This window comes from Dermacentor silvarum, chromosome 4 (assembly GCF_013339745.2).
Source record: "Dermacentor silvarum isolate Dsil-2018 chromosome 4, BIME_Dsil_1.4, whole genome shotgun sequence".
NCBI lineage: Eukaryota > Metazoa > Arthropoda > Arachnida > Ixodida > Ixodidae > Dermacentor > Dermacentor silvarum.
In genome coordinates, this window is record NC_051157.2 from 180,437,140 (window position 1) to 180,542,438 (window position 105,299).

At 48.1% G+C, this 105,299-nt stretch overlaps 1 protein-coding gene and 5 non-coding genes across 7 annotated transcripts; all 6 read left to right on the forward strand.

The window, feature by feature from the left end:
• Positions 1-1,194: 1,194 nt before the first annotated feature.
• Positions 1,195-66,014, forward strand: LOC119450791 (liprin-beta-1). 2 transcript variants are annotated; one of them, XM_037714289.2, is made up of 12 exons: positions 1,195-1,365; positions 5,772-5,985; positions 22,275-22,386; positions 27,679-27,801; positions 30,592-30,739; positions 33,759-33,968; positions 34,182-34,307; positions 38,599-38,727; positions 40,493-40,681; positions 50,559-50,723; positions 60,381-60,437; positions 61,755-66,014. In XM_037714289.2, the coding sequence occupies exons 1-12, from the start codon at positions 1,210-1,212 to the stop codon at positions 61,803-61,805; spliced, it is 1,680 nt and encodes a 559-aa protein (XP_037570217.1). In that variant the 5' UTR covers positions 1,195-1,209; the 3' UTR covers positions 61,806-66,014. The 2 variants fall into 2 exon arrangements, with proteins under 2 accessions (XP_037570217.1, XP_037570218.1); XM_037714290.2 differs by having other exon boundaries at positions 5,772-5,928.
• A 483-nt stretch (positions 66,015-66,497) lies between these two features.
• On the forward strand, positions 66,498-66,616 carry LOC119451051 (5S ribosomal RNA). The gene has a single exon (XR_005191623.1). It is a non-coding gene; the product is annotated as a 5S ribosomal RNA (ribosomal RNA).
• A 514-nt stretch (positions 66,617-67,130) lies between these two features.
• Positions 67,131-67,249, forward strand: LOC119451170 (5S ribosomal RNA). The gene has a single exon (XR_005191707.1). It is a non-coding gene; the product is annotated as a 5S ribosomal RNA (ribosomal RNA).
• Positions 67,250-67,759: 510 nt separating this feature from the next.
• LOC119451259 (5S ribosomal RNA) lies at positions 67,760-67,878 on the forward strand. Its single transcript, XR_005191781.1, has one exon. It is a non-coding gene; the product is annotated as a 5S ribosomal RNA (ribosomal RNA).
• Positions 67,879-68,385: 507 nt separating this feature from the next.
• Positions 68,386-68,504, forward strand: LOC119451291 (5S ribosomal RNA). Its single transcript, XR_005191783.1, has one exon. It is a non-coding gene; the product is annotated as a 5S ribosomal RNA (ribosomal RNA).
• A 510-nt stretch (positions 68,505-69,014) lies between these two features.
• Positions 69,015-69,133, forward strand: LOC119451294 (5S ribosomal RNA). The gene has a single exon (XR_005191786.1). It is a non-coding gene; the product is annotated as a 5S ribosomal RNA (ribosomal RNA).
• The last annotated feature ends 36,166 nt before the right edge of the window (positions 69,134-105,299 follow it).

Consider the following 105,299-nt stretch of genomic DNA (forward strand, 5'->3'; position numbering starts at 1 on the left):
ATAGCGAAGCTCGCACAAACTGCAAGTAGCAGAGAATTCCACTTCCAAGTGATGTCGTCAGATACCAGAACGTTTCACGCCGCTTGACCAAAAGCAGCTGCAGTGGCGCATCATACCGCCATCTTTCAGGCGCCGTTTTACTCACCGACTGCAGCAAAAGGCAGTGATGGTGTATGCAACGTCACCACTCCCTGGTTGGCGTGGCGGGAGATTTGAATTGCCATAAAGGTAATCGGACCCTTCAGATGCAATTTTCTCGTAAACTAATTCACTTCTTTGCACGAAACAAGAGATACAACGTTTCCGGAATGGTATTTAAACAGACTACATCAACTTAGTATTTGCCTTTAGTGTCCCTTTAAAATGTTTTGCAGTTGGTTACAGCAATTGAGTCAAACCTCGATATAACGAACCTCAGTTTAATTAAATTCGTGATGTGACAAACTATTTTCATATCCTGGTCTTAATTCCATTGAAAACCGTTTATTATTATTTTTTTTTTGCAATCTAAAGGAGTCATTTCAGGACAATGGTTTCAATTTAATGGAGTCTTCAGCTATTTCAAGCATGTAAATCGAGCATGTATTTCAGGCTGGTAAACCTAGCAAAAAAGGTATAAAAGTGTCTGCCTAGGAAAAGTGTTTTGCAAGCATCCTTCCGCACGAAAAGTTTGAGCAGCGAAAATGCCGCCGAAGCGCATGCTTCAGGACGCATTGTGCAGAAAACAATGCAGCGCCATTTGCCGCGTAAGAACTTGCGAAAGCCGTGAGGTGCGCGGTAGCTCAGAGCACTTGGAGAAAGACGAGAGCTGACCATTCTTTCACTGCAGAGGAGGCGGGGAAGAGGTGAGCGCGCGGTAATGTGATCAAGCACGCGCTAGAGGGGCGAGGGGGCAGGGGACGCATGCCTCAGAAAAGGTGCTCAATAAAATTGAATACCGTATTCAAACATTGTGATCTACGGTTATTACTTGAAAATCTTCCTAGGGCAGGGCAAAAATAGATGCTTTCAACGAGAGATGACGTATGTTTAATGCATTGACTGTCCCATAAGCTCGGCCTTGTGTACAGGTACTTATTCACTGTGGTTTTCGTGTTTTTCGTCAAGCAATAAAACTGAATTACTAGAAAGTTAACTTAAACAAGTATTTGTGGCTATACATGGATCTATTAGATCGTGGTTCTTCAAACATGGGCTTCCTGGCTCCCAATGCAGCACCCCGGTGAAGGCTGCCTGCTGGAGAAGCCTCCCAAGTGTCCCTCACGAAGTGCATCCGCCACTCTGCCGTCGTCACAGTCCGCCCTCCGGTCCAGCACGCCACTGCAGCTGTTGCCTCGGCCCAACAGCGATGATGGCTCACAAGCGGTACGTGCCTTTGCCTAATGATTCACATTGTGGATTTGACCACCTGGCTGTTGCTCTGTTGCTGGTGGTCTCAGCACGTCACGAGGCTCTGACCAGCCTTATACCGACTCCTTACTCCTCATTCCAGGCCACAGAGGCAGCACACTTTTGTTTCATCAATTGCCTTTTTTTTTTTTTTCAGTGCTTCCTTGCTCTTTCGTTCTTACTATGTATCCGTTCTATGTGAAGAGGAAGAGCTGGCACCCTTTAAAGGTGCCAACACATAAATATTGTCACATTGTGGCGACGATGAAGAACCAGGCCGCCAAAATCGTGAATCACAAATATAACTTCTTGTTTGCCAAATTTGTGCCCGAAGAACAAGCGACATCCAAAGCGCAACAATAGCGGCAAGTACAGCCATTCGGTCATCGAAAATATGATCTTCAAGTGCGTTGGTTGTTCGTGCGTGATTCATCGTACATTCCAGCGTAATCGCTAGTGTTTGCAAATGTTAGAGAATGTACACCAGAATTTGGGTCACATGCATACGCTGATCATAGCTGTAGAATCAGCAATAACGTTCCGGAAATTTCAAATACAGTGGAACCTCATTAATAAGATCCTGCCACATACGATTCCCAGGCACGAACATTTGCTAGTGAGAACACAAAAAATGAACCAATGCAGTTACCCTTCTTTTTTACCGGTCTGTAAGTTACCGGAAAACACAGTCTTTTGGCACCAACGTTAAGTACAATGCCGTCGCAGCATCTCCACAATACTAGCCCGCCCTTCTCACATGAAAACGCCGACGCGCACTCGGTTTTCTGTTCCGGTGCCAGCCATTCTCCTCCCTGGTTGACGCACGCCGCATTCACAGCTATCACGGCCAACCCAGCTGCAAAATCACCTTCACCTACAGTAAAACCTTGTTAATTCGACCCTTGTTAATTCAGACACGTCCATTGGTTCCGGCACGCATATGCATTATTTAATGCTATGAAACTCTCATTAATTCGGATGTGTTTGGCTGCACATCGATTAATTCGGACAATTCTCGGAGCTCGGCAAGCGCGGAGGGCCGCAAATGTGTGTTGCATGTGCATCCCTTGTACATACAGCATACGGTGCACGCGCTTTCACGGAGAGTGAACGCAGTGCGGAGAGCAAACACGATGTCTCCGTCGCACGAAAGGCTGTGGGGGGATGGAAGCGAGGGGGGGGGGGCGCCGTTGTGCTCCGGAACCAACTGCGCATTTAGCGACCGGTGCAAGGCGATCTGGCGATTCAATGTTGTGCTCGAGAGGGGGAAAGCGGGAAGGCAGCGCAAGAGAGAGGGGGTGCGACTTTTACTCTGCTAGCAACTGCATGCTTGTACTTTGCGTGGCTGCGGGCGATCGCGCGCACCGTATCTTGAAAGCGATCTGCACACAGCTCCTACGTTTGTATGCGCTGTGCTTTCGCCGCTCTGTTTCCGTTGAAGTGATAGACCGCACGAACCTTTGCTCGCCGCTGCTGCCACATTTGCTCACGCCAGCATTTTGACAGCGGTTGTCTGCGGTCATCGAGTGTGATCTATTCATGTTTGCCTGTGCGCACTGACACCATGCTTGTTAATTCAGTTATAAGCGAATGTGTCCAAGTTTATGCGGCTGATAAAACTACTATCCTTACTACGTATAGCTCTCTACTGATTTGCTATCGCAATTGATGCTTCGCCTTTCGGGTGAAACTGTGACTTTTTTACTCAGTGTAAAGCTGTCGAGGATGAAGAGCACCGTCGACATCGCGATAGGTGGCGACCAGGCGACATTGGTGAAAAAATAATAGGAAATAATAGGGATGTGCGCGCGCTAGTGAAAAGCGTGTCTCAGATGAAGACGAACGCCGCGGCCGTGCTGTGAAGAAAGTCGCGAGACCTTCGCCGCTGCGAGCACTAATCAGGCACGAAATGACGACAGTTGCAGCTTCCCCATTGCATTTGTGCAAAATAGAAACAGAATTTGATGATTCATTCAGTAAATAAGAGCGTGTTGACGTAGTAAGCATTTGTTTATTGTTTTCTTGATACCCTCGATAATTCAACATTTGGTTAATTCGGACATTTCTTCTGTCCCGTGAAATCCGAATTAACGAGGTTTTACTGTATCTCTTTCACAACGCATGTGGCGTAGTGCTGCTGGAAGCATACTGCATGCATTTAATAGGCGATAACCCAAACACGCCACCATTCCCCGCTGCAGGCGGTGCAGAGTGAGCGTCACGTTTCGCTCTGGCAGCACCGTAGGCATGATATTCCAGCTTCGCCCACCAGCTGGATTTCGTTTCGGTTTCCTGTCGCTGTCTAAATCACTGTGCAGTAGGTAAACGACAACATGCATTTCAGGTCGCTTGGGCAGCAGCATCTTGACGCACGTTGGCATTTTGTGATGCATTGATTCGCGTTCGCATTATGTAAATGTCAACTACAGTTGGGTCTTTCAAGTGTCTTGATGACTTCGCATTGTACGTTTTCCCGATTAGTATGTTTTTCTTTCGCTTTTTTCCAGAACGCATGAGTGAAGTTCTAGTACATGGAGTGAAAACATTCAGTGAAAACAAGCGTCCAATCATGTACATGTGTCAATATCATGAGCTAAAACAAAAAAAAGAAAGGAAGCTAGAGGGAGAGTACTGCTGGATTGCTGTTCTATTACGTAAGAACTTGTTATGAAAACGTACGTATACTAAAACAGGGCTGTGCCGCTTTATCAAGCGTGAACAGTACCGCTAGAGGGTTGGCACACCACAGGAGTGGTTCTGAGAGAAGCATGGTCTGGTACAGCATAAGATTAGGTGGTGTAATGAGATTACGAAGTTTGCAGGGGTAGGATGGGGGGGTTGGTTAATGAAACGTAGGCGTAACTGAAGATCACTGGGAGTGTCCTTCATCTTGAAGCGGATTTAAAAAAAATAAAGTCTGATGATGGTGTTGATGAAAAATGAAGCGCAGGTGAAGCATATTACCATGTGAAACCTTGCATCGACACAGCCAATGCAGTTGCCGTCTTCATTGCATGATTTTCTTTAGAGACGTGCTGAAGATAAATAAGTCAACTTAACTGCCGCATTAGTGCTGTGATATAACGGACACATCATGGTTGCTGGGAGCAGATCTTGCACAAGCGAGAGAGTGAATGTAAGCGTGAGTAAATAATTGCAAATGGCGCTAAACACACCGGACAGCACGTCGGATACCAGCACAATATTTGTGTGTCCGCTTTTGTGTCTGCAAATTTGTGGGTTCAGTTTTGTTCTCTGTCCTATGTGTTATGCACCATTTACAATTATGCATCCAAATCAACCCATTCAGTTCTCTATCATAGTACAAAAAAAAAAAAAGCTTCACCCTTTTAATAAACTTTTTCATACCAAAAGCTTATACTAATTGAGCCTTGAAAAGAAAAGAATACATCACCAGACTAAACTAAGTGTTGTTCTTTAGTCTTCCATTAAGTTTTGATTAAGATGAAGCTTTATTACCTCAGGGTCAATGCTAATTTCCATGTTCAGATACTTGTAAAAAACAGAAATGACCTCATTAGACCACCAATGGTTTAACCAACTTGAGTTAAATTTGCTCCATTTAAGAGGGAAAACAAAATTCTACCAATTGTAGGAAGCAGAATTTGGTACTAGAGCGCCAATTTTTTCTTTCAAATGCTGGAAATCAGTCAATTAAAAAAAACAAGGACATAGTTTGCTAATCTGTAACTTTGAGAAAAATGCAGATATCGCAGTTTTATTAAGTGCATCTGTTCGAGTATTTCAAATGTACAAATGGTGATATAGGTTACGTGAAATTGTTACAATGCTCACGAGGGTTCTAAAGGTAAAGGTTTGGCCCTGTGTCTCTTTAACGTCCATGTCTGTTTTGAATTGTGCTAAAGGCTTTGCCAATAGGAGGAAACCATACCAACTAGCCCAAGAAACAGCCTCGTTGGGTTTTAAAGGAGCCCAACTCACAAATTAGTGATATAATTTGGAGTGGTGTACAACACATCAATATTGCCCACTTTGGATGTCTCAATAGGTTTACAGAACTGCGATATAATTTTTTTATTGCCGGGTTACGGAGTTGTAAAGTTGTTCCATGAAATTTTTCGTAATAATGTAATTTTCCACAATATTTGTGAAAAAATTGGTGGCCTAAAGAAAGAAACACTACCTACAATTGGTAAATTATCATTTGTACCTTTAAACCCAACAAACCTAATCAATGTCGGTGCAGTGTTTTCCGAGAAAACTGATTTCTCCATTCCCGGTGTATTTATATCAGAGCTCCAGAGGTGATGCTTCCTCTTAACAGCAGCTTCACTAGTATTTTGGCACACAAAGTGCAGCGAAGACTTTGATGCACGCCGCTTCTTCCAACCGCCTTCTAGCTCAGCAACGTGCGGCAGTACAGCAACAGCCTTCCACGTTCGCACGGCCAGCAGGTGAGACGCTCTGAGGAAGCTGCTGCTGCTGCTGCGCCATCCCCTACGGCAGCGTCCAGGGACGTCTTCCGCAGCCGCAAGAGCTCGACGGGTGTCTCCTTTGGTAAAGGCTTTTTCCGCTTGCGGTCTTCTCGCCGAGCCTGCTCTGCACCAGAACTAGGTGACGGTCTCTCTCTCTCTCTCTCTCACTACTTCGCCTGGGGCACTTTCCACTGGCATCACCAGCAGGACTCATTCCAGTGCTGCTGGATTATTTGCCTGACCACTTCGTTTCTATGTCGCATAGTATTTTCACTGGTTTTGCAGTCATCTTTAGAAATGTTGTCCCATTGCAGGAGCAGATGGTTGTTTAAATATGAACACGTGGAAACATTTTTGTGTTATATGGGTGCTGGGTGTTTCATGCAAATTTGAATGACAGCTTTTTGTCCAGGCACATTTAACGTTCGATGAGTGACTAGAGCATAGTTGAATTAAATGTAGTGTACATTTCAGTCCTCTGTGAAGTCATTGGCATAACAGGAAGGCTGGACTTATTTTATTGGGCTAGTGGCAGTACATGTTTCCAGAGCTTGTAGCTTGTGTGATCTAAGCTGTATTTCTTTCCAAAATGTTCAGAAGGATGACAAAACGACTGGCACTTTGCACCATCACAAAATATTACGTCTGGAGAGATAGCAAATGATAATGTCCAGTCCCTGTCAGTTTGGTTCTGTCACCTGCAGCCTTACCACAAGGGGAAGACAGTGATGAGACTTAATCTGTAGAGAGTCCATCGCCTGATGTGATGCTTTCTGATCAGTGATGGGTGAAAGGGTGAAAGCTTGACATTAGGGGCGTGCTAATACTTGAATGTTCGATTTCGAATCAAATAGTAAATGTTCGAATGATTCGATTCGTGAATGAATATCTAGTATTCGATTTTTCAAATATTCAGTTTTTAGAATATTCTGTATACGTATTCGTTGAATGACTGGACCCTGATCGGTGTGTTGACATGTGCAGCATTCACATGGCGTGCAATCTGTATCTGTACAAGGTTCGACCAAGTCGACCAGAGCAATCAAAACGATTAATGCTACGCGGACAAAGAGAACAACAAAAGAAGTGTGTATGGAAAGCATGGATGCATGTGCGAAGATCACGCTGATTCGCCACCAGAAGGCACGCTGATCGTATTGGATACGTGTGTTCAGTGTTTGCGCAAGCAGATTCGTGCATTTTAGAGCTTTCTGCCCAGATACGAGCACACAGGCAAACTCGGCACGCACGCTCGCGGCAGTTGCCGGCCTGCAGAACTGAACGACGTTTCCACGGCCGTCAATATAACCTGTACGCGTGATCTCACGACCAATCACTGATGAGCCACTCATAGGAAAATATTAATGACAAGCTTCCTATGGTGGTTTGCGGCCTGGTATCACATCAGCTGGCACCGAATTTCCGTCACAGCCGCAAAATTGGCCACACTGTCTAGCCCGTTAGGCCTAATCGGAGCGGCGGCGTCGGGTGTTAGTGACAGAAGTTACGGTTTCATACAGTTGTTGAACGGCACTCAGAACGCCGATAAACTGCCTAGCCAACAAAAGCGAGTGTATGGGATGACCGTTATTTACAGCCGCCATGTTTGTGAAACACCATGCAGTGGCCCCTTGTTCCGAATGCCATTCGTAGGTGCACAGCAGTGGTCCATTTTTATTGCTTTATTGCTTCGAATGACCCGTCACAAGACTACCTTCAGATTTACATGAAGGGCTCGAAAATGTCATGTGACCAGCACGGTGACCCTGACTGCAGGTGCATTTACATAAATGACAGATAGAAGCGGACGGAAAAGAGGGGAGGGGAGGGGGTGGGCTTGTCGTGGGCCTCCCTATTTGAGAACTCTCTGCCTTCGGCGCTGAACACGGTCGACTCATGCGGCGCCAATGACCGCGCAGAGCACTGCCGATCGTCATGTAATGCGCGTTCCCTGCTTTTGTCTGTTGCGCAGATCGGACTTAACGAACTGATACCCTACAGAAACCACGTACCTGCGATGAGATGGAAAAACCGTCCTGTTTCCTGGATGAAAACTGGAAAGCAAAACTTTCTAAGAAATAGTAGATTGCCATTCAGCACAGTATGACCCTCTACTAAACTGAAAATCTTATTGGTATTTAGGGCAACTTCGCTATTCCTTCAGCTTCAGAGGAAAAAAAGCACTTGATTCAATTCGACTGAAATTCTGTCGATAACAAATATTTTCCAGACCTTCACATACGAACTGAGTTGCTATCAGTGCTGGCATAGTAATGTGGAGTTCCCTTTAATAAAGGTAGATTATACTATACATCTCGATGTACCTAAGCTACCGATAGCTTAGGTACATTATTTGTAAAGTAACGTGATTAGCCTCCTGAGCATGTGCAGCACCGGGTTTTTTGCACAAAGTTCCCAAGCATAAAAGTTTGGGTTAAATTTTCTGACATTCGATATTCACCTTTTTTTTCTTGATTCAATTCAATATTCAATCTGAAATCTACTACTATTCAATATTACGTAATACTATTCATTAGTCGCACACCCTTACTTGACATTGTTCAGAGAGAAAGGTAGTGAAAAGATTGACAGCACCAAGAATAAGAATGTGGGAGCTGTCATTTGAAATTTCAGCCGTTTCCACTGCATTCGTAGGTGTAACACAAATGATGGTGACCGCATGGTCTCTATGGCAGGCTTTTCTGTTTGCAATGTCCAAACCTTGGGACAGGCCATTTTGGGAGGTGGAGGAACAGTGCAAGAAAGTCGGGATTTTCTTTAATCTTGAGCCTGGCTATTCTACAAACACAGGTGCTTTGTAATGTCTCGACTTGGTCACGCAGATAAATCAGCTGCTCTGTTAGTCATTTCTGATAATATTTCAAGAGCAGTTTATTGGTGATACAGTAAAACCTCGATAATTCGAACTCGGTTAATTTGAAATTTCGGTTAATTCGAAGAATTTGAGTGGTCCCGTCATTCTCAATGCAAATTCAACCGGATAATTTGAATGGCCCACGTGGCTCTATTCGGATAATTCGAAGTTTCCGGCTGGTAGCAATGTGCGGCGGTTAGGTTAGGGCGCTCCGTACAGTCGCCAACTATTCCGAGCTCGTGGGGACTGAAAAATAGTCCGAAAAACTCGTTAGGCAAAGAAAATTATTAGTGCGGCTTTAAAAAAAACTCTAATAATGCCCTGCCTCATACTATGCTTGGAGGGGATCGACTACCTTGGATTTGCGCAGCAGTGACGTTGTCTCCGTGTACAGTCGACATGAACGTCACCGCGTTGGCGATCTCCGCCAACGGAGTTTGCCATGGAGATCCAAGAAACAAGCTTCGCACCGCGTAGCTCTAACGAAGGCACAGGAGGTAGCGCCAATCACTGAGACATGGGTCTCCGAGATACCTGCTCAGTGTACACGCCGCGTTCAAAATAGTAACCGAAACTTTAGAGATAAAAAAAAAAACCTCGCTGAATTACCAAGCGTGGAGTCAGCGCGCACGAGCGCGGCCGCCGCAGAAGCGAGCGAAGGTTCGTGCGGTCTATTGCTTCAACGGAAACTGAGCGGCGAAAGCACAGCACATACAAAGGTCAGGGCCATCTGGAGATTGCTTTCAAGATACGGTGCGCGCGAGAACCCGCTCCGGCGCTAAGTACGCAGTTGTTAGAAGAGTAGAAGTCGCCCCCCCTCCACCCACCGGCCTTTCGCGCGAGGGAGGAAGTCGCGTTTACGCTCCACCGTGCGTTCGCTCTCCATGAATGCGCGCGTCCCCCACACGCTGTCACTCGCACATACGGCGGGCGCGCGGCAATAAAAAAAACATCCCACAATAAATGGTTAAAAGGATAGTGCAGAGCGCATATACTAGAAAGGAAAAAGAAAAAGTGGAGTACTCTGGAGCGTTTTATCAGCCAAGAAAGAGCGGCCATGGCCTCCGAGACGGGAGGATGGCGCGAGCTCTCTATTGATAGCGCGCGCCTTCTAATTTTGGAGGCTATACAGCGAGCCACTGGAATCCAAGCCAGTGCAAAATTCAACATGGCGGCCTCCAAGATTGGGTAGTGTGGCTCGGAAAGAGTGATATTTAGTCCGGGAAATCGACCTTTGGGGTCTCAATTTGTCCGAAAAATTGGGTGCGAAAATGCGTGAACTCAATGGGAACCCTGACGGTGCATTTTTGAAGTCCGGTATATCCATCAAGTCCAAATTTTTGAAGTCAAACACCCCCACGCCCGCTTTCGCGGCAGTTATCGATTCCGTGAACATCGTTCGCAACTTTGTTGAGTGCAGTGCGGGTGATATTTGTATGCTACGTGCTGTGAGCCAGCTGGAGAGCATGGCACTAGGGGTGGCGAACTACCGTGCCAAGTAATCCCGCATCAGTGATTACTTCGAGTAATCTTTCTCGGACATGGAAAATAAAGATGGTTTCTTTTTGCGGCAAGTTCTTGCTTGTTTTCTTTTTTTTAATTCATTTCGGTTAATTCGAAAATCCGCTTAATTCGAAGAATTTTCGTGGTCCGGCGACCTTCGAATTATCGAGGTTTTACTGTATATTGGGGAGCATGTAGTGGGGCTGGAGTACAATTGGCTCACGAGCCACCATGCTTGATTGATGCTCCTGTATTTGTAGCTTGGTCTTTGCATCGGGCAAAAGGCGCAGGTCAATGACTAGGGACTGCAACACTCGCTGTCCAGTTCGGCTCCAGGTTCCTGCCGGCGTACCCAGTGGAAAGTGCCTCACGACTTGGTGTCTCTGTGTTTCTGGACTGTCGGTTGGGCATGCAGTGTTTGGGGCTACTCTTGATGACTGCTGGCTGCCCTGTTCCTTTGACACACATACTTCTCTCTCTCTGTTTTTCCATGGTTAGAGCTTTATGAGAGCTCAAAGCTCATCTCTCCGCACTGGGAGGAGTGTAGCTATTCGCAAGAGATAGTGTGCAGCATTAATTAGCCTTCAAGTTCTAATTTTCCGCTGCTTCATTGGTTTTGCTGTTAGTATCAGTTTAACAGTTTTGAGTAAGCTGATCAAACAGAAAGAAATGTTCCTACTCATTAAAAGTAACAATAATAATTAAGCTCTTACCCACAGAAAACGTCCTGCCATTTTCTTTTTAAATTTCCACTGGTGACAATATACTCGCATGCAGCACATTAAGCAGATTGCTGTACATGTAGCCACATGCCACATCGCATGTGTGATCTGAGCAGTTTGTTGTTTGCTGGACCCAAAGGCAAAGAAAGGAGTGCTGTTCCCCACATACCTGTGCCATCCTAGCTGTTAGGCAATGCTCACAGTATAGTGCTAACAGGCTCTTGCCATGACTATTGTAACTGTGCCCTAACAACCAGTATATACCACAGCATGCCTAATATTGCAAGTAGCTGCATCGTACTGCAGGTTTGTTATTGCTGCTCAGGGCATCAATTTTGATTTCATGCTGAAGTCATCTACCTGCCATGTCCCATGGCTTTGGTGTTAGCTTTTGCTGTGCTTTTTATGAGTGTTTTAGGAATATAACTTTCTCGTGTGTGAAAAGAAGTCTGCATTCATACTTGACGGACACTTACTCTCTGGCTGGACAAAATGAACAAAAGGAAGCCAAAGCTCTAATTTAAATGAATGCAGGCTGCCAGGGATGGTGTAAGATAAAGGGCTTATTTTAAGGCAGGATATGAGGTGCACTTATCATTAATTTATTAACGCACTCTCATGAGAAGGGAGTTGAATGCTGCTTCTACAAATTTAACCTGAGTGGTGGAGTGGTTCCAAAGTCGCAATCAGGGGTGGCGACCGTTAAGTTCACCACAGATGAAGCCTGCCATGTCAAGAGATTGTCTGTCACCTTATGCACTCTCTGTATACCGCAAAACACCTTCTTAGTAGTATGCTACTGCGCAGTGCACATTCCATGATTGCTGCAACGTTCTGGGCTCTCTCTCCTTGCATGGTGAATGCATGGCATGAAACGGGCTGTGATGGTTTCTCACTTAATTCTTGGTTGGGCTTCGTGGCTGTGACAGCTGGTGTTCGAATTTTTTACCCATTTGCTGCGGCAAGTTTTTTTAGCACACTTATCTGAGGTGGGTTTTGTTGCCTCTCAACTTGAGACAACAAAAGAGTTGCGTCTTGTGTTGTCTCGCCTTTGTGTTGTTTTCACTCGAAAAGGTTCGTAGCCATAAGTGCTTTAGGCGCACAAATGCATCTGAGAGTTCTATATTTTTTCTGTAATTGTTACTATAAACTCTGCCGTTTGCTTGTGGTAAAATAAAATAGACAGTGGTAGACATAGGTTTCAGAAGCAGAATATTAACTGATGAAATAGAAAACTTGAAACGCTGTTATTTGCATTTACTGCTGCAAAATATATACAGTCGAACCTCGATGTAGTTAACACTAAAGATATAACAAATTATTGGATATAACCAAATGAAGGCCATTCAGAACGAGTGACTCTCTGTATACCACAAAACACCTTCTTAGTATACTACGGTGCAGTGCACATTCCATGATTGCTGCAGCGAAGAAAACTTCAAGTTAAATGTATATCGCACGGCTGCGAAGGAAAGTTTATTTTTTTTCCCCTATGTATGGCATATTCTGAATAGTATCATAAATTCCAACCCACATATAGAAGCATTTTGATTTAGCCAATCACCACTTTGAAGGCCAAGAGTGATCAGCAGCAGTTGAACAAGGGATGCCTCAGGCTGCAGTGAATGTTTCAACAAGGGGACTTGTCAAGGCAATGATAACTCCCGTTGTCAAAAGGTTGGCTCCAAAGATATCTCTCGTTCCACTTCAACCACTTCAAGCCTCCATTTTCGTGTGTACGGAGGCCAAGGAGTGTGTACGGAGGCCAAGGCCAAGGAGTGTTATAGGCTTATGAGTAGGTGGACTACAGGGCATGCCATATGCGTGGTGACTAGTCATGACATGTTGTTGTAACTTTATAATTATGGTTTTTGTTAACTTGGAGGACAAACACACTAACCACATGCATCCATTCAATACTTAGACTGCCAGTGTATGAGTAGCACCACGTAATTGCACCAGTGCGGCTGTGCTTGCAAAAACCGGTCGAAATGTGTTAGTGTGTTGTGCTGAGATATGCGGATGTCCTTGTGTCCCATGATGGTTGCACGAGCGGCAAATATCGCATTGGGTGCAAGTGCCAGCAGGTTTGAGGAGAGAGGGGTTGAAGCCTTCCTTTCGTGGGGTGCTCAGGGGAATCACAAAATGTTATCGACACCACTGGGCAAGTGATATCCCTCTGACATTGCCTGTGCGTCTTTGGTTGCCAGCAAGTGGCTACTGCGGAAGGCTCCGTCACCATTCCCATTTTCCCGCACAAGTTAGTTAAACATGTTTTTGCCGTGACAATCGCCGTGTCCACCCATATCCCCAGCTCGTTAGTCAGAAGCCCCTCATTACCTATTGTACAGTCGAATCTCGTTAATTCTAACACACTTAATTCGAACTGCCGGTTTATTCGAACTGACGCTGTGGTCCCGTCAAAGTTATGTGTATTTCAATAAGCAAAAACGCTCGGCAATTCGAATGCAAAAGCATTTGCGACATTTAATTCGAACATACCGCGGATCAACAATGCTCTCAGCAGCGCGCCAAATAACGCGGCGGTGCCTCCGACCGGCATTGCTCCAACACCCCCTTAAAGCAAAAGCTTAGGAGAGACCCCTTAATGCAGCGGCGGAGGCCCAGTCCGGCCAACGAAACTGCCCACTCCGGCAAACGCTCGCTTCCCGATGACGACAGACAACGAAACTTCAGGGAGCGGGTTAAGCTGGCGCCAGGCCAGCTGGACCAGCGGCGCCGGCACCCATGCCGGCAAACGCTCGCTTCCCGATAATGGCACAAAATGAAACTTCAGGGAGTGGGCTAATCTGCGCCGGCCGGATGTACCGGTGGTGGGCGTGCACAGAGGCAGTCAAAGGGGAGGGAGCTGAGAGGGCGAGGGGAGCCACCGAAGCAGCGGAGCTGCCGAGGCCAAATCCGCTTCCCTGCCGCCCTCCTCCCTCACCTTCGACGGTCTCCGCGCACGCCCGCCCGTCGCGCCCGTCACCATCCGGCACCGTCCACTCCCTCAAGTTTTGTTTGCTGCCGTTATCGGGAACCGAGCGTTGGCCGGCGTGGGCGGTTGCGCGCCGCGATCATTTCACGACTCGCACCGTTCGTACATCGTGCTCGAATACTTCGAAATTCTTCCTTAAATCCTTTCTTTAATTCGAACTTCTTTTAATCTGAACAAATTTCCGGGCCCCTTCGAGTTCGAATTATCAAGATTCGACTGTATTATTCTCTTCGAGGGAACCCTCAGTGATGTAAACTATGGCGAGCTGGCCCGCTCGAAGTGTTAGTTGTAAACGTAATAAATGCTTTCCGAGTGTACACGTGGTTGTCATCCATTGTTTCCTCGAGCTTGTACTCGACCGTGGTTGATGGGTAGGCGTGGGCCAACCACGGTGTGTGGTGTCCCGAGGCCTAGCGCCGTTGGCATCCCCTTATTCTTACAGATAAAATATTCATAGGTTAAAGTGTCAGTGTGTGCTTTCCAGTTTCGCTCATCTTAGTGCAGTGCTATTATGTAAAAGCACCAGAGAAGTGATAGTGCCACAAATATTACGCGCGACACTACGATAAACGTGTAAGTATGAAAATTTGGTAGTGAATATGATACTGAGGGCATTAAAAAGCCCTTGCTTGGCCATATTGGGCAGAACTTGTTACTGGTCCTAATTGGTGCATGTCTAACTTATGGATTCAGTGCAAAGAAGACAAACAAACGATTGAAACCTGCATGACAAATGCCACTACATGGCATTTGTTACATGGCGAAAGGGTGAGCTGTGCAGTTTTGAAATGCAAAGCTTTTACTTTCTTGTAGTTATCTATTTTAAAAGGCTATTTCCTGTTTTGATTGATACTGCTTGCTGGTACAGTGTACAATGACACTGCATTTTAGAGCACAGCTTTTAGGCGGCCGTTCCTGCGTTGAGCGTCGCCGTTGCTCGGCGTAACTGAGCGAACGAGCACAGCGAAGGATGAAAGAGCGAGTGCAGAGTGCAGCGGGGGATGAAAGACGGCGATAGCGGAGAGGGCGCGAGGAGGAAAGCGGAGGAGGAGTGTATGGCGAAAGGGTGAAGAGAAAAGCAAAGTGCTGCACGAGAGTACGAGATGGCGCCATAGTAGCGTGCGCCGTAGTGCGCCGATGACGTCATTACTAAGGCATGTGGCGAGCGCTGGGCGAGCATGTACATCAATACCATATACGGAAACAAAGCACTGGTGTGTGCTTCGGACCCACATCGCATGCGCTACTTCACCTGCGCCCCTGCTAGAGAATGTGCTTCACACGAGATCGCGCTTTCTTTCTGAACAATGAGCAACGTAACTGGTGGAATTGTCAGTGAACTTTTTTTCTTGTTATTTTCTTCTTACGTTGCAGTTTTTCTTCTGTAATCATAAACCAACTTACATCTTCAAAGCTGTGGTAATTGAAGATATTAGAAATAAACAGATATTGGTGGCAACTTTAATTATAAATAACGTAGGTACAGGGCAACAATTTTTGGAAGGAAACAAAGAGACAGGAAGGAACACTGCATTCTACCTACGTTATTCAGTATGAACCAACTCACCCAAATCAAGCTGTTGTTGCTTTAATTATGGTTTCTCGTGGCAATACAACCACACTGTGCCACACCTTTCACCAGAAAGATATGTGCGTTTGTTTCTTCGCGTTTGAAAATAAATTACATAGTCATTGGTATTTGTTCTATGTGCTTCACTTTGTCGTTTGCGAATTTGTAATTTTTTAGCCCCTAGCATTTCCTGTAGCATGTCGTTTCCTTGCTTTTAACAGCACTGCTAGATGTGGCTTCTTAAATATGATTAAATGGGTTATCATGTTCACTTTGCAAATTGCTTACTACACTTGGCAGCTCATGGTCAGAAAGAAGCCAAGCATGCCTTTTATATGTTATTAAATTGATTTTACTTATCGCAAATTATGGGAAAAAATGGAGCTTGAGGTTATTGGTGGGTGCCTCGGTGCAGAGTTAGTTACTTGTCTAGTTGCGGCGGTATGTATCACAAGCTCTCCTTAGGAAGGGCTTTTGTAGTGCTGATTGTGCATAGTACCACAACCTAGGAGTTTCATTTGGCTGTTACTACGTCGGGATATGGGGGGGGGGATGCCAATGGCTCTCTACTTTGGCACACCGAACCCCGCGGTTGGCGCATGTCTGCCCATCAACCGCCGTCCTCGAGGAAACAATAGACGACAACCAAGTGTGCATTCGGACAGCATTTATTACGACTGCAACTAACACTTCGAGCAGGCCAGCTAGTTATAGTTGACATCACTGAGGGTTCCCTCAAAGAGAATATAATACACTAGGTAAAGAAGAGCTTCGGACTTACCATGTGGGAGATACGGGCAGCCGCGTCAATTGTCGCGGCAAGAACGCGGTTCACTAACCACGTGCAGAGGGAATACAGGAGCGGCGGCGGAGCCTTCCGCTATCGCCGCTTGCTCGTGACCAAAGAGTCTCGGGCGATGTCAGAGGGATCTCACATGACACACCCGGTGGCGCTGATAGCACTTGCAAATCCCGCGCGCTGCCCGCGAAAGGAAAGTTCCCCTCTCCCCACCCTGCCTGGTGTTCGCCGCGCGTGCAGCGGTCATGGGACTCTAGGATTCCCACAACTACTACAAATGTAGCATGCATGTTGCCGTGACAGCTAATGTGTTGCTATGACTGATCATTCTAACAGTGAATTTTGCATGCATTTTGGAGAAACTGCCGGAGCATGTATTGGAATTGTGTCCAGATTTTGCTAATTGGACATCTGCCAGAGGCAAAAAAATTGCTGTATGCTGGATCACAGCTTTACTTGTCAAAGGGATGCTACGCACCATTAAACTTTCTATTGAATTCATGCCTTGACAGCAGAGCAAGATATGTTATCTGCCATGAAGATAGTTGATCCATAACAATTGGTGGAAGACACAAAAGCTCTCCAACTTTGATCAGTGGGAGACAAGTTCTTTATCAGGTAGCAAAAATAATAATAAAGAAACAAACAGAGGTGCTCCAGATATTTTCAGTTGAATGCACTTAGACAGGTGCAGGCATGCATGCTGTCCTGGATGTTGTGTGTGTTTTCGTTTGCAATGATCTGTAACTAAATATTACTGTAGTAACTAACACTGCTACAACTGAAGATCCTGACCTTCTGGTCCAAGCAGCAGTTGATGGCTGCTGTAAAGATTTGCAAAACATTTCTAAACTGCCAGATGTTGGAACTAACCACGTGCAGAGGGAATACAGGAGCGGCGGCGGAGCCTTCCGCTATCGCCGCTTGCTCGTGACCAAAGAGTCTCGGGCGATGTCAGAGGGATCTCACATGACACACCCGGTGGCGCTGATAGCACTTGCAAATCCCGCGCGCTGCCCGCGAAAGGAAAGTTCCCCTCTCCCCACCCTGCCTGGTGTTCGCCGCGCGTGCGTCGGGATATGGGGGGAATGCCAACGGCCCTCTGCCTCGACACACCGAGCCCCGCGGTTGGCGCATGCCTGCGCATCAACCGCGGTCCGGTACAAGCTCGAGGAAACAATAGACGACAACCACGTGTACACTCGGAAAGCATTTATTACGACTGCAACTAACACTTCGAGCTGGCCAGCTAGCTATAGTTGACATCGCTGAGGGTTCCCTCGAAGAGAATAATACACTAGGTACAGAAGGGCTTCCGACTTACCAACTGGGGAATACGGGGGGGGGGGCCGCGGCGTTTGCCGCGGCAAGAACGCGGTTGACTAACCACGTGCGGGAATACGGGAGCGACGGCGGAGACTTCCGCCGTCGCCGCTTGCTGGAGACCAAAGAGACCCGGGCGATATCAGCGGGATCTCACGTGACCCACCCGGTGGCGCTGATAGCGCTTGCGATTCCCGCGCGCCGCCCGCGGAAGGAAAGTTTCCCCTCTCCCAACTCTCCCTGGCACGCATGCGCTTGACGCGACGTTCGCTGCCCGTGCGGCGGTTATGGGACCCGAGGATTCCCACATCCCTCCACCCTTAAATATTGCCCTACGGCGGAGAAATCGCTGGAACGATGGCATTGACAAAGTATCCGGGCAGATGCGATGGTAAACTCCGGCAGGAAATGTCCGAATCCACGTTGATAGGCAGCACAGTCCTGTGTGGCGGCCGCCCACATGTGGCAGCCGTCATAGTGGTTGACGATGACTGGGCTGAAGATGGCTTGCCCTCAAGATGCGCGCCGCAATGTCCACCCGGGAACAGCGGGTCAGGACTTTCTCGAAGCAGCGCGCGCGCCAGCACGATGAACCTCGCACCGACGCACCCTCGTGGGAGTATGATGGTAGGCCTCCCTCCTCGTGGCTGCCATGTGCTGCTGCATCGGGCCGCGAACAGGGAGGGGCCGAGACAGCAGGCAGAGACGTGGACCATGGCAGCAATAGCAAGTCGAGGCGGCTTCACTCGTTCTGCAAAGTCGCTCAAATGCACTCCACAAACACTTAGAATTAAGGCAGTAGAGGCCGCCGCAGCGTCGGCCGTCTGACACGATGCTGAACCACCCGTCTACCGCATAGCTTTATGCGGCAACGAGATGAAAAAAAAAAAAACAATCCAGTTCGTTTGAATGAAGTTATTCGCTTCGACCGAATTTTTCCGGTCCGATACAGCGCGAAAAAGGGCGATGCTCGTATGAACAAAGCGCTCTCTGGTCCCCCGAGATTTCGGTTATTCCGCCCGCAAAATATTGAGTTCATCTGAACAAAATAAGCTTTCTATTTCGAACGAGGTTTCTCCGCTCGGGCGAGTATAGTAAAACTAGCGAATCCGGTTGCACCCGCTAAATGTCACGGCATGGTCGTCTTCGAACATGCGACCGGCAGCTCCGCAGAGCCTTAGGCCTAATCGCGTCCATGACGGATACCAATGCCACAAAAGACCCATAAAGGGTTCCAATGAGCCGCCGCGAGGAGATGCAGGCCTAGCTAAGTGGTCCCCGCTCGCTGCTCAACACGCAGCTTCCGAGCAGACTCCTGGGACTGCGCCCCGCTGACGTCCTAGCCAGCGTTTCCGGCGCCCAGCTCCCAGAGCCAAAGATACAGAAAAGAGGCTATTTACATATGTACAGGGAAAATCGACCACCGCGTCGGCTGCTGCACTCACTCGCTTCGGGCGTACTCTTAAAAGAAAACTTGCTGCAAATCTCAGCGTCTACACGAGTTCGGCGACACTGGCGCAGCGTTAACTCGCCCTCAAGAAAGCACACACAGATCTAGCTAGCAATCACGCCTTCGGCTGAGGCCTAACGCTGGTCCGGACAAAGCCTTCAGGCTTCCGCGCATCCGAACCGATCGTCGTCCCGTTTTCCAAGAGCTTGCCCCACGTTGGGCGCCAAAATGTCAGGATATGGGGGGAATGCCAACGGCCCTCTGCCTCGACACACCGAGCCCCGCGGTTGGCGCATGCCTGCGCATCAACCGCGGTCCGGTACAAGCTCGAGGAAACAATAGACGACAACCACGTGTACACTCGGAAAGCATTTATTACGACTGCAACTAACACTTCGAGCTGGCCAGCTAGCTATAGTTGACATCGCTGAGGGTTCCCTCGAAGAGAATAATACACTAGGTACAGAAGGGCTTCCGACTTACCAACTGGGGAATACGGGGGGGGGGCCGCGGCGTTTGCCGCGGCAAGAACGCGGTTGACTAACCACGCGGTTGACTAACCTCGCCGCTTGCTGGAGACCAAAGAGACCCGGTGGCGCTGATAGCGCTTGCGATTCCCGCGCGCCGCCCGCGGAAGGAAAGTTTCCCCTCTCCCAACTCTCCCTGGCACGCATGCGCTTGACGCGACGTTCGCTGCCCGTGCGGCGGTTATGGGACCCGAGGATTCCCACAAGCTCTCCAACTTTGATCAGTGGGAGACAAGTTCTTTATCAGGTAGCAAAAATAATAATAAAGAAACAAACAGAGGTGCTTCAGATATTTTCAGTTGAATGCACTTAGACAGGTGCAGGCATGCATGCTGTCCTGGATGTTGTGTGTGTTTTCGTTTGCAATGATCTGTAACTAAATATTACTGTAGTAACTAACACTGCTACAACTGAAGATCCTGACCTTCTGGTCCAAGCAGCAGTTGATGGCTGCTGTAAAGATTTGCAAAACATTTCTAAACTGCCAGATGTTGGAATATGTGTACGTGAGTGTATTTTTTAGATTTTCACTCTTACATGCATTCTTTTAAACAAGTCCGATGTTTCAAGATGCTGCTGTGAATGGTCTGAAGGTGCTTTTAAATATTCCCAGCACAGAAGCACCTTTTGGCAGAATCTCAATTTTTTTTCTTTCCCAAGATGAAGCAGTTGAGGGATAAGTTACAATGCGATAAAATTCCAAGCACTGTACCACCTTCGAGTGAATGTATGGCATTGGCTGGGACTAACCACCACTGCTGCTAGACAAAGAAGAAAATAATGGAAAAGATGGAGAGCCTTGTGTGCTACAAGTATCAGTTTTGTCGTGAACACCACCCAAGAGCAAAGCACTGATGTTAGAAATAGTGTCCTGTGAATTTTCTGTGCTGTTGGAGTGTGACAAAGCCACTGTCAGAGGCTTTGCCACCTTGTGTGCTGACTCCTGTACGTTTGCAATGCCTGCCCAGTTGCTCTACATTGCATGGGAGCCAGTGGTTCACTTGGGCAGCACCGCGTTCCCAGTAGCTTTGTCGCTGTTGTTGCTAGAGCATGGACAAGTTTCACCAGGTGCCACTGCTGCTTTGCTACCGCATGACGTGCGCTGCAAAAAAAAAAAAAATTTGGCATTACCATAAGTGCTCCATAAACTGTAACCAACTGCAGTAGACTTCCATTAATACGACTCCAGTTAATTCAATTTTTCGATTAATTTGATCCTTGCCGAAGGTCCCAACCGGCACCCATGCATTTCTGTGGGCCCAAACTTTCGTTATTTCGATCCTATAATTGGCCTGTGCTGGACAATTTGAACTTGACCAGTCAGCATGCACACACCTGACCCCTATGGTGACCCCAATAGTGAGCCCTTTACTGGCAGCATCTGCTTGGCAGAGCTCAGGGGACAGTGAATGCGTTGAGCACACGTGATCTCTCGTCAGAAACGCCTATTTTCAGCCTTCTCTAGGAAGATTTTCAAGCTTGAGTTGTAGGATTACGATACTTGATGCTAATGTGCTCCTTTTTTCTCGCAAGAAAATTAGACCAAAAACCGCATTCAATTCATATGCATTGCCACACAACACATATGTATTGCAGTGAAGCTAACTTTAAAAAAAACGTGTGGCGAAGATGATTTTAGGAAACGGGCCACACATATTGCCCATTTTCCCTGCTAAGATATTGGGCGTGTGTTAGATTTCAAATTTGTTTAGGAGCTTTAGTGTTATCTCTACATTAGTTTTTCACTTTGGACACATAGAAAGCGGATGCGCATTTGATTCGGGGGCATGTCAGAATTGGGCAAATACTTCCAAATGAATCAGCGGTGTACTGACGTTTTCTTTATTTTGTGCATCTTGGTCAATTTCGTCGGTCCCTTCAGAATCGAATTAACGGAAGTTCACTGTACTGGGAAAGTGGCACCTTCGAAATAATCCCCGGTTGTGGCATCACTGGACAGGCATCAAAGAAATACAGGAGGCTATGTCTTGTGCCTATATTGATAGTTTCGTATGCTCAGAGCATGGTGGCCATTGATGGTCTATGCCATGGTGAAAGATGGCAAGTGTGAGGGGGCTAAAGGGATACAAGAAGAGAAAGTGTTTTATTCTGGGCACGTAGCAGAGTGCCATGTTTGAAAATAATGCAGTGCTGTAGTGTCGAAGGTACACCTAGGATCAACCACTTGAGAATGCGGTCTCACGAATGCAGATGTCACTATCACACGTGTTGCACAGCATCAGCGTATTGCTTACTCCTCTGCTCTAGCCCATGACAAGTGGCTATAGCATTCTGTTGGTGGGAATGAGATTGCTGCAGCAGCTGCATTGAAATGGGGTCTAATGCAAAAACACTTGTGTGCAATTCTCTGAGTTCACAATAAAAACCTGAGATGGGCAAAATTAATTTACACTCCCCACTACAGTGTCTCTCATAGCCACTTATGTGGCTTTGGGACACCAAGCCCTCTCACTAGATCAACCAGTCAATCTGTCTCAAGCCGAGTTTCAAGTGCCAGAGCACACCCCATACTTCCCACACCAGTGCCACATTGTTGTGAAACAGTGCAGAAGTGCTCTGGCAGCACTCCAGGCGAGCGTGTCACATTGGCCGGTTGTCCGGATGTTTGTGCTGATGGCATGCGCTGGCGCTGCTGTGCAGCCCAGCCTGAGCTGGTGGTGGCTCGTCCCGGTTGCCAGCTGTACTCGCCCCCCTCGGCTGCCTCCACGCTCAAGCACAGCAAGAGTCGCGGTCTCAAGAAGATCCTGGGCAGGTGAGTCCTCCTGTAGCTGTTGCCTCTCCCCCAGTGCTCAAACTCTCCCAGCTACTTGTCACAGTTTCTTAAGGCGCTAGTAGTAGTAGCAGCAGTTTTGCTCAGGAGGGTTAGGCAGTCATGAGGAGGCCCAGAACAGTGGACTCACATGGTCTTCATAATGGCAAGGGAGTGTGCAGATAAATAGAAATACAGCAGGGGCTTGAAGTTGAGACAGAGGAACTGGCATTGTGTGTTTTGACTCCAAAAACCTGTAATCACTTCCCGAAAAAACATTCACAGGCAGGTTTATCAGTTGAAGGCGAAGACATCATGGCAGCAGGGCAGAGCTTGCCAGTGGTGCACTGTTATGATGTTTGAAGGAGACCGAGTTGTGGCAGGTTAAGGCATGCAGGCGCCACAGTCCATCACTGTGGTTGTGGTAGAGTATTGAGGCAAGTGGATGTTCCAGGCTGCAGGATTGTCACTAGGAGCCAGTGCACTTGCTACTTGGCAGTACTAGTGAAGGGAATTGCATCCAGCCAGTTGGAGTAGAGCACTGATGTGCAGCTTGTAATAGGGTGGTGTCTTACAGCCGAACCAGTGCCTGATAAAGAGGTTGAAGCAGTTAAATTCTGGATTCTGCATTCCTAGCAGAGAAACAGCAAATGTAAGCATTGCCTCCTGAGAGCGTGTAGCATGCCTTAATAAGAATGCTTTGAGAAAGGAAGATTTCTTTCTAGTACGGTACACACCTTAATTCGACTCCAGTTAATTCGATTTTCGGGTTATTCGACCCTGACCGAAGGTCCCAGCCAGCAGCCTTGCATTTCTATGAGCCCCAAATTGCCGTTATTTCGATCTCTCAATATTGGCCTTCACCAGATATTCGAACTTGACTGGTCAACTTCGCTGCGATACAGCCGTGTTGTGCGGTGAAGCACATCAAGAATGGAAAGGGGCCACTGTCACGGGACATAGTACGCATTCCTTAATTACACAGGCGCGCACGCGCCGTCTCCGGTCACAGTACGAGTACCTAGACGCCTAATAAGCATACTGGCAGCCATTTAGTTCTGTGGCGATTTAAGCTCGCGTGTCGCCCGCCACACGTGTCTCGTATACGAGACTGTTAACGGAACTTAGTACGCGTTCCCTAATTATACACGCGCGCACGCGCCGTGCACCGAAAAGCGCAGAAAAAAAATGTCGGTGTTTTTGGAAAGCTAACGAAAAGGAAGGCGGTAAGATGAAAGAAAGTGCTGGAAGTCGAGAAAACGTTTAGGGCCAACAAAAGAGCGGGGGGGGGGGGGGGGTCTATCTAAAAAAAATGTATCGCTGGGTTAATCCCGAGGGTTCGTAGGCTCGGTTTCAGCGGTGAATTAAATTTTATGAAGTGTCAAAGGACCCATTGAGCGAAATGCAGCTCCACTAACGTGAAACCTGCGGAGGTGCGAAGCATACAGTGATGCACCGCTAATGGGCTCATACTGCCTTAAGCAATGGCTCATTACCCTGTAAACGCAGCATCCCCATTACGACGACAGAAGAGAAGTGCAATTCTACGCTGGAATGATGAGCGGCAACGCAGCCAGCTGTGGTAGACGACGGTGAACTCGGAAGCAGAGGCTTGAGCGCGTGCCGAGCACCAGCCGCTTGCTTCACTGTGACAACGCCGACAGCAAAAAGACCTTTTCCCGAGCCAACATGCCGTTTTATTTGCCACTCGGCGCCGAAAAAGCGCCGGTGGGAGAGCGCGTGATTGGGCTTCCCACCGCGTGATTGCGCGTGATTTACCTTGACGACGTTGACAGGAGACGCCGACAGCCCGAGCGCATAAGGTAATAATAATAATAATAGATAATTTTAGAATAGGGGCCCGAACAGTTTAGGGTCCCAAAGAGCTTTGCGGGTGTTAACGTTGGGGCATGCAGGAGTGAAGAGTTTTATAATAGGGCTTTGCGTTTGTGAATAGCGTCTTGCGCTTGCAGCGCCACTACGGTGTCAAAGAAAAACTATTATAAATATTAAAATAAAGTATACCGTTTTATGATAAGAAGAGTAATTTTGAGTTTCGTGGTTTTGCGTTTAATTCCAATTGAGAGGTTATTCGATTAGCATCAAGCGATTTGTTGCGCTTAATTTTGAGTAACCAACTTCACGTGCCTTCACCAGCCACGCTAATCCACGTTAGGCCTACGCGCCACGAAATCGACAATCGAATTTGGAATCAGCGGCGTCTAATGAATCAATCTTCACTACAACGTTAGTTGAGAGAAAGCAATAACCGCAGTCACTTCTCCTAGCTTACGAACTTCACGCGTTACCACGAATCGAGCCGTTTGGTACTGGTTAGAGCCGTCGCTTCGATGGGTGCCGCCATGTTTGTTGACGCAAAGCTTTTGGGGCAGCTTTTGGGGCTCCCACTAAATCGTGCCCAACGAAAAAAATACGGCGTAAGATAAACAGGAGCGCCGACTCCCCGCCGCGTAACGCATTCGCTCGGGACAAACCGTGCAACGCAAATTATACATTGCGTAGCGCCATCTATCGAGGCGCGTGGAAAACACTCAACAGCTTGCTTCCATGTGCGCATGTGCTGAGTGGCGGAGACCGGCGGCGACGGCGGCGCAGAACGGGCAGCGCGGCACCCGCAGAGCGTGTCGTCTGCTACAAACATGGACCCTCGGTCGTCTCAATTTGACAGCAATCAAACACAAAAAATATATGCGTGCAAATAATAAAAGTGCAAATAAACACGCGGTAGCGCTTTTATGCACACATACGAAACATTTTTAGATGTCTTTAGAGGAAACAGACGATAAATGATGCTGTACAAAAAGACAACAGAAATACTTGTTTTTCACTCCTCTACGTCTGCGCGGAAGCGAAGGTGCGAAATTTTCGTCTTCCTCGCTTTGTTTACCATGTCTGCAGTATGTTTATTCATGCCTGACGGAATAAGGTATCTTGATACTTGTGCATGAAGAGACTGAGCAACAGGACAGTGTTTTTTGTTCCCGGCTGTAAATCTGGTTATGGCAAAGGACGCGACAAGTTTTCGCTCTTCGCTTCGCCATCTGATCTTCAACTACTGCACCAGTAGGGTCAAAAAATTCCTGAAAGTAAGCGAGGGCTTAAAGCAATGGACAAAATATGTGCGCAACACTTCGAGAGGCAGCTTATTTTTGATAGTTACTTCAGCAAAGACAAAGGCAATGATCTACTAGATCTAAAGAAAGTGCCTCGACTTCGAAGCCGAGCAGTTCCTTCAATTTGTTTAGGGAAGCCTGGCGTAGCTCAGTGATGCTGAATGCCAGGAGGAACCAGAAGACGCCAATGCGGATGGACGGGAGGAGCTCAATTTAAATTTCTCTACAACTACACACAGTGCAGGTGCCTTTTCTTGTCCAGAGACATGCCGTAATGTAGAGAGAGAGAAAGGGAAAGAAAGACAAGGAGGTTAGCCAGTGTAAATACCGGCTGGCTACCCTGTAAATTCTCAGTCTTGCCTTCGAGATGATTCCCCCACTTATGCACACACACAATCAGAGCTTCTCTTGTGAAATAATAAGCAGGAAACAGTGGCAGGAATTCACAATTATTATGTTTAGTGAGAATGTGGCGATTCTGCTCGCAAGAGAATCGGGCGACACGAAAAGCACCGCGAGAAACAAAGAAGCAAGCGAAGCATCTTAGCACTTGATGCGTGCTCAGATAAAAAGAGTGATAAACGTCAGCTTTGCATTAAAGGCTTCTTTTCGCTGTCGTCTGTCATTGCTTGAGACCACCCGAACTGCCATTATATTGCCTTACCATTTGCTATAGTTTTTCTTTCCATCTTTGTTTATGTTCTGTTCCTGTGCCTTGTAAAGTTCCATGTAGGCCACCTGACAAATGCCCTGCATTTGGCCTGTATAAAATAAATTAAAGAAACTGATACATGACTTGTTTCTCCTGCTAAAGTCACTCCGTGAACCGCAAGAGCTATGTGCGCTACAGGCGTCAGGGCATGTGCGGGGCAGCTGACAAGCAGGTGCTGCGAGAGAGTCCCCGCGCCTTTGCTCCTTCGGTTTGTTGGGCCCGCCTCTCCGCTGCAGAGTTTTTCATCATTCGTAGCGCCGTCTGGTGGACACACCGTGAAGCAGGAGCCGGCGTTTCAGATTGTGTCCCTTCCAGACGAGCACAGTCGGCGCTCCTGTCTTATCTTACTCCGTGCGCAAAACCCAAACGCAGTTTGCGTCTTGCGCATGCGCAGTAGTGTCGACGCTATTTCTTTGGGGCCCCAAAACGTTTGGGGCCCCTATTCTAAAACTCTCTAATAATCTTTATTTGCACTTAAAAAAAGAGGGAGAGAAAAGAGAGAGGGGTAGAGGAGTAAAGAGAAAGAGGGGGATCGCCCCGGGTGGCGTAATAGGCGTGGAAGATAGGTACAGCTCCGAAGGCCTGCCAGTAAATTTATTAGGCGTCTCGGTGCTCGTACTGTGACCGGAGACGGCGCATGTTTGACCCGCCTGATAGTTCGACCAGGTTCGTCGGTCCCGTCAGGATCGAATTAACGAAGTCGACTGTTCTAGCTATTCGTTGTCTCTAAATCGTGCATCGGTACTTTGATACCCTAGATGGCCTTTGTGTGGGACATTTGTTGAAACTTTGGTAGACGGATGCAAAAGAACACAACTGCTTGGTACAGTCTGGTAAGCTAAATACACACAAGCCCCCGGTGTGACACTCGGCTGTCACCAGAATTCTACTCTTGGGAAGGAGGCTCCTTTAAACCTTGTTGCATTGTTACCTGTTGGGTGAACTTGGAATGCTGCGCAAGAAATTGTTGCTCTGGAATATGCACCAAATTTTACAGTGTGTGCAAGTGCTTTCCAGGGCATTCGGTAGTGCTTGCTGATTCAACCAATCATATGCAGTACAAGGTGCATGAAAGTCCCAAAAGTATCTATGTGGCAGTTGTTCCGTCAGCCGTACCATGCTGAATATGCCAGTTCTCATCTGATCATTGAAGCTAAGCAGCGTGGCGCTCAGTCAGTACTAGGAAGGGAGACCACCTTGGAGCATAGTGGTCGTGCCTGCTATCTGCCATGTAAATATTTCCTGTGTTTGAATGAAACAGTTTGCAATGTCTCTGGTAGGGGTTATCCTCCCATGCTTGGGAGTTGCCTCAGCCCTTCCTTCTGTAGGAGTTTCTGTGAGGCTTCCTAGCTTTTACTGGTATCTTTTGATGGTGTCTTTGCAATGGGGACTAGAAGAATGAGACCTAATTTTTTAGTTTCTCATGTTGGTGGCTCATGCATTGTGCAGGTTGAGGCGCAGCAACTCACACACCATGGACGTCTCGGACAGCTTCCAACGAGGAGGACTGCGAGCAACTGCGGGACCACGGCTGGGCTGGACACCAGTCACCGTGCACAATAACCACTGCTTGTGAGTGTGGCCTCTCCCTGATATAACGCTTGATCTTGCTTGGTAGAAGGGAAGGGCCCTGGTTATGTTTGATTTGGCATCCGAGACTCCCCAGAACTATCTGAGGAACTGCATATACTGATGCTCATTGGACTGAAAAAACAGTGCCTCAGGCAGTCCGGAATGATAAATTGAAGATACCTACTGAAGCAGTCTCCTCTCTGGAGTTGTGGGGCCGTTGCTTGTCACAGGCAGTCAGGTCCCTCCCTGCTCAGTACAAAAGGAAGAGAACATAGGTACAGTGTGTTTGGACTCTTTATATTTCAAGTGGGTTAGCTAGCTAGAAATACGATGCTCAGCAATTGCTTATAGAGAATGAAGTAGTTGATGAGATTTCTTATTGGCTGAGGATGGATGCGGATGTGGTGACTCACTGCACATAGACATTTGCTCGCTCCGGGCAAAATGGAGTGGTCCTGGGATGTTCCTATTGAGGAATGTCCATAGGACCATGAGAGGGCTTAGCAATCTGTGTTACTCCCCACAACAGTCTGCGTGGCACTAGTGGCTGCACACCCATGAGAAAACTAGTTGCGCATTGTTGCTGGCTAGTGTATGGCACATGTTTGGCATACCATGGGCAGCTCACATTGGTGATTCTCATGGCACAAGGTTGTGTTTGGTACACCATGCACACTCTTGTGCACAAGTGTAAGGAGTTCAGTGTGCCCGAAAGCCTGCATCCTCATGAAACAAATCAAATAGCAGTGTTTAGGTGCCATAGTGTTGTGCCTTCTGAATAAGGCCTGGGAGATTGGGCAAATCGAATACTGTTCCAATTTTTGGCTTGAGGCTGAGGCTACAGTGGCATTTTTTAAATTAAAGGCAAAAGCCTTACATGCCCCGTGAAGCGAAACATCTGGCGAGTGTACAGTGTTAGCATCGGATGGCAAGAAAATTCGCGTGACCAAGTGATGAGATCACGTTCCCAGTGCTGGACCTGCTGCGGCTTACAGTGCAAAATCCCACGGTGAACAGCCACGATTTCAGATGGATGCTGTGGCCCACACCCAAAAAACTGACCTGGCCCACTTCCAAAATTGGATTAAGGTGGATTCATGTGCGTTAACGTGGAATAAAGTAGATTAAGGCAGATTAAGATGGGTACAAATTAAAGCAAGGTCGATTGAGGTACAGAATGGATACCAAGAGAAGGGAAGCACAGTCGAGGATGGCAGAAAACTAGGTGGGGTGATGAAGTTAGGAAATTTGCAGGTGCAAGCTGGAATTAGCTAGCGCAAGACTGGGGTAATTGGATATTGCAGGGAGAGGCCTTCGTCCTGCAGTGGACGTGAATATAGGCTGATGATGATGATGATGGATTAAGGTGGATTCAGGGGGATTAAGGTTAAAACATTACAGCAAGGTGGATTAAGGGGGAGTTTTAATTAAAGGTGATAACTAAGACAAGTCTTAATGCTTTCGCCTTTAAATCACGTAAGGATACTTAAGTGACTGTCAACTTTTTTTCCCTTAAAGGGACTGACAACTAATTTTCAGCGACCCAATTTTTTATGGCGCAATGAAAAGACCATCCTTTTGTTAAACATCCACATTTTGACCTTTTCAAAGCCACTTCTGAAAATAAAAAGCTGATGCAATAAATTGCTGCCTCTGTGGCTGCTGCAAATCCTAGTCCTAGCAGCAATGTGGTGCCCACTTTTGGCCCAGGGCGCAAGTTCTCACAGCACCACTAAGGACTCCGAGATTGGGCTACAGCATGCGCAGCCCTATCCCAAAGGCCAAGGCATCACTTTTCTACTCGTATAACAATTGAGGATTTAGCTGCACATTGTAAGCTACAGAAAAATTTATAATACAGTCGAACCAGGATATATTGAATCTGAAGTGGATTACAAAAAAGTTCAATATATAGGTAATTCAATATATAAAATTCAATATATATAATCTCTACAAAAATTTTCAGGGGGCTTTTACTGCTGCTCGTTATGCACAATAATTTGTTATATGTGGGTTCCATATATCCGGGTTCGACTGTAGGAAGAATGGATTGCATTTCAATAATAAATAAAAAAGGCCCAGGAGTTGCTTATAGTAATACAAGGTTACGTGATAGGTCATTCTATTTGTTGTGATGCTTATGCCGTGTGGTGGTGCCAAAAGTCATTTTTCAGAACTTGTTCTGAAGAATTAAAAATATAAATCCTTCTTTAGTGAGGAAAACAGTGTTCGTTTTAGTCAATACGAGACACAGTCTTTTTCACCGATGGGGCTATCTCGGTTCATCATCTGAATGGTTGTCTGTCCCTCAAACACTGGTGACCATTGGCACCAGCTGCTTGTGCTGGTCTCATTGATAGGGAATAATGGTTCTCAGTCTATGTAATGGTCTTTGACTGCATCTTGGCAAATGTGGATTGGAAGATTGAGTTATTGATTTATTTAGTTAAAGCAACCTAAAGCAACACGAGTGCTTTGAAAGATGCCATAGCAGAGGGCTTCATACTGATTTTGACAAGCTGCTGTTCTGTAATGTGCACCCAAACGTATGCACATATACAAGCGTTGTTGCATTTTGTTCTCATGGAAATGATGGATAGTGTGGTCAAGATTGAACTTGAAACCTCGTTTTCAGTGGCACGACATCATAGCCAGTGAGCCGCCGCAGAAAGTGATGTATGTGCAGCCGTCAAAGAACTTGCCACATGTTGACATCAGGTCATGCTTTGAGGTGCGAAATGTAGCCTTGCATTGATGCCGCCAACCAATCATGGCTGTCAACTGCCGCAGCACGGACAAGCCCGTGAACGAGTGGGGCCCCGACATGATAGCCCAGTGGCTCGAGCGGCTGGGCCTGGCCGTGTACGGGGACAGCAGCAAGCCCTTCCTGCGGGATGGCAGCCGTCTTCTCAAGGTCACTGCCTCCGAACTTGAGAAGGTACGTGTCTCTCCCACTGTGCACACGAGGCAGGCTCACCTGTACTCGCAAGCAGTTTTCTGTGGCAATGAAACGAGGTGTGGCAAGAAAGCAGTGAAATGGGATTAAGGCTAGAAAAAAAGCAAACAATTTGCGGAATGTGCTTCTGCACATGTGTTACTGCGCCAAGTAGTCTGACCGAGTTTTACAGTGCTGTTTCTCAGAGCATATACTGAAGCAACGTGACATGGTACTTATGTCGGCTTCGCATTTGCCATCACAGAAAAGAGAAAAGGTGGAACAATTTCGACGTGAGACATCTCTCAGTTTGTTCTGCCTAGGGGTCACTTGCTAGAACCACGTGTAACAAAAACGTGTATTACATTATTGCTTATATCTTCGTAACCCTACTACTTTAGTATGGTTGTGTAGAGGAAAGAAGCCATTACACGATCATGCACGGGTCGTGTGCACAGATGGCACCGTTGCTGCACCACGAATGATGCAGTTGGAGCTAAATTTAGCCTCACTCTGCGTTCAGAGAGACTCTGCGTTCATAGTTTGGCAGTACGTTTGTCGATCCCAGTGGATGTGGTCACGTTCGAGGGAGTTCACTCGGTCATAGTAGTACAATCTATCAAACTGAACTCTGTGCTTATCAAAATAAGGCTTGAACCTGTTTTTTCTTTCACAGAAATTAGACGGTTTCTCGGTTATTTCACCCCTACATTCGACACGTAGGTTCCAGAAATGGCATTGAGAGACTCGGGCAGCTGTACAGAGGGATACCCACCCCCTTTGACCATGGCAAAATGGGTCAGCTTTCGTAGGGAGCACAAGTGCAAGAGACACTTGTGGGGCTAGCTACACTGCACTGGTTACAGTGGAATCTCGATGATACGATCACGGCTAATACGAATTTCCGGATGATACGAATTTTTCTGCGGTCCCAGCCGAGCCCCATTACTTTGCAATGTGTTACAAAACGGTTGTTACGAATCGATTTTCGACCCGCGTCGGTTGACACGAGTAAACGCCGCCCCACCGATGGCCGCAAAAGAGAACAGCGCGCAGTCACGCGCTTTGTCCCTTTCTCTTTTGGTGCGGAGGCGCGCACGCGACGCCGGACAGCGCTGAGGCCGCAACTGGGCGCAAAGAGTTCGAAGCGGTGGCGCTTTTGTTGCTTTTGTGCTTTTCCTCCTTTTCCGCGTGCCATTGGATGGAGTGGCTGCCGTGCTTCAGGCCGCGTTCTTGGAGTTTGCACCATTTTGCCTAGTCGCAGCGAGCTACGTCTACCGAGATACGATCTCGGCTGATTCGCACGGCCGTACGCCGAGGCGCGGGAGCCTCCGTTGGCGCGTCTTTCGTCGGCTGCGTTATCGGTGCCGATGGCACAGGGCGATTGTTGGTTTCGCTGCTGGAGTCACACGGTGCAAGGTTGCGCTTGTTCAGTCCGGTGCTCCTCCGCTTCTCCCGCTAATCGCCGTATTTTTCTTGCCGTAGGAGCGCTTCCGTATTCCAAAGGCGTGCTTCGTCCAAAGTTTATTCGCCATCGTCGCTCCATCACTAACCTGGGAGCTCTCAGTAATCCGAATTCTGTGTGTCAAGTGAAGACGCCGGCGTGGTTTACGAAGCAGACAACTGCGGTTGCCATCTTGCCCCTGCCAGAGCAGCAACCACTGGAGAGACAAACGCCTTTCAGCACGGCAGCCAATCGGAGGCCCGCTTTCATCGGAGGGCCCGTGTGACTACCTATCGCAGACCCGCGCTTCTTTTGTGTTTGTGCGTTTGTTACAAGATGGCGATGACGGACGAATTGAGAAGCGGAACGGCGAAACTTTGAGCTTTCGAACGATACCAAGATGCGGCGCTCGGTGGCGGGAAATACAAGATATGGCTCCGTGAACTGCGGTGATTTTGCGCAATTTAAAGCTGTTTTCTCGCCCTGCGCACTGATGAATTAAACTTTTTCGGGCACTTTTAGTGCGTTTTCAGCCAAACCATTTTGATGCAGCATAGATTAGGCGTTGCAGATACCCAAACGCGTGGTTTTCAAAAATCTATTTTTCTCGCGATTTTCGCGATCTGCTCCCCGCGTCCTCCTTTAATTTAGCTAGTTTTAATTGTGTTTCGATGATACGAATTTCGGCTAATACAAATATTTCTCGTGACCCCGTGAGATTCGTGTCATCGAGATTCCACTGTATAACCTAAGCGAAATGTGTAAGCTTAGTAATGCATGAATAAATGTAAGTTACATACGTAGTTACGTCATTTCTGTACCTTAGTGCCAATACACCCTCTAAAATAGGGCCTGGCAAAGGACTCTATCATAAATTTTGGTTATGCACTGGAAGTTGTAAAACACCATCTAGGGAGCATTCTAATACAATTTTTAAAGATGTGTTTCTTGTGAGTGGAGAAGGGAGACAATGAAATGTGTTGCCCTGCTACAAGGAGATAAGCTTCGCTGCCAACATAGACACTCTCCCTTTGCCTTGACTCGCATCTGCCAGACAAGTTCCTTAACAGCCTTCTCCCAGATCAGAGCCAAGGCACCATGTCACGCTCATGTGACAAACTTTTAGTTTCTTATTCTCATTTCTGCACTGTGCGACACATTCCCAGTGATGGTTTAACACATTCTGCATTGGCGTATTGACCAAAGTCGTGTGCCGTAATCAATGTTGCAGGTATTCGGGGGGGTTGCGTACTCACCTTTGGTGTAACATTGTCACTGTTTTGAGACTCTTGTTAGTAAGGGCACGTGGGCTGCCATTTGAATTTCCGGCAGTTGTCACGAGGTATATTGGATATTGGCATAATACCTTGCCCACGCAATTTTCGATGCATGATCTGTACACCACGCTTGTCAGTTTGCATTACACAAACTTGGGGAGGGGACTTGATGAAATTTGCATTAACAGTAGTGCCAGATTTCTGTCAACATTTTACATTAGTAAACCAAGTAGTAAACTAAGCAGTAGCTCTACATTGTAGGAGATATCTTGGGGAGATATGACGCTGTGCCTGTGTGCAGGAGCTTGGCATGCGCCACCCGCTGCACCGCAAGAAGTTCCTGCTGGCAGTGGACTGCCTGCGGCCGGAAGCTAGCGAGCTGAGCCGGGCAGCAGCCGCGCTCGACGCAGCCTGGGCGCTGCGCTGGCTCGACGACGTGGGCCTGCCCCAGTACAAGGACGCCTTTGCCGAGGCACTCGTTGACGGAGCCGTGCTGAATGCCCTCACCGTGGTGCGTTCCTCTCTTCACACTCGGTTTAGAAAACGGACAAGCTGATTGATGCTAGTTCCTGCCACACCAAAAATGCACAGAAAATGCATTCGATGCATTTGGCAGTGGACTTCATTAGGAGCAGATGATGACTGGTCACTGTAGCAATGCAGAATGTCGTGAGCGCTTTGCGGGATGTTAAGCATTCCTTTCCTGCTGGATGTGGTGTTGCAGGAGGACCTGCTGCGGCTAAAAGTGACCAACCAGTTCCACCACCTGAGCATGAAGCGGGGCATCCAGGTGCTGCGACTGAACCGCTTCGACCCCTCCTGCCTCAAGCGACGTTCGCTGCCCGACGAGGTGGGTGTCCACTTCACCGCACTTCTTCTTGCCAACAGGTGGTGTGCGAAAAATATAGGGGACGCTTCATCGCCCATTCATTCTTGCTCCTGCAGTCTTGTACTGTTGCCCGGATGGCCCATGAATGTTTTGCAGTTGTCTCTTGACTATCCTGGGCATTTGACCTCCCATATTCGATAAAAATACTAATCTGGTCTTTTCTTTCCATTTCGATTTGTGCGAGGCATATTTCATGCGTCTGGGGCCAACAGGCGACATAAGTGGTGTTCACATAGCACCTCCCAGTGACATTTCTCTCATGGTAACAGACACTAGTCTCGAAGGCCATGCTTTTACCTACTGCTGCGAGTGCCAGAAGGCATTACAGGAGCCAGAATGCAATGGTGGTTCTCGCCAATGGTTCTCACCAACGTGACGTAGCATGTGCACATGCTCACGCTACGTCAGACTAAATACGCGCCTTCACCAAGCTATTTTTTCTCTGATTTTTATTTGTTCAGATTTTGTATAATTCAAATTTTCGTAGCATCCCCGCAGAATTCGAATTAACTCTTTCTCTACCATGGGGAAAATAGGTGTTTTTTGTATGTTACAGCAGATGTTTTCTTCTGAAGGAACTACTGCACTCAATATTTAATGTAAATCATAAACAGAAAGCAAAATGAATGCACTTTTCACGCATAAAAGTTTTATTAACGAGATGTATGTCATAAAAAAAAATATAAATTGTTACAATCAAGATTGTGCGATAAAATTGAACAATGTTTGTAAAGACACGCTTGTTTGTATCTACTAATAAAAAAAATGTTATGAAAATTATAAGATGTACAAAATGTATTCCCATCTACCGTAAGTAAAATTCCGAGCAAGCGCCCCCACCCGTACAAGAGCCCCCCTCCCCCTAACTTCACTGCCAATTTCAAATCTTCGCGCCGTTCCGGGAAAGAGCCCCCCCCCCCCCCCCCTCCCTCCCGCTCCGCACCAACACTGGCCTGCCACATCCAGTCCACGAAAATAATGGCAAATTCGGCAAATTGCACCGGTGCGCATCGCGGTGCTCCGATGAGCCATTTCATCGAATCATGGTTGCACCCGGCGCCCCTAAAGTCTCTCAATATTTTTTTCTATGGACTTTAGGTGCCCCAGTGTAAAGTCCCTCAATACACTCCAAAATTACAGAGGGACCTTACCCCAGTGGGCACACGTGCGTATCGGGGCGAACTGCGGCTGGAGTCTGTAGTTCACGGACCGCCGGCGAGATCTGCCTCTCACATGGCACAGAGGATTTCCCTGCGGCACAGCGACGTGACCACTCGGCGACAGAGGAGTGGTCGCGGCTACGCTTTGGCGTCGCCGCTGCTAATCACTCGCCACCTATCGTCGCTAGGCCTTTTCCAGTTCATTTCGAATCTGTAGCAGACGGCGCTTCAGAATGAACCGCCGACGCTCCCAAGCAGCAATGTTTTGTTACCGTCGTAGCCGCTTTACCCTCTCCTCGCAATAATTTCACACGATGAAGAAAACATGCTGATATTTGCGGTGCCACCAGCTGCGATGCGAGCATGGCCGAGCCGCGGTTCACTGTCCGCCGTCGGTAGCCATGCACTGCAGCTGAGCTTGACTTGTATCGGAACTCTCATTAGTGCTAGATGTTTCACCGTGGACATGGTTATTAATAAAGTGAACATTACGCGTCCCTTTACTCTAGCGGACATAATTTTGCCTGGAATAGAAGCTGCATAACCAATGTTCGTTTTGCCGGTCGCGACGACGCATCGGTGTAGCGTCAATGCGCTCTTTCTGTAGTTCTTACGGTGGTTTTGAGAATGATAAACATCACTAACAAGTCTTTGGCTTAATAAAGTTCATGTTCAATAAAATTTTAATGCCATTCCCACTGCGATTCTTTTTTTTTCGGCAGGAAAATGTTCCGTTGCCATCTTAAATTTTGGTGCCGTTCCGGGATAGCGCCCCCCCTAACTTTGCCGGTAATTTCGACTTGCTTGAGGGGGGGCGCTTGCTCGGAATTTTACGGTATTAGGCACTATTTCTGAAAAAATCAAAATATTTAATTGAACAGGTATTTCGCTACAAAAATTCAACTGCAAGCACTACAGTTGGGCGTGCCGGGCTGCAGCCGCCGATGTTCCAGGCTGGTTTGCGTCATCGTCACTTTCAGACTCAAAGTCCGACGAAAAGTCAGCATCCTCTGACTAGCTGCTATTTGATGTATCTATAAGATCAGCCGCAGAGGCAGCGGAATCGCGATATCTGCGATCTCCCGAAACGCGCGCACCGTTTCCGGAGCCGGACATTTTTGCATTCTGCTTTGACGATCAGGAAACTTAGCAGCATATTTAAAAATCACCACTTGGTGGGCAAAAGATGAACTGCTTAGAAAACTAAAATATAGTTCTCCTCCTTCACGTCCGATAGCGCAGTATGTCCATGAGCGGCACAGAAGGCCTCGAAAGCGGCGATTCAAACCATCGATAGAGGGCTAACCATGCCCAATGGGTGCGGTACGGAAAGAGTTAACGAGCTTTTACTATGTAAAAAAAAAAAGAATGGTTTCAAATGGTGTAGGTATGGAGCAGCCTCCGTATATGGGATATGGGTGGATGCGTCACAAAAATTAACAAAATTGACATTTTTTGATACCGATACTGAAAAAAAAAACACTGGCATTACCACTTGACATCTTGATATAAATTACGCAGAACCTGAAAGGTTGAGAACTGGCACAGCTCCTTGGCATGATCTGCTAGATTAGGTAGGTTGTGCCGTGTACTCAAAATCTCTGAGGCATTGGGATGGGATTTGAGTCACATCCACTAAGCACCAGCGGCACACATTGCCTGGTAAGGCGCTATGTCATCATCATCATCATCAGCCTATATTTTATGTCCACAGCAGGACGAAGGCCTCTCCCTGCGATCTCCAATTACCCCTGTCTTGCGCTAGTGTATTCCAACTTGCGCCTGCAAATTTAACTTCATCATCCCATCTGGTTTTCTGCCGACCTCGACTGCACTTCCCTTCTCTTGGTATCCATTCTGTAACCCTAATGGTCCACCGGTTATCCATCCTACGCATTACATGGCCTGCCCAGCTCCATTTCTTCCGCTTAATGTCAACTAGAATATCGGCTATCCCCGTTTGTTCTCTGATCCACACCGCTCTCTTTCTGTCTCTTAACGTTAGTCCTAAGATTTTTCGTTCCATCGCTCTTTGTGCGGTCCTTAACTTGTTCTCGAGCTTCTTTGTTAACCTCTAAGTTTCTGCCCCATATGTTAGCATCGGTAGAATGCAATGATTGTACACTTTTCTTTTTAACGACAGTGGTAAGCTCCCAGTCAGGATTTGGTAATGCCTGCCGTATGCACTCCAACCCAATTTTATTCTTCTGTGAATTTCTTTCTCGTGATCAGGGTCCCCTGTGAGTAATTGACCTATATAAACGTACTCCTTTACAGACTCTAGAGGCTGACTGGCGATCCTGAATTCTTGTTCCCTTGCCAGGCTATTGAACAATATCTTTGTCTTCTGCATATTTATCTTCAACCCAATTCTTACACTCTCTCGCTTAAGGTCCTCAATCATTTGTTGTAATTCGTCTTCATTGTTGCTGAATAGGACTATGTCATCTGCAAACCGAAGGTTGCTGAGATATTCGCCGTTGATCCTCACTCCTAAGCCTTCCCAGTCTAAGAGCTTGAATACTTCTTCTAAGCATGCAGTGAATAGCATTGGAGAGATTGTGTGTCCTTGCCTGACCCCTTTCTTGATAGGTAACTTTCTACTTTTCTTGTGGAGAACCAAGGTAGCTGTGGCGCTATGTAAAGGCTGTTAAAAAGAAAATCGGACAACGACAATCCCTGCAGCTATGCCACGATTGCTTCGATAGTGTGTACGTACTGCTCATACATAGTTGTTTCCGGATATATCAAACCCGGATAAAGTGATTTGTGGCATTCGGGTGCAAAAAATTAGCAAAATTTCGTGCATTCCACACAGCCTCAGAGAAACAAATTGGAAAATTATCACTTTTCACAATCTCCAAAAACTGTACTAGACATGCGGACTTTTCAGATAAGCATCAGACAGGCATATTTTATATTTCAAATTATCAGTATGTTGAACTGTTTTTGCAATTCCCTGTGAGTTCAATATATGTGAGATTGAACCAACCAACCCAAGTGCAAGTTCCTTTGTAGTTGGCTTTTAGCTACCAAAAAGGTCAATTTTCTATGGTGGCATGACTGCCTGTCTGTGTCTGGTGTGAATGCAGTGCAAGCAGTACAGCCCCCTGGACGTGTCCCTGTGGACCAACCACCGGGTGATGGAGTGGCTGCGAACGGTGGACCTGTCGGAGTACGCTCCCAACCTCCGAGGCAGCGGTGTCCACGGGGCACTCCTGGTCAGTGAAGATGCCCTTTGAGACCACTGATCATTTGAGCTTGGACAGAATAACCTGGCATTGTCAACTCTCTGCTAGATCCAACATTTCCTGTCTCTTCATGTGCCTGTGTCAACACTTACTGTATGGATAAACTGGAGGACAAAAGTTGCCTTTAACCTATGTGTACTGACCAAAGGTGCAGTGCTGTTTAAGCCGTGTTACCTGTGTACAGTGCAAACTCGTTATCATGTACTGTCGCATTCAATATGAGCTGCAACATGCCAGCCTTGGCCGGAGTGACACTCTCGAGAAAAAAAGTGGAGAGGGCTTAGCCAATTCGGTAATGCGCATACCCCCATGCCCTTAGTGCAGTGCGCTTCCTCATGGAGCACTGTTGCCCAAGCTTTCCAAGTATTCTCTCTCTCTCTCTCTCGTTTTTTTCCCCTTTTTCGTAATGAAGTGATAGCTGCTCTGCAGGCAAGTAAATTATCACTTCACGAAAAAAGTGGATGATGGAAAGCCTGCCACATTGCTGGAATTGTGAAACCCTGTCCGCTTTTTTATTGAGAGCATCGCACCGGGCGTGGCTCGCGTGTTGCAACTCATAGTGAATGTGATAGAACCTGGCAGAAGCGCATCATAACTACATACAAAATGGTAATATGCGCTTACTATTAACAAGTACAAATTTGCATTTCTTTATGGGCGCCACCAAAAAAAAAGTCCCACACCTCAGTAAATATTACCTAAAATACACCCTAAGCGGCTTCTCCTCCTTCTTCTTACTTTTTTTTTTTTTAATGCAGTGGAAAGTAACTTTGCAGCTCTTTCGCACAGCTGTTTTAGAGGACAGGCTATTTCGAAACTTAGGCAGGGAGCTCAGCGGCAGAGCAGATTATCTATTCACTCATAAAGGCTTTCCCGGTGCATGTGTGTGTTTGCACAATGACCTGCTGAGTGAAAATCAGCGACAGTTCTTTCTATGGTGGTAGCGTTATAAGTAGACTGTACTGTACAGCCATGCTGTGCAGTAAAGCATATGAACATCACAAACGCTGTTTTTGTTTTCTATCCTATTGTACTGCACAAGCAATTTTGGGCCCAATTTTCTTGCAGAAAAAGAGGCGTGCAATAGAATCGGGTAGCAAATACCGTAATGAGGCATTGTGACCTACGTTATTGCTTGAAAATCTTCCTAGGGCTGGCTGAAAATAGGCGTTTTCGATGGGAGATGACTTGTGTTTAACACATTTGCTGTCCCCCTAAGCTCTGCTGAAACAGGCACTGCCAGTAAAGGGGTCGCTATTAATGTCACCATAGGAGTTTCTTGCATGCATGCTGACCAGCCAAGTTGGAATTATCTGGCGAAGGGCAAATTTTAGGATTGAAATAACGAAAATTTAGGCCCTTGGAAATGCATGAGCGCTGGCTGGGACCTTCAGTCAGGATCGCGTTAACTGAAAATTACAATTAACTGGAGTCGAATTAATGGAAATCTTCTGTCGCTGTTGTTAAACAACAGGGGAAGTGGGGCCAGTCAAACTGCTGTTCATGCAGCTTTTTTCCTGCCTTCCTCGTCACAATTTGTACAAACTATGTAGATTTTTTGCGGGAAATAAATATCAATACCTCATCACACAGTTACTTTGCATGCACATATACACACAAGCACACTGAACTTTTTAGTTGGAAGTGAGAGCTGCATCTTTGTTCTTTTCAAGTCACCTAGGCAAGACCTGCACCTTGACCATCAGTATCCTCCCGTCTGTGCCTCTCCATGCAGATCTATGAGGATGGCATGACATGGGAGGTGTTTGCGGCCGTTCTGAGCATCCCGGGCAATAAGACGCTGCTGCGGCGCCACCTGTCGCTCCAGCTGAAGCAGCTGCTGGGACCCCGCATTGTGCAGCGCAAGCGTGCTCTGCAGGCCAGCCCCGACCACGTGCCCCTGTCGCCCGCCGCCAAGGTCAAGGTGCGTGCCGGCAAGCCATTGTGACGGGCTCGCAAGCTTGCTTTTAAATGCTCCTGCCAGTACATACCACTGGACATGAGATCACATGCGCTAGCTTGACTGACAGCCACACGCATGAAGTGGAGTTCGTGTCAGTGGGCAACTACCACAGACACTTACCAAGTTTCTGTGAAGCTTACTAGATAGACTAGTGTAAGCTCATGTGTGAGCAGAACGCTCTAAGCTGAGTTTGTACACCATCGCCTAAACTCATGACAATGGCCCCCTCTTCAAGAGTTTTTTTTTAAATGCTTTCTCTTGGCCTTCTCTTTTTGGTTGTGAACTTGATTCTCGTTGTGGCTTGGGTGCTTTTCTTGCTCTCCTGTGCGTCAGCGTGTCTCACCGCTCATCACCACACTATAGCGCACCATTCACATTTCACTACACAATACACTGCACTCGATTGTTCGTAATGTTCATTGTCCCGAAACACTCTACATGAATAAACTTAGCTACACACATTTGTAAAAACTGACAATTCAACTGTCCGAGGGCATTCCTAAATGATATTCCTTTTTATCCTACCGGTTGCATATGCACTATTTTTTCCGTCTTTTTCGGAACTCCCATGCTTGCCTACTTTCCGTTTCCTTCTCATTCCTACTCTGGCACATTTCTCATGCAGCTTGGGATGTCTCTGCCTTAACTCTGGCTTCTTCACCTTTTTCTTTGACGCCTGCATCTTCTCATGCACCTGCGTTTTAATACGCTGTTTTCTTTTCCATCTCCTGGGAGTTTTCTTCCTACCCTTACATGTTACACATCTGGGGCGATTCGGGTATCTGCCGGCTTTCTCATTGCTCTCGGAGTTTGACTGACTCATCACTTCTGATGCCTGGTGACCCATGGAATCATTTTCCATTATCAACTCACTGTCATTCCGAGGTGAATCTACTTTTTCCTCTACTACCCCCTGCACCTTGTTTATGCAAACCTCGATCGGGATGTTGACCATCCTCTTATCCTGGTCACTCTGCATCAAGGGCTCTTCAGTGGTGCGCTTCTCCACTACGACGTCACGGGCACTATCTAATCTGCCTGCGTCTTCCGACGTCCCTCCGCTGTCAGGCTGCTCTACTACGCTAACGTGCCTGCTTTCCATCTTTTTCTCAGCCTCACTCTCTTTCATTTTCGATGCCTGTGCTGTCTCTTGTAGCATCCTGATTTATCTCTCTAGGAACTGTTTCCTTTCTTTGTAGGCTTTCTTAGCTGCAGCGAGTTGTGCTAATCAAATGGCCTCGACACGTTTCCTTTCATCCTCAATTAGTTTGAGGCCCTGCTCTTTGTTGAGTTTCTGCACGCGAATAGTAGCCGATATCGCCTCCAAATCCATCTCTGCAACTCCCGAGTATGAGTGACTGGGCTAAAATAGAATCCTGGAACGGATCCTGGCAGGCTTGCCAATTGTCGTGTTTTTTGTTGTCACCGATCTCGGGGGCATGCAGGTGTTAAAAGAGATGAGGTTGGAAAACGCATGGCAACACAGCAAACAGATTTTTAATTGCAGGCAAACTCAAAACTCAAACTAAAACTAAAGCACACTCCAACACACTGTAGGAAAAATATTAACAAATGTACTACCTAATGTCTCTTAATAAACACTAAACATGCCCTTAATTGCGCCTACGATAAATCTGGGCGTTTGCTCTATGAAAGTCAGGCAACTCTGACCTATTGCTATCTCACCGCTTACATGGAATGTCCTCACGTTTCTTGACGCTGACTCATGGGGCTCTTCATCTAAGTCGCGTCGCGTCTCCTTCGGAGTCGTTGCTCCAGACGATCTTGATGATGTCGTTGCCTTGGTGGACGCCTGTAACCCGGTCGCTGATGTTGACGTGGCAGGGAGGCCCGACGGATTAGGCCTAACGACGTGTTCGGCCGCCGCTTCCATCCAGCTCCTTTCTCAAGTGCCGACGTGGCGTTCCGGGGATTACCAAACGCGCTGGTCTGCCGTTGAAGGGGGATCCTCTTTGGAGTGCCCGGCCATGCTGTGTGATGCTGCAGCTGGTCCAAGTAGCCCCACTCGAACGTCTCCGAGGTCGACGGCTGCACCTCGGACTGCCCGCGTCATGAACTCGGCCGAACCTCCAAGTTTCCCGTCGCCAGAGCGTAGCTGACGATGCGACCTTCCTGGCACAGAGCCACGTCGATAATGCTCGAACAGTACCGCTTCTCCCTCAATTACGGCTCGGTTCACGAGCCTCGAGGTCTCGTGCCGTTTGGAACGCTCGGTTCACATCGTCCTTCTTTTCTTTCGCCGCCGGCCTCTTACTCGTGACATAGCTTGACTGACAGCCACACGCATGAGGCGGAGTTCGTGTCAGTGGGCAACTACCACAGACACTTACCAAGTTTCTGTGAAGCTTACTAGATAGAATAGTGTAAGCTCATGTATTTTCAGAAAGCTCTAACCTGAGTTTGTACACCGTAGCCTAAACTGGCAGTGTTGCGGAGTGAACGATTGCCCATGCAACTCCTTCACTTCACGAGGGCACGCAGTGCACTTTGTGCTGCGTGATGGCTGAATGTGAAGCGCACTCGCAGCTTCAAACATCACAAAATTTCAACTGTTAATTTTAGGGAAGCACAACATGAATTTTTTGCACCACTGGTTATAAAAAATGACAAAGCTAATTTCGCTGTTAAAATTTGTTCTTTGGACTGCCTGATTACAGACTATCCTGGATATAGGAAATGTATCAAACAATCATAACATCACCTTGGGATTTCCATGCAAAATTGCAGTGCTTTTGTGTGCATGTATCGAACTTCATTCACCGGCATGATTCATTTATCGAACGCTGCCATATCTCCTGCAAGTGTGCTTCTCCTAACTCAGCATTGATCACGTCTCACGCCGTCAAAAATATTAAAGGCCAATGAAATGACATTGTTTTGGCAGATGCTGCCAAACAAGGCATAGCATCTGAAGGATGGTACATGCTACAGAGGAAGAATAAGCAAGGTACATGTCTCGGGTTAGCTTGCTGTAAGTATGACTGGCTCGTCAGTGGTGGAACAGCTGTGCCAATTGTGCCAAACTGTGCTAAGAGTGGGCCTTTTGTGGCATCCTGTGCCAAAACGCCATTTTAGCTGAAAATTGCGCCAAACCTGCGCCAAAGCATGCATAAGAGCAAACCCTCCTTCCGTCTATGTTTCGCAGTTAGCAAAACTGAAATCAAAACCAACAGCTTCTATGATGATGATCATCATAGATGCAGCAAGTCGGGCATATAGTTCTGCGAGTCTTTAAGCCCGCTAGGGCGGGAAATATCTCAAACAATTGTACATTCGCCAGTAAGAGCAGTGTGCTCCGCAAAATTGATACGGGTATTTATTTTGGTTCAGTTTTTTTGTTTAACAATTTAGGGCACGAAATTACGGCTACCAAGCTGTGTTAAAGAAAACAGCTGTGGGTGTAGGACAGCTCGCTGAACAATCTCCATACTGGTTCCAGCATACTACCAGCATCAAATGAAATGCGTACAGCTGAGTGCTCAGCCACTGGCTTGGGCGAAGCGTAATTGAAGATATACCTAAAGTGTACTAGATAGGGGAGTGGTTCTGACCAACACCTCCTAGATAATTTGTTCCAACCCAAGCTTCGCGCTGAGGCATTTTTAAGAGAGAAGAATTTCTTGATGAACCAAAGGCACTTTCACCATATCTATCTATCTATCTACCTAGCTGCCTACATCTTGGTGCTCTCGCGGTCGTTTTATTAATTTGGTATGTGCCAGAATAAAGAGTTTTTGAATAGGGGCCCCTAACTTTGCAGCCGCAAGGAGTTTTGCACACGCGGCCTTTGCGTCACGCGGGAGTGACCGGTTTTAGAATAGGGTTAAGCATTTATCCTTTGCGTCTCGCGCTTGTCGAGCCTTTGACGAAGTAAACAGAAGCTGCTACAAAAACTTATCTAGGAAACAGCAACCTAATTGCTGTTCTCATGCGTGTTTAACAATAATAAGAAGTCTGACTACTAATATATATAGCTGGTAATAAACTTGTCAGTTTGAGCTCCGAATCCAATCGCACTTGTCATTAGCCAAAGCAATGCGGAAAGCGTTTGAGCTGCGTGAGCCAACTGTAAACAAGTTTCTCTACCTCCAAACTAACCATTATTCCTAGCTCAATTTTTGTTTTGCACATGAAATGAGAGAATGCGAGAACCTACGACACTGTTTATTGCTTTGGTTGGCTGCAGATTTACGAAGACTGAGGTCGAATGTGCTACACGGCAAGAGCCGCCACTTCAATGGGTGCTGCCATGTTTTTTGATGCAAAACTTTTGCGTCAAGTTTGGGGCACTCCGCTGTTTCGGCAATAGCGTCGCCGACGCAAACGCAAAGCCCTCTTTGCATCTTGAGCATGCGCAGTGGCGCTGACGCCATTGCTGTGCGGCCATGAAACCTTTGCGGCCGCTATTAGAAAACTCCCTAATGTCCATGGCATAACATGAGTGCATAACATGATATCATGTTGAGTACAGGCATGCGTACTTGATCGGTCTTGGGGTGTCTTTACTCACAAGCTGTGACTGTCGCACTGTGTCGCATCCTGAGTTAATAAACCTGCGTTTGTTGACGATCTGTCTGTGGTGCCTTCTGTGCGCCACATCGGAGAGTCGGCAAACCCATCCGTTGCCATTTGTGTGTCCCAGTGTGGAGGAGCATCGCGTCCTTTCGTGACTGCGCTCGTAGGGTAAGCCTTGTGCAGACCCGTCTCCACAACTTATGAACTGTATCAGTTAAAATTTTCATGGTATGTAATAAGCATACGTGTGTTGGACCCTGCACCAAAAGTGCTTGCTGCTGCACCATATTGGCTTTTTGCCTGCACCAGGACCTCCGCCGAAAGGTGAAATGGCTGTTCCACCACTGCTCGTGCAAACTCTGGTTGTTCGTTATCGGCAAAAGCAGATCGCCACTCTGCTTCAAGAATGCAAAAGGACTCTTAGTCCAATACTCATTCTACAAGAAAGCGTGGATGACAGGTAGTCTTTTCGTTGAGTAACTCTGGGCCTGGTATGCTGAACAGAAGATGTCTAGGTGCCAGGCATGTCTTTATTACAGCCTGGGTTTCTCAAAGAGCATTTTAGAGTTATGTGAGCGAGCAAAACAAATGCAACGCTATCCCACCCGTTGACGGATTTTTCAATTGAAGTTTGGATTTAAGAAAATCAGCACTCACCGCATCCATACTTCAGTTGTCTTTGAAAAAAGACCATCGCAGCAGCGGTGTGCAAGATTTATCACTATGCAATTTGCAGGCCTACTTCATTCTTGCTTGTTTCGTGGTCTGCAGTGCATGAGGACAAATGGACTCGGACGTTCTGCAAGTTGAGAGCCACTTTCGGATCTAGCTGCGTAAACCTGGTAAACTTATTGCTAGCACATAACGACTGGTCATTTAAACAGTGTACTGTAACAGACATACAGGCCACATTCACACGAGATTTGCAATAGAAGTGCACTGGTGGTGGCTTGGCGCATATCCATACGTGCAGGTTTGCTTATGCAGTGCATTCAAATCATGGAAACCAGGGTAGTCACGTAACCCAAGAAGGGAAACAATTTAACTCAATTGTTGCATGAGAAATTTACGTATTTCTTTAAAACCGCTACTGAAGCCGCCATTGCACAGTGATAAACTTCAGCTGCCTCGATAACCTCTCGGTCATCTGCTTTTAAAGGGCCCCTCAATAGGCCACATAGAAAATTTTGGTTATGTGCCGGAAGTTCTTACGTGCCCTCTAGGGAGCTTTATACTGCAATAATTTTGCAAATTGGTTCATTAATAACAGATTTAGAAATATTGGAAGTGTTGCCAACCCATGATTTCAGGGGGTGAGCTTCACTGCCAACATAGACATTCTCTCCACATTCCCCTGTCTAGTCTCCGCAAGCCCTGTGTTCTATACCGGCGCGGAGGATCACATGACATGAGCCCCGCCTTCTCTCTCTCTCTCTCTTTTTTTGTGTTCTTGCTGCAAGGCACTGTTTTAGTGACAGTCATGACGCGAGCTGTTACATTTATCTCGTTTCACACGGAGCATAATTTTCACGCTGTGCACGAGAACACCTGACTGGCTGTATGATAAGTCGGTGCCACGCGAGCACTGAGGCAGATGCAAGTGGATCAAACACCATGATAGTGCCCTGGAACCCGGTAGAAAATGGCAGATAGTTTCGTTTTCTGCATGCACGACTGCATGACATGGGAACAAGCAGACTAAACGGAGGTATGTCCTTCTTGACTCGGTGTGGAGTGAAAAAAAAAAGACTCGCAGGCATTTGGTTTGTAGGTTTTATTATTTATCTAGACTTTGAATCATCTAGTGAAGCTACAGATCAAACAGGTAACTGCTGTAGCCTTGAATTAATCTCGAAGTCGTGCCACAGTAAGTGACATTTCAGCAGTGTGAATTATGTAGGCGCACTTATGTGTCTGACTCCAATTCTCTGGCTGGGAGCACGGCTCCCTTGAGAAGCAGGGCGTGTCGTTGACTTGAAATTTCAACTGTTTTCGCAGTGCGTAACATTGTAATGCATTGCAGACATTGTTGTCAGTGTGCATTGTATACACTGCTCTTGCCTGTTTAAAACGGCCAAACCTGGTGAGGGGCCCTTTAAGATATCTTGGTATAGACAGTTTTAGTTTAGCGTACGCTATAAAATAGTGGGTCGTCACTGCGCATGCGCAGAACGCTAAACGACTCATAGCGAAAAGCGTAAGCACACTATTTCTCAGATTTAACATTACCATCTTTGCGTGGTTTATGTAGTTTACGTAAAACATTGCACCAGTCCCGGCTGCCTGATTCGAATTTGACGTTCCTTTTGTAAAATTCATTTCGTTCATAGCAAATGACTGTAAGCGGCTTTCGCTTAGTCTCAGGCCGCTTCGACGACAGAATATTATGGATAACCTTGTGGAGTTTTCGAGATTGCTTCTCGCTTCGAACGAATCGAGGCCTAATGAGAGAAATGGATGGATGGATGCTAGGAGCGTCCCCTTTGGAACAGGTCAGTAGTTTGTGCCACCAAGCTCTTGGTATTATATTGCCAAGTGTCCTACTTATCTTTAAAGAAAATATATTTCAGATGTTAGCGCCACCTATCGGTGAAGCCAGAAGATAGGCACGATGATATATGGCCTTCGAGATTAGAAGATCTCTCAGGCCAACTAAAACTGTAATAAACGTGCGCTGCTTAGCATACGCTGTACTATAGTGTATAGCATACGCTGTAGTTGTGTAAGCTATACTATAAATGTCTAATAACCGTGCAATTTTTAATATCAGGTTAGCCACTTCAATCAAGGCAAAGGAATCCCAGGTGCAGTTGCACCAATTTGTAAGCATTGTAACCGTGATGACACACTAGCTCTGTGAGCAGCACTGCAATAATCGATCAGCGAAACCAACTATGCAAAATTATTGAGAATACTTCTCATGGTTTCACCACTGCTCATTCTTGCACTGACGGCAATATGGGAGTCAGCCTCGACGATTGCGGGGGTGCCGGTAGAGTAATTGTATTCTTACAATAAATTGCACTCGACTTGACCACTTCTGAAACATGACTCGGGTCTCTTGCTGCTAGCTTTGCATGTGAAATAACATATCTGAACGATCTTTCATTTGAGCTTTCATAACAAAAGCAGCATCTCATTGTCACCAAGTATGCATGAGCTTTCGGATGAGATTTTGTAACGAGAGCTGCATATATTGTCGTCTACTACGCAAGAACTTCTCCATTTGCAGTCTTATGATAAAAATGACAGTGGCGCTGGTTACACTGGCTGTTGCGTGACCGTTGCCAACACTTTCTGTGAAGGTGTTCAAAGACTTTGTTTGCTTTCCGTCTTGCTTTTCATTTTGTTGCCAACATTTTCTTAGCATCACGACTTTTTCTTATTTCTTTATCTCTCTGGGGTGGTGATGTCCATGCTTGCTCCCTGAAAATTTTGTTGAAGCGAAAATGTGCCCCTCACGGACATTGTTGAGGTGGTAACCTTGCTGCATTAAGTTTAGTAATACAGTGACAGGAAATGAAGGAAACTTTGTTGTGCTGGAAATTTCATTAGAGCCATATTCATTAAGGCCCAACCACAAGGAACGGATTTGCAATGGATTTTCGGCGCCGGCCGGTGGCACGTGGCGTGGACGCTGAACGACGTTTATTGATGGCTCTCAACCACAAGAGACTCTCGGCTTCGACGTATTTCAAGCATGGTGCAATGTGGCCAGATCCTTGGCCACGAATTTAGCCGGTTAGTTTTGCAAAATGTTGCACTAACAGAACAATTGTTTTTACTTCGTGAGGACTTCTTGTAGTTTTAAAACTTCATAAAAATTGTCCGTAGCTCTAGTGCAAACATATGCTGGTTGTCTGTACTGAAAAACGCACCAGTGACATAGCATGGATAGCATCACCAGCCGCTTCTGTTCCTAGCAAAATACTTCCCGCTAGATAACATGACGCGGAAATTCTACATTCTATGAAAAGCGATATCCACTGTCGAACGTTAAACACAAACGAGAGCCCCAATACTTGTCGAGCTCAGCTGCAGTGCACGGCTGCCGACGGCAGACGACCGGCTCGGTTGTGCCCACATCGCAGCCGACGGCGTCGCTACTATCAGCGCATTTTCTTCTTTGTGTATAATTATAGCGAAGAGTGACAACAACGCTGAGAAAATATCGCGGCTTTTGAGCGTCGGGGATTCATTCCGAAGCGCCGTCGGCTTTAGCTTTTGAGTGAGCCGGAGAAGGCCTAGCGACGCCTAGCGTGGTCACTGATTGGCCACTTCGCTGTAGGGCTGCCGCACAAATGGGTCCTGGTCCCATCCTGTCTACGGCAAGGAAATCTCGCCGCTCGCGAGCGAAACTGCCGTCAAACGGCGACCCGCGAGGGCAAATGGCGTACGGTGAGTTGCCGTGCCAGTAACGTGGACGGGCCTTACCTTGCATGTCCCTGTCTGGAAAGAGTACATCATTATCAATGATACCGTACAAAGCTGCACCATTTGCAATGGCTGGAGCACGCGCGAGCAATCGGCTGCTTAGGACATGGACGAGTCACTTGCGGATGGCAACGCCGTAAGCTCGCTTTGTAAATTGCCTCCAAGCTCGCTCACATTGCGTGTCGTGCCATCTCGGAGGCCATAGTTTTTTTGCCTCTTGTGTCTACCGCCACTTCTGCCGTCGGCGCTGCAGTCTGGCATGCTCGGTCTTGTGGCGCCGAGTGATCGTGAACCGGTGGCGCATTGTTCTTTATGCCGCCGGTTGGCGCTGATGCCAAAAATTTGTTGAAGATTTCATCCTTGTGGATGCGCCTTTATGCAAGCGATTTGACTGTAGTCAGTTTCCGCTTGAAGACGTTTTGTTGACATTGCATGTTTCTGGTGGACCTTCCATATTTTAATCGTGGCTGCTTGTCATCACTGTGGTCTCTCACACGAAAGACATTTTGACCATCTTTTTCGGCATTAACAGCAACATAGAATATGGTAACAACAGTGCCAATTATAAACCTACATCCAATAAAGACACATGGCTATGTGCTTCATTCAAAGATATTGTTTCTTGAGCGATCCGAAGATGTTCAGATCATGTGGACTAAAGAAAAGGCCTTTCACTGTGCATATAGAGGCATATTTATAGTTTGTTTGAATAATTTCCGAGAATAAATGTTCTCAATTCACTGGCATTGATGAGTGTCAAGTGACTTACACTCTGTCAAGACCACATGCTAAAGACCGCGCAGTCCGTGGTCGTGACTTGCAGTTGTGAACAGGGTTAATACTCCGCCACCCACACTGGTGTTCGCAGGCGGCCAAAAAGAGTCCGCTGCGCTGGAGGCGGGCCAAGGGTGCGGACGGCTACCTGTGCCCCTTCGAGGCTGATGCTCTGGCCGAGGACCTCTCATCCTGCGACTCCTCGGCAGCGGACAGCTCTCTCGACGATTCCTTCTCATCCTGTTGTCCCCGTGAAAAGGTGGGTGCATACAGTGCATCCTGTTGTGCAGGCGTTACCATGATTGGCTTCAAGAACAGGATCTTCTAAATGCTTTCTTAAAGAGAATAAAAGAAAAAGAAAAGAAGAAGTAGGGGGAGAACCAAGCTCCCACTTGTCCGCTATGATAGCCTAGGCCAAGTATAAATGTAGATTCTTCACCAAAGCGCCCGCTATAGTAATTTGAATATTGGTGCATTCGACTAGGCATTTTCGAGCACTCCTGCGGAGGTTTGAAGGTAGCTTAAGGTATGTCACCACCTTCAAAAACGGATTTCCTGAAAAAATATCGCTTTTGTGACATTTACTGTTCTAAGCTCTCTCGTTATTCTAGAATATTTTGCAAAAAGAATTAAGTTTCCATCTTAAGCCGTTGAAAAGCAATGAGTGTTTTTCCAACCCCTCCTGCTTGTATCCTGAATCGAAACTGAATTTTTTTTATTTCAAAACATGAGCAATTTCATCAGAGATATAGCTTGCTTTGAATATTACGCAATGTTAATTTGTTTTATTACGTTATAAACACTTTTAGAAGCATTTTTGGACACTTGCTGTTTTCGAATCAGTTAAAAACTTTCACTAGAGGGATTTCAGCACCCACACATTTGCTTATGTTCAAACCCATTTCTTCTCATAACGTCCTTTTTTTTTTCGAGGGGGGGGGGGGGTCATTTTATAGTTACGTGATCAGTGATAACTTCTTCTTTTAATAAATATTTGTGCATGAAATTTTGCATGCTGTTTCTTTACACAATAAGCAGTGCAATGAAGCAGAATAATCAAAACTGAGCAATGAATTTTCATACTATGGTCAATTGTTTTGAAAACAATCTGCTACAAGTTACATTTTTCAGCCTTTTGATGATAACACACTTTTGCTCCAAGATATGGTTATCATTGTGATTGGTTGCACAGTTTATTGTCCCCATTATGTTCCTGCCAAGTGACATTTGTTTTGTACATACTATTTCATAGTTATGACAGTTGGCCCAACACTCGTATATTGGCAAATTTTAAATAATATAAAAATATTTTTAGAGTTTTCATAATGCAATCACCTGAAAGGTTCCAACTACATAGGCTTTACAAGGTAAAAATGTAACGGCAGCTTTGTGACTGAAATTGTAAATTTTTTTCTCGAAGGTGGTGACATACCTTAACAAAGCAGTGGACTCTATCACAACAATAAGCATGCTTCTGTAATAATGCTGCTAAAGTCAATTGTCCATGTATTACTGCGTCATTGTTGTTTTACATGACCATGAGAGCACTGCCAGAAAATGACCACTGAGATTTGCCATATATAAGAAGAAACTACTCCACAGCAAATGAACAAGCACGCATGTGATGCTAATGGACACAGCATGCACAACGTTTCATTGTTACAGCAAAAGACAGCGTCACATCATAGTTCTTATTCACCAAGGGGGCAATTATGTTTTTTTGACCCAAGATCACTGTGGGTGACATGTAGTTGTAATCTATTCTGGACAAGACAGTCAAGACCATGGTAATATGTAGACGTGTGCGAACATAAAATTATTGGAGTATGACTTTAATTGAATATTGAATAATTAAACAATTCACACTCGCCATCTGGCATCGCTAACATGCGCATTATTTTATGTCGTCAAAGCAGCACTGAATTGTAGAGCACAGGCTCAGGATTGTTGGTTCGTCCTTGACAAATGAAAAACACCGTGCTCACAAGAATGAGGACAGAGGAAAAGGTGACACCACAGCACTGAGGAGTCGTACCATATTTTGTGTGCGCGCTATTTTTGTGCAGTCATGCAGTCATATTTAATAGATAAAATCCAGAAAATTCCTGTGCACTATCACACAGCAATAACAATCAACAGTGCCAATAAGCACTGTTCATTTAAATACAAACTAGCTTGCACTCATGAATGCACCTAACAATATATTGCTGGTTTCTAATACAGAAGCCGGATTTTTCAGACATGCCCGATAATTCGGGCACCCTCGCCCGCTAAGTACCCCATATAGCCAATGTATACAGAGGTCTGAAATTTTATATGCTAAAACCCTTGGCCATCCTATTTTCTTCTTTTTGCCGTGACTGCTGGTCCAAAACGGCATAATTGAAGCCACCACCACCGCCATTTTGATTATCTCAGAGCCTCGAACCAGCACTGTCGTTAGGCCTATTTGCTTTGACGTTCTCTATCAAGCTTCTTGCTGCTCGGTGCCATGCTTTTCATTTGAAAGATCCACCGCTGTCAGCAATGGCACTGACTTCATCATCCTCGCTGATGGAGTCGAAGCACAGAAAGTATGGCAAGGGTCAAACATTGCATAATACTGGTTCCCGAAAGTCAGTTTCACCACATTATGGCAGTGTTACGCAGTCAAGCATATGCAATGCATTGCAGTGAAGCATAGCGAAAGTGAAAAGGGAGCACTGTCACGGAGCGTAAAATTTCTTACCTAATTATACACGCATGCACCTGCCGTCTCCTGTGACTGCACGAGCGCCGAGATGCCTAAAGCGTTTATAATGCCGGTGCCCGAAAGTCGGCTTCACTGCATTACAGCAGTGAAGCATTACAGCAGTGAATCTGTTATGCGTTCAAGCCTACGCAGTGTATTGCAGTGAAACATGCAAAGAGTGCAAGAGGGTCACTGTCACAGTGTCACATGTAAGAGGCCGCCTGTGGCGCGAAAAAGAAGAGGAGCACGCGATGCCCGGTGTTCGGAACGGCGCGAGCGCGCGAGGCGCACGAACCGAGGCATAGTCGAGGGATGAACGGCGCTGTCCGTTGAGTTTCAACGTGGCACCGGGTCAGGAAGGTCGCATCTCCAGCTATGCTCTGGTGACGGGAGACTTGGGGGTCTGGTTGAGTCCGCGACGCTGGCCGTCCAAGGTGTGGCCGTCGACCTCGGCAAGTTCGGGCGAAGCTCCTGGACGGGCTGCAGCTTCTCACGGCAGGACCAGGCACCCCAGAGAGGATCCCCCTTCTGCGGCAGACCGGCACATTCGATTCTCCTCGGGACACCACGTCGGCACTTCTGAAGAAGTTGCGACGCATCCCGACGCTAGGCCTAGGCAGGTGGGCCTAAGCTACGGCGAACGCCATTGATGACGAGCTGACGAGCTCATCAACAACGAAGTACCGACGAGCTCACCACCGACAAAAGAGAACGCAAGTCGTCAGCATCTACGGCAGCATCGACACCCGAAGGAATACGACTTGGACCCGACGTAAGGAACTTCAAGTCAGCGGTCCGTAAGAGCCCATGTTTTTGTTTGCGACGCAGTTAGGCCGAATGCAGGGTGGCTAGACTCTGACGAATCCGCGCTAAGACTGACCGAGAGACTAAGGCGGAGCGAGGCTCCGAAACTGAGATAGTTTTGTTTAAGTAGTCTCTAGTTAATCTGAGTTTGCTGTTTGAGTTCCAGTGAAGACTTTTGTTGAACCAATTTTAGTTTCGCGTGCCTTTAGCTTTGAGTTACGGTTTTAGTGTTGTGTGCCGCGTGCTTCTACCGTTCTTGTAAATATTAAATCCTCGTTTGCTGTGCCGCCAGTCGTGTCTCTCCTCCATCGAGAGTAGCGCATGCTCGCAACTCTCCGCACTCCCAAGTAAAGGTCCCCTTTTTGAGAGTTTTTTTTTTTTCAAAAAACTGCTTACTCCTGATCTGTGGGGGGAGGGGGTGATGTTCAGGTGATGACTGTGACTCCTCGTAGTGACATTGGTGCCGGTTCATGTGAAGACTTGATACACTACACAACACCACCACACACTTCACCGCACAATTCACCAGTTGCACTGTTCACCACGTTTAAGAGTTCACTTTGTGCACATTTCACCTATGTATTCACCTTAGTCCCGTCCGCGTTATATTTCACAGTCTCAATTGTCAATCGCCCTACTCATGAAGTCCGCTCCCACATTCTGTCTGCCTTTGATATATTGTATACGGAAGCAATACTCTTGCAAGGTGAGGCTCCATCTCATTAACCTACCATTTGTCAGTTTAGCTTTGCTCAAAAACTGTAGTGGTTGGTGATCTGTTTGCACCCGAAATTGTTTGCCGAATAGATATATGTGAAACTTTTTCACAGCCCAAACAAGAGCTAGGCATTCCTTTTCTACTGTAGAATAATTTTGCTCAGCCTTATTTAGTCGCCTACTAGCAAAAAACACGGGATGGAGTTTTTCTTCTTTCTCTTGCAAAAGTACTGCTCCTAACGCTTTGTCTGATGCGTCTGTGCGAAGCACGAACTCTTTCTGTGTATCCGGTGCTAGAAGAACCGGCGGATGTGCCAAACTGTTCTTTAACATCTCAAAGGCCTTCTGATGTCTATCTTTCTATTCTACTATGTTGCTCGCTCCCTTCTTTGTTAATTCTATCAGAGGACCTGCCACTTCAGCGTAATGTGAGATGAACTCTCTATAGAACCCTGTCAAACCTAGAAACGATTGCACCTGTTTCTTAGTCCGTGGTCTGCATACCGCTTGAATCTTCTCCAGCGTATCCTCCCTGGGTTCAACCATGCCCATTCCTAACTTGTGCCCTAAGAATTCTACAGCAGCATAACCTAACTCACATTTGGTGGGTTTGATTGTCAATCCTGCATCCTTGATTCTTATTAATAACTGTTCCAGGGCTAGTAAATGTTCTTCCCACGTGTCTGTGGCAACTAAGATGTCGTCAATATAGTGCTCGACATGCGGCACACCATTCAACACTTGTCTCATCAACCTCATAAACACAGCTGCTGCAGTTTTCAATCCGAACGGCATATATCTAAATTGAAATAATCCCTTCGAACATGAGAATGCAGTTTTCCTTTTGGACGTTTCCTCCATTGGTATTTGCCAATACCCTTTTGCCAGGTCGAGCATTGAGAAATATTTCTTCTTACCTACCCTTGCCACCACTACATCTATTCTGGGTATTGGTTCCGCGTCAGTTTCTAGCACGTTATTCAGGCGCCTGAAATCCACGCATACCCTGTTGGAGCCATCTGCTTTTTTAACCACCACTAGCGGTGCGTTATAGGGAGAGTTTGCCCTTTCAATGATGCCTTGTTTCAGCATCTCTTCAACCTCCCTCTCTATGGTTTCCTGCATTGCCAGCGGTAGAGGGTATTGTTTTACATGTACTGGCTCTTCTGTGGAACACTGTAGCTCACACTGCACTACATTCGTCCGCCCCGGTAAATCGGAAAACACTACTTCAACGTTGTGTATTAGCGCTTTCAGCTCTTTTGTTTGTTTATTTGTTAGGGCTGGATTTAACTTGACGCTCTCCACACCCATAGTCTTCTTATCAACATACGTTGGTACCTCGCCATGGTCATTCTCCTCCGCGATTACCATACAAACTCTAGCTCCTGCGTCATCCTCCCCTTTTCCGGTTTCTTCTCTATCTTCATATTATTGCGATAGCAATTATATGGACACTTCCACCGGATTTCTGCCGTCGCCGTCACCGTCGTCGCCGTCGCCGTGAGGTTCCGTATAGATAAAATCTTCGCCGCGCGCCGTATGCCCGAGCGGAAGCGTGCGGAGACGCACGCTGTCACGGAGAGAACGCACTCAATCTTCCACGCGCAAGCAAGGAAGCGAGAAGCGAGCGCCGGAGGGAGCGTAGGGGGGCGGGGGGGGGGGGGCGCATTTCTACTCTGCCAACAACCGCGCTCGTCGCTCGCTCGCACCATCTCTTATCTCCACACGGCTCTGACCTTTACATTCGCCGCTCAGTTTCCGTTGAAGCGATAGACCGCACGTACCTTCCCCGTTGCGGCGTATATGCGCTTGCTGCCAGCGTTTTGACAGTCGTTGTCTGCAGTCATTCAGTGTGATCTATTCATGTTTGTTTGTGCGCGCTCACACCACAGTTAGTAATAGTCGGGCCACATTTTCCAACGCACGCTACACATGCAATGCTGCCCGGATCGGCAGTGCAGCGCTACAGGTGTGTCCCTTCGCACGCGCTGCCCACGGGCAGCGCTTCTCATCAACACCACCGTTTCACACGCGCCTTCTCGTGGTCATCGAGTCTCTCTTCATGTCGGTCTACTTACGCCGCAGCACACCTGCTTACTTAATCAGCTCATGTTTACTACAATTCATATTGCTACCAAAGCCGCTCACCTTACTTCGTATGACATTGCTGTGTTCCTATCGCATTCATTGCTTCGCCCTTAGGGCGAAACTGTGACATTTTTTTTCTTCAACATGTTAATATGAAACACCTTTCTATGACCCTGCACCTCAATTTCATAATCCAACTCATTCTTCTTCTGCGTCACCATGAAAGGTCCTTTCCACTGCATCAAAATTTTATTATGGTCTGTGGGGAGCAGCACTAACATCTTATCTCCCGCTTCTAATCTCCTAGACGCTGCTTTGCGGTCATAATATTTCTTCTGAGTTTGTTTAGCCTGCGCTAACTTCTCATGGGCCAACTTACACGTCTCCTCCACCCTGTTCCTCAGCTCCAATACATAGGTATAGGTCGTCTTTTCCTCACTACCCAGTTCTTCTTTAGTCCACAACTCCTTGAGAATAGTTGTCGGCCCTCTGAGTGCTCTGCCATAAATCATCTCGAATGGAGAAAACCCTATGCTGGCTTGTGGTACCTCTTGGTACGCGAACAAGAGCGCTGGCAAGTATCTATCCCAGTCTTTTGGCCTCTCCTGACACATCCTCCTGATCATTGTTTTCAATGTCCCGTTAAACCTTTCCACTAACCCATTGGCCATTGGATGGTACGGGGTAGTTAGCTTTTGATCTATGGATAGCAGCCTGTTTATCTCTTTCATCACTTCCGATGTAAAGTTAGAGCCCCTGTCACTTAAAATCTCCTTTGGAACGCCGTACCGGGAAAACATTTCTAATAATGCTTCGGCCACCTGAATCGTGTCTACCGTCTTAAGTGTTACCGCGTCAGGATACCTAGTGGCAACATCCACTAACGTGAGCACATATCTGTTACCTTTCCCGGATGTGGGACTAATGGGTCCTACAATATCAATCGCTACACGGTGGAATGGTAGCTCAACAATAGGCATCTTTCCTAACGGTGCCTTTCCTACACGACCCTTCGCCACCGTCCTTTCACATATATCGCAGGACCTGACGTATCTCTTCATGTCGCTCTGTACTCCAATCCAGAAGAACTCCTCTGTAATTCTCGCCAACGTGCTCCCTATCCCTTGATGTCCTGCCATCACACTGTCATGTCCTATCTTCATTACTGTTTCTCGCAGTTCCTTTGGGACCATTAACTGCTGAACCTCTCTTCCTGAATTGAACACACACCTCCGGTATAATAAGTCGTTCTTCTGACTCACGACTTCCCCAGTCACGAAATTCTCCTCTACGGCTTCACAGGTGCTCTCTAATCTGCCACCTTCTCCTGGCAACTCTCACATGTCATGGAACCCTGCTACGCTATCACACCTGTTTTCCATCTCTATCTCGGCCTTACTCTCTTTCCTTTTCAAGGTGTGTGCTCTCTCTCGCCGCATCTCTATCTCTTTCTCAAGAGACTGTCTCTGTTCCTCATACGCTTTCTTAGCTGTAGCATGCTCCGCTAATCTAGCCGCCTCGCCTACTCGACATCGGCTTAAGGCGCTAGCCCACTCGTTCCTTGCCCAGCCTTGCCCGACCGCTTTTCTCTCATCGCGATGCGAATCCTCATCTAAATCATCTCTACTCTCATCAGACGGAGCCATCGATTTCATGGGGCAAATGTGTTTTGGCCTGGGTGAAGTAGAGTCAGATGACGCCGTACTAGGGACAATCGACCCCTTGTGAGACCTGGCGTTCATCTCCGCCAGTCTAATCTTCAACTCTAAAATTTCGTTTTCACTTTTGCGCTGTTGTTCCTGCTCCGCGCGTGCTCGTTCGTGCTTCTCACGCTCTCGTTCGTGTTATTTTTCTTTTTGTTTTGCTTATACTTGAAAAACGCTATCGTCTCCTCCTTCGACAGGTTTAAATCCTTCGCTACCGCCTCCAAACGTTCCCATTCCATCTTTACAACTCCCGAGTATCGGTGACTGGGCCGTATCTATCCTGGCAGGCTCGCCAATATTTTGTCACCTTTACTTGGGAGTGCGGAGAGTTGCGAGCATGCGCTACTCTCGATGGAGGAGAGACACGACTGGCGGCACAGCAAACGAGGATTTAATATTTACAAGAACGGTAGAAGCACGCGGCACACAACACTAAAACCGTAACTCAAAGCTAAAGGCACGCGAAACTAAAATTGGTTCAACAAAAGTCTTCACTGGAACTCAAACAGCAAACTCAGATTAACTAGAGACTACTTAAACAAAACTATCTCAGTTTCGGAGCCTCGCTCCGCCTTAGTCTCTCGGTCAGTCTTAGCGCGGATTCGTCAGAGTCTAGCCACCCTGCATTTGGCCTAACTGCGTCGCAAACAAAAACATGGGCTCTTACGGACCGCTGACTTGAAGTTCCTTACGTCGGGTCCAAGTCGTATTCCTTCGGGTGTCGATGCTGCCGTAGATGCTGACGACTTGCGTTCTCTTTTGTTGGTGGTGAGCTCGTCGGTACTTCGTTGTTGATGAGCTCGTCAGCTCGTCATCAATGGCGTTCGCCGTAGCTTAGGCCCACCTGCCTAGGCCTAGCGTCGGGATGCGTCGCAACTTCTTCAGAAGTGCCGACGTGGTGTCCCGAGGAGAATCGAACGTGCCGGTCTGCCGCAGAAGGGGGATCCTCTCTGGGGTGCCTGGTCCTGCCGTGAGAAGCTGCAGCCCGTCCAGGAGCCTCGCCCGAACTTGCCGAGGTCGACGGCCACACCTTGGACGGCCAGCGTCGCGGACTCAACCAGACCCCCAAGTCTCCCGTCGCCAGAGCATAGCTGGAGATGCGACCTTCCTGACCCGGTGCCACGTTCAAAGTCAACGGACAGCGCCGTTCATCCCTCGACTATGCCTCGGTTCGTGCGCCTCGCGTGCTTGCGCCGTTCCGAACACCGGGCATCGCGTGCTCCTCTTCTTTTTCGCGCCACAGGTGGCCTCTTACATGTGACACACAGACTGAGCAAACCCAGAGAGATAGGAAAATATGCTTCTAGAAAGGTACAACAGATGGCGGAACTACGTCGGAGCTAGCCAACGTCATGTTACTGCGCACATCCAACTGGAGAGAGTTGAAAATTTGAGCCCGTGAGGGAAATTAAAGGCAGCATGCATTTGTTTCTTCGGGTTGCCTCATTTTCCGGATGCCATTGTGGTCTCTAGGGAGTCCAAAAAGTTGGGCATATACTGAATTTTATTTGTGCAGGAATTTTCAAATATTTAACAAAATATTAAATCTGTTGAACAAAATACTTTGCAAAATGCTACCTGTGTGCAAAATAAAAGCATTAGGAGCTACTGGTTTTACCGGGAGAGCTGTTGATACCTGTCTCCCTTACTTGTGCAGCATTGAGTATATATATATAGTGATCCGAAGCCATTCCCTTGTGTATACTGTTCACTCAACATGTGGTAAATAAGCTGTGGTGTCGTGTTCACCTTGTGTGAAGAATAGTACTTGTCAGGTGCACATGTTCCCAAGCAATTATTTGGGTGGTTGACATTAACACTGGGCTTTCTTTTTCTTTTTTTAAATTTTATTCCATGCTTATACCAGGATCCCAAGACAGCTCAAGAAATCGAAGCTGTGTCCAACGAAATTTCCTCATTCATGGTAAGGCTGCATGATTTTACAATTATTGCACCGCCAGTGAACGTGCACCCTCTGTGATGTGAGGACAGTGCAGTAAGCAGCACTGCAGTACATGTATTCGCTCCAACGTATTTCTGATATGTCTATGTTGCAAGTGCGACGTCACATGCAGGGAAATCTGTGGGAACGTCAGAGCGTTGACCGTGAATGCAATACAGAGGAGTCCATAGGTAATCTACCACGAGCCGGTTGCTACGACATAGCCCCTGGGATATATTTGTAACTTTATAACCGTGAACATGTCAGTGAGGTTGTACTGTAGTTCTTCTTGCCAGCTTATACAATAGACTTCTGCTAATTCGACTCCAGTTAATTTGATTTTACAGTTAGTTCGACCCCGCCTGAGGGTCCCGACCGGTGCTCATGCATTTCTATGAGCGCACACTTTCGTCATTTCAATCCCAAAATAAACCTTTGCTGAATAATTTGAACTTGGCTAGTCAGCAAGCATGTGCTTGACCCCTATGGTGACCCCGATAGCGACCTCTTTAGTGAAAGCATCTGTCTCGGAGGAGATTAGGAGGCAGTGAATGCATGGAAGATGTTATTGCTCATCGAAAAGCACCCATTTTTGGCCTAGCCTAGGAACATTTTCAAGGAAGAACTGTAGCTCGCAATGTCTGATAACAATTGATTGTAGTGTGGCAAAGCTGACTTTAGAAAACCGGCTGCCATTGTGCAACATATTTGTTGCTAAAAAATCCTGTCCGCGTCAGATTTCTACTTTGTTAAGGAGCTTTAAGCTCATTTCTACGTTAGTGTTCTACTTTGGACACATATAAAGTGGGCGAACTTTGATTTGGGGGCATGTTGGAATCGCACGACTACTGCCAAATGAATCTGCAGCATGTTTTGGCATTTTTCTTCTGCATATTTTTTCATTTGACCCGCCCATAATTCGATCAATTTCATCAGTCCCATCAGGTTGTAATTAATGGAAGTCAACTGTATACTTAATCTTTGGAGGTGGTTTTACTCTTGCCTGCTATTGTAGCTCATTTGACGTGCTGTTTGTGCTGCTAGCACATCACCAGGCCAGTTACCGGCTGCAGGGGGTACATTTTGACAGGGGCAAAAAGACAGATCTTAGAGGCACATTAAAATACCTATGGGGTCAAAATTTGTCCAAAGCGACCTTTGCTATGACATCCCTTACAGTGTAAATAGCAGCACTGGTGCATTGTGACTAGCTATCCTGTATTCTTGCACTTATCAAAAGATTGCATGAGGTTGCTGCCAGTAGTTCTGAGCTGACCTCTTCTCTGCGCTTTCTTGCAGAAACTTCAAGAAGTAAAGAACCTGGACAAACTGGCATCGACCAACATCTAAACAGCAACATAGAACCGTCTCTAATCTTGCCCATACCAAAGCACCTCATTGCCTTCTTTTTTTTTAATATATACATGCGCATCACATATCGTGAAATGATGCACCTATTTTATATACTGACACTTTTTAAACTTACTACAAGTATTGCAAGCAGGATGCAGAGCTCTCTCGCAAGTGCTGTTTCTTTACGTTTAATCTTTAAAAAATTTTTTATTAATTCGTGAACGGTGACAAGTATGTTTGTGCAAAAACAGAAAAGAAAGGCTCATCCATACCGTGCACCTGTTGGCAGGATCTTGACAAACATGGTGTTTCTACTATAAAGGGGCAAGTGGCTCCCAGTGGGTAACATGTGGCAGCTCACACCGAATGTGGTGGTATTTATGCATAAAATGTTTCACTCTGTTGTGGTAATGATTTCTGCGGTAGATGAAGCTGATGTTTGCCAACAAGGGCCGGTATGTGGGGCACAATAGATTGGTCGCCCATATTGTGTGGTGATAGCTCTCAGAGCATGTAGTTGTCAGAGTTACCCTCCTTTAGCTAGATGACTGTGTTGCTAACATGCGGCACAATTCCTGTTTCATCCTCGACTGGCATTGTGTCTTGGTTCTTTTTCTGCAGTTTGTTTGTCAAAGCCGGCACACCAAAAAAAGAAAAGGCAGATATGTATGATTGCGCTTGTTGTTTGCACCTCCTATGTTATGGGTTTGTTTTTTATGTAGGTCATGTTTTTGTCTATTTTGTTAAAATATCAGCGTTTACAAAAACTGGCTAGGCTGCCAACTGGGTGGCAACTGGGGGGCAGAAAAAGAGGGTGGGGGGGTTGTCATATCCTCATTTGACTGACCACTTGTGATCGCACGCTTTCGCTTAATGCTTGATATGACGACAAGCAAGACGAATCACTAGAGTGACGGGCATCTTGTTTGTCGAGATATTCAAGTACTATGCGGCATGAGAACAACACTCGTGGGAGGGGAAGCTTTGCTTTTATCACATCCAGTTCTGCTGGCACAGCCAATGAGGGCTCACTGAAAGTGATATCCCCGAAGTGATTTATCTAAAGTACTGTGCTAGGGCACACAAGAGAGCTGTTATTCAAACTATGCAAGAAGTGCTCAGTGTTTGCTTTTTTCTACATTATTCTGTTAGGGGAGCTTTTCCTCTTGTACAAAGCGAGTGTTTCCGTTCTGCAGCGCAACATCATCTGGGAGCTTTTCCATGTGCACCCTTTATGTGCATAGCCACCATTGTGCGACATTGCAGAAGGCTAGTTGCACCGCATAGTCTTAACATGATGCAGAGCTATCAAAGATGACCACAGACACATACGGTATCATACACAAGGTAACTATATAGCATTTCATTCATATTTAAGAGTCGAAGTGCGTAGGAAACAATTTGACTAAAAAGTGATCAAGGTAAGAGAGAAGCAAGTAAAACACACATGATCAAGCACAATCAGTTATGCATACTTTTCTTGTTTGGCCTAGTTTTAAGAGTTTATGCTCACTCGGTGGCACTAAAGACAAACAATGTACTGATCCTCATGAGCATGCACATGTTACTTGCCTGTGTTGCCTGCCTTTTGGGGTATCTGTTTCCTACACATCTGCCTCTCAAGTGTGCATGTAATAATATAGTTGTTAGTTTAGGCGTCACCCCATGTGTTTGTGTGATCTTTCTCAGCTATCCGCCACCAATGGCTATAGCCTTCTGCGTAACACGAGATCGCGGGTTCGATTCCCTGCCGCAGTGGCTGCATTCCGATGGGCAGCAAAAGGCATAAGTGCTCATGTACTTGGATGTAGGTGCATATTAAATACTCTCGTTGGTCAAAATTAATCTCGGTTCCCAACCACTACAGCATCAGTTAGAGCGGATGTATTTCTTTAGTACGTTAACTCCCATAATTTGAAATTTTCACTCTTTTTAGCTCTGTGTCTTGTTAAAACTATGCAGTGACACCTGCTTTTCATTGCAAGGAACCAAGTAGCGTTTGTGCAACTTTTCATGAGATGCTTGATGACCTTGTGCCTGTGAGTTTGACTCTGGAGGATTGTGTCGTCCCTCGTTTGGTGCCTCCGTGCCAAAGTGCCCCACCTGGCACCACCTCACGTTATACATGAGGCTAACTGCTAGTATTTTCTGTCTGCTGATGTTAGCTGAGCGCTGTAGGTGGAACTCGGCATTTCCGTTCCTTCCTGCACTGTTTGTCCTAGTAGTCAGACTCGCATTTTGTAACCAAGGTGCTTTGTGCAGAGCTACTGTCCACCTTTTTAATGTGGCTTTTGTCATAGTTTGGGCATTAGAGGACACACAAGTAAGGATCCTACATTTTAAAACAGCCTGCATGCTTCCACTGTATTGTCATAGTCGGAGGTTTGACAATGCACATGTGGCTGATGGCTGTACTATCACTCTTGCTTTGTATCTTCTGCGTGTTGCGTCTAAATGTTGCTGACGTTTCCGGAGCTTCATTTTTGAATTTGCGGAGTCTTGAGGTTGTGACGAAAATCAAATTTTACTCCAAGGTAACACACATGGCCTTCGATTCTCCTCTGGTTCTACAGATTAAGGGAAAAAAAAGAATTTTTAGACTTTTACACTGGCTGTAGATGCCTTCTCAGTGCAGCAAATGGTTCTAGTGTGTGTATGTGGTAGCTTGCCAGTTAGTTGGGCTCAAGTATCGTGCAAGTTATGTGCATAAAGACTTGATCTGCCAAGCAGTTCTTATGAAAATTTTGAGGCCACTTTATGAGTGGCAACTCCTGTTGAAGGGCTGTTGTAGTACACCTGGCACTGTGTGAAGTAACTGGAAAGAAAAGAGCACTGTCATCCACAATCTGTGGCACTCCTTGGCAGTAACAGGGCACCCATTCCAATCAGTTCAGTCATGCAGTGGCTTTGAAACTTTTGACAAATGCTGTTCCTGCCATGACTGCCATGCAGTTAGTGTTTGCTGCTATGCGTCAGGTCACTGGCTTTTATATTCGGCTGTAAGCCAAATGCATAGCTCACAATCTAGCAGGTGTATAAAGCTTGCTGAGTAAAAAGTTCAACGCGGACAATTGCCTCAGCTATGTGTGACTCTGTATTTGGTTTTGTACATGGCAGACAATGCTGTGGAAGCCAGAGCAACTTCCCACACTTATCTGCATTCGTAGGCAAATCTTAGTGCGTGCTACATGACAGGAAGAAATTGAATGCGCTATGCACTTTGGCACTGTGCTCACTTCATACATTACAGGCCCAATGTATGAAGCAATTGTCACGTAGGAGTACGTAGACAAAAATTGCACTCATTGCACAGCTTTCACAGTGTGTTTGTTACATGCTAGAAGTTCAAGGCATGCAAACAATATGGGAGTTGATGTAGTGTTTACTCCACATTTCATAATTTTAATACACCAGGGAGCTGTTCTGTGAAAGACATTGCAGATGAAAGGCCATTTCACTACAAAACAGGCAGAGTGATACATTTTTGTGGCCACACTTGCGTAGCTTCCGGAGCGTTGCTTTCAAAGTATGAACCATGGTGCAGTTGTGGTCATGTGCAGAGCTAATGCAGTATACAGAAGAAACAGTAATGGGCTTTGAAGAATATATGCCTTACTCGTAGTGTTATCTGCTTATTCACAAATGCAGAGGCTTAGACAGTGCCTTTTACTGCTGGATAAACTTCTAAACTTGCACAGATGAGGTAATGTTGCATGCTCATAACTAAAGTGACTATGATGTGCACTCATGATACTTTGCCCTGAATTTACCACAGTGCTGCTAGGGAGAACATTTGACAAATGTGGCAAACATTCTTCATAAAGCTTGCTTACGCATAGATATGAGTGAACTATGTAAGTACACTTTGTGGCAGTTCGCCTGCAGAGATCATTGCCCAAAATGGCAAAAAGTGCTGTGAGCGCCAGCTACTGCTGCTCATTTCTGTGCCTTCTTGAGAGCCGTATTTTTTATCGCTTTACACACTTGTCTTTGAACTCCATAACGAAGCCCTTGTGCTTGGCCATTATATGCATTACTTAGGAAGCTATTATAAAAGAAACAACTTTAATTGGAACCTGTACAAAACCCAGTGTCCTGTCGTGATAGTTTTCGTGCTTCTCGATATTGTCCTTCATGCACTCTGGAAACCTCATTGCTGAAATAAACAAGATGGTGCAGTAGTGCCCCTATTCACAAACAGCTAAAGCTGGTCTACGTCTGCTGTGCTTTTTTGTTCATTTATTTCAGCATTCATGGCAAGTGTGTTTGCCCACAGAAGTTTCCAGAATGCCAGAACCCAAGAAGAGGCTGAATTTCTTCGCAGCGTGAATGTGTGCACTCAGGAATATAGCTACGTGCACCATGTGAAAGCACTGATTCCAGGTATGTACAGTGGAAGAAGTTGAGCTCATCAACTGCTGCTGCATTAAAAAAAAAACGGGGCTGCTGCTGCTGCCGCCGCCGCCGCCGCCGCCGCCGCCACCATCACCACCACCACCGGCGCGCACGTACGCAGTAAAACGCAGTAAAACCACAACAAACGGAATGTACGACGACGGTACGCTTGCTTACGCATTTTTGTATTGTGCGTAGAGATTGTTTTTAGCACGTGCTGTAGCAGCAAAACAAGTACAGTCGGCCGAATGCACATAGTGTGTGATAGAGGTCAAGTCGTTAACTACATTTCTCGCCATCGGCCATACCATGCTGAATACGCCGGTTCTCGTCCGATCCCCGAAGCTAAGCAGCATTGGGCTCGGTCAGTACTTGGGAGGGAGACCACCTGGGAACACCGAGTGCTGATGGCACCCTTCTTTTTGCATTTCGGTTGCGTGCGTTGTCTCTCTTCTTTTCTATTTTTTTTTTTTTTTTTTTTTTTTATGTCAGCACGTCGGTGGTGAAATTTGAGAGTTACGTTCATTCTTTCGCTTGAGAGCCAGCTCGTAGAGCCAACATCGAATTCCGTGGGGAGCGCGAGAAACAACGTGCAGGAGACCACGATTGGCCGCGGCAATCAGTGCATCTCTCTTACAGTTGAACATTTATTATCACAGGGAGCTCAATCAAAGATACGACATTGCATTCCGAATCATGGACAGCAACGCACGCACAACGTGGCACGCCCTCTCGTGTTTGTGCGCACGACTAGCGCGCACGCAGTAAACCACAACAAACGGAATGTACGACGACGGTACGCTTGCTTACGCATTTTTGTATTGTGCGTAGAGATTGTTTTTAGCACGTGCTGTAGCAGCAAAACAAGTACAGTCGGCCGAATGCACATAGTGTGTGATAGAGGTCAAGTCGTTAACTACATTTCTCGCCATCGGCCATACCATGCTGAATACGCCGGTTCTCGTCCGATCCCCGAAGCTAAGCAGCATTGGGCTCGGTCAGTACTTGGGAGGGAGACCACCTGGGAACACCGAGTGCTGATGGCACCCTTCTTTTTGCATTTCGGTTGCGTGCGTTGTCTCTCTTCTTTTCTATTTTTTTTTTTTTTTTTTTTATGTCAGCACGTCGGTGGTGAAATTTCAGAGTTACGTTCATTCTTTCGCTTGAGAGCCAGCTCGTAGAGCCAACATCGAATTCCGTGGGGAGCGCGAGAAACAACGTGCAGGAGACCACGATTGGCCGCGGCAATCAGTGCATCTCTCTTACAGTTGAACATTTATTATCACAGGGAGCTCAATCAAAGATACGACATTGCATTCCGAATCATGGACAGCAACGCACGCACAACGTGGCACGCCCTCTCGTGTTTGTGCGCACGACTAGCGCGCACGCAGTAAACCACAACAAACGGAATGTACGACGACGGTACGCTTGCTTACGCATTTTTGTATTGTGCGTAGAGATTGTTTTTAGCACGTGCTGTAGCAGCAAAACAAGTACAGTCGGCCGAATGCACATAGTGTGTGATAGAGGTCAAGTCGTTAACTACATTTCTCGCCATCGGCCATACCATGCTGAATACGCCGGTTCTCGTCCGATCCCCGAAGCTAAGCAGCATTGGGCTCGGTCAGTACTTGGGAGGGAGACCACCTGGGAACACCGAGTGCTGATGGCACCCTTCTTTTTGCATTTCGGTTGCGTGCGTTGTCTCTCTTCTTTTCTATTTTTTTTTTTTTTTTTATGTCAGCACGTCGGTGGTGAAATTTCAGAGTTACGTTCATTCTTTCGCTTGAGAGCCAGCTCGTAGAGCCAACATCGAATTCCGTGGGGAGCGCGAGAAACAACGTGCAGGAGACCACGATTGGCCGCGGCAATCAGTGCATCTCTCTTACAGTTGAACATTTATTATCACAGGGAGCTCAATCAAAGATACGACATTGCATTCCGAATCATGGACAGCAACGCACGCACAACGTGGCACGCCCTCTCGTGTTTGTGCGCACGACTAGCGCGCACGCAGTAATCCACAACAAACGGAATGTACGACGACGGTACGCTTGCTTACGCATTTTTGTATTGTGCGTAGAGATTGTTTTTAGCACGTGCTGTAGCAGCAAAACAAGTACAGTCGGCCGAATGCACATAGTGTGTGATAGAGGTCAAGTCGTTAACTACATTTCTCGCCATCGGCCATACCATGCTGAATACGCCGGTTCTCGTCCGATCCCCGAAGCTAAGCAGCATTGGGCTCGGTCAGTACTTGGGAGGGAGACCACCTGGGAACACCGAGTGCTGATGGCACCCTTCTTTTTGCATTTCGGTTGCGTGCGTTGTCTCTCTTCTTTTCTATTTTTTTTTTTTTTTTTTTTATGTCAGCACGTCGGTGGTGAAATTTCAGAGTTACGTTCATTCTTTCGCTTGAGAGCCAGCTCGTAGAGCCAACATCGAATTCCGTGGGGAGCGCGAGAAACAACGTGCAGGAGACCACGATTGGCCGCGGCAATCAGTGCATCTCTCTTACAGTTGAACATTTATTATCACAGGGAGCTCAATCAAAGATACGACATTGCATTCCGAATCATGGACAGCAACGCACGCACAACGTGGCACGCCCTCTCGTGTTTGTGCGCACGACTAGCGCACACGCAGTAAACCACAACAAACGGAATGTACGACGACGGTACGCTTGCTTACGCATTTTTGTATTGTGCGTAGAGATGGTTTTTAGCACGTGCTGTAGCAGCAAAACAAGTACAGTCGGCCGAATGCACATAGTGTGTGATAGAGGTCAAGTCGTTAACTACATTTCTCGCCATCGGCCATACCATGCTGAATACGCCGGTTCTCGTCCGATCCCCGAAGCTAAGCAGCATTGGGCTCGGTCAGTACTTGGGAGGGAGACCACCTGGGAACACCGAGTGCTGATGGCAACCCTTCTTTTTGCATTTCGGTTGCGTGCGTTGTCTCTCTTCTTTTCTATTTTTTTTTTTTTTTTTTTTATGTCAGCACGTCGGTGGTGAAATTTCAGAGTTACGTTCATTCTTTCGCTTGAGAGCCAGCTCGTAGAGCCAACATCGAATTCCGTGGGGAGCGCGAGAAACAACGTGCAGGAGACCACGATTGGCCGCGGCAATCAGTGCATCTCTCTTACAGTTGAACATTATTATCACAGGGAGCTCAATCAAGATACGACATTGCATTCCGATCATGGACAGCAACGCCGCACAACGGTGGCACGCCCTCTCGTGTTTGTGCGCACGACTAGCGCCACGCAGTAAACCACACAAACGGAGACGACGACGGTAACGCTTGCTTACGACCATTTTTGTATTGTGCGTAGAGATTGGGTGCCGGGGCTGTGCCGATCGGAGGCGCCGCCGTGTGATTTGGTTCGAATTAACGAGATTCGACTGTAAATTGAATGCAAATGTTCTAGCCGCATTCCTCGACTGTCGCATACGCGTGGCGGCTCGGTGCACATGTTTTGCATATGTGCGGGCCTGGAAAATTGTTGCTTTGGTTACAGTGCGGTACCGCTTATAGTGCGGATATTCGCGACTCCGGCGACTTACGTTATAAGTGGTCTACACTGTATAAAGCACCCCTTTTCTATCACTGCAGCAAAAGAAAAGAGGGGGGGGGGGGTAAGATTCATTTCTAATGAACACCTTCTTTTGTCAGATTTGCTCAAAACTTTAGCAAGCAGTGTATAATGGCACATCCAAGTCATGTTTCACGTTGTTGCTCACTGGTGGCACGTTGTCAATCTGTGGTGGCTGATTGACTAAGCAGAGTTTTGGAACTGGTGTGATTGAAGAGCCAGCCATCTTCGCAGTAGTAGTTGATTTTCCTACGTGATGCCGGTTACAGGGCCTGACTGGAAGGAGCGTTCGCCTGCCCCCGGTGACGACAGGCAGGCGGTGAGTCCACACGTTCATTTGACAGCTGGACAAAAGCATTACTAACGGAGCATGACAGAATAAGTGGCAGACTGCCTCATGTCAGCAAGTCATGCTATACGTGCTGCAATAGCAGTACCAGAATCCTTTAATAACTTCTTTTTTCTGGTGCAAAGTCCGACACCTTTATGAGAAAGTTGCCCAATGTGTTGCCACCTCATGGCACAGCATCTTTGAGAGGGAACTTAGCCGTGAGCCTGGAGCGGCTAACTTGCTTGCGCTTTCCTTCGAGCTGTGTAACCTTTCCTAATCCAATGTTGCTTTTCAAGATGTAATCTGCCGCCTGTGCAGGCGTGCCGAGATTGCATGGCATCATGTGCTTTGTCTTCCCATGCATTTAGTAATACTGGAGGTTATGTGAGCTCCGAGTTTTGGAGACGTCGTGTTAAAGCGAGAGGCAGACAAAGCATTCGCTCCCCACTGCCGGCACTTTTCATGATGGCCTCGTCCCACTGCGGATGACACTGTCAGCGCCGGAGGCAGAGTGGGCGTGCAAGCTTGGCTGGCTTCGCTTCGTCGTTGACACAGCAGGAAACCATATCTTTCGGCGGCGGCTCAAATTCAAACAAAATGAATTTTTTTCTGCTTCGAACTTGCTCTTTCTGATTGCCTGATAATACGGAAAATCTTGCGGCCCCTTCCGTGTAAGAAAAACTTTCAGTGACTGTACTTTCTTGCAAAAAAATTGAATTTTAATGTAACAAAATTTCAATACTGCAATGGAGAAAACTGCTGATTTTACTGACTTCTTTATATCGAGGCTTCGCTGGTAGTAACTGGACTGTAATCGCCATATTTAGAGAGTTTCTGCCAGTTCTTCATTTAAAGGGACACTAAATAGAAACCGGAAGTGGAGCTTAAATGGTAGATTATCCTTTCACGATCACAGCCATACCATTCTTACTGCAAACATGTGTTTAATAAGCGAGAAAATAGCGAAAAACTGAAGGATAGGTGCTGACGCCCTTTCGAAATTCCCGCACTACATGTTCGTGACGTCGGAGATTACAAATGCAGGCCGGTCGCGATTGGTCGAGAGTGATTTATCGCTGTTAATAAAACGCAACATGAAAGACACCTTGAACGTACATAAACAGCATTTGCCAACTTTTTAAACCATTTCAAGCGAGGAAGTACAAGTTTAGCACAAAATTAAATAAATAAGAAAAAATGGCATGGAGATACATGCGGCCATGATAGTTTCGTAGTTTTGTTTTTGGTCAATGCATCCTTGCGCGCACCTGTTCCGCTCTATGGTGTTTGGTTGCGTGTTGCGTGGCTCGAAAAACGTTGACTTCGTGGGAAACAGCCAGAAAATGCCTCGTGTGTGCAGTGTTGAGGGCTGTGTAAATGGCGCAAGGCGCTTGATCAGGGGCAGCGGCAGTGTTGACTCGATTGTGTCCTTTCATGTGGTGTCGCGCGGAGAGCCCCGGCTCCCCGGCGTTCGCAATGGCTCAGTGCTCTGCCGACGATAAAACTGCAAAACAGCCAGAGAAACCGATAGCGTGCTCTCTGCATTTCTCGCCCTCGGATTATGTGTATAATCTTGCCCTCGGAAAGTATCTTGGCGTGCCCCAGAGGCCAGTCCTTTCTCGAGCAGCTGTTCCCTCAATGCGGGCTTCATCAAACCCCCTACCGGTGCCCCTGCAGCAGCAAACTGGCGGCTCGGTGAGTGCTGAATGTTATTAAATAAAGCCACGAAATAACCATACCGAATACGTGCGCAACTTTCTACGCTTGTTCTGTCGGGAACATCGTCGCCTGGCGGACCGGACGCTTCGCCTCCGTCGACGAAAACGAAGCTCTGCTTTTTGCCGGCGCGGCCGGCGGCTCACCGACATCGCACGCGGAAACACCTACCGCTCGAGCACGGAGGATCATTTCGCGCTCCGTTTCACTGAATATCGCTGAAATGCAGTCCTGCTTCCCTGGCGAGCTCTTCGTTGCAAGGTTCAGAGGCAGCAACGGTATCCATCGCGGCGAACGCAAATGCAGCTGCCATGCAGCCATGAGGCAGCTAGCGCCTCGGCCGTTTACGCAAGCGGTGACGTATCATGGCGCATTCTGATTCGCTGAGAGCAATGAAATCTGTGACGACACTGCTTCAGCACCAAATCAGGGGTGAGAGAAATTGAGGAAGAGATATTTGGTCTTTGTTTACGAATTTCTCCGCTAATAACTCATATTTTTGCACCCAACAAAAACTGCATGCATTCCTGAAGGGTCCCTCTTTTATTCCAGCTGAACTTCCTGTTTCTCTTTAGTGTCCCTTTAAAGAATTGTGCGCTTAGTGGTTTTCATTCAACTCTTTTCCTACTGTGGGCAAAATAGCCATTTCTTGTAGGTCACACGAGATTTTCTTTTTCTGAAAGAAACTATTACACTCAAAAGTTTATGCAATACATGAAAGCAAATCAGAATGAATCCGGTTTTCAGGGATGCAACGTTTATTAACGAGATTTATGTGATAAAGAAATATAAATTTCCCAAAACAAAATTGTGCAATAAAATTGAACAAAACTCGTAAAGATATGGTCGTATCTAATAAGAAAGAAATGCTAAAAATTTTTTTCAAATACACAGAATGTTTTTTTTATCTAATAAGCACTAACTGCGAAGAAATCAAAATTTTTTTCTTCACAACTACTTGCGCTACAAAAATTTTACTGCAAGCCCTACAGTTGGGTCTGCCATGCAGCAGAGCACTACCTTGATGTGAAACATAGGGGGAATAGAAGTCTTGCAGTAAACTCTTGTTCTCTGCTGCATTTTGCTGTTGTAACATTTCTTGCCCTTTCGGTATGCGTCCATGTCAGCTGTCTAATGCTGAATGGCTTCAGTTCGTGGAGAAGCACGAACAAGCATTGCATACTCAAGTTCCAGTTCCATTTTCGTTGTCGTCACTCTTAGAGTCAAAGTCAGATGAAAAGGCATCATCCTCAGACTAGCTGTTTTATGAACTATTGATAAAATCAGCTGCAGCATAATCGCGAAATCTGCGATGTATCAGAACTCACATACCGCTTGCGGAGGCTGCCGTTTTCGCTTTCAACTCTGACGAGCGCGTCTTTGGAGCCTGTTCAAAGATTGCCGCCAAGCTGGAAAGAACGAACTCTATTGTAAGAATCGAAAGCTTACTTCTCCTACTATGCGTCAGATGGCGCAATATGTCTGTAAGCAGTGTGGAAGGTCTCAAAAACAGTGTTTGAAACCATCGTTAGCGAGCTAACTATGCCCAGTGAGTGTGGTAGGGAAAGAATTAAAGGAACCCTGAAATGGTTTTGATGATTCTGTACAAACACACTGAGTCGTTAGGGCAGGTCCCTGTAACCATTAAGTTACACATTTAAGTGCTCCACGTAATGCGTGTAGATTATTATAAGGATTTTAAAATGTGCATCGCTACCGATCGCAGCGGCGCCAATCCGCTGAGTTTTCAGCCACCCCGTTACAATATACATAGCTAGTGTGCGTGACATCAGTTGCGCAAGCTATCCAATTAGCTACCCAGGTTGTGTCATCTATAAGTTTTCCAACTTTATGGTGAACAAATGTTGTTCATAATAGTTGAAATGTGGGTTAATTTGTTTTTATTTTAAAAAAAAGTGACACAAAGAGGATACACAGCGACTATTTATCACTACTCTTAACTACTTCCGTCACAGATCAAGTGTCGTCTGCTGGTGTTACAACGTGCTTCGTGTTGACACAAGCTGCGCGGTCAGTGTTGGTCTGGAGGTTCCTTTTCGCGAGGACCATGAGTCACCCTCGTTGCGTCGTGGGTTGCAAACCTAGCGATTGGCGATATGTCAAGCTGCGACATCGTGTCCCTCTGCAAGGAAGCAGGCGAGTGGAGTGGCTGCAGCGCATCGGGCAGTCTGTATCCGATGGGCCTTCACTTCACGCCGTAGGATTACTACCACAATAGAGACCTTTAGTGTCTGGTATGCCAATAAACGCATGCGTACTGGGCGTTTTATCAGATGGGCGGAGGCACAAACAGGAGCGGCCTGCAGGGTGAAGCCATTTGGTGGCACAGAGCTCCACCAGACAAACACAGAGCTAATATAGCAGCATAGTGTATTCTACTATGCTGCCGGTGTAAATTTTCAGCAGCAGTGTAATCGTAAACACATTGTCTTTTTAAATGTTTGAGGGGAAATACTACTCGAAAAAAAAGTTATTTTATTATTTGTGCTAGAGGTTTGAAGATTGAGCCAATTGGAGAGTTCTTTGAGCAAATTTCAAGTATGTCATTAGTTTTTGACTAGCTGCTACATTTCTTGAGTTGTACTACGCAACAGCAAAATACAGTATAGACCGCTTATAACGTAAGTCGCCGGAGTCGCGAATATCTGCACTATAAGCGGTACCACACTATAACCAAAACAACGATATTCAAGCCCTGCACATATGCAAAACATGTAGACCAAGCATGTAGACACGCTTTGTAATATCGCGCGCACATCGCGATTATGTTTTCGCCAGTGAGCTAGCGAAAACATAATCGCGATGTAGCCGGTGCTCTTCAAGTTCGACAGCTTTGCACCGAGTCAAAACGAAACAACTGTTTGCCGCAACCTCTGCGGAAAAAACTGTGACCGCTATCGACGCGATTATGAACGGCGACTTTGCGGTGCTGAAGGCAGGCGCCCGGCGCACGCACCAAGTCTGGATAAATTAACACTACCATTTGCTGCAACAACTGCAACTGCGTAGTCGCCATCTATGCGATCATCGATGGCGACTACCCAGTTTTTTAGGCACGCGGCCGATGCGCGTACAGAGTAAAAACGAAACTACTGTTCGCCGCAACCGCTGCGGAGAAAACCGCGGCCGCTATCGACGCGATCGTGGATGACGACTACGCAGTTACGAAAGCATGCGGCCAACGCGGTACTATGCGCAGCGGTAAACGCAAGAATACAGGCTTTAAAAACACAAATAGGCTCGAAGCGTTCCGGCGTTGCTGTCATTGACGTACGATTTCAACTGATGGGCTGTGGCGATGCGGACTCCGCCGCTTCGTTTTGGTTGGACGCTAGCGCCGTTCTTGCTCTTTTGCGTCGCACATTTGTGGCGCTCCTCTGCTCACCGAGCTCCGAAAGTAGTCTGATTAACCCATGTGCAGCCTAATGAGTCCGAATTAACGAGAGTTTGATTGCATTGAATAATGCATACGCCGGCCGGGAGCACGCACCTTGTTGAGAAGCGTGCTCGCTGCCGCCCTTGTCGGTGAGATTTTCTCGCGGAAGCCACATTATGACCGGTATTTCGTCTCGCGCGGCTGCACTGTAAGCGGTATGCGTATACATGGAGTTCTATGGGAGGGTAAACGGAAGTCGGAAAAGGCCACGTTGTAGCCAGTTCTGCACTACCAACGGTTACATTATAAGTGGTCTATACTGTATAGGGATCTTTACGGGCACTTTCCTATGTACTAAATTTTCACAAAAAGCATCGTGCTGTAGCTTAGCTACTAGCTCTTTGTAGACTGCAAAGTGCCTATATCTATCCAAACAGCATGTATAATTATCGTAACTGTGCAAAAAAAGATTAGTATGCTTCAACTAATTTTTTTCACAATCCCATGAAAATAACTTTATTCACTTATAATTAACGAAATTTGGCATACATACTGTTCAAGATATATGCAGAATGCTGATATCTACTTGAAATTGCAATATCTCTCGGCAGTAGTTGCGAAAGTGCAAGGTTATATGTCATGGGATTGTACAAAAAATTAGTTAATGTCCTAAAGTGTCCTAATTGTTTTTGCATAGTTCCACTAATTGTACGTTCTGTTTGGATAGATATTGGAACTTTGCGGTCTACAGCGAGCTAAATAAGCTACAAGATTCCGTTTGTGAAAATTTTATACACAAGGAAGTGCCTGCAACGAACACAGAAACTATGGACATCTCTTCAGCGCAGCCTAAGCTGCGCTGTATAGCCTCGAGTATACCTTAGGCATTGCAATTGGCGCTTAAAGAACTGCTTCATGGTTTCAATTCGAAGTTGTAGTGAACTGATGGGTTTCGCGAATAATGCATGCCTCGCCATAACGACAGTCGGTAGATTTAGTTGGGCTGTGCCATGATGTCGATAAAGGCAACTGAGGGTCACTATGAAACATTTTCTCGCTTGCAATTGATAGGCTCTCGATCTTAACCACGAAACTGTTCTTTCAGGTGATTGCTGTTATGGTATCCGTGAAGTATATACATACTACACGTGACGCTCCGTTATGTTTACAGCCATGAGCAATGCGTTTTCCGGGTGCCCATTGCGTGTTTGAAGAACGGTGAAAGTATTAGCAAGCGTTTTCATGCAAAATGCGCGCCTAACTGTTCCTTTTACGCATTAATAGAGTAGCCATATTTGACTAGAGCAACTCACCATAGTAATAAGAATCATCATAAAAGATTAGCTGTGCAGTTTCCTTCTAGAAGCTAAACATTTCGACAGAATTACCTGTCTGGTTGGGAAAATTGATTAAGACTTAGAGATTCACTCCAACCAAATAAGGAAATTTACTAGCCCGACGTTTCGGAACCAATTCGGCTCCTTCTTCAGGGGGTATTCTTATTTGGTTGGAGTCAATCTCTAAGTCTTAAGTTTCCTTCTAACACGCATTTGTAATATTGACATCAAATACCAATACCACGCTTTTTCTTCCTTGTGAAATGCAATGTCTCTCATAGCTAAGCACTAAGGGAATGTTAAGTGTTTTGCGGAGCATCATACACAACTTCGTGTGTTGAAATTGCAGACATCCTTTTTACGCAAAGTTTATGGACAGACACTGTGCATATACGCATTGCAAAACCAGTAGACCCCTTCAATGCTACATACCTGGCGATATCCACGCCGCAAATTTTCACGACTCGCGGTTTTGAAGAAGAAACTGCCGTTCAGGCATGACAGTAAAAAGAAGCCGACATATCTGTAAATAAGTACGGCTCATGCCACCAATACTCCAAGCATGCACGAAGGGAACGAGCGCGCGCAGCAGCCGAGCGAGCGCCGTCCTGTCCGTGACGTCACTCGTAGAGGGCGCCACTCCAACTTCTCGCCGCTAATAGGCACGAGAGTATACAGTTACGACGGCAGAGTAAGCTTGCAGTGCGATAATGAAAATGTCCTTGTCGGCCCAGAGTGCGCGACTCGTAGCTCTAGAGCATGCGCAGTTGACCGCCAGTGCATGGCGCATTTTGTCGTCCCGTATTTTGTGACTGTTTCCATGGGCGCCGCCATTGCCTATGCAGTGGCGCCATCTATGGGCAGTTGGCTTGCTGGCTTGAGCGAACGCCCGTGTTGTATGCTGTGGTATACGCTCGGCGGCAGTTTCTGGTGGATTTTTTCGCATCCGCGCGGTCTATTTAGCATGAAATGGCGTTTTCTACGTGGGGAAGGTACCTGTGAAGCGTAGTGAAGGAATTTAAGTCTGAAGTAATTAAGCGGCTGGAGTAAACTGCTGGTGTTAGGGCGGACGGAGCACCCAGCGCGAGGTGGGCGCGTTTGTTTGAGCTTACAATCAGCCTCGGATATCAGTTAGGTATTTCTGAAAATTCGTTTCACGAATATGTTACCTTACTGCAGCATTCTCGGCACTGTAATTCTAAGCTCTGGTTTAGCTGTAACGAGTAGCTAGTTGCGAAACATTTGACGATCTTAACAGCATGGGCACCGTTCTGCTGGAGAATAAGTCGTGCTGTTTACTTGGACAAGCGTTCAAGTTGTCATGTGTAGATACACTGGGCGACTGCCTTGTTTGCTGGACAAGGTTTCCGCTCACAAATGAAATAGTTTGGTTAATAATAACCGCATACTGTACAGTGTGAGTCACACTTTTCGAGTGGTCGAACGACCAGCTGCGGACTGCGCGAGCGTCCGAGGCAGCACTAAACGCAGTGTTATAGATTCTCTGTAGTGGTCCAAGCATGCGGCACGACCATGCGAAGTCTTATTACGTCGTTATCCCGTGTTCTGTGTTATTTTGCCGCAAAATGAGGACATATGAACTTTTTTTTTTTTTTTTGCAGTCTCCCAAGTTCAGTCATTTACGACGCATTCACCCGTCTTAACTGAAATTGTGTCCTTACAAATAGCCGTTGGATTCTATGTATGCGATCCCCTTTGTATAGTGTACCTTACAGGGCAAAAAAGGCAATGCCGATCTAAGCACGAAGCAATTGTGTGTATCATCTTGGTTTGCCAACCGCAGTGCTCGCTGTGTTGAGCAAAGCCTTCGGCCTCTTGCGGGAGGCTAACGTAGACATAGTGATTTGAAGTCTACTAGAGTTAAAATGCGTGAGATCGATGCCGGTGGCTGATGCAAATGTTTTACAACAACTCTTCGTCGAGTGAAAACCGATACATCGAACATAGTTCACAACACATACACACACCGCGGCTGATGATCCAGCGCGTCGCATTTTTTCACATCCAAGGGAAATTTACAGATACTGTAGCTACTGCTCCACCTAAAGGCTACACAGTGGTTGTTTGACGACCTCGTAAGAACTGACATCCCGTAAATTGCACTCAGAACTAGCTAAAACACCTCTGAATCGTTCCGCAGCGCGCGACCGGCAACACATTCAAGCCGCGCCGCGCCGGCTCGCCCAAGCCACAGAGGAGGAAAGGCTCGTCGTGCGCCCTTTCCTCCTCGCCCGATGGCAAGCTGCGGATTTTAATGTCGAACGAAAACGTCCAGTTTGCCGCCGCTGATAACCGTCAAATTTGGCGCGTTCACGTCTTCATTCCCGATTCGCCTCAAAAGTGCCACGTCGTCACCAGCTGCTTGACGCGCTGGGACTATTTTAAAATCATCGCGATCTCGATAAATCGCACCTCGGGGCCGGCACCCCGGTGCGCCGTTTCATCGAATCATCCGATCGCGTCACGGGACGCGCCGGCGCGTTACGATTTGTCGAATTCGCCGTCAGTTTCGCCCGAATATGCTGGAATACATGGCGTCTGGTCGACGCTCGTGCGATATGTAGTTAAAAATGCGGAAGACTACACGCTGTTTTGAGCGTGTACAGTGCCGATTGTCGGACCGTTATTTTTTTTTTTTCCGCCCATCACTGCGAAGCTCAGTTCAACGCTCTATAATAGTTAGCGTTTCGTATAGTTTCGCATCTGCACCCCGGATGACACGACTCGGGAAGGTGTACCGCTCAAACACTCCGACGACGTATCCGGTATATACATCTGCACTCCCGACCTTTGCGTGTCTGTCGGCGCGAAGTTAGTGCAGGCGCGGGCCTCGTTAATTGCCGTCTCGCTGAGAGACGCACACAGAGCTAGGCACGTGGCCCGCCGCCGCTGCTCGAGTGTCGTGTGCTTCGCGCGATCTCTCTCCGGCGCAGAAGACGGAGTAAATGGAGCGTCTCCGGCGAGCAGCAGCTGCGGCGCCGTGCTTGTTTATTTACTCGCTCGAGCGTCGGTCGCGCGCGAGAAAGTGTGGCACTCTCACTCGGCGGACAGTTGCATGCCGCAAGCAGCGGAGGTGTTTTCTCCGTCTGGCGTGGGTGTCGAGCTTTTAAAAAGGCCCAGTGCGAGAGGCAGCCGGCACTTCTCAGCGCTCGCCCGCGCGCCTTGGCTTCTGCCGCGCGCTGTATGGCTGGATGGCGTCGGGCGACCCGGATGCGTTTTCGGGGGGAGGGTGTACACTATGCGGTGGGCATGCCCGGCTGCAACCCTTCTCGTCGTGCGGCGAGCTGTGGTCGCTCGGTGACAGTCGACGACGCGTCTCTCCGCTCGCGATTAACGGTGCGTGCAATAAAACTCAACTCGCCGTCGTTGGGTGCCGCACACATCTCGACGCCGCCCGCTTCTTCACCATTCGCACCCCTCACCATTGCGAGGGGTGCACCCTGGTGTCACGGCGCCTGTGTATGCGACTGGTCGTGACAAAGATTATACACGAACGAAGTGAGATGGAATTACCGCGAGCTGCACGTTATAAGTGTTTTAGTCGACTTTGCTGACACCTGAACGTCAGCCGCCATTAGGAGGCTTGTGGTCCGATAGTATACACAGAGAGAGAGGATCGATATATAGTAGATTGGAAGGGTTGCTAAATACACTACTAATAAGAGACAGGAAGAGAGCGGTGTGGATCAGAGAGCAAACGGGGATAGCCGATATTCTAATTTACATTAAGAGAAAAAAAATAGAGCTTGGCAGACCATGTAACGCGATACGATGGATAACCTGTGGACCATTAGAGTTACAGAATGGATACCAAGAGAAACGAAGCGCAGTCGAGGACGGCAGAAAACTAGGTGGAGTGATGAAGTTAGGAAATTCGCAGGTGCATGTTGGAATCAGCTAGCGCAAGACAGGGGTAATTGGAGATCACATGGCAGAGGCCTTCGTCCTGCAGTGGACTCAAATATAGGCTGACGACGGTGATGAAATACACTACTTTCAAAACTACGCACACAGAATAGCTTGCTTCAGTTCACGTCTGCAGATGTACGCGTGTGGCCGCAGGAAAGGCCGCGGCCAGTACGCGTTGTTGTTCGAGACTGCAGTGGCGTCGTACGCGGAAGGCGCCGCGACGTCCGCCGTGTCGTGGGCGCGCCACTTGAGCCGTGATGGACGCGCCCCTTTCCTTCTTCCTCGCTCGGGTGCCGTGGGTGGCGAACGTCGTACGCGCACAAACACACGCCGCCACGCGTCTTGTGGGCGCGTTTTACGCGGATGCCCGGAATAGCACCCCCGAGTTTCGACGTGCACCCTGCCGTGTATATAGGATGTGTCAAAGTGCCGCGCACTGCTCGCGTGCTCCTGTACGACGCGCACATACGACGTGTGCGCACGCCTATGCATGTGTGTTGCGGTCGGGGTCGCCTAGTGGGCGTGCCCCGCCTGTCGCTGTACTGGGCCGGTATTTTGTAGCGATGCCTTTAATGTCATAATGCCTTTTCGCGCTTATCGCGCTTTGTCAGTGGTCAGAGCGACGGTCCGCTCGCGTTATCAACGTTGATATCGTGAGCAGACCGTCGCTCTGACCACTGACAAAGTGCTATAAGCGCGAAAAGGCATTATTACTTTAAAGGCATCGCTACAAAACAGCGGCCCTAGTCGCGTCGCGGCCTCTGAGACTCTCGTCGAGAAGTCGCGGATCTTGAAGTCCGAGCGCGCGGTATCCCCGATTGCACGTTTCTATCGCTCATTTGGAAATCAGGGAGTCGAAGCACGTGAGACCTATTTATACATAGCGTGCGCAACGGTGCCTCGCGTGTACGCTGAATGAGACTTCGGCGCTTGAAATGCTCGCTGGACTGCATGCCGGCGTCCGCTAACTTACGCCGCCATATTTATAAATCTACGCAATGTATGCTTCGCTATTGCACTGTGCCGCGGTCTTGCCGAGTCATCCGGCAATATTGAAGAGGCCCGAGAGAAGACGCAGTGGTTTGGCGCGGCGCAAACGTGGCCAACGTCGACCGTCGCTTTCTATGCAGTGTGATTGAACATCGCGCTGCGCTTTCGTTGGCTAGCCGCCAGAAGAAGTTAGCAGGCGCGCGCGGCAACAACCACGAGTGTCTCATTTCAGGAATCGCCAGCCGTTTGTGCGCAGGCGCGAGTATACGAGCGGGTGCGAGAGTCAGAACCTGGGTGCATTTGCTCCTTGAATGGCTCACTTTGAGTATATGATATACAGCTGGCGGTATAGTACGCCACAACTTCTATTTGTCTTCGTTCCTTTATGTTGTCCTACGTGCTCGCTTGCGCTCAACCTCAACTCATGCAGGAGTCTGTAAAAAAAGAAAAAGTTATTCGGTTATCCGTGGTCCTTCCGGAAGCAGTGGATGATCGACACGCACCCGCCGGCGCGGCTGTGGTGTTGCGCTGCCGAGCACGAGGCCACGGGTTCGAATCCCAACCGCATTCATGAACTCGGAGCCCATCGCTATGCGGCGTCCCTCATAACCCGTGCTCTGCAGTTTCGTGACGTCAAGCACCAATTGTTTAACTTTTTCATCCACACACGAGGGCGTGCGCCCCGTTCTCCGCCATTCGTCAAATAAGCTGTCCCCTCATTCAGATAGCTAGGAAGCACATGCATACTTAATTGTCTCTTCCTGTGATTTGCGTGTGTGCGACGGTGTCTTGCATCTGATTTTTTTTTATATCGGTGCCTCGTAATTCCATCGTTCCGTTCTGCCTTCGTGTGTCCCGGTGATTGTGTAAGCTGTCTGTCTCTATCTATCTCTCTTGCAGACTGCGTATATAAGTCGCCGTTATTCTTTCGATAGCGAACTGCGTGGGTCAGGGGTATACACGTGGCGCATTCGGCCCCGTTTATCGATGCGCCCGGTAACAGTTCGATTGCCGATGCTGCTGGCGTTTCGGTGACTGCGTTGTTGTTGCCGGCCGCGGCGCACCCGAGCTCATTACCGTCCTACCGCGCGCGCGGGCTGGAAATGATCGAGTGCAGACGCGGTCACGTGGTGTGGCTCTGTCTGCATCATTCTCGTGTGTGCGCGGATGGTCGTGTCCCTTTTTTTTTTTTTTTTTTGCCCCACCGAAAAAAAGGGGGTCTGCAGGTCGATCTGTGGCTGCGCGCATTCTCGCTTTTTGGGGGCTTCGTTTTGTTTCTCGCCGCGCCTATAATCGAAGGCCCTCGATTTACACGTGCGCCCCGTAGCGACGGCGTGTTGCGTTTGGTTTTGGAGATTACGGCGGCCGATCGCGCCTGTTTCTCGTGGGCGATCACGGCTGCTGCTGCTGCTGCTGCATGCTGCGAACGTCTGAAGTGGTAAGGTCTCGGCCGACCTGACGCTATATATAACCACTCGTCCGTTTACTTTCTTTGTATGCTCTGCCGGTGAATTTAAGTTAACTTCTGGGGTTTTGACGTGCCTAAACCACGATATGATTATGAGGGACGCCTTAGCGGGGGACTCCGGATTATTTTCGATCACCTGGGGTTCTTTAACGTAGACCCAAATGCACGGTACGCGGGCGTTTTTTTTTTTTTTTTTTTTTTTTTTTTTCATTTCGCCCCCATCGAAATGCGGCCGCCGCGGACGGGATTCGATCCCGCGCCCTCCGGCTTTGTAGCTTAACGGCGAAGGCACCGTCGTCCCCGTTGAATTGCAAACCTCGCGGTATTAGTTGTTCGCGTGGCCGGAGAGTTGCCGCAAGTCAATAAAAAGAGATTGGTAGATTCTTGCTTGAAATATCTGTGGAAATCGCTAGGTTGTCTATGCGTGGCAGTATAGGCGTTTTCAACGAATCAAGACACCTAATTGGGTTAGTTGGAATGTTTGATTCATAGTTACGATACTTAAGTGACACACAAGGGACAATTTGTTCCTTGTCTTTGCGCTCAAGTATCGTAAGCATGTTTTCAACGAAGTTATTGCCGGTAAGGACCCAGTGCTCACTGTTAGTTTTACAATGTACCATATCCGCGAAGCAGTAAAACGATACAATAACTTTCAAATTTCTTGGTACAGTGCGCGGTTTGAATAACCCCAAGCTGAACTGGGCATTTTCGAACAGAGTACAACTATTAAACAGACGCCTGGTTCCAACTTTCAAGCAAGTTCTGGATGACCTTAGATCACATCTGGTATACGTACCTCAAGTCTGAAATGTTGTGTGTGTTTTGGACTGTGCTTAAGCCAAAACTGAACAAAAATAAAGAGAGGGAGAGACGCCCATATTGCTCTCTGCTCGTGCGCAGTAATAGTTGACGTCACTTTAACGAATATATATTGAAATAGTAAAGTAGATTAATTAGAAAGTCGTTAAAAATGTGAATTTTTTCAGAAGTATTTTTCGGTATTGTTTTTCTGGAATTAGACGCCAAAGATCAGTACATACAGCGCAGCTTTATCGCTGAAAATGAGCTGACCTGAAGGTCTGCTGATTGCAGTGTTGCTACAGCCACTTGCTTATATCACCATGGTGATAATTAAGGAGCTGTAGGCAGCAATGGTGCAGTCTCGCCCATGTTTACGCATGCTTTATTCAAAAATAAATTGCGCTGTGCACAAAATTGCACAAAAACACACACGCACGCACGCACGCACGCACGCACGCACGCACGCACGCACGCACGCACGCACGCACGCACGCACACACACACACACACACACACACACACACACACACACACACACACACACACACACACACACACACACACACACACACACACACACGCACACACACACAAAAAAGAAAAAAATAAGCAAGGCAAAGCTTCTCTTTTTGCACTTTCGCCCCCGAATCGAAGCGTCCGTACTGTAATGATTATGACGTCACTGATTTCAAAGCATTTTCCCACATTAGGGACGGTTTTGTTCAGTAGAAGTTCTTTTATCTCGCTAGGTTCAGTCCTTGTTTGGTTGCTTTAGAATGTTTGGCTGCTGTGCAATTCTGTTAACTGTATAAGAGTTGCGAGCCGACAGTATCCGAATCTTGTGACAGTATCCGAATGTTGTGACGTCATGGTGAGGCAGTCGCGAACTGCACTTTTGCGTCTTCTTCTGCTTACCAAGACTCCGCTCACTGTGACACTGGCGTTTATGAATTTATCGATCGAGCTTAGCTAATTAAAGTTCCTCTTTAGTGTGTTTCTCGCGAGTAGTAAATTTAATTAAAATGTTGTTGGCGGCACTAAGAATTGCCGTATTAATCCGTTGTGACGCGCCAACTTTCACGCTTCCGTGTTTGTGTGGTTGTTTCTTGAGGTGATAGCCTGTGTATTAAGGTGCTTACGAAGTGTCTCGAAAGCTACGTTGGCGCCTTGAAAACCGTCTGTTGAAGCTGGCTTCTCTGCGACAACTTTCTTTAAGAGGCGAAGCCCGCTTTTGAGGGGTTATCTTGGCTTGACAGGCCGTAACCGAGAATGTTACCGTGGCAACCACAACTGTAATGAATGAATGAATGAATCAATCAATCGACTATGATATTCCAGAATTCTTAGACTTGTCTCTTTGGTTATACCATTCCCATATGTGCGGGTAACCGTTCTTATCTGCTATAACTATAAATGCCAGTGGGAACTTGTTAGTCGTCAAATTTGAGGCGCTTGATAGTATGTCTGTCTTTTTGATATACTCGCCTACCACTGTGACGGAGTATTGAACAGTATTGATTGAATATTGAGAATTGTTGCGGTAGAACATTTTGTACTACGCCACGACTTCACCTTGCCCAGAACAGACTGCATTCGGACAGGTCGGTAGTCTCGGAACCTTTGAGATGTAGATTGTCCGACTTTGTGCGGATATTATTGCAGAGGCCACGTGGCTTTGACTTGTAACGTTGTCGTTTTCCGATTTCGGCAGTGCAGCACGGTTCCTTCGTGCTTTATTTTAACAATTTAGCACGAGAAAAAGACAGGCAGGATGTGACTCGCATATAAGTGCCTGTTAGGCGCGCTACTTTTCATGTCAGTTTTATTTTTCAGGTTTGGTACCGTTAAACCCCGTGACATATAGCAAGCGCTACCTAAATATCCGAACTGCGACAAGCGCATCATTCCCTTAACAAAGCGAATAGTTTTCTGGAACAGTTCGACCATGCACTTACACTTAGTCATTGTCGAATATTTCCACTTTTTTTTTTTTTTTTGCGTGCGCGGACGTGAACCAGCCCGTGCCCGTAGTTGTCGTATGATATACCGGGGCACGAAAAAGTCCGCGTTGTCGCCGTCCTTGACGTGCACCGGCAGGTTGAGAGAGGCCGCGGATGAGGGAGGAGGCATAGCGAGCGGCCCCGGACGCGCGTAGCCCCTTTCTCCAACCCTCTGCAGGAGAGAAGAAAGGCCCAACGCACGCTGACAGCCGCGGCTTCGGTGTAACCCCGCTTTTGCTTTGTCTTTCCGTTTCACGTGTGTCGCTTCACCTTTAACTTTTGGAAACTCGGGTCGCGGCCGGGCCAGTTGCCGTTATTGCGGCCGTTGCACTTGTTGGCCGTTCGTTGTGCGATGCTCTCTCTTCAGATGCACGCCGCTTCGATGATTTTTTCCTGCCGCTCGCGGAGCTTTCTTTGCTGGCACGTTTGACCTCTGCGGGTGACTGACTCCGTGAGGTGCCCGACGACGTGGACAGTTGCCGTTCGTCGCTTCCTCCCCGCCTTCAGCTCCCTGTCGTATCTGTTTTTTGCCGCCGTCCCCTGGCTTTTTCTCTCGAGATGCGAGGAACTTGCGCTGATTCCAGCGCTTCTCTCGGCCGTTATCAGATTGCCTTCTTTCGTTCTTTATTTTTCTTCGCATGCGTGATGCTGATAAACAGAAGGAACAACCTTCGCGCGGATCTCGTATGACCAGCCGTCGCCGGTAAAGACCCAGCAAAAATTCCGCGACACGTTTTCCTTCGGCGAGTGCACGTCGGCCTGTCTCATATCGAGCGTATATTTCATGCCGCTGGTTCCATTCCTCAACCGTGTTTATCCCGTCATGCGCGCGCGCTATCGTCAACCCCGATCGGCGTGGCTGGGCGAAAACAGCGCAGTCGTGTCACGAACGAAGCTCCCGACGAACGTACACCAAGACGCTGATAAATGGCGGCGCACGCCATACGCGTCGAGTCTCTCTTATTCTCTGTATATACAGGGTGCTTCATTTTAGCTGCACCAAATTTTAAAAAATTGCCTGTGGCAGATAGCACAATTATAATCCTTGATCTAAACTACTCGATGAGGCGGCCATTACTTCCACGAGAAATCAAAACGCCTAATTGAATTATTAACATAATTACGCTAATTAACATTTTAATTAATTATTTACGGCACATCTTTCAATCTGTGAATTATAGCCGCTGAGTTCGCAAGGCGTATCCACTTGGAACGAATTCTCAGGACGGAACCAGTTTCGAGATATTAATTTTCAAATATCTCGGCAAATTTGAAGGCAGTCACATTTTAACGCACCCACAACTTTCTCATCTTGAAAATTGCACCTAATTCGGGATATCCATTAACAAATTTGTAAAACAGTCTGTTAAATGTTACGCAACTGTTTATCTTCTGCACAGCGTTTTGCAGCCCGGCAAGACGGCGAGTCGCGGGGACGCCCGCCTCGCGACATCGAAATACATGGTCTCCGTGATCGGTGCACTTTACCAGGAAGCTATACCGAGCAAGACGCGCCAAAGCCCGGGAAAAAAACACATATAACGCTTTGCTTTAATTAAAGGAATAGGGCGCCCGAAAGCATGTAATTTGCTACACGGGGGCATATTTACGTACCGCTTGTTTCACTGCGTTATTCCGTCTGAGAACAGAGCCGACACATCTGTAGGGGTAGTGCAGATTTCGCTGTATCAGATGATTCGTAATATCAGTGTTGTACTGCGTGCGAGCTATTCGGCAAGACAGCAGCAGCAGCAGCAGCAGAGGTGCACGGTCAGCAAAGTCCGGGAGAGTTCGCCTAGGAGGCTTCGCTTTGAAAGCTTGCAGACCTTTATAATGTCCAAGAAATCCACAACAGACATTTCCCACACCGCACTGAATATGTTCGCCAATATCCGGGAGGGCTGGCGAAATTAACTTCGCTTTAATACAAATTAAGTTCGAACGTGTTTTTTTCGGTATATACATTGAAGTTAAGTACTTACATACATCTTTGAACGCGCCTGCTAAAGGGATCGCGAAACGATTTCGATGGTTTGCGAGGTTGGGACCGTTGGAGAGCCGTGACCCCTGGCCGGAAATACGGGCGATCGGTCGCGCTCGCAGGTCCGGGCCCATCAGCCCCTGTATAGACGCGCCGGACTGATGGGTCTTTCCAAATTTAAGCCGGGAGGGAGCCCGCCGTGGGGGCCAAAAGAGGAACGAGGGGATCGGACTCAATCGGGGCAGCGTGTCGTTGGGGTGCACCGCGAATGAGGGACGGGAAAACGGGGTTCGCCTCCAATTTGCCGCTCGGCGTGACAGATGGCTTCGAACCGCGCGGTCGCTCGCTGCTGGTCGACGCCATGTGTGGTGGTTGTGTATGCGGCGATGGTGGGTATCGTCAGGGCGCGCGGGCGGCCACACGCCGTGCTGCAAAGCAGGTGCTGAGTGTATATAGGCAAGTTATTAGAGTTTTTCACATCGACGACGACAAACGTGAGAGACGCCGTCAGTGGCTCGGACGAATTAAGTGTCGGACGAAACGCGCCTCGCGGTCGTGTGGCTCTGGTAAATTTTAGTCGTGCGTCTCGTTGAGTCGTACTATATATGTTTCGGTTCGCTGCATGCATCGATATAGTGGGCTCGCGGCATTGGTAAAATGCGCGCCTATTCAACCTCGCGTGTGCACGACGTCTCGCGCCTGCATGCGCGCATGTCTGATAACTGCGTACCGCGATGTTTATATTCTGATAGGGATGGCTCTGTTTCCGGGAAAGGTTGAGGGAAAGGGGAATGATACGGGTCGCGATCGTTGCAGTGCAGTTTGAGTCCTTGTACGAGACCGCTCTCCTTGTGAACGCCAAGGAAGGAGTCGCGCAGGATAATGTTCACGTGTTGTCCATTTCGCTTCCCCCTTTGTCGCTTGAGTCCGCGCTGCCCTTATGCATTCACTGCGTAGCATGATCACCGCTCAGGAAACACGAGGACAGCGATAGAAAAACACGAACCTTTTCAACGTGGTTCGTGTTCCTTTCGCCGAGATCGGTCTTTCTTTATAGCGGTGAGCATGCCGTGAAGTGCATAGCTCCCACGCTAAGTTCTTCTAGCCCGTATAGCACGCGCTGTATAGCACCCAACTACGGCACGTCTTCCTTCGATAGGACTGTTGTGTTTTTCAGAACTTTTCTTGTTCTTTCTGTTGTGCGGCTTCTGTTGCGGTCGTTGGACAGCATCCTAGCCGCGTAAGCAATATACCGCGTCCGGGTGACTCGACCGGGCCATGGCATAATTCACCGGCTGACGGGACGTGGGGAGGGAGCCCCGCCGCCGACGAGGCCTTTGTCCGAACTCCACCGCCGGCCGTGGTCCCCCCACGCGTGTGGGTCCTGGCGCTGCTGGGCACTTTGCGCGATGTTTTTTTTCTTTTACCGCCAACCTGGTATAGCGGGGTTTCCGCAGCCGTTCTTCGTGCGCCGGCGTGGTTGATGTCAAAACGTAAATGAAACGCATGCGTGTGTCGTAGCCCCGAAGTTCGTTTGAAACGTAGTGATCAGTGATTAGGTCTAATAAAAGTTACCTTGCGTGTATGTAACCGAAGTAGACAACTTACATGCGCATTTTCTTTATTCTTTTTTCTTTTGCCACCACATTAATTGGTTATTTTTGTTTCTCACGTCGCATTTCACCCGCTCCACGTTAGATGTTGGGGCTTGAAACTGACGGCGCTGTCCAGCAACGCCTCCTGCCTGGGACCTCCAAAGCGGCCACGTGAACAGGCGCGCTGTCCAGGTCGTCGGTGATGAAACCTCTTTACGAACCGCCGAGAAATAGGCGCCTAATGCTTGCCAAGGGTAGTCGCTTCGCGGTCCATCAGTTGCTCAGATTGGCACATATCTGCGAAGGTCGTCTTTTTTCTTGTTCTTTCTTTGTTTTCAGCCTACTGCAATGCCTCTTCTATATAGCAGTTGCACTTTCCGTAATTGCGGCACTTATTACCACCACGCGTACCTCGCCTCCGTGTACGGGTACGGAGGACGCAGGAAAGTGTCCGCACTTTCGACGTACGTGTCTCGCCACATTCTAAAAAGCCATGCCCAAAACCAGCCGCGATTCACGTATAACTCAGTGGCTATATACAGGTTGTGCCAGCTATGGTGCATCGAGACTTTAAAATATGCAAATCCTGGACAGAACGCGAAGGTAATGTCGTTTGCCGTCGCTTGGAGATACTTAGATTATTTTGTTGCATGCCGCCCAATTCCTTAATTACTCTTACTTAATTTATCAACTTCTCGGATATTATGGTTAGATAACAGAAGCAGTCCCAGCACACTTACCTTGCGATACCCCGGGAATATCCGGTAAATGTCGCGAGCAGTGGCCATTAATGAAAGCATATTGGACGCCGTTTTTGTATAAATAGGTCTGCGAATAAACTCAATTTCCTCGATGCCTTGGCCTGCAATTTGAAACCGAACACTGCAGTTTAGACTCGGCATTGCAAACGTCGCCGTGAATCGTCAGTTTAAGTTTGCCACTCTCAGTTGCCAAGAAATTCGTTTTTTTTTTTTCTTTTTCCAGCGGAACCGCTGGTCCGCATGCTTTTGATAGCGCGTGTACGTGCTCAGCGACGCGGCCCACTCGTGCCATCACAAAGTGCGAGGTCGTTTTGTTTCTTCATTCACGCTTTTGTGACGCGCAGCTGACACAGGATATGTGCGAGGTCCGTGGCGCGTATAGTGACCTCGCCTCGGCCACAAAGTTGGAGCGCGCATCCTCACGGAGAACGCGTCCGTGAGTGCGAGCGGTTTGGCATGTATATATACAATCGTATACGCACCCACCGCGAACGAGGCTGTCGGTTGCCTGCGCGACACTGCGGGGTGTTACAGCGAACCCTCGTGCCGGGTGCAACGAACCGCAGTTGAGGGTCGTTCGTTTGTCGCACCCGGCCGTGGGACGACGCCGATTCCGCCGGCTCAACTGGATCAGCGCCTATTGGAGCGACGCGTCGGACGGGGAACTGTCTGCGCGCCTCGTCCCCTGCGAGACAGTGCAAGGACGCGGCCGCCTGTTTGTTTGTTTGTTTGGACGTGCTTCTCTGTTTATCCCTCGCCCACCTTCTCACGCGTCTGCAGCTTGCGGGGACGCCGATCAAGCGTATAACGGAGCGAAGGGATCTCTCTTGTCCCGCCGCCGGGTCCTTCGTCTGAGCGCCCGAGAACGGGGCTCCGGTGCTCGAGGTGGTGATGAGGGAATCGATCACATGCGTGGCCATGCCGGATGGTGGTTGCCCGAATCGGCTCGAGCATGGCGAAACGTACGCATGCAGGCGGCACGAGAAGAGAACGAAGCGACTTGCTACTCCCGCGGTCCGTCACAAATCAGAAGACGCGGTTTGACCATTCGCTCGTGAGACGCGTGCATAATTACTCCCGTCGCTGTTACCGTCGTGCACCGCGTGACGTCATTTGGGCCTTATAGCTATAGGGCGCCTCGATGCCAACGCGAGAGACGCACTGCTTAAAGCTATAGCGTTCGTGTGTATGGCTGCCGTCCATACATGCGGGGACGCTATCTGCAGTGTGCATACACAGTCAACTTGTAGTTGTATAGTAGTAGAGGTTAAGGAAAAGAGAACAGGGCTCAGCATCTGAGGGGCAGGGAAAGGGGGATAGAGATTAGGAAAAGTGGAAGAAGGGGAGGGAGAGGGTAGTCGTCATCGTCTCGGGCAGGGTGCCCTTACAGTCTCTCAGCCAGCATCGAATCGGCAAGGTAGCAGAGTACGACCTTGAATACCCTGCTGGAACTGCGGCCTGGAAAGAGCAGGTCCGTGCTGGAGGCTGAAAGGCATGCCCATGCGGCGCAGTTGAGCCACCATGGTGGCTCGGTGTTGGTAGAGTGCGGGGCAGAAAGTCAACTTGTCGTCCTGTCATTTGCACAAAGCCGAACTTTCTGTCCTTTCTCTTTGTTTGTCTTGCGCCGTTTTGAATCCTTTTAGTGACAGATTTTCCTGGACTTTTGCATGTCTCATTTTTTGCCCCGCTGTTGGCCATCGGGATCAGCCGATGTTCTGCCCATCCTGCAGTGGCTGCGCAGAATCCCCGAGGCCGTTTATTTTCTTCGTTTAACTTACATACTGTACCAGAAGTCAACAGCTTTGCCCGAGTAGCGGGCGCTGAGCGGTGCCTCTTCAACGCGGAGTGCTCTCCCTGTGTGTAGTCCTCGAGGGTCTCGCGATATCGGACCGTTCTCGCGCTGCCGCTCGAGGGCCTCGCGCGTGCGTACGCAATCAATCAGCATGTATGCGCGGCCGATAAGCGCTGCGCGGCGCGAGTCTTTCGCCGCGCTGACGACGTCGGTGCTTGTACCGGCGGCCAAAGCAACGCTCGAGCGAGCAGACCAACTTCGGTGGTGCCGTGCGGGCATAGTCGACGAAGGAAGCAGAGCGTGACGTCACGAAGGTAGTAGCGACGCCGTCACTTTCGGCGGCAGGCATCGCATGATGTAACACTGTATATAGTTTGATAGTTGGGGACAAGGGTTACGTCGGGTTTAGGCAGGTAGTTCAAACCGCCGAATATTGAACAAGAAGCCGATTGCCGTTCTATTGGTGAGCGCTTTATCTTGCCTTCCGGCAGTGCCGCTTTGTTTACGAGCATGCAGTTTTTGAGACGGACCCGGTTCTAGCATATATATATATATATATATATATATAAGCCTTGTGTCGTGCTCGATCGGCTGTGCTACCTCTCGCTACTTTATCGTGCTAGTCGCGAACGCTGACTTCCCCAAGTGCTTCGTAACATTTGGTGGAGGTGCTGGACCTGTTGCAAACCTGGATCTCCGCAGCCGGACAATCCCTGTCACATCTCCCATGCCTGAGGAGACTCGTCCTACCGATCCACCCCCGGCACCGCCTTCGGTCGTCTGTCCTGGTGCGCCACGCCAACGGGATCCTCCCGTATTCAATGGCACTGACGATCATGACGTAGAGGACTGGCTGTCATCGTACGACCGAGTGAGTACCCACAACAAATGGAATGACGCTGACAAGCTTGGTTACGTACCGTTATGTCCGGGGTCGCCCATCTTTGGTTCCGCAACCACGAGGCTGACTTTTCTACCTGGACAGCATTCAGAACGAAACTTCAAGAAGTATTCGGTCGCCCTGCTGTGCGTAAACTTCGGGCTGAACAACAGCTTCGCTGTCGTGTCCAACAAACGGGCGAAAGCTTTACCTGCTATACATTGAAGATGTAGTTGACATTTGCCGGCGTATCAACCCAGATATGTCCGAAGATGACAAAATTAAGAACATATTGAAAGGCATAGACGATGACGCCTTTCAAATGTTCTTGGCAAAGAATCCGCAGACGGTCAACGACCTCACCTCGCTTTGCCAGAGCTATGAAGAGCTACGCAAACAACGGCTTTCTACGCGCCGAGCTTCCGCTCCGGACGTCGCGCTTTCAGCTCTGGGTGACGGTGTCAGTGCTACTTCTTCCAGTACACATCACGCCGACTGCAGATGACCCTGACCCAGTTGACCCCGAGTATTCAGCAATCCTGAACTACCACAGAGGGAGTCGCTTGCGATATCCCCCACCCCATCGAATACTAAAGACGGAGGATGCCGCTGCCTGGCGTAGGCTCCAGACAGGCACTTACACGAACCTACACATATTACATCGCCTGCACCCCACAGCCTACAGGGACGAATGCCCGTGGTGTGGGGCCACACCAACCCTATACCACATTACGTGGGAGTGCACGCTACACAACATAGAACACCATGACACGAACACCACGAGGGAGCAATGGGAGGCACTGCTGTCCAGCTCGGCCCTCGACGACCAGCTCAAGCTGATCCAGAGAGCAGAGAAGATGGCAAGAGCCAGCGGAGCCCTGGACTAGGGGCCCCGACCATTAGCGATGCCCCATTGGGGCAAGACAAAACTATATTTGAATTAAAGTTTATCTATCTATCTATCTATCTTCCAGTACAGCAATCTTCGACCAAAATCAAGCAATTTGTACGAGAAGAAGTGGCCCGCCAGCTCTCTCTTCTGCCCGCCAGTCAGGTGTCGGAGTCACCCTTGTCTCCTGATCTCCGTCGGGTGATACAAGACCAAGTCGCTAGCGCCGTGCCACTTGCCTCCTACGCCTGTTCCACTTACCTACGCTGCCGCTGTCGCAAATCCAAGGCCTCCGTCTGCATCTATTCAACCCAGACTTACCAGCGCTTTTCCCTCACCTCCGCAAGTAGCTGCAACATATGCGCCTCCAAGCAGCTACTGGCCGCCACAGCAGCCCGTGCGCCCACCTCGCCAATATATCCATCAGTCTCAGCTTGCTGTTCTCAATCCATGGCGCACTCATGACAACCGCCCTATCTGTTATTTTTGCGGCCTGCCTGGGCATGTAGCACGGTTTTGCCGCCGGCGCGGGTGGTATCCTTCGGATTCTCCGAGGGCACCAAGCAACGGTTTCGACTCTGCGTTCCGTTCCGCTTCTGCCACTCACCAATTCGAAGCCTCACCTCCTGCTTCCCGAAGCTTCAATACCCGTCGGTCTCCGTCACCCCGTCGGCGTTCTCTGTCGCCGCTTGTCCGCCGCCCTGAAGCTCTCCGAGAGGAAAACTAAGGAACGCAGTTCCTGAGGCAAGAACTGCGATCTCAACGAACTGCTCAAGACCTAATTTTTTTCCTGCGAACGTCCTTGAAGTTTATGCCGAAGACATTGTTATATATATATATATATATATATAGTGGGGTGAAGTGGCGGTTGCAGAACGTAGCGGCTACGGCAACGTTACTCTCCTGTGTCGCCTGTGGAGATTGGTGCTCGACGCACATATATACAGAGACGGTGTACACTTCCGGACATGCCTGTCGTCTACGCAACACAGCTGCGACCTCAGCAAAAAAAAAAAAAAAAAATCTGGGGCTGCGGCACCAAATGCGTATCTTGTGAACTGGAATCTCGCAGGCAAAAGGAGAAAAGCGGGAAGGCAGCGCGGTAGGGAGGGGGTGCGGCTTCTGTTCTGCGAGCAACTGCGTGCTTGTACTTCGCGCGGCGGCGGGCGGTCGCGCGCACCGTATCTTGAAAGCGATCTGCAACACGGCTCCTACCTTTGTATGCGCTGTGCTTTCGCCGCTCAGTTTCCGTTTTCTTTAAGGGAAGCTTTTGTCGCCTGGATCGGTCGGGTTCTAGCCTCGGCGCGGCTCTAATCACAAGCTGTCGATCACTCAACATAACTAAGGCACAGCAGCTCTCGCGCGAAGGTGCTTCTAATACACGCTTACTTTTGAGCTTTACCCCTTTTATTTCGCGGTTTGAATGCTCACTCGCGCTATATAGCAAAGCGATAAGTAACAACTGCAGTTACGAGTGTGGGACCAAAACAATGCTTCGCTTACGCCGGTTCTTATATAGGGTGTGTGTGTATGGATCTGCACGGTTTCTTTTATTCTTTTTCCTCTTCCATCGCACGCAGCGTGCTCGAAGCTGGTGTGCCGCACTTGCTCGAGCAGGTACAGCTGTTGAATTGCGAATAAGTGCAGTGCACAACGGTTGCATAAATATTCGGCGCATCTGATCAGTGCCCCGCTGCAAAACTGCACTATAGACACTGCAGTTCGTGGGCGACAGCGCTGCTCACCGCCTGCTACACTGTGTGTGCGCTTTGCATCGTCTACGCGCTTCTCGACCCCGTCCCGCGTTGTAGCCGTAGTATACACTGTACGTGCAACGGGGGTGGGGGTTGACGTGGCGGAACAAGGGCGGCGGGGGTCACGCGGTCGGTTGCGCTGCTACATGCGGGGGCGGCATTTGCGCCCATTGTGGGCCAGGGCGTGCGGGTCGACCCTGTGTAGACGGCGCTGAGTAACTGTTCGCATAAACGTGCACTGCTGTTGCTTTGTGTGTATGTGTGTGTGCGTGCGTGTGGCATTTGAGGGTTGTCCATTTATGGCAATGTACACGAGGAAGCCGCGCACAAGAACAGCGTCCAGCTGTTAATTAATCGACAGCTGGTCGCTCCTCTTGTGCGCGGCTTCCTTAAGTACAGACAGCATAGTACTTTCCAAGCCACAGCAATAACACTTGAACGTATCCGGCTGGCCGGATACGTTCAAGTGCTATATAGCTGTGGTTTCTAAATAACTGCCGCCAGCGCGAGAAGAAGAAATTATAACTAAGTTCGGCAGCGTGTTATACACTCCTGTAACACGTGAAGGCGAAAGCCTGCTGCACACGTGGTACGGCGCCGTCTCGCATCGTCGCGTTCCTGCTTTCGCAGTTCGGCTTCTTCGGCTCGTTTTTCGACGCTTAGCTGCGGCTTCGCGCGCTCGTATCAGACTCGCGCCAACGACGTTTCTCTTCGACCTTAAGTGGCATCCTCTCAGCGGAGGATTGAAACGTATCATGTTCTACGTTTTGTATGGGTGATTTCAATGAAAGTATGCACTGTTCGCTTCACTTTGCTGAGCGCTTGTAGCCTCAGCCTTACGGGGTATGAGCCATTGCATTTTTTTTTTTGCTTGCTTACGGTGGTGTGAGCCATTTAGAAGGTCACCTGGTTTTAAATGCGTAAGCATTTGCATGGTTACCCAACGAGAAAACTGTCCGTGCGTCTGTCGGTCCGTCCTTCGCGTAAGACGATCGCTTTCAAGATAGAGCCAGGAGCAATGTTTTCGCCAGCTGTGGAAGAAGACGACGAACGCGCGAGCAGTGGCATTGCAAGAGCGCGTCTCTGTGACCACGTGACGTGTGCAATCAGGCACGCACTAGGTACACCTTTATTAAGCCAGAACTGTGGAGCAGCGGTGGCTTCGTAACGGAACGTCATCAGCGCACCTGGCGCCGCCACCTGCCGTAGTTTGCTCGCCTCATCAGTTGACGCTGCGCCGCCTTCCGCAGCAGTTCGTGTCGCCGCAGCGCTATCGGATTTACCGTACGACCGCAGCCGCTGAGCAGTGCCAGGATTACCAGCAGTGTTGAGTGTGAGCACTCAACACCACGTCGTTACTACGAGATGCTTGCGCATCATTCAGATAACTCCCTGGGGAGATTCTACGTAAATCTTTTTTGTATCACTCGACTAGAAGCCGCGTTTCTGTACGTGGTATGCGTGATTCCAATGAATGTATGCACTGTTCGCTTCACTTTGCTGAGTGCTTGTATCCTCCGAATTACGTGAGGGATGAGCCATTGCATTTTTTTTTTTGCTTAGGGGGGTATAGGCCATTGCTGATGATGCCAATTTTTGTACCACTGGACCGGACGACGTGGTTTTTTTGAAGGCCATCGGGTGTAAGAGCCACTTAAGACTTTCGCCTTAAAAAGCAAATTCACAAGTTACGCAGAAAAAGTGGTATATAGTCAAGACAAGGTTCAGCACTAACTGTAGAGCATATCGCAGTGAAATCGATATGTAAGAAGACTGTTTTATGCACGATGTGGAACATCTTTTCTGCTGCAGGCGTCACGTGCTCGTGACGCCTGCGGCAGAAAGGATGTTCCACATCCGCCGCCTAGGTTTGTGAGTGGTGGCGCTGGCTAACACTCCCACGGTTATAGTTCTAGTTGTAAAACATAAACACCTCGGAAAGTGGATGGGAAAACGGCGCTGCGGTAGCTCAATGATAAGAGCATCGCACGCGTAATGCGAAGACGTGGGATCGTTCCCCACCTGCGGCCAGTTGTTTTTTCATCTATTTTCATTTCCATTAATTTATCATTTCTTTAATTGAATTAGTAAGTACAAGTAATTTCCCCTATGTTGTCCTTGGTGTCATTGTTTGTTGGCTTCTTATGATATGATTAATAAAAATCGGGCCCCTCGGTTCCTTTTCTTACCCTTCAGTGAAGTATTCGGCCGTATATCCTTGGTCACAGGGAGCGAGGTCGCGGAGTGAGCCGGTGAAGAGTGCCACCTATGCGTGCGGCCCCACAATTCCGACGTGACTGCATGTGCCCTACACTCGTGATTAAATCGGATCGGTGAACGATGTCGGTTTCACGTACGAGAAGCAAAGATTGCTTCGGCGGAACACCTCTGAGAATGGCGCCGGATACCGAAATCGGGCTTTCTTGGTACCCGCTTGAAAGTCCACCGGTCACGCACGGGACATGCGGGAAGGCGGAATCCGTGAAACACGTCTACGACTGACGTCTGTGGTTAGCGACGCGCGTGGCAGTGCAAACTCACGCATGGCCTCTGGACTGTACTTGATGCCCGTACACACATCACGAACAGAGTATTTCCTTCATGCGGAACATTCTTTCCATTTCTGCTGCTACACGGTGCTTTATTTTGGCCGACGTCTGCACCCAAGGCCGAACGCACCTATGCAGGTATGACGTGTACAGTCCTCTGGGACACGTTGCGTTCTCGGCCACGCGCTGTGCGATCGGTAGGTGTTCCGTGGTGCGAGCTTCCAAGTTTCGGAGCCACGATCCCTGGGCGGCATGCAGGCTGCACTGGTCTGCTGTATATGTCGGGTCGCAGGACGAATATGCACGCTGCTGCGGCCATGCGCGTGCCACCGACGACTGACATTCGACCACGACGTCCTAGATGAGCGAACCGAAAGCTTCGATCGTCGCTGGCGAACTTGTGACTGGGGTCGTTCGGGCAGAAAACGGATTCTTGCGCGGCGACGACTTGGGCATTTCGTCGCGATGCGCTAGATGGGGAGATGAGGGGCAGTGATCAAGGGGGGTGTTACGTTGCGAAGGCGCCTTCTGCGGTGTTGCCAGGTTACATGTGGAGCTGCCAGGCGGGACCCTGTAGACAGGCGCTGTGTGACCGTGAGAGCGGGCTGCAAACTGCAACCCACGCGAGCATTTTCCGTGGCTCGGCCAACCTCGTGCCTGGCATTCGCGGTGACGGAGCGCGACGTCTATTGCGAATTCTCGTGTCGCGTGTAGGGACACCGGGTCAGGCTGTCGCTGCCGCAGAATTGCGCCACGGGGCCAGCAGGCGCTCTGCACCTCGCGTGCAAACGGTGTCCTCGGCGACGTCGTCACGAGAGCCTGGAAGGCGGCGCTGTCCCACCACGCGACAATGGCGGCGTCGGGGCCGTCGCCAATGCATTCCTCTCGGTGGCAAACCGCGGACGCGTTTGCCCGTGTGTGTGCGCGCACCCCGTCGTCTCTTGGCCCGATTCCGCGGAAAAAATCTGCGCTCCGTGGCAGCTGGTGTTTCGCTGCCGCTCGCGTCTCGCGCGGGGACGCCGATTTACGAGCCGCTCGTTGTCCGAGGCGGCGCGCCCTGCGAAGTCCCCACAACCGCGCCAGTGTCTTTCCCGCAACGCGGACTCTCGGTCTTCGGCGAGGTCGCCCTCGGTGCGGATGTCCTCGACCACCCCGCGTTCGAGTCCCACCGCCTTCGGGCCTCACGGTGCCCCTAGCAGCAGCAGACACGCACCGGTCGAGTAGGCGCGCGCCGCCTCCGCGCAAATGGATGCGCCCCCGCCTCTCGTGCTGCGGCGCGGCCGACTTGGCTCGTCCGCGAAGCATCACGCCCGCGCCGGCGATGCCGAGGCGTACCACCACCTCGCCGTGCGTGGGAATGGCGACGCGCCCTCGTCGTACACCTCGCCGCGGCGTCGTCGCTCGTCCACTCTGTCTCCGGAGGAGGAGGACGTTCTGCGGCTGCGGTCGGTGTCCCTGCCCGCCTGGTCGCCGCTGTGCGCGCAGCAGCGGAAGAAGAGTCGCGCCTCCAGCGTCGACTCCCGCCGCAACGCTGCGCGAGCATCCGCCGCCGCTTCCCGCTGCTCCCAGGAGGCCGTGCTCGCGGCAGCCGCAGCCGGCATGGCTGCCGCCAGGGCCGCCGGCAGGACGCCCTACGTGCCCGTCGGACACGAACAGGTGCGGTCTCTCTCGCTCGCGGCGTTTCCGTCTCCCGGTGGTGACACTACGTATGCACAAACACGTATGATGCGAGTGGCCCATCTCCCAAAGTTTTTAGTGGCAACTCGACGCGTTGCATGAGTGTTGGCTTACGTGGGTACCGCGTGTTTTGTGCGTCTCTCGGCGGTGTACATTATACATTTTGCTAGAAGTATTGCGTGTTATAGACTTCCCATAGAGTGCTCCCCCCCATCCCCCCTGCTTTCCTTTTGCGCCGTGTGCGAATAACCGGCGCCTCGGTTCATAGTTTGCGACGCACTTGTGTTTGCACGTGAGGCAATCTTCTGTCCACAGCCAAAGCGCGAAATCTAGTTCTCCCGCGCACGTCTGCTGGCTCGCAGAAACTGGTCGCATACAGACGACGACCGCGCGGACTTCCAAGAACGAGCAACTCTGCCCGCCAGCTGCAGAGAAGCAGGCGAAAAGTTATTCGCGACGGCTCGCTAGAGGTCGTTGCTATATAGAAGGCGCACACTATATATACCGCGTGTCCCAGCTAACGTTAGCCAAGTTGTTCACCGAAGCAAAATATAAAAGAAAACGAAAAAAGAAAGAAAAACACGGTGCGCGATACAACTATAAATCCCTACAGTATTCGGTTGTCAGATCACCGACGACCGAACACCTTAGGTTTTAAGATTGTATCTTGCACTGTGTTTTTTAAACATTTTTTCTTCTATTTGTTTTTCGGTGAACAGATTGGTTAACGTTAGCTCTGACACACGGCGTACGCGTCGAAAGAAGTTGCGTTATCAGGAACTGGCCAAGAGTTTCCAGAGGTTCGTCGGTGTTTGATTTCGCTACGGGAATTAAGTGGCCCTATCCCAGATACAGTGTAATCAAAATTGAACATATATCCATGGAGGCTACCTGTAATCAACGGACTTTGACGGCTGATCCTTACAACAGCGCACGATACATGTGACCTCGGGGGCGTTTTAGTGTGGATTGTAAGCGATCCTAGTGTCAGTGCAATCCTGGTAATCCCGATGAATGCTACCTCGTTACAATCGCTCACGTGTAGCGCGTGGACTCATTTGCCTCTATTCCTCCTGGTCTGGCATCTGTGTCTCGATGAGCAGACGGCGCGCGATAAGAGCGTCCGAGCGAGCTGTAACGCGCGTAGTAGTAAATCACAGTTGCACGTATCGCTTGTTTCCTTGCATCGAGTTCAACAGAAATGACTTAAAAAAGCTTCCCTTAATGTAGGTTCCAGCAAGTGCATTGGAAGTGTGGTAATTTTTATCTATGTTGTTCGTGTATCGTTTTCGTTTTGAGGAATAGAAAAAACAATGTTATATGAGTCCAGTGAACAAGCGGCGTAGGGAGCAGCTGCTGTCTTTATAGAAGTCAGAAGTTTGTGTAGCAATAGCTCGTTGTGTCGTCAGTAATAATTCTCAGTATTAAAGAATTGTTGTTCGCCAACTTTAGATATTTTTGGTGAATATTATCAGGCTGTTAAAGACACCGCGCTACATAAGAGCATCCCGTTTCACATACGGGGTGTTCTTTCTTATTTCTTATTATTTTTTTAAGACCGTACTGAAATTTAAAATTTCGCCTGTGGCAGATAGTGATAAATTGTAGTGATTGAGCTGGATTACCCGAAGCGGCCAACGTTACTTGCACGAGAAGTGCATAACCGACCGATTAACCAAGAGTCACTAACTTTTTCATTAATTATTTTATGACACACATTGCAATTGACATATTACATAGCCGGCGCGAGCTTGCTATCCACTTGTAACGAATTCTTAGGATCACGCGGGTTTCGAGATATGCGCCGTGAAACTTGTGGTAAAAATGCGCTATTGTTGCAATTGCTTTTTTATCAATCCGCCGTATATGTTTTATCCATTGAAGCACGAAAGTAACTGGAACGGGCATGTATTTCGACGCGCACTTTGGGAATTAATACCTCGACACTGGTGCGAGAAAATTCGTTCCAAGTGCATACGCCTGGCGAATTAACTGACCGGCCGGAATTATGAATTTCGATTTCTCGTGCTAGTGATGTTTTGATTAATCGAGCTGAATGACTAGAATTATGCTATCTGCCACAGCCTATTCTAAATATTCTGTATGAAAAAAGAAAGTACCCTGTATATAGTTATTTCGGCACGAACAGCCCAGAATTCCTTGTGGGTTTTATGATGTCACGCCGCCCTTACGCCGGGATCGGCTATTCGATGAGGTTGATGACGCGTAACCGGAGGAAGGGAATTTTCGCATTGCCGGGTCTTTGGGATACCATTGAGGATATGCATCTGAAATTAAGTTGGAAGCTCGGACGCCTTGCATTGTAAGCAGTCTCGAATATTGGTCGATTGCTTTGGAAAGGAAGACGGCCCAGCTTTTTTCACTTTGACCTGGAAAAAGTAATTGAAAAAAAGAAAAAGCGATCGAGTACGGGCCACCTACACTGCACCGGCTTTAGCGAATCAGTGGGCGACGTGCGGACGGCATCGCCCCTCCGTTCACTCCGCCGTCAGGTGCTTTCGTGTGAGTCGCGTGCCGAGCACGCCGAGAAAAACACGTTCCTTGCGCGAAGGACATCGAATTTCCCGTCCCGCCGTGGTTTCGGTGTGGGTTGCTTTTTTTGTAAAAAGTTCGTCGCGACCCTTTCACTGTTGACCACAGCTTGGTCAACGCTATATTGTATGCGTAACGGCGATGGTATAGAATGCACGTCGACGTAACTCCCACGTGTGACGTCTCTTGGAGCAGTTCAGCAACAAGTGCTTCGAGTCGTTCTTTTTGTTTCTCTCTCTCTCTCTCTCTTTTTTTTTTTTTCAAGTTTCGCAGAGACATGCAGCGTGTGTCGTACGTGGAAACGATGAAAACAACGTGGGAGATATTATTAAACACAGAGCCGACTCTTGCTGTCCAGTTACGCGGCGTGACGTATACACGCGTGACGCAAACTGTGACGCAGCTGGGACGCATGTAAATGTGAATATTTTGTTGCGTCGCCTCTCGTCACGGCGACGTGCGAGAAAATGTGCAGCCGCTTTGTGCGCGAGGAGCTTCGATCATTGCGGCGACGCCTCGCTCTCTCTTGACTTGTTCTTTTTGCGCGTCGACGTTGTCTGCTCGGTGTCAGGGCACCCGCTGACCTCCCGTGGCCTCGTTGAGCGCGATCGATCACGCTGCGGCGTGCCCAGATTTGGACCCCTCGGTGCACCTCGCGAGGTGGTCTTGCTCCGCACGGATGTCCGAACAACGCAGTTCCTCATCGAGGAGAACCGAAACAACTGGTTCGCCGTCATTTCCGGCTTTACACCACTTCCACGAAACAAAACAGATATGTTGAGTTATTAGTTTGGTGATTGCTTAGTAATCGGTTTGTTGAACTTTCCACAACTGAAACTTCGCTCCAGCCTTATCAAAAAGCAACTATATGGACCTTGCGTTTAATTTCCTGCGCTTAAATACCAGCATGTTGAGCCGCTCATATATGCTAGATTGTTGGGCATTACAGACATGTGGTCTCCAGCCGGGTCATCGTGGAACCAGGCAAAGCTTGTTGAACGGCACCGACGACATCGGCTCGATGCGGCCACTTTGTGTACTTCGTGGACTGGATGGGGCGAGCGCTGCTATATATGACGTTTGGTTTTGCGTTCGCACGATATTGCGAGTATTGCGAATAAAGACCCCCCTCTCATCCCAAAACAAATTTCTGCATGTGTAACATGAATGCCGCCTACCCATGCAGCTTGCCGCCTGCCCTAACGCGAAATATGAGCGCAGCTCTATACGTGTTTTCATTTTGGGCTATATTGGCTGGCGTGAACAATCTCTCTCGTGCGGCACGTTGCAAACGGAGCGAAGTGTGGCGCGACTGCCTGACTAATCGGGAGATCGCGAGAGGCAGCGCGTGGATGGCGCGTGGGTGCGATTCGCAGCAGCCGCCGCAGACAGACCTCCGCTCATGCAGCGCAAATTTGATTCCATATACAGACGACATGCGCTACTGTGGCGCAATCTCGTAGCCATCGTCGCCGCAGAGCGCATCTTGCGCGGCACTACGCTTTTTATCTCACGCTTTCGCCATATCCTCCGCTTTCCGCCTCATGGTTCCGCTGCACCCTCCTCCTCGCGCTCTCTTCGCTATCGCCGTCTTTCATCTCCCGCTGCATTCCGCGTTCATCAACCGCTGGGCTTGTTCGCTCGGTTACGAGGGACAACGCCTACACCCAAGATAATGAAATAAGAGTTATACACACTCTGTATTCTGTGGTCGGCTTAGAGTTGGTGATGACAGGCAGGGACATGGAAATATCTATGTTACCCGGTGATCTTGCGGGAGGAGTTCGGGGCAGGTGAGGATACTGGAAGGAGTTTGAAAAGAAACAGCAGGTGACTTTAGGTCTGCGTGATTACTTCGGCGGCGAAGTAAGGGCAATGTCAATAATCCAACAGTGCTAGAAGAAAGTCCAGTATCCGTGTTAGCAAAGCGGTTATGATATCTGTTTAGAAACTCTTTCTGGACCCGATCTATAATGTTACTGTTGGAGCTATAGAAAACCATAGTAATAATAATAATAACAATAATAAATTATTACAACCGTGTTATCTCCACACTTTCTCTTGAGCCTAAATTCTTCCCAGCTCCACTCGTCTGCTTTCTTCTCACAGTTTCTCCCTCCTTCCGTATCATGTCACCTCATGGCATGTGCACGCCTAGCCATCGGCTGTTGTTCAAGCACATTCATAGTGTCACCTGTTGTGTATGTGAGTACTCGGGTCTCTCAATTTTGTATTATTGCTGAATTATGACTCACTATGTGCAGGTTTATCATGTTGTTCCCGTTTCGTTGTATTTCTTATCCTATAATATTTGGTCGTAGTTGCTCCACCCTTTTTTTTTTCTTTCCGGGCCTCAGTGCTCAGACCTCCGGTTGTTCCCGGGCACGTAACATGAATATACTGTAGATAGATATATAGATAGATAGAATATAGAGTTCAAGTCGAGGAGCGTTTATGAATACCGGGGGTATACTCTCTCAGCAGTCATGTGATGGCGTCGGCAAACGTGGTGCACGTTCCGGCATGTGTAAATGGCTGCGTAAGACGCTGGGCCGCTCCCCCTTACTAGAGAGTACTGCACGTTTCTAACGCGTTTGTGCTAGCGTCCCCTTAAGCGGGAGATCCGATGATTCCCTCCGGAGCTTCGCCCACTCATCATCATTCACCCCGTGGATATGCTGTGATTTTTTTTCCTTTCCGGGCCTCAGTGCTCAAACCTCCGGTTGTTCCCGGGCACGTAAAATGAATATACAGTAGATAGATAGATAGATAGATAGATAGATAGATAGATAGATAGATAGATAGATAGATAGATAGATAGATAGATAGATAGATAGATAGATAGATAGATAGATAGATAGATAGATAGATAGATAGATAGATAGATAGATAGATAGATAGATAGTGTTGTCACGTGTCGTGTACGTCCTTTCCGTCGTGCGTTCTTGTTGCTCGATAGCGCGTTTCAGTTCGACATGTCATGCGTGTGAACGCATCTAGGAGTAGGCACACTTTTTATGTCGTGACGGAAGTTTCGGGGAAGCGGGCCGGAACTGTAAGAATCAAATACTTTCGCCCAGCATAAACACCC

Excerpts from the sequence above, each read along its gene's own strand:
- LOC119450791 (XM_037714289.2), top strand. The coding sequence starts at position 1,210 with ATGCAGCACCCCGGTGAAGGCTGCCTGCTGGAGAAGCCTCCCAAGTGT. Across the intron at positions 1,366-5,771 it reads GCGATGATGGCTCACAAGCG|CTCAGCAACGTGCGGCAGTA; the intron begins GTACGTGCCTTT and ends ACCGCCTTCTAG. Across the intron at positions 38,728-40,492 it reads GTGTCCACGGGGCACTCCTG|ATCTATGAGGATGGCATGAC; the intron begins GTCAGTGAAGAT and ends CTCTCCATGCAG.